Source organism: Staurois parvus, unplaced genomic scaffold (genome assembly GCF_062004578.1).
Source record: "Staurois parvus isolate SC_StPar_1 unplaced genomic scaffold, SC_StPar_1.0 ptg001288l, whole genome shotgun sequence".
Taxonomy (NCBI): Eukaryota; Metazoa; Chordata; class Amphibia; order Anura; family Ranidae; genus Staurois; species Staurois parvus.
In genome coordinates, this window is record NW_028319084.1 from 157,583 (window position 1) to 286,565 (window position 128,983).

The 128,983-nt window shown below is 46.4% G+C and overlaps 2 protein-coding genes and 1 pseudogene across 3 annotated transcripts; 2 read left to right on the forward strand and 1 right to left on the reverse strand.

Moving 5' to 3' along the window:
* Positions 1 to 16,414: 16,414 nt before the first annotated feature.
* On the forward strand, positions 16,415 to 43,117 carry DLK2 (delta like non-canonical Notch ligand 2). The gene is made up of 8 exons (XM_089660915.1): positions 16,415 to 17,142; positions 21,750 to 22,059; positions 28,475 to 28,588; positions 30,981 to 31,070; positions 31,226 to 31,289; positions 33,280 to 33,410; positions 35,871 to 36,015; positions 37,901 to 43,117. Exons 4-8 carry the CDS (start codon positions 30,998 to 31,000, stop codon positions 38,610 to 38,612), a joined length of 1,125 nt encoding a protein of 374 aa, XP_089517041.1. The 5' UTR covers positions 16,415 to 17,142; positions 21,750 to 22,059; positions 28,475 to 28,588; positions 30,981 to 30,997; the 3' UTR covers positions 38,613 to 43,117.
* Positions 43,118 to 46,039: 2,922 nt separating this feature from the next.
* On the reverse strand, positions 46,040 to 108,667 carry ABCC10 (ATP binding cassette subfamily C member 10). Of its 2 annotated transcripts, none has more exons than XM_089660917.1 (22): positions 108,574 to 108,667; positions 107,467 to 107,646; positions 100,673 to 101,930; positions 98,569 to 98,796; positions 98,260 to 98,419; positions 94,197 to 94,327; positions 88,958 to 89,037; positions 87,142 to 87,313; positions 83,246 to 83,344; positions 82,378 to 82,567; positions 82,224 to 82,301; positions 72,889 to 73,071; positions 68,627 to 68,765; positions 63,257 to 63,446; positions 60,983 to 61,326; positions 53,992 to 54,161; positions 52,419 to 52,579; positions 51,850 to 52,103; positions 51,630 to 51,775; positions 51,455 to 51,552; positions 48,105 to 48,217; positions 46,040 to 47,990 (listed from the first exon to the last, which is right to left on the reverse strand). In XM_089660917.1, the coding sequence occupies exons 2-22, from the start codon at positions 107,625 to 107,627 to the stop codon at positions 47,840 to 47,842; spliced, it is 4,506 nt and encodes a 1,501-aa protein (XP_089517043.1). In that variant the 5' UTR covers positions 107,628 to 107,646; positions 108,574 to 108,667; the 3' UTR covers positions 46,040 to 47,839. The 2 variants fall into 2 exon arrangements, with proteins under 2 accessions (XP_089517043.1, XP_089517042.1); XM_089660916.1 differs by having other exon boundaries at positions 108,588 to 108,657.
* Positions 49,735 to 49,900, forward strand: LOC149437428 (U2 spliceosomal RNA; annotated as a pseudogene).
* Positions 108,668 to 128,983: the final 20,316 nt, after the last annotated feature.

The following is a 128,983-nucleotide window of genomic DNA, read 5'->3' on the forward strand; positions in this document are numbered from 1 at the left end:
AGAATCCCATACACTGTGGGGTTTTATTTTGTTGCTGCTTTTTGTGAATGAGGCCGGGTTATATGTCAAGCCCTCTTTTCCTGCCAAGGGTGAAGGTCTGGTTTGGCGTGTGTCGGTATCTGTCTCAGAAGCCCCATTTGGCGATGTGTCTTACTTACACCTTTTCTATGTAAGTCTGCAACATAACTAGTTTCTGCATTTGGAACATACTTTTTGTCTGTTTTACACCGGCCTGGTCCATTGCAGTGCAATAAGCGAAGTCCTATTCACACCAGCCTAGTTCGTTGCAGTGCAATTAATGAGGTCCCATTCACAACAGCCTGGTCTGCTGAGGTGCAAGAAATGAGGGTCTATTCACACCAGCCTGGTCTGTTGCCTTACAATTAATGAGGTCCCATTCACAACAGCCTGGTCTGCTGAGGTGCAATAAATGAGGGTCTATCCACTCCAGCGTGGTCTGTTGCAGTACAATTAATGAGGTCCCATTCACAACAGCCTGGTCTGCTGAGGTGCAATAAATGAGGGTCTATCCACTCCAGCCTGTTCTGTTGCGGTACAATTAATGAGGTCCCATTCACAACAGCCTGGTCTGCTGAGGTGCAAGAAATGAGGGTCTATCCACTCCAGCCTGGTCTGTTGCGGTACAATTAATGAGGTCCCATTCACAACAGCCTGGTTTGCTGAGCTGCAAGAAATGAGGGTCTATCCACTCCAGCCTGGTCTATTGCGGTACAATTAATGAGGTCCCATTCACAACAGCCTGGTCTGCTGAGGTGCAATAAATGAGGTTCTATCCACTCCAGCGTGGTCTGTTGCAGTACAATTAATGAGGTCCCATTCACAACAGCCTGGTCTGCTGAGGTGCAATAAATGAGGGTCTATCCACTCCAGCCTGGTCTGTTACGGTACAATTAATGAGGTCCCATTCACAACAGCCTGGTCTGCTGAGGTGCAAGAAATGAGGTTCTATCCACTCCAGCCTGGTCTGTTGCGGTACAATTAATGAGGTACCATTCACAACAGCCTGGTCTGCTGAGGTGCAAGAAATGAGGGTCTATCCTATCCAGCCTGGTCTGTTGCGGTACAATTTATGAGGTCCCATTCACAACGGCCTGGTCTGCTGAGGTGCAATAAATGAGGGCCTATCCACTCCAGCCTGGCCTGTTGCGGTACAATTAATGAGCTCCCATTCACACCAGCCTGGTCCATTGCAGTGCAATAAGCAAGGACCTATTTACACCAGCCTAGTCCATTGCAGTGCAGTAATCGAGTGTCCATTCATACCAGTTTGGGTTGTTGTGGTGCAATTAATGAGGGCCCATTCACTAGGGTTGCTACCTCATCCCTTTAAACCCAAATACATATTAATTACACAGGTTCTGGGCTGATTAAGGTGGTAATTAAACTCACCTAGTGCCATATCTGCATTAACTTAGCCTCGGAGCCTGTGTAGTTAATATGTATTCGGTTTTAAATGGAGGAGGTGGCAACTGTAATGAGGTCCCATTCATACTAGTCTGGTCCACTGAAGTGCAATAAAGGAAGGTCTATTCACAGCAGCCTGGTCTGTCCCTGTACAATTAATGAGGTCCCATTCAGACCAGCCTGGTCTGCTGAGATACAATAAAGGAGGGTCTATTCACACCACCCTGGGTTGTTGTAGTGCAATTAATGAGGGCCCATTCACTAGGGTTGCCACCTCATCCCTTTAAAACTGAATTCATATTAATTACACAGGTTCTGGGGCTGATTAAGGTGGTAATTATCTCACTTAGTGCCTTACCTACAATAAATTAGCCTCAGAACCTGTGTAATTAATATGTGTTCAGTTTTAAAGGGATGAGGCGGCAGCCCTATCAGGGGCGGACTGACAACTCATGGGGACCCTGGGCAATAGGAAAAAATGGGGCCCCTGTGTCCTCTCCCACACTCAAACCACACCCAAAAAAGCCTATGAAAGGTACCAGGGGCATCTCATGGGGCCCCCTACTGACCCTGGGTCCTCGGACAGTGCCCGAGTGACTAAATGGTCAGTCTGCCCCTGAGCCCTACCATTCACACCAGCCAGGTCCATTGCAGTGCAACGTTTACAAGGACTTATTCACACCAGCCTAGTGTGCTGCAGTACAATAAATGAGGGCCTGTTCACACCAGCCTGGTCCATAATGGTGCTTAAAGTGATACTAAAGTAATACATATTTAAAGAAAAAAAGAAAAAAAAATGTCCATACTTACCTGCTGTGTGTAATGGTTTTGCACAGACCAGCCCCGATCCTCCTCTTCTCGGGTCCCCTACAGGCACTCCTGGCTCCTCCCTCCTCACGGGTGCCCCCACAGAAAGCAACTTGCTATGGAGGCACCCTCTGCTCCCTGTCTCCATTCACACACTGGCTGTGATTGACAGCAGTGGGAGCTAATGGCTCCCGCTGCTGTCTCAGCCAATGAGGAGAGGGAGTCCTGGGATAGCCAAGACACCAGTGCACATCGCTGGATCTAGAGGGAGCTTAGGTGAATATTTGGGGGGGGGGGCTGCTGTACACAGTAAGTTTTTGTACCTTCATGTATAGAATGGACACTGGAAAAGAAATGCCCGTAGCGAAATAAAGAAGAAATAGCGCAGGGCATACATGACTAGGCCCAGAGTGGGGGAAGGAAGAGCAGAAAGGGTTAAGGTAGCTCCAGGGGGATTTGTTATTGTTAGTGGGGGGTAGCTGATTGGTAGAGGTTGGTGTAGGTGGGGTTTTGCTGCACCTTAGGGTGGGAGGTTCTGTGAGGGGGCGTCAGTTAGCTGGACGGCAAGAGTGTGAGCTTCCCTCCCGCCCTCCCTGTTTGGGTGAGTTTTGGGTCCCTCCAGGTAGAGGGGGGGATTATGTTGGTTCATGGGCGGTTGTTGGTCTTTGGAGGCGGTTCTTCTTTGGAAGGTAAACAACAATGGTGTGGGACCCATCCGTGGTATGGGATACTCGGGGACATTCCCAGTTAACCAAGGTTTAACTGGAAGGTGGTGGTGCTGCACTGTGGACGGTATGGTTGTCTCCGAGCTGGTTGGTTGCGGCTGGAGGCCTAGTGTATATGGTTGTCCGCAGGTGCATTTCGGATCTTTTTGGGGTGCCTTCGAAGACCAACAACAATTCTGTGGGTTTCTGTTATAAGGAATGGTTGGTGTATTGTAACTTGAGTTGTTAATAAAAGGCCATGTTGGCCATTTACTCCAAAATTGGTGTTATGTCTTTTGTTAGTATAATTGGCTAAGGGGAAGGGGGTTGGTGCGGAACGGTAATGGTGGTAATGGGGAAGTGGACGAGCCTATCTCTGGTGCAATAGTCAAGTGTCTGTGAAGAACTGGGAAAGAGACTGGGTTCAATGAACTCTGCATTGGCAAGAAAGTTTAAGTAAACAGTCTCCAAGTTGTCAGACGCCTGGTCTGAAGGTTTTTTTTTTGCGTAATTCTCCTTTAAGGGGGCGTGGCAGGGGGCATGCCCTATGCCTACATACTTTTGCTAATAGGTGTCCCTTGTTCCCATCTCAGACAGTTGGGAGGTATGCATATACAATACAAGTGTTGCTATTACAATGTTGATGTTATAACATGAATGTGTATGCTGTGATCATGGAACTCCTTTCACTTGAAACAGGTTCTGTATTCCCGCACAAGTGAATAGGTATGCAAAACTTGCTTGAAGCAGGTCAAATGCAAGAAGGAGGTGAACTGCAAGTTGGAAGGAGGTCAACTACACCTGCTAAAGCCCAACTCCGGATAAAAAAAAGTCTTCCCTTGCAGTGCGGCTGTACCTGCACTGCAATGGTTAATTGCCCCTTTTTGTCTAGGGCAGTGGTGGGCAACCTTTTTTATCAACTGAGCCAAATCTCGCCAAAACCACGATTGAAATTTATTTTGAGAGCCACATTTTTAAGACTGAAAATACATCTCCCATATAGTAATTCATCCCCCATAGTAATTCATCCCCCATAGTAATTCACCCCCCATATAGTAATTCATCCCCCATAGTAATTCATCCCCCATAGTAATTCATCCCCCATATAGTAATTCATCCCCCATATAGTAATTCATCCCCCATAGTAATTCATCCCCCATAGTAATTAATCCCCCATATAGTAATTCATCCCCTATAGTAATTCATCCCCCATAGTAATTCATCCCCCCTATAGTAATTCATCCCCCCTATAGTAATTCATTCCCCATATTGTAATTCACCCCCCATATAGTAATTCATCCCCCCTATACTAATTCATCCCCCTATAGTAATTCATCCCCCCTATAGTAATTCATTCCCCATATTGTAATTCATCCCCCATATAGTAATTCATTCCCCATATAGTAATTCATCCCCCATATAGTAATTCATCCCCCATATAGTAATTCATCCCCCATAGTAATTCATCCCCCATAGTAATTCATCCCCCATATAGTAATTCATCCCCCATATAGTAATTCATCCCCCATATAGTAATTCACCCCCCCTATAGTAATTCATCCCCCCTATAGTAATTCATCCCCCATATAGTAATACATCCCCCATATAGTAATTCATCCCCCATATAGTAATTCATCCCCCATATAGTAATTCATCCCCCATATAGTAATTCATCCCCCATAGTAATTCATCCCCCCCATAGTAATTCATCCCCCATAGTAATTCATCCCCCCCATAGTAATTCATCCCCCATATAGTAAGTCCCCCCTGTGTCAATTCACTTACCTTTGCTCCGCGCGTTCCTCTCGCCGTGTTCCCGCGCCGTTCTGGTCTTCAGGGCGGACTGTGAGAGGAGAGGAGTTCGTCACGCTGCCCCGCCTACATCCTGGCTGCCCCGCCTACATCCTGACAGCTGCAGAGTCCTGACTTTTGGGGCGGCCGCCCGAGAGGAATGAGGGGAGGGGGCGGCCGCCCGAGAGGAGGGAGGGGAGGGGAGGGGAGCGGGCGGCCACCCGAGAGGAGGGAGGGGAGGGGAGCGGGCGGCCACCCGAGAGGAGGGAGGGGAGGGGAGCGGGCAGCCACCCGAGAGGAGGGAGGGGAGGGGAGCGGGCGGCCACCCGAGAGGAGGGAGGGGAGCGGGCGCCCGGCACACAGAAGAGCCGCATTTAAGTTTGTAAAGAGCCGCATGTGGCTCGCGAGCCGCGGCTTGCCGACCACTGGTCTAGGGGATTGGAGAACGGAGAAATGCCTAATCCTCCGATTCTCTCCGCACAAGACTGGTCCCTGCCAAACCCCCTCCCACCCCAGTCTAATGGTCTTGGGCGGTGTGGACTGTTCCTGACATCATCAAGCCCATAGACCTGCCCTGGACCAGATGATGTCAGGAACAGTCCACTGCTGGATCGTGGGGGAGCGCCCTTTGTTGCTGGATTGGAGGATTGGGTGAATACAAGCATTCTGGTCGCCGCTGGACAAAACGAGCAGCCCCCCTGCATGGGAAAACTTTTTTTTTTTTGCCCCGAGGCTTTTATGAAGTCTGAATGATTTCAGAAACTGATGCCATTGACAGAAGCTGAAGACTTGTCCACACAGGTCCTACAACATCCTGACCAGACCTGCACTGGAAAATGCAGCAAAACGCACAGCAGCTCCCCTGACTCCAGAAACTTTCCATCGGTCAAGTGACCAGGGAAAAGTGTAACACGGTAGCCGCTCGGTTCCTATAAATTATGTTGTAGATTAAGTACCAACACGTAGAGAACTCTCCTGGCATAAATTATCCAAAGCTTCCTGAGAAGGTGCTGGGTAAGGGATAGCGCAGATCCCGGCCTGCCAGCTGCCGGCGGTTCCTATTACAGCCCCTCTCCGCCGTCTCATCAACGTTTCATGACCTGCGTGGTATCCGTTTTCCTTTCTCCACTCCCCGGCACGAGCCGCATGTACTGCAGAGACGAGCGGGAATAGAAGTCGTTCACTGAGACCAGAGTGATTGGCTGATACTAAATGCGAGCAAAAAAAACCCAAGACATTACTATGAACTGCCCAGGAATTTCTGGAAAGATGGAAACCTTGCATCATATCCTCATTCTCCAAAAATAATTCATACACATCCAATAGTTAAAATGGAAGTAAACCCACTTTGGTAACTTTTACCTACAGGTAAGACTGTAGCCTCCCTAGCGGTCTGATTATGTCAGTATTTCTGTGCTCAAAGCGGTACATTTTTTTGCATGGAAATATGTCGTTTTTTTACTGTAGGCCTGTAATTTTTAGGAATAACTCACTGAAATCTGTCCAAACAAGAGTCTAGTAAACATCCCGGGTGTGTTAAAATTTGAAATAAAAAATCATAAATTATAATATAAAAAATAACAATATAATAATAATACAGTTAATTCAATAATATAATCAAACCAAAAACACTGAAAGTTGAAATATAGCGCCAAGTTCGCACATCGCTGAGCAAAGTCGCAGAATCGTTTTCAGTGTCTGATGAGGAATTTCCCCCACGAATCATTATCACTCAATTCTGCAAGTGGTTCTGATTTACGATCGCTGTTCTCTAGCAAGTCTAAAACCGCTTTTGACCTAAAGGGACGCTTTTTGGACGCCATGGACGTTTCTCAGTTTCCAGGCAGAAAGAACAGTAAAAATGCAGGCAGGGCGCCGGACAAAGCACTCGGGACAAAATGTATGTGAAATGGTTTGATACAGGAATGTTATACTATGTGATTTTACTGTATTTAGTGAATGTCACTTTTTGACATTTTTACATTTCCTGCCGTTCCGTCCCCCGTACGTCCCGACGTCGCAGGGAACGGAACCTGGAAGACAGATGCGGGCATTGGTCGGGGACACTACAGGGGGGACATCGCGGGAGCGCAGGACAAGGTAAGTGAAGAATAGATCGCGGAGCAACGCTGCAGTGTATTCCCGAGTGTAGTTCGGGGTCACCGCTTGTGGTGCTGAAACTTTACCCCGATCTACACTCGGGAATACCACCAGGGGGGTTAATAAGGCTTGATTGTTGTGATTCCTTCGAGTGGTAAGGCATAAACAGCAAGAATAACTTACCCCAATCCCATCCCCCCAACTATCATTTTATTGGCAATTTTACATCAGTCCCGTTGGCTATCCAACTATGAAGTGTGGGTGATGGTGACCATACGTGGAGGAACCTCTAGAGAATATCCTGGTTTATAAAACACAATGCGATATATATGACCACTGTAATGGGGGTCATATAGGTCTGGTGAGTGAGCCATTCATTTGCCTTGGACACATGGAATTTTATGTCACCATTATTGAGGTCTAAGAAGAACTGTCACGCTTTGAATTTACTCAGCACATGGTGGAATCACAAGGACGTTCTATGGAAATAGGATTACTTAACTATTGCTGTTATGGTTTTGTGCATTGTTTGGTTTGTGAATTGCTTGATATCCAATCATTGATATTCATTCACAAATAATCACTATTTGGTTATTCTATTGGGTTTATAGGGTGAATTCATATATAGTTCATTTTATTTTATCTTATTTAAGTATTATTATTATTATACAGGATTTATATAGCGCCAACAGATTGCTCAGCTCTTTACAAAATACAGCAACAATACAGTTCAATACAAGAGGGTTAGGAGGGCCTGATCCTGGGAGCTTACAATATAAGAGGAAGGGGCTGGTGGTACAAAAGGTAATAACTGTGGGGGATGGACTGGTAGAAGGAATAGAAGATTCCATTATTAGCTGAAGGCAGGATAGGCTTCCCTGAAGAGATAGGTCTTCATAGATCGCCTGAAAGTGGGCAGAGTAGCCAGTAGTCTGATAGATTGAGGTAGAGAGTTCGAAAGGATGGGGGAGGCTCTGGAGAAGTCCAGGAGACAAGCATGGGAGGAGGAGACAAGGGAGCTAGAGAGCAGGAGGTCGTGGGAGGAGCGGAGAGGACGGTCTGGGTGATATTTGGAGACAAGATTGGTGATTTAATTTGGGGCAGAGTTATAAATTGCTTTATATGTTATTGTTAATGTTTTGAAGTTTATTCGTTGGGCAATGGGAAGCCAGTGGAGGAATTGGCAGAGAGGGGTGGAGGACACTGAGTGGAGGTCAGTGGAGGGATTGGCAGAGAGGGGTGGAGGACACTGAGTGGAGGTCAGTGGAGGGATTGGCAGAGAGGGGTGGAGGACACTGAGTGGAGGTCAGTGGAGGGATTGGCAGAGAGGGGTGGAGGACACTGAGTGTTGGCCAGTGGAGGGATTGGCAGAGAGGGGTGGAGGACACTGAGTGGAGGTCAGTGGAGGGATTGGCAGAGAGGGGTGGAGGACACTGAGTGGAGGTCAGTGGAAGAATTGACAGAGAGAGGTGGAGGACACTGAGTGGAGGTCAGTGGAGGGATTGGCAGAGAGGGATGGAGGACACTGAGTGGAAGCCAGTGGAGGGATTGGCAGAGAGGGATGGAGGACACTGAGTGGAGGTCAGTGGAGGGATTGGCAGAGAGGGATGGAGGACACTGAGTGGAGGTCAGTGGAGGGATTGGCAGAGAGGGGTGGAGGACACTGAGTGGAGGACAGTAGAGGGATTGGCAGAGAGGGGTGGAGGACACTTGAGTGGAGGTCAGTGGAGGGATTGGCAGAGATAGATGGCAGATATGGAATGGTTGGTAAGGTGGATGAGTCTGGCAGCAGAATTCATGATAGACTGAAGAGGGGATAGCCTGCGATGAGGTAGGTAAATGAGGAGGGAGTTACAATAGTCAAGGTGAGATATAACAAAGGAGTGACTAAGTTGCTTAGTGGTTTCAGAGGTTAGGAACGGGCGTATCTTGGAGATGTTGCGGAGGTGAAGTCTACAAAATTTGGACAGTGATTGGATTTGGGGCTGAAAGGACAGATGGGAGTCCAGGATTAGAAGTACAGCGCCTATCTGTTCACTACTAGTCCAAGACTTTAATAAGGCTTACCTGTAGGTACTGTAAATAACGTGAACTGTTTAGCAGACATTTACTCTAGAAGCGCCGGCAGTGTCACTGGGGCATGCGCACTGCACTGTCAGTGGACGGTGTGCCATGCATTGAGAGGGCCATGCCATGGCTAATCAGATGGCCACAGCTCGTGATGAAGATGGAAGCCTCAGGGAGCTGTGACAGCACTCGGCTGGAGGGCTTTGTTTTCAGGTACGTCTTTCATAATCTGCTAGTATTCGATGTATACTAACACATTGTGCTCTTCAATTTTTTTTTTTCGGGGCAGTTTATTACCGCTTTAATGGCACTGTCATCTATTTTTCATGAAATTGCTTCTTACTGTGTTTCTCTGCTACCTAGTACCATCCTACTTTATATCCCAAACCTCTCCTTTGCCCCCTCACTTTTGTTTGGGAAGAACAGTGCACAGTGCGATGATGTGTACTGCTCCGTGCGCACTACAAATCCCATAGTCCCTAGTCCACCTTAGGGGAGAGCAAGAGAGGGTGGCTATGTTCTGCATTCCTACATGCACGGAGATTGAAAATAGCCACCTTCTAACATAAAGTCGAATAACAGCAGCCAACAAAAAGTGGAATTTGGAGATTTGGAGGAGGCTGAGAGCAATAGAACAGAATGTGTGGAAATCTTGCTCGTTTTGTTTGCTTTTGAGGAGCCTTAGCACACAAATGTTTGGAACAAATAGCTTGAGGCCCCTTTTGCATGGGTGGTCCGATCAGGTCCACCTGTCAGTTTTTGGGCAGACCTAATTAGAAGCTCCATGTAAATTTATGAGTAGGCTGATGTAAACGGACATGCATCCATTTTTACATTGAGTTACCTCCAAGTCCGTCGTTCTCCAAAAAAAAAAAAAATGTAGAACAGAGGTGTCAAACTCCATTTGTTCGCTGGTCGCATCAGCATTATGGTTGCCCTCAAAGGGCTGGTTGTATCTGTAAGACCAGAGGTCCAGAGCACCCCCTTCCCTATACATCAGATGTCAAGAGCCCCCCCCACAACATTAGAATTCAAGAGTCCCCCACCCTCCCTTGCATCACAGTGCTCCACCCTTACCCTTGTACTTTTGAGGAGCCTTAGCACACAAATGTTCGGTACAAATAGCTTGAGGCCCCTTTTGCATGGGTGGTCCGGTTAGGTCCACCTGTCAGTTTTCCGGCAGACCTAATTAGAAGCTCCATGTAAATCTATGAGTAGGTGGATGTAAACGGACATGCATCCATTTTTACATTGAGTTACCTCCAAGTCCGTCGTGGTCCAAAAAAAAAAATTGTACAACAGAGGTGTCAAACTCTATTTCATCACTGGGTGCATCAGCATTATGGTTGCCCTCAAAGGGCTGGTTGTATCTGTAAGACCAGAGGTCCAGAGCACCCCCTTCCCTATACATCAGATGTCAAGAGCCCCCCCCCCCCACATTAGAATTCAAGAGTCCCCCACCCTCCCTTGCATCACAGAGCTCCGCCCTTACCCTTGTGCTACTGCTGGGAAGAAGCTTGGGAAGGAGCTGGGAAGCAGAAAGTGCAGAGTCTGGAGGAGGACCAGAGGAGGGCTGGAGTCAGCTGCCAGAATCTGCTGAATGCTGAGACCAGGGGAGGAGGAGACGAGAGAGTGCTGTGGCTGCACAGAGAGGTGCAGGATCTGTAGGAGGAGTTTTGTCCTCTTCTCTTCTGACGACTGCTGAGACAGGTTGGGTGGAAAAGGACAGAGACAAGCCTCTCCATGGCTGCATAGAGAAGCGCAGGATCTAGTAGAGGAGATCTGTCTTCCCTTCGGCAGTCTACTGCTGAGACAAGGTGGGGCCAAAGACAACCCCCTTGTAGATGCAGTACCCCCCGTACTGCATCTGCAGGAGAGGTGCGAGGGCACACATGAAATGGCCTGGCAGGCCAGATTTGGTCCTTGTGTTTGACACATGTGATGTAGAAGGTGTTCGTCCTTTTCTTTTCGGAGCCAAATATGAAGGATCAGAGGTAGTTTGATATAAACAGACAAGTCCTTCTACATCTGGCCACCATTAGATCTAATATGGGTCTGGAAAGCTTCTGCAGCAAAAAAATGAATGGCCATGGAAGTGACAAAAGTCACATTCGTTCCTCTCTTCTCCAGTTTAGTAAGGGATTCTTTGATGGATCCCCTGATGATCAGACCAGACTCGGCCAGTGTGAAAGGGGCCACTACATACACATATGAAAACATATCTACACTAAAATATAGGTAATGGCGTGTCAGCCGACTCCTGAAGATTACCAAAAATTAAGAACCATAGACAAGAATTTACCAGTCCAACATATAACATGTTCTGATGTGTTTGGTTCATCTTGGAATTTTCTTGGGTTTATGGGCAACGTGGCAAACAAAGGGACAAGAGCAAAGAGGGAGAAGTGGGACAGAGGCAGAGAGATAGGAGGGGGGCAAGAGATACTATAATGGAACACAGCAGAGGGACAGGAGGGGGGTAGAGGAGGGATTGGGGGGGGCAGTAATGAACTGGAAGAGGCAGTTTAGGGATAGGAGGGGGGCAGCCCCCCCATTTTGTCACAGCTGAGGCCAGCTGCTCCTCAGCCTCTTCTGATCCTGACACCCAGGTAGACAAGGTCAAGTGCCAGCTGAATATCCAGCCTCAGGGTGACCTCCAGCACGTGCCAGACACAGGGGGTCACACCAGCTGATGGGCCTGGGGGCTGAACTGACACTAAAACCTTCCTAGCCGAGAATGTTCAGCAAAGGTTCCAGCAGGACACAGACAGGAGGAAGAGCAATGGTAGAATCGGATAACTAACAAATGTGTGCACATAATAAAAATAAAATGATATATGTACTATGGCTGTGCCAGTGCAGGGGTCCTAATAAATGGAATATTTGTCCAAAAGCTGTTCTCATGCTCTCCCCAGAAGAGGGACATATGGACAGTTCTCTGTCTTCACTGTGTCCACTCTGCTCCATTCTTGTTCTGTCTCTGTCCTCCCTACTCCTTCTCCCTCCATTTCTGCTCCCCTGCTCCTTCTCTGTCTTCCCTGCCCCTTCTCCCTACATCTCTGTCCTCCCTACTTCATCTCTGTCCTCCATGCTCCTTCTCACCCCATCTCTGTCCTCCCTACTTCATCTCTGTCCTCCATGCTCCTTCTCACCCCATCTCTGTCCTCCCTACTTCATCTCTGTCCTCCATGCTCCTTCTCACCCCATCTCTGTCCTCCCTGCTCCCTCTCACCCCATCTCTGTCCTCCCTGCTCCTTCTCCCTCCATTTCTGTCTTCCCTGCCCCTTCTCCCTACATCTCTGTCCTCCCTACTTCATCTCTGTCCTTCCTGCTCCTTCTCACCCCATCTGTGTCCTCCCTGCTTTTTCTTTCTCCGTCTCTATCCTCAGTGCTCAATCCCTGTCCTATCTGTTCATTCTTTTGTCCCTGTGCTCCTTCTCTGTCTATCTCTGTCCTCTCCGTTACCCAATTTGATCCATCTCTGACCTTACTGTTTCATCTTTCTAATCTCTGTTTCTTTTCTGTCCTCTCTGCTCCATCTTTGTCCTTCCTGCTCCATCCCTGTCCTCTCTGCTCTGTCCTCACTTCTCCTTTTCTGTCTTTCTCCATTCTGCCTCCTTCATCTCTTGTCATCTCTGTCCTCCTCCTCGCTTCATCTCTATCTTCTCTAGCTCTTCCTCTGTCTTCCCTACTCCCTCTCTGCCCTCTCTGCTCCCTCTCGGTCCTCTATGCTTCCTCTCTATCCTCTCTGTTTCTTCTCTGCCCCTTTGCTCCATCTCTGTCCTCTCTGCTGATTCTCATGCAATTTCTGCCCCCCCATGTAATCTCTGTCCTTACTGCTCCATCCCTACCCTATTTGTTCTTTCTCTGTCCTCCCTGATCCTTCTCTGTTTATCTATGTCTTCCCTGCTGTTTTTCTCTCCATCTCTGTCCTCTCTGGTCCATATCTGTCCTCTCTGCTTCATATCTCTTATCTCTGTTTCTTTTCTCTCCTCTCTGCTCCAACTCTGTCTTTCCTGCTCCATTTCTGTCCTCTCTACTCTGTCCTCACTGCTCCTTCTCTGTATTTCTCTGGTTTACCTACTCCTTCTCTCTCCATCTCTGTCCTCCTCCTTGCTTCATATCTGTCTTTTCTGCCCTTTCTGTGTGTTTTTCTGCTCCTTCTTCCTTCTCCCTACTCCTTTTGTGACCTTTCTGCTCTTAATTGGTCTTCTGTGCTTTCCCTCTATCATCTGTGCTTCTTCTCTGTCCCTGTGCTCCATCTCTGTCCCTACTCCTTCTCTGCTCTCTCTGTTCACGCTCTGTGCAACTTCCCTGCTCTCTCTCTTTCCTCTCTACTCCTGCTATGTACTCTTTGTGTCATCTCTCTCTGTCCTCTCTACTCCTTCTCTGTACTCTCTGTTCTCTCTGCTTTCCCTCTGTCCTCTCCTTCCTACTCTGTTCTCTCTCTCTCTCTGTCCTCTCTACTCCTTCTCCTCCCTCTCTGCTCTGTGTCTGCCCTCTCTACTCATGCTCTTTCTCTCTCTGTCCTCTCAGCTCCTTCTCTGCTCTTGCTCTCTCTCTATCTCTCTCTCTGTCCTCTCTGCTCCTTCTCTGCCCTCTCTGCTCTTGCTCTCTATCTCTCTGTCCTCTCAGCTCCTTCTCTGCTCTTGCCCTCTCTCTCTCTCTGTCCTCTCTGCTCCTTCTCTGCCCTCTCTGCTCTTGCTCTCTATCTCTCTGCCCTCTCTGCTCCTTCTTTGCCCTCCCTGCTCTTGCTCTCTCTCCCCTCTCTGCTCCCCATCTGCCCCCTCTGTTCTTTCTCTCTGTCCTCTGTGCTCCTTCTCTGCCCTCCCTGCTCTTGCTCTCTCTCTCCTCTCTGCTCCCTATCTGTCCTCTCTGTTCTCTCTCTGTCCTCTCTGCCCCTTCTCTGCCCTCTCTGCTCTTGCTCTCTCTCTCTCTGCCCTATCTGCTCCTTCTCTGCCCTTTCTGCTTTTGCTCTCTCTCTCTCTGTCCTCTCTGCTCTTGCTCTCTCTCTCTCTGCCCTCTCTGCTCTTGCTCTCTCTCTCTTTGTCCTCTCTGCTCCTTCTCTGCCCTCTCTGCTCTTGCTCTCTATCTCTCTGCTCCTTCTTTGCCCTCCCTGATCTTGCTCTCTCTCCTCTCTGCTCCCTATCTGCCCTCTCTGTTCTCTCTCTGTCCCCTGTGCTCCTTCTTTGCCCTCCCTGCTCTCGCTCTCTCTCTCTGTCCTCTCTGCTCCTTATCTGTCCTCTCTTTTCTCTTTCTCTGTCCCCTGTGCTCCTTCTCTGCCCTCTCTGTTCTCTCTATCCACTATACTCCTTTTCTGCCCTCTCTGTTCTCTCTATCCTCTGTGCTCCTTCTCTGCCCTCTCTGTTCTCTCTATCCTCTGTGCTCCTTCTCTGCCCTCTCTGTTCTCTCTATCCTCTGTGCTCCTTCTCTGCCCTCTCTGTTCTCTCTATCCTCTATACTCCTTCTCTGCCCTCTCTGCTCCTTCTCTGCCCTCCCTGTTCTCTCTGCTCCTTCTCTGCCCTCTCTGCTCCTTCTCTGCCCTCCCTGTTCTCTCTGCTCCTTCTCTGCCCTCCCTGTTCTCTCTGCTTCTTCTCTGCCCTCCCTGTTCTCTCTGCTCCTTCTCTGCCCTCTCTGTTCTCTCTATCCTCTATACTCCTTTTCTGCCCTCTCTGTTCTCTCTATCCTCTGTGCTCCTTCTCTGCCCTCTCTGTTCTCTCTATCCTCTGTGCTCCTTCTCTGCCCTCTCTGTTCTCTCTATCCTCTGTGCTCCTTCTCTGCCCTCTCTGTTCTCTCTATCCTCTATACTCCTTCTCTGCCCTCTCTGCTCCTTCTCTGCCCTCCCTGTTCTCTCTGCTCCTTCTCTGCCCTCTCTGCTCCTTCTCTGCCCTCCCTGTTCTCTCTGCTCCTTCTCTGCCCTCCCTGTTCTCTCTGCTCCTTCTCTGCCCTCCCTGTTCTCTCTGCTCCTTCTCTGCCCTCTCTGTTCTCTCTATCCTCTATACTCCTTTTCTGCCCTCTCTGTTCTCTCTATCCTCTGTGCTCCTTCTCTGCCCTCTCTGTTCTCTCTATCCTCTGTGCTCCTTCTCTGCCCTCTCTGTTCTCTCTATCCTCTGTGCTCCTTCTCTGCCCTCTCTGTTCTCTCTATCCTCTATACTCCTTCTCTGCCCTCTCTGTCCTCTCTGCTCCTTCTCTGCCCTCTCTGCTCCTTCTCTGCCCTCCCTGTTCTCTCTGCTCCTTCTCTGCCCTCTCTGCTCCTTCTCTGCCCTCCCTGTTCTCTCTGCTCCTTCTCTGCCCTCCCTGTTCTCTCTGCTCCTTCTCTGCCCTCCCTGTTCTCTCTGCTCCTTCTCTGCCCTCTCTGTTCTCTCTGCTCCTTCTCTGCCCTCTCTGTCCTCTCTGCTCCTTCTCTGCCCTCTCTGTTCTCTCTGCCCTCTCTGCCCCCCCTGTTCTCTCTGCTCCTTCTCTGCCCTCTCTATCCTCTCTGCTCCTTCTCTGCCCTCCCTGTTCTCTCTGCTCATTCTCTGCCCTCCCTGTTCTCTCTGCTCATTCTCTGCCCTCCCTGTTCTCTCTGCTCCTCCTCTGCCCTCCCTGTTCTCTCTGCTCATTCTCTGCCCTCCCTGTTCTCTCTGCTTCTTCTCTGCCCTCCCTGTTCTCTCTGCTCCTTCTCTGCCCTCCCTGTTCTCTCTGCTCCTTCTCTGCCCTCCCTGTTCTCTCTGCTCCTTCTCTGCCCTCTCTGTCCTCTCTGCTCCTTCTCTGCCCTCTCTGCCCTCCCTGTTCTCTCTGTTCTCTTTGCTCCTTCTCTGCCCTCTCTGTCCTCTATACTCCTTCTCTGCCATCTCTGTCCTCTGTGCTCCTTCTCTGCCCTCTCTATCCTCTATACTCCTACCCTGCCCTCTCTGCTCTCATTCTGTCCTCTCTGCCCCTTCTCAGTGTTTTCTGCTCCTTTTTCCTTCTCCCTGCTCCTTCTGTGTCTTCTCCGCTCTTCGTCGGTCTTCCCTGCATCCTCTCTGCTTCGTGCTCCATCTCTGTCCTCCCTTCCCATCTCTATCCTTCCTGCTCCATCTCTGTCCTCCCTTCCCATCTCTATCCTTCCTGCTCCATCTCTGTCCTCCCTTCCCATCTCTATCCTTCCTGCTCCTTCTCTGTCCTCCTCTGGTAGGCAGTTAACCGTCTGAACTACTCTAATGAGCCCCCGCGGCATTCGTTTGTCACCCTTTAGCCGTCTTGAACCACAGGAGAGCAGTTTCCATTCCCAGCATATTTAGAGACAAGTTAAAGGGAATTCTAGAGCGTGCCGCGGGTGACCCTATAACCTCCTTCTGGTAACACTTTTCCAAACAAGGTGACTCCGGTTGGCACAAAAAAAAAATATGTCCGCCGTGTGTCTATATTATAGAGTCGCAGTAGACTCGGTATTATGTGGCCGCTCATGTCACCCTTGACCTATCTATTTACTCTTCCCCTGGGGGATTCCAGAAATCACAAGGATTAGAGCAGCCGCAATGGTGGGGGAACGTTAATGCTGGGCCATGCGTCGCATCCCACCATTTTCCTGCAAGCTCTATGGCCAGTTATTCCTGAGAAATCCTGGGCATGTGGAGAATGAGGCACTAGCCAAACACAGGCGCACGCCACCCTCCTCCCCGCACACACGCACTCTCTGATCTCCTGTCAAATATAGGGAACAATAGATAGATCCTGTTACACTGAGCTGGGCTGGGGGGGGGCTCATGTACTTTGAGACGGATATTGTGGGATGAGCATGGAGAGAGCCCGCTGGGAGGGGGAGATGGCTTAAACATTTGTTTCCATATGTTAAGAAGACCACCCTTGGATGACAATGGCCTTCTAGCTGGAGGCTGGAGCGAATTTGGGGGTTCTGGCCCCGTGTGACACTGTTCCTGTGTAGCGGCCTCTCTTCGCCTTTTCGTTCTTTGCTTGGGGGATTAAAGGGAAGGTGTGTGTGTGTGTCAGTACAAGTGTGCGCCTGCACCGAGATTCCTCTTATCGGGACTGACTGCTCCCTGCTCACCTTTCCTCCAGGTACCTTCCCCACCGGGGGGACAAACCTGGCACAGGGACCCATTCCGTCCACCGGATCCCACCGACTACAGGATCACACTGGATTAAAATAGACCAAGTGGATTACAAGTTGTTCGGGAAGTCTGGATGGGCAAACGCGGGGATTTCTTTTCTGCCACGATTCGGGATAGAAAACACGATAATCTATTGGTGTACACCAACATCTAAGGTCAGTATTACCCCCCCCCCCCGTATTATAATACTCTGGGGTCACATCTCTCTGTATTATAATACTCTGGGGTCACATCTCTCTGTATTATAATACTCTGGGGTCACATCTCTCTGTATTATAATAGTCTGGGGGTCACATCTCTCTGTATTATAATACTCTGGGGTCACATCTCTCTGTATTATAATACTCTGGGGTCACATCTCTCTGTATTATAATAGTCTGGGGGTCACATCTCTCTGCATTATAATAGTCTGGGGTCACATCTCTCTGTATTATAATACTCTGGGGTCATATCTCTCTGTATTACAATAGTCTGGGGTCACATCTCTCTGTATTACAATAGTCTGGGGTCACATCTCTCTGTATTATAATAGTCTGGGGTCACATCTCTCTGTATTATAATACTCTGGGGTCACATCTCTCTGTATTATAATACTCTGGGGTCACATCTCTCTGTATTATAATACTCTGGGGTCACATCTCTCTGTATTATAATACTCTGGGGTCACATCTCTCTGTATTATAATACTCTGGGGTCACATCTCTCTGTATTTTAATAGTCTGGGGTCACATCTCTCTGTATTATAATAGTCTGGGGGTCACATCTCTCTGTATTATAATACTCTGGGGGTCACATCTCTCTCTATTATAATAGTATAGGGTCTAATCTCTGTGTATTATTATAGCCTGGGGTCCGTTCTCTCTGTGTATTATTATAGCCTGGGGTCCGTTCTCTCTGTGTATTATTATAGCCTGGGGTCCGTTCTCTGTCTATTATAACAGTATGAGATCAGATCTTTCTGTTTTTAATACTCTGGGGTCAGATCTCTCTTTATTATAATAATATGAGATCCGATCTCTCTGTATTGTTAAAGTCTGGGGACGGATCTCTCCGTGTTGCAATACCATGAGGTCTGAGCTATCTGCATTATTATAGTCTGGGATCACATCTCTGTATATTATAATAGCCAGGGGTTAAAAGCTCCCTGTATTATAATAGTCTAGAGTCAGATCCTTCTTTATTATAATAGTCTGGAGTCAGATCCCTCTGTATTATAATATTAAGGGGTCAGTTCCTTCTATATTATCATACACTGCATTAGGTATTTCTGTACTATAATATTTTGGGGTCAGATCTCTCAATATTATAAGAGTCTAGGGTCAGATCTCTCTGTATTATATTTGTCTAAGGTCACATCTCCCTGTATTATAATAAGTCTAGGGGTTGAATCCCTCTGTACTATAATAGTCTGAGAACAGAGATCCCTCTGTATTATAATAGTCTGGGGTTAGATTTGGCTTTATCATGATAGTATGAGGTCAGATCTCTTTGTGTTATAATAGTCTGCGGTCACATCTCTCTGTATTATAATAGTCTGGGGTCAGACCCCTCTGTATTATTATAGTCTGGGGTCAGACCCCTCTGTATTATAATAGTCTGGAGTCAGATCTCTCTGTATTATAATAGTCTGCGGTCAGACCCCTCTGTATTATTATAGTCTGGGGTCAGACCCCTCTGTATATAATAGTCTGGGGTCAGACCCCTCTGTATTATAATAGTCTGGAGTCAGATCTCTCTGTATTATTATAGTCTGGGGTCAGACCCCTCTGTATTATAATAGTCTGGAGTCAGATCTCTCTGTAATATAAATGTTTCGGATCAGATCTTTCTGTATTACAATAGTCTAGGGGCTGTTCCCTCCGTGTTATAATCATCTGCTGGTCGGATCTCTGTATTATGATAGTCTGTAGCCAGGTCCCTCTGTCTTATAATAGTCTGGTGTCGAATCTCTGTGTATTGTAATAGCCCAAGGTCAGATCCCTTTGTATAGATCGGACCCCTCTAGATTATAGTAGTCTGGGGGCAGATCTTTCTGTAATATAAATGTTTCGGATCAGATCTCTCTGTATTACAATAGTCTAGGGGCCGTTCCCTCTGTGTTATAATCATCTGGGGGTCGGATCTCTGTATTATAATAGTCTGGTGTCGGATCTCTGTGTATTGTAATAGCCCAAGGTCAGATCCCTTTGTATAGATCGGGGTCAGATCTCTTTGTATTACTATAGTCTGGAGTCACATCGCTCTCTGTTATAACAGTCTGTGGTCAGATCTCTCTGTATTATAACAGCATGGGGTCAGTTCCTTCTGTAATATATTAGTCTGGAGTCAGATCTCTCCCTATTATGATATTCTGGGTCAGATCTCTTTCTATTATAGTCTGGGGGTCATATTTATTTTTAATATAGTTGCCTCTGGTCAGATCCCTCTGTATTATAATAGGATGGACTCAGATCCCTCTGTATTATAATAGGATGGACTCAGATCCCTCTGTATTATAATAGGATGGACTCAGATCCCTCTGTATTATAATAGGATGGACTCAGATCCCTCTGTATTATAATAGGATGGACTCAGATCCCTCTGTATTATAATAGGATGGACTCAGATCCCTCTGTATTATAATAGGATGGACTCAGATCCCTCTGTATTATAATAGGATGGACTCAGATCCCTCTGTATTATAATAGCATGGACTCAGATCCCTCTGTAATATAATAGGATGGACTCAGATCCCTCTGTATTATAAAAGCATGGACTCAGATCCCTCTGTAATATAATAGTCTGGGATCAGATCCCTCTGTATTATAATAGCCTGGAATTAGATCTCTGTATTGTATTGTAATTGTCTGGGGTCAGGTCTCTACAATATAATGGTCTGAGCTCAGTTCCCAGTTGTATTATATTAGCCTGGGGTCAGATCTCTCTGTATTATAATAGTCTAGGTTCATGTCATTATTTAATAAAATAGTCTCGGGCATATCTCTCTGTATTGTAATAGTCCAGGGTCAAATCTCTTTGTTATATTATTGTCTGGAGTCACATCTCTCTTTATTATAGTAGTCTGCTTCCAGATCCCCCTGTATTATAATAGTTTGGGGGTCAGATACCTCTGTATTATATTAGTCTGGGGTCAGATCTCTCTATTTCTTAATAGTTTGTTTTCACATCTCTCCCTTTATTATAATTTTTTGGGGTCAAATCTCCCTGTATTGTGTTAGTATGTGGTCGGATTTCTCAGCTCTTTGTATTATAACAGTCTGGAGCCAGATCTCTCTCCCGTCTATTAGCCTGGGTCAGATCCCTATGTATTATAATTGTCTGGGGGTCTGATCCCTATGTATTATAATTGTCTGGGGTCAGATCCCTCTTTATTATAATTGTCTGGGGTCACATCTCTCTGTATTATAATACTCTCTTAATTATAATAGATTGGGGTCAGATCCCTCTGTATTATATTAGACTGTGGTCAGATATCTCTGTATTATTTTAGACTGGGGTCAGATCCCTCTGTATTATAATTGTCTGGGGTCAGAGATCTCTGTATTATATTAGACTGGGGTCAGATATCTCTGTAATATATTAGACTGTGGTCAGATATCTCTGTATTATTTTAGACTGGGGTCAGATCCCTCTGTATTATAATTGTCTGGGGTCAGATATCTCTGTAATATATTAGACTGGGGTCAGATATCTCTGTAATATATTAGACTGTGGTCAGATATCTCCGTATTATATTAGACTGGGGTCAGATCCCTCTGTATTATAATTGTATGGGGTCAGATATCTCTGTATTATAATTGTCTGGGGTCAGATCCCTCTGTATTATATTAGACTGCGGTCAGATATCTCTGTATTATATTAGACTGTGGTCAGATATCTCTGTATTATATTAGACTGTGGTCAGATATCTCTGTATTATATTAGACTGTGGTCAGATATCTCCGTATTATATTAGACTGGGGTCAGATATCTCCGTATTATATTAGACTGTGGTCAGATCCCTCTGTATTATAATAGATTGAGGTCAGATATCTCTGTATTATATTAGACTGTGGTCAGATATCTCTGTATTATATTAGACTGTGGTCAGATATCTCTGTATTATATTAGACTGTGGTCAGATATCTCCGTATTATATTAGACTGGGGTCAGATATCTCTGTATTATATTAGACTGTGGTCAGATATCTCTGTATTATATTAGACTGTGGTCAGATATCTCTGTATTATATTAGACTGGGGTCAGATCCCTCTGTATTATAATTGTCTGGGGTCAGATCCCTCTTAATTATAATAGATTGAGGTCAGATATCTCTGTATTATATTAGACTGGGGTCAGATATCTCTGTATTGCATTAGACTGTGGTCGTATATCTCTGTATTACATTAGACTGGGGTCAGATCCCTCTGTATTATAATAGATTGAGGTCAGATATCTCTGTATTATATTAGACTGGGGTCGTATATCTCCGTATTATATTAGACTGGGGTCAGATCCCTCTGTATTATAATAGATTGAGGTCAGACCCCTCTGTATTATAATTGTCTGGGGTCAGATCCCTCTGTATTATAATTGTCTGGGGTCAGATCCCTCTTAATTATAATAGATTGAGGTCAGATATCTCTGTATTATATTAGACTGGGGTCGTATATCTCTGTAATATATTATAGTGGGATCAGATACTTGTATTATAATGCCCTGTAGAGAACCCTGTATATTGCACGGTGGATAATCTCCTATGGTAAATTCTCTGCTCATGCAGGTTTGGGATCTTGTGGATCCCCTTACTGTGGCGAGTTCTCTGGATCTTGGGAATCGGCAATGATGGCAGACAGGAATTTCAGAGGTTTTGTTCCAGATTCAGAATTCTGGAGGTGAAGAATGATCCTTGTTCTATAAATCGGGATCCAGGAGATTTCTGGTTCCAGGCCCCTCCGCTCTGCTGGGGCCACATGTGACTGTCACTGGATTCCTAGCACAGAGGACACAGAGGAATTTGGCCGGCTGCCGGATAGAGAAGCCCCTGCTTGTCTGGATTAGAGTAAAGACGAAATCATAAAGAGGAAGTAAAGGTAATTTCCTGCCGAAATATTCAGTGAGCCCCCCACCTGCTTGTGTATATGCACCATCATCTAATATACAGGCAACTGTATGCCAAAAGAGCCCCCCACCCCACCTGTGTGTAGTACATACCATCTAATATACAGAGCATCCGACCGCCTTCTTCTAATATACAGGCACCTTCTCCATATCTCTCCCCTCTGTCTCTCTCCCTCTATTTCCCCTCTGTCCCTCCTTCTCCCTTTGTCACATCTCTGCCTCCCACTTTATTCTCCCTCTGTCTCCCTCTCCATCCCCCCCTCACCTCCCACTCTATTCTCCCTCTGTCTCCCTCTCCATCCCCCCCTCACCTCCCACTCTATTCTCCCTCTGTCTCCCTCTCCATCCCTCCATCCCCCCCACCTTTCACTCTATTCTCCCTCTGTCTCCCTCTCCATCCCTCCACCCCCACCGTCTCCCACTCTGTTCTTCCTTTCAACCCCTCCCCCCACCCCCCCTATTCTCCCTCTGTCTCCCTCTCCCCCCGCCTCCCACCCTATTTTCCCTCTCCAATCCCCCTCCTCCCACTCTATTCTCCCTCTGTCTCCCCTTCCATTCCGCTTCCTCCCACAATCCCTCTGTCTGTCTCCTTGTCCATCCTAAGCCCCCCCCCCCCCCACACACACACTCTATTCTCCCTCTGTCTCCCTCCTCCAACCCCCCCCCCCACTCTATTCTCCCTCTCCACCCCCCCCCCTTCCCGTCTCCCACTCTGTCTGTCGCTTCCTCTTTCCCTCTCTTCTCTGTCTCTCACTCTCTTTTTCTCAGTCTGTTTTCCTTCTTCTTTCATGTCCTATCTCCCATCTGTTCTCTCTCCTCTCTCCCCCCCCCATTCTCTCTTTCTCTGCTCTGTCTCCCCCCTTATGTTCCCTTATGTCTGTGTCTCTCTTCCTCTCAGCCTATCTCCCCTCTGTCTTTCCTCTCTCTGTCTCCCCTCTGCCTCCCTCTCTATGTACCCAGTCTCCCTCTTTCTCCCCTGGGTGTCTCTTTCTCTTTTTCTGTCTCTCCTTTTCTTATCTCACTCTCTGTCTCTTTCTATTTCCCCTATGTTTCTGTCTTTCTCTCTCTATATATCCCCTCTATCTCTTCTCTCTCTTCCCTCTAGCTCCATCTCTATTTCACTTCTACCTCCCTCTCTATCCCCCCTCTGCCTTCCTCTCTATCCCCCCTCTGCCTTCCTCTCTATCCCCCCTCTGCCTTCCTCTCTATCCCCCCTATACCTCCCTCTCTATCCCCCCTATACCTCCCTCTCTATCCCCCCTCTGCCTCCCTCTCTATCTCCCCTCTGCCTTCCTCTCTATCCCCCCTCTGCCTTCCTCTCTATCCCCCCTCTGCCTTCCTCTCTATCCCCCCTCTGCCTTCCACTCCATTCCCCCCCCTGCCTCCCTCCTTATCTCCCCTCTACCTCTAACTTTATCACCCCTCTGCCTCCCTCTCTATCTCCCCTCTGCCTCCCTCTCTATCTCCCCTCTGCCTCCCTCTCTATCTCCCCTCTGCCTCCCTCTCTATCTCCCCTCTGCCTCCCTCTCTATCTCCCCTCTGCCTACCTATCTATCTCCCCTCTGCCTCCCTCTCTATCTCCCCTCTGCCTCCCTCTTTATCCCCCCCTCTTCCTCCTGCTCCACCCCCCTCCTCTGTCTCCATCTTTACCTCCCTCTTTATCCCCCCTCTGCCTCCCTCCCTATCTCCACTCTGCCTCCCTCTTTATCCCCCCGATGCCTTACTCTTTATCCCCCCCTCTACCTCCCTCTCTACCCACCCCCCTTCCACCCTCTCTATCCCCCCTCCGTCCCTCTCTATCCTCTCTGACCTCCTCTCTATCCCCATTCTCTCTCCCTCTCTATCCCCCTCTGCCTCCCTGTACTTCCCCCTCTGCCTCCCTCTATCCCCCCCCTCTGCCTCCCTCTATCCCCCCCTCTGCCTCACTCTATCTCCCCCCTGCCTCCCTCTTACCCCCCCCCCGCCTCACTCTTTATGCCTCCCCTCTGCCTCCCTCTATCCCCCCCTCTGCCTCACTCTTTATCTCTCCCCTCTGCCTCCCTCTATCCCCCCCTCTGCCTCACTCTTTATCCCTCCCCTCTGCCTCCCTCTATCCCTCCCCTTTGTCTCCTACAGTATCTCCTTTCTGTGTTCCCCCCTCTCCTTCCCTATCTCCCCTTATCTCTCTTTTTTGTACCCCCTCTCTCTCTCCATCTACCCCCCTCCCCTCCTTAGGCAGGACCCATATTATTGTATATGATAAGTCAGAATATAGGAGGAGGTAGGTACAGGTACCCCAAATGAACACAACAGAAGATATTTATGAGCCTAGTGTGTATTGTAATGGGTGGTAATCCTCGTAGGGACTGCATTGTGTGTGACTGCACCTCCCATACACAGTGAGCCCCTCCATTCATGTGAGGTTGTCATTGAGTCTTCTTCCTCCCCACTTTGGCTTGGCGTCTGTGTGCTGTGTCCCGGGTAATAGGCCTCCTCTTCTGTCATCACATAATGGTCAGTTAGCATCTGCTGTCAGCAGTCACAGACAGACGTCAGCTTCTGTCCTCCCCGGGGAACTGACCTGAGCTCAGATAATGTGTCATTACAATGTCCAGGTATGTGTGTGAGGGAATCCCACCGCGAGCCGGATGGGAATCCCAAACAACGCGCTCACATTGGCTGCTGACAGACGAGATGAAGAGAACACATTCATATTTGTCCTCCCTCAATCTGCCAAACTACCAGCCAAAATCTGTTCTCCCACTGTGCTACAATGTCAGCTGAGGTTAGAGAAGACAATGATAACTGTCCTTTTCCTCCGACATCCTAAATATTCCACGTTTACCTGTATATACACCTGACCCCCCCCCCTTCATACTACACACCTGTATATTTATTATTATATACACTATAATGCCAAACGTATTGGCCCCGCCCTCCAAATCATGTGATTCAGGTGTTCCAATCCCCTCCATGGACACAGGTGTATACAATCAAGCCCCTAGGCATGCAGACGGCTTCTACAAACATTGGTGAAAGAATGGGTCGCTCTCAGGAGCTCAGTGACTCCAAGCGTGGTCCCGTGATAGGTGGCCACCTGGGCAATAAGTCCATCCGTGACATTTCCTGGCTACTAAATATTCCACGCTCAACTGTTAGTGGGATTATAACAAAGTGGAAGCAACTGGGAACAACAGCCACTCAGCCACCAAGTGGTAGGCCACGTCACATGACAGAGCGGGGTCAGCGCATGCTGAAGCGCACAGTGCGCAGAAGTCGCCAACTGTCTGCAGAGTCAATAGCTAAAAACCTCCAAACTTGGTGTGGCCTTCAGATGAGCCCAACAACAGTGCGTAGAGAGCTTCATGGAATGGGTTTCCATGGCCGAGCAGCTGCATCCAAGCCTTCCATCACCAAGTGCAATGCAAAGCATCGGATACCGTGGTGTAAAGCACGCCGCCACTGGACTCTAGAGCAGAGGAGACGTGTTCTCTGGAGTGACCAATCATGCTTCTCTGTCTGGCAATCTGATGGATGTGTCTGGGTTTGGCAGTTACCAGGAGAACGGTACTTGCCTGACTGTAGTGTGCCAAGTGTAAAGTTTGGTGGAGGGGGATTATGGTGTGGGGTTGTTTTTCAGGGGTTGGGCTTGGCCGCCTAGTTCCAGTGAAGGGAACTCTTAAGACATCAGCATACCAAGACATTTTGGACGATTTCATGCTCTGAACTTTGTGGGAAGAGTTTGGGGATGACCCCTTCCTGTTCCAACATGACTGCGCACCAGTGCACAAAGCAAGGTCCATAAAGACATGGAGGAGCCAGTTTGGGGTGGAGGAACTTGACTGGCCTGCACAGAGTCCTGACCTCAACCCCATAGAACACCTTTGGGATGAATTAGAGCGGAGACTGCGAGCCAGGCCTCCTCCCCCGACATCAGTGCCTGACCTGACAAATGTGCTTCTGGAAGAATGGTCCAACCTTCCCATAGACACCCTCCTAAACCTTGTGGATGGCCTTCCCAGAAGAGTTGAAGCTGTTATAGCTGCAAAGGGCGGGGCCAACTCAATATTGAACCCTATGGACTAAGACTGGGAGGCCATTAAAGTTCATGTGCGTGGAAAGACAGGTGTCCAAATACTTTTGGCAATATAGTGTATACACCTGACCTGCCCCTTTCATACTACACACCTATAGATTTAATATTATATATACACCTGACCTGCCCTCTCTGTACTACACACTTGTGTTCTATGTTTTAGAACATACCGTATACACCTGAGCTGTCCCCTCCAACTGTGGATGGGGTAGGAGGCTGGTCTGTGGATAGGGTAGGAAAGGTGGTTCTAGGAATAGAAAAGGAAAGCTAGGTCTGTGGATGGGAGAAAGGTCGAATCTGTGGATAGGAAAGGAAAGGAGATTCTGTGGATAGGAGAGGGAAGGTGGGTCTATGGATAGGAGTGGAAAGGTGGTCTGTGGGTGGAAGTGAAAAGGTGGGTCTGTGGATGGAGAGGAAAGGCAGGTTTATGGATAGAAGAGGAAAGGAGGGTCTGTGAATAGGAGAGGAAAGGTAGGTCTGTGGATAGGAGAGGAAAGGTGGGTCTGTGGATGGGCTGGAAAGGCGGGTCTGTGGGTAGGAAAGGAAAGGCTGGTCTGTGGATGGGGAGGAAAGGTTGGTCTGTGGATGGGGAGGAAAGGTTGGTCTGTGGATGGGGAGGAAAGGTTGGTCTGTGGATGGGGAGGAAAGGTTGGTCTGTGAATAGGAGAGGAAAGGCTGGTCTGTGGATGGGGAGGAAAGGTTGGTCTGTGGATGGGGAGGAAAGGTTGGTCTGTGGATGGGGAGGAAAGGTTGGTCTGTGAATAGGAGAGGAAAGGTTGGTCTGTGGATGGGGGGGAAAGGTTGGTCTGTGGATGGGGAGGAAATGTTGGTCTGTGGATGGGGAGGAAAGAATGGTCTGTGGATGGGGAGGAAAGGTTGGTCTGTGGATGGGGAGGAAAGGTTGGTCTGTGAATAGGAGAGGAAAGGTTGGTCTGTGGATGGGAAGGAAAGGAGGGTCTGTGAATAGGAGAGGAAAGGAGGGTCTGTGGATGGGGGGGAAAGGTTGGTCTGTGGATGGGAAGGAAAGGAGGGTCTGTGAATAGGAGAGGAAAGGAGTTTCTGTGGATGGGGGGGAAAGGTTGGTCTGTGGATGGGGTGGAAAGGTTGGTCTGTGGATGGGGGGGAAAGGTTGGTCTGTGGATGGGGAGGAAAGGTTGGTCTGTGGATAGGAGATGGAAGGTGGGTCTATGAATGAAGAGGGTGGGTCTTTGGAGAGGAGAGGAGAGGTAGGTGTATAGATAGGAGAAGAGAGGAGAGGAGAGGTAGGTGTATAGATAGGAGAGGAGAGGTAGGTCTTTGAATAGAAGAGCAAATGTAGGTCTGTGGATGGGGAGGAAATACAATTCTGTGGAAGAGGGAGAAGAGTGGTTCTGAAGGTGGGAAGGGGAAGGCGGGTTTGTGGATAGGACAAGTTGGTCTGTGAATGGGGGAGGTAATGTTGTCTTGGTAATCTTCTACTATTCACCTGCCACCTGCCCTGATCTATGCAGTGGCTCTGCCTGAGCACTTCCTGACCTGTCTATAGTTCCTTTCTCGACCACTCTTTTGCCAGTCAGTTCAGTACTTCAGTCATCTATCAGTATCTGTATATCAATAGTCCAAAATGGAGCAAACCTGAGGGAGATTCACACAGCAAAGCGCAATCCTCCTTGTGGGACCGCTGGGCACAGGACTGGGCACGGGGGGATCATGGTACTGGCTGGTAGGGCAGGGAGTGTACACGGAACACACTGTTATCAAGGCCAAGAACGGACTTGTGTCCAGGGGCGGACTGACCATTTGGAAACTTGGGCACTGCCCGAGGGCCCGAGGTCAGTAGGGGGCCCCATGAGATGCCCCTGGTACCTTTTTCATAGGCTTTTGAGTTAGGGCAAGGACACAGGGGCCCCATGATCCCCTATTGCCCGGGGGCCCCATGAGTTGTCAGTCCGCCCCTGCTTGTGTCCATCCAATTCCTCCTTACAGCTCCTGCAGTTTTTGGTCCAAAGGAGGCCGAATAAAACCCTCTTGAGGCAAAATGTGGCCAGTTTTGCCTCCCATAGCAAAAAAATATCCTTTCCCGATCCCCAAATTATATTTAGATTAATTTCCAGGATCTAACTATGAGGATGGTGATTAGTTGCTAGGACGATTAGTTGCTAGGACGATTAGTTGCTAGGACAATCATCCAGCTCTTCTCTGGCAATTTCTGTATTGAGTTTGCTATCACGCCTCATAAGGTAATCGTTCAGCTTGGCAGCCCCTCTCCTGGGATCTTTCCAGGATTGTCACATCCATAGTGTCACCTTCACCTACAACCGATGTCTCCACAGGTGAGGATTGCACTCTTCTGCTCTGATGGACTCTCCTTTCCTCAGGATGAAGCCAACTTTTCTCCTCTGCCCATAGACAGCTGGACAGCCGGCCGGCCCTTCCACTGTAGGCAGGTACGGGAACACGGATTGACATGTGTGTGGATGCAGTGACTGCCGTGTGTTCTGCAGTGTGGTATATTGCACTGTGTATTGCAGCATGGTACAGTATGTCATGTAGCGCTCATTTAATTATATAGATAGGTGTGTGTTGCAGTGTGGCTACCATGAAGAGTGAGGCGCAGTGTATATTTCATGGTAGCACAGTGTGTTAGGCAGTGTATGTTGCATTCGGGTGTAATGAGTAGTGTGTGTGGCAGTATATGTACAGTGTGGTACGGTCTGTTGTGCAGTTGGTGTTGCAGTGATGTGTACTGATAAGTGTGTATTACAGTGTGGTGCAGTGTACTGTGTGGTGTGTTTCATTGTACCATGCAGAGTATGTTGCAGTCTGGTGCAGTGTACCATGAGGTGTGTATTACAGTGTGGCACAGTGTACCATGCGGTTTGTTGCAGTGTGTCACAGTGCACCATGCGGTACGTATTACAGTGTGCCATGCGGTGTGTTGCAGTGTGTCACAGTGTACCATGCGGTGTGTTGCAGTGTGTCACAGTGTACCATGCAGTGTGTCACAGTGTACCATGTGGTATGTATTACAATGTACCATGCGGTGTGTTGCAGTGTGTCACAGTGTACCATGCAGTGTGTTACAGTGTACCATGCGGTATGTATTACAGTGTGGCCCAGTGTACCATGCGGTATATTGCAGTGTGTCACAGTGTACCATGCGGTATGTTGCAGTGTGTCACAGTGTACCATGCGGTATGTATTACAGTGTACCATGTGGTATGTATTACAGTGTACCATGTGGTATGTGTTACAGTGTACCATGTGGTATGTATTACAGTGTACCATGTGGTATGTGTCACAGTGTACCATGTGGTATGTATTACAGTGTGTCACAGTGTACCATGCGGTATGTATTACAGTGTACCATGTGGTATGAATTACAGTGTACCATGCCATGTGGTATGTGTTACAGTGTACCATGCGGTATGTATTACAGTGTGGCCCAGTGTACCATGCGGTATATTGCAGTGTGTCACAGTGTACCATGCGGTATGTTGCAGTGTGTCACAGTGTACCATGCGGTATGTATTACAGTGTACCATGTGGTATGTATTACAGTGTACCATGTGGTATGTGTTACAGTGTACCATGTGGTATGTATTACAGTGTACCATGTGGTATGTGTCACAGTGTACCATGTGGTATGTATTACAGTGTGTCACAGTGTACCATGCGGTATGTATTACAGTGTACCATGTGGTATGAATTACAGTGTACCATGCCATGTGGTATGTGTTACAGTGTACCATGCGGTATGTATTACAGTGTGGCCCAGTGTACCATGCGGTATATTGCAGTGTGTCACAGTGTACCATGCGGTATATTGCAGTGTGTCACAGTGTACCATGTGGTATGTGTTACAGTGTACCATGTGGTATGTATTACAGTGTGGCCCAGTGTACCATGCAAGGAGTGTGTCAGCGTGGCACAGTAAACTATGTGGTGCATGTTGCAGTGTATTATGCAGTGTGTGTTCCATTGTACCATGTAAGTGTACAATCTAAATGCACACGTTGCTGCGTTACAAAATGGCGGTGTGTATAAGTGGGTGCTGCAGCAACCTTCGGTTGGAACCAAACAGAATCAGCGAAGGAGAATGTCACCAGCACACCGAGGATCACCAATACAGGTCCAAGCGTTTTAATGAACGATCCCATAGTTACAGTAAGGCAAAGTTTCATAGTCTCACAGAACCCCTTCACCATCACATGCCTGATGAAGGGGTTCTGCAAGACTGTGAAACGTTGCCTTGCTGTAACTATGGGATCGTTCATTAAAACATTTGGACCCGTATTGGTGATCCTCGGTGTGCTGGTGACGTTCTCCATTGTACCATGTGGTGTGTGTGTTGCATAGGTGAACATGTGGTGCGTGTTGTAGTGTACTGTGCGTCGTGTGTTGCATTGCACCATGTAGTGTGTGTGTTGCATAGGTGAACATGTGGTGCGTGTTGTAGTGTACTGTGCGTCGTGTGTTGCATTGCACCATGTGGTATGTGTGTTGCATAGGTTAACATGTGGTGCGTGTTGTAGTGTACTGTGCGTCGTGTGTTGCATTGCACCATGTGGTATGTGTGTTGCATAGGTGAACATGTGGTGCGTGTTGTAGTGTACTGTGCGTCGTGTGTTGCATTGCACCATGTAGTGTGTGTGTTGCATAGGTTAACATGTGGTGCGTGTTGTAGTGTACTGTGCGTCGTGTGTTGCATTGCACCATGTAGTGTGTGTGTTGCATAGGTTAACATGTGGTGCGTGTTGTAGTGTACTGTGCGTCGTGTGTTGCATTGCACCATGTGGTATGTGTGGCAGTAACATCACACTGTTGCTCTTCCTGTAGCCCCTGCAGTGCTGACAATGCTCGGCTGCTCTCCAGTCCTGCTCTCCGCCTTGTGTTGGGTCTTATTCACGTACCGGACATCTGTGAAAGGTGAGACTTCTGTGCATTGTTGTCACACTTAGTGTGCCATCCTTATAATTAGCACTGGTCAACCACCCGTGATCAGGCAGTGCAGGATTCTAAATTCAGCACTGACCAATCACATGTGATAAGAGAACATAGACTAATCATTGTGTCCCCCACAGCTGACGAGTGCGCGGAACGTTGTGACCTGTACCACGGACACTGTGACGAGGAAGGAGTGTGCAGGTGAGGCCTCAGATTTTACTAATAGGAATTCAAATATGTCACCTTCCACCATTTTCATATTGTCTATTTATAAGGTGGCCCCATGGAATGGATATAGTACCCGCTCCCTTTGTAGGATCGGCAAAGGATTATAGGAAGCTTCCAGTGGGCATTGTATTGGCAAAGGATTATAGGAAGCTTCCAGTGGGCACTACATTGGCAAAGGATTATAGGAAGCTTCCAGTGGGTACTGTATTGGCAAAGGAATATAGGAAGCTTCCAGTGGGCACTAGATTGCAAAAGGATTATAGGAAGCTTCCAGTGGGCACTGTATTGGCAAAGGATTATAGGAAGCTTCCAGTGGGCACTGTATTGGCAAAGGATTATAGGAAGCTTCCAGTGGGCACTGTATTGGCAAAGGATTATAGGAAGCTTCCAGTGAGCACTAGATTGGCAAAGGATTATAGGAAGCTTCCAGTGGGCACTACATTGGCAAAGGATTATAGGAAGCTTCCAGTGGGCACTGTATTGGCAAAGGATTATAGGAAGCTTCCAGTGGGCACTGTATTGGCAAAGGATTATAGGAAGCTTCCAGTGGGCACTAGATTGGCAAAGGATTATAGGAAGCTTCCAGTGGGCACTGTATTGGCAAAGGATTATAGGAAGCTTCCAGTGGGCACTGTATTGGCAAAGGATTATAGGAAGCTTCCAGTGGGCACTGTATTGGCAAAGGATTATAGGAAGCTTCCAGTGGGCACTAGATTGGCAAAGGATTATAGGAAGCTTCCAGTGGGCACTACATTGGCAAAGGATTATAGGAAGCTTCCAGTGGGCACTACATTGGCAAAGGATTATAGGAAGCTTCCAGTGGGTACTGTATTGGCAAAGGAATATAGGAAGCTTCCAGTGGGCACTAGATTGGCAAAGGATTATAGGAAGCTTCCAGTGGGCACTAGATTGGCAAAGGATTATAGGAAGCTTCCAGTGGGCACTAGATTGGCAAAGGATTATAGGAAGCTTCCAGTGGGCACTACCTTGGCAAAGGATTATAGGAAGCTTCCAGTGGGCACTGTATTGGCAAAGGATTATAGGAAGCTTCCAGTGGGCACTGTATTGGCAAAGGATTATAGGAAGCTTCCAGTGGGCACTAGATTGGCAAAGGATTATAGGAAGCTTCCAGTGGGCACTACATTGGCAAAGGATTATAGGAAGCTTCCAGTGGGCACTACATTGGCAAAGGATTATAGGAAGCTTCCAGTGGGCACTACATTGGCAAAGGATTATATGAAGCTTCCAGTGGGTACTGTATTGGCAAAGGAATATAGGAAGCTTCCAGTGGGCACTACATTGGCAAAGGATTATAGGAAGCTTCCAGTGGGGACTACATTGACAAAGGATTATAGGAAGCTTCCAGTGGGCACTGTATTGACAAAGGATTATAGGAAGCTTCCAGTGGGCACTACATTGGCAAAGGATTATAGGAATCTTCCAGTGGGCACTGTATTGGCAAAGGATTATAGGAAGCTTCCAGTGGGCACTAGATTGGCAAAGGATTAGAGGTAGCTTCCAGTGGGCACTACCTTGGCAAAGGATTATAGGAAGCTTCCAGTGGGTACTACCTTGGCAAAGGATTATAGGAAGCTTCCAGTGGGCACTAGATTGGCAAAGGATTATAGGAAGCTTCCAGTGGGCACTACCTTGGCAAAGGATTATAGGAAGCTTCCAGTGGGTACTACCTTGGCAAAGGATTATAGGAAGCTTCCAGTGGGTACTACCTTGGCAAAGGATTATAGGAAGCTTCCAGTGGGCACTGTATTGGCAAAGGATTATAGGAAGCTTCCAGTGGGCACTGTATTGGCAAAGGATTATAGAAAGCTTCCTGTGGGCTCTGTATTGGCAAAAGATTATAGGAAGGTTCCAGACAGATTTTCCTGTGTATGATGGATTTTAGAGTCCGAGACTCCTCAGAATGTGATTTGACCCTGGAATGATCCTTTCTGACCTCTCTCAGGTGTGACCCTGGCTGGGACGGCACATACTGTGAAGACTGTGTGAGGATGCCGGGCTGCGTTCATGGGGTGTGCCACCAACCTTGGCAGTGCATGTGCCAGAGCGGCTGGGCAGGCAATTTCTGTGACAAAGGTGAGCAGAGTATCTATTTGGTCATTTTCTTAGACTGAAAGCTGGAATACTCAGCAATCTAAAGGGGTCACTTTCAGTCTCCAAACTCCCATCCTGCTGGTTGAGTGAAGGGTAATGTAATTGCTACAACATACAAAGACATTTTAGACAATTGTGCTCTTCTGACCTTGAGGTGACAGTTTGGGGAAGATCATTTTTTTGCTCCAGCATGACTGTTCCCCTGTGTACAAAGCCATCTCCATAAAGACATGGTTCAATGTGTTTGGTGTGGAGGAACTCAAATGGCCTTCATAGAGCCTCAACCCTACTGATCACCTTTGGGATGAATTGGAAACAAGTTTTCTTGTCCAGCATCACTTACTAACCTAACAAACGGGCACAAATTTCTCATAAATCTTGAGGAAAGTCTTCCTAGAAGAATTATTTCCAATAAAGGATTTCATCCACCACATTGCTGTTTGTGGGGCCAACCATTCTGTTTTTCCACTAGAAGAATGGGGGTCATTATAGGCACAAAGGTGGGCAACTCCATATTAATGATCATGGTTTTTGGAATGGGATGTCCAACAAGATTCACACTTTTGCCCACAAATTGTATCAGCATGAAACAAGGTGATTGCCCACAGTTTCCCTTGCAGACTTTTTGGACCATTCAGTAAGCCCGAGTGTCTTTATCTCCGTAAGATGGTTGATCTCATTACAGCTCCGAGTCCCGCCTCTCGAGTGTAGACATCGGCCCCCGCTTCCCCCAATGTCTACACCCGAGAGGTGGGTCAGAGGCGGGACTCGAAGCTGTAATGAGATCAACCATCTGATGAATGAGTATTATCGTTATGCTGCTGAATTTTCCACATCCATTGATATTTGAAAGATATGCTGGTTAATCACCAGTAACTGGTGAGTTAGCACTTTGATGGGGTGTTGAGCACGGATATATTCACGGTTCAGGGGGCGGACTGACCATTTGGAAACTCGGGCACTGCCCGAGGGCCCAGGGTCAGTAGGGGGCCCCATTAGATGCCCCTAGTACCTTTTTCATAGGCTTTTTTGAGTTTGGGCAAGGACACAGGGGCCCCATGATCCCCTATTGCCCGGGGGCCCCATGAGTTGTCAGTCTGCCCCTGTCACGGTTGTGGAGAAAATATCTTTATTGAAGAAAGATTACATATATATTTGGACTTCACTTAGTGGACTTTTCTGTCTGAATTAACCCCTTCACGCCGGCCGCACGCACGCACGCAAAAAACATATGTGCTGAGAGCGCTCGCCCTGCGCGCTCCCAGCACACATGTGCAGTACTCACGGAAAGGTCCCGGTCCGCTCTTTCGATCGGGACCTTTCCTGATCATGTGACCGGCCGTGATGTCACGGCAGCCACATGACACTAACCCCCGTCCACCTCCCGGCACAGGGACGATCCGGCGTGAAGGGGTTAATTATATAATTTTTTTTTGGCACATATTTGCACTTTATTTGGTGGCAGTTATGTTTTGATTTTTATTTTATTTTTTTTTATTCATTTTTTTAATATAATTTTTATATATGTTATTTATATTCATTTATACACTGGTTATATATAATTTGTGGTATATTAGAAAGTTGAGAGCGCTGTTTGTGGGATTTTCTATTTCACTTTATATATTGTTTAATTATTTTGAAAATAGCAGCTCTAATTGAAATATTAATTTGAAATATCACATTCATGAGGCGCGGTGTTGTAGGCTCTTGGAAGTATTGATAGTTATATCATTACCAGGGGCGGACTGACCATTTGGAAACTCGGGCACTGCCCGAGGGCCCGGGGTCAGTAGGGGGCCCCGTGAGATGCCCCTGGTACCTTTTTCATAGGCTTTTTTGAGTTTGGGCAAGGACACAGGGGCCCCATGATCCCCTATTGCCCGGGGGCCCCATGAGTTGTCAGTCCGCCCCTGATCATTACCATTCTTTTGCCTATATATTTAATATCTATAATAAATATATTGTTTTATTTAATTGTGTTGTGTTTTTAGGACGGTGCCTTTAAAGTCCCTTCTCTGATGAGGGTTTCTCCCTTTTTTTCTTTCTTGGTCAGATTATTATGGAAAAAAACAAAAGAATTTGAACACAGAATCTGGGTCAATGTTCTCACTATGCAGTCTGCATTGCAGACCAATGGATGTAACATTGTGTTCAGCTATAATGTTTTGATCATCGCTGTATATTGCAAATGTCTATTGTCATGTTCCCACTGCATAACCCTTTTTTCATAAAAAAGGAATATATTTATATATATATATATATAAAAAAAAAAAAAAAAAGGTACAACCTCAAATCTTCCAGTCTGCCATCACTACCCTATGTGGAGAGGATTCCCTGCTCTGCCTGTATAGAGGTGGTTTTAGGTTTTTATTATTGGTGAAAGATGCAGATTTCCTTCAGATCATGTAAGACTTTAATGATGAGCTCATTTTCTTTCCTCAGACCTCCACCTATGCGAAAACTCAGATCCCTGTCAGAATGGAGGCCAATGTGTCATCACTGCAGATGGAGAGTACACCTGTAACTGCCCAGAACCCTTCCATGGCAAAAACTGCGAGATGAAAAGAGGACCCTGCGAGGCGGAAGGGTACAAGATACCACAGGGGGGATGATGTGGGAATCAGCAGAATGCAGAGGCTCTAGAGAGCAAGTTAGATTTTGGTTGAAAGCACTGCCGGGCATGTGGTTGAGAGTCCAGCAGGGGCGGACTGACCATTTGGAAACTCGGCACTACTCGAGGGCCCAGGGTCAGTAGGGGGCCCCATGAGATGCCCCTGGTACCTTTTTCATAGGCTTTTTTGAGTTTGGCCAAGGACACAGGGGCCCCATGATCCCCTATTGCCCGGGGGCCCCATGAGTTGTCAGTCCGCCCCTGGAGTCCAGTATAAATTTTGTCATAAGGGTAAAAAAAAAAAAGAAAAAAGTGTTTCCGTGGGGAGTAACCAGGACTGCTAGGCCAGAGCGGGCCTTTAAATGAGAAGTAGGGCCAAAGCTTCTTTGGCCCTACATCTCCTATCCCACATGGAAGAGAAATATATTTAAAAAATATTCTCCCCAAATATATTGACATATATTTGAAATACTACAATTTTGGCCGTATTCAATATATTTCAATATATATTTCAATAAATATATATATTATGTATGTTGAAATGCGTTTTTATTACAAAATATATGAAAAATATTTAAAAAAATAAATTTTCAAATATACTGTATGTCTTTAAAAATACATTTAATCTAAATTTTTTTGGAATGCATTTACAAATATATGTAAAAAGAGATGTTAAAATTACTTTTTTTATATGTTAACAAAAATCTGAATAATAGATTTAAAACATTTTTTTTAAAAATATTTTGTAATATATAAAAAATGCATTTCAACATGCAGTATATATATATATATATATATATATATATATATACACACACACATATACATATATATACACACATATACATATATACACACACACACGTATTACGTATATATATATATATATATATATATATATATATATATATATATATATATATATGTGTGTGTATTGAAATATATTTTTCAATATATTGAATATGGCCAAAGTTGTAGTATTTCAAATATATTTTACTTCCAAATATTTTTTCAAATATACTGTATGTCTTTAAAAATACATTTAATCTAATTTTTTTGGAATGCATTTACAAATATATGTAAAAAGATATGTTAAAATTACTTTTTTTATATGTTAAAAAAAATCTGAATAATAGATTTAAAACATTTTTTTTTTTGTAATATTTTGTAATATATAAAAAATGCATTTCAACATGCAGTATATATATATATATATATACACTCACACACATATACATACACACATATACATATACACACACACACGTATATATATATATATATATATATATATATGTGTGTGTGTATTGAAATATATTTTTCAATATATTGAATATGGCCAAAGTTGTAGTATTTCAAATATATTTTTCTTCCATGTGGGATGGATCGCAGAATTACCTACCAAATGTGATCCAGTGCATGTAATAGCTGGAGGCACTTTAAGATAAATTGGAATTTTAACATAGAAAGACATCAGTAAGTTAAAAAAACAGATCTAAGGTTTGAGACTTTTCTCTCCCTATGGTCTGCGTTCAATTTAAAGGGTTCAGAGGGGTCATGTTCAACCACAATGGTTGGAAAGTGGCCACATTTGGCCACAAAGGGTGAATTGGGCCATCTTCAGTAGTGACGGGTTTCCCTATTCAGCCGTGAAGGATGAAATAGGACTGCATTCCACAATAAGGGATGGAGATGATCTGTAGTACTGAAAATAGCACTGTACAAATCTTTCTGGTTTGAGATCTCATTTGGCTGGTTCATACTTTATAGGAAAGTAATGGTATATGTTGGTGTTTGGAAGAGTTGGGTGTGGATGAACCCTCCAATATTCTCACTGGCGTACCATTTATTCCCCACACAGGTTTCCCTGTCTGAATGGCGGCACCTGCCAGGACAATAATGGATTTGCAGATGCATTCATTTGCCGCTGCTTGGCCGGATATGTCGGTCGACTGTGTGAGACAGATGTGGACGATTGCTTGATGAGGCCTTGTGCCAATGGAGCCACCTGCGTCGATGGGGTGAACCGCTTCTCATGCGAATGTCCTTATGGTTTCCAAGGTCGATTCTGCACAGTCAATATTAATGACTGCGTTGGGCAGCCATGCCAGAATGGAGGACGCTGCTTTGACCGTGTCGGGGACTACGAGTGTTACTGTGCTGAGGGATTTACCGGGAAATCCTGTGAGATCCCAATTCCCAGGTCTACATGGGACTACCAGGTTGTGACATCAGCAAAGGACCCCACTCCTCAGACGCTGCCAACAAGGACAGTTGGCACAAGCCGCTGGAGTCCCGTTTCCGTGGACAAAGCTGGACACTTCAAAATCTCAGTCAAGGAAGTGGTGACCCAACGGGAACATGGGCTGAGCGAACTGCAGATAATCATTGTCATCGTGTTTGGGGTCATCACTGGCCTTGTGGTTCTGCTCACTGTGGGTCTAGTCTTGTGGTACCGACTTCGGGCCACTGGTCAGCCAGGCTGGTGTAGTAACTCTTCAGCAGACACCAAAACCCACTATCAGCAGTGCCATGGGACTGCCCCAGAGAACCGGAAAACTACGGAGCTGTGACCTATCCATGTACAGAGATTTTTATTGTGACTATTCATTCAAAATGGACAGAAGGCCTGAGGTTGGCAATGGTGTCCTGATACCTTAGAAGTATGGCTCCAATGCCCACATCTCAGTTTGGATACACAGTGCATTTGGTGGATAAAGACTGCACAAGGCCTTTGTATAAAGGTGCCCATTGGGCCCAACTTCTGCCCTACATGTGCCTTGGCACTGGATTCATCTGTACTGGTATCATGTCACTATATAATGGCCGGGGCCATCAGCACTAAAACGGGGGAAAGACCTGGCTAGCCAGGACAGGCCCTCATTGCAACCCTTTATATGAGTGCAGTTGTACATCTGGGTATGGGAGCTGATCGATGTAGACGATGTACCTGCGCTCTGGATGTGACCTAGGAACTACCTGCTTCGAATGGGAAGAATAACAGGATGTGAAATGTCCATAATGTCATCTGCTTGCCACATTTCTTACAAACGCTGGAGATTTCTGCCCTGTGGAGCACTCACGCTGAAGAGTTAAGAGTCAAGGATTCTGTGTTCTGTGCAATGTGGAGATGACTGCCATCGTACAATAGGAGAGGAGCGCTCCCTGGTGACCAGTTTATATTATACACCCTTTAAACATACCTCTGTGTACTAAGGACTATACATAACCGAAGCCTGGTGTGGATGTAATATGGAAAGTGCGCCCCCTGCAGACCAATATATAGTAAATACCCTGTAGACAAAATGTCTGGGAATGTTGTGTATAAGTATTAGAAGGGAAAAGGATGGAGTTGTCCTAATGTGCGAGGACTGTCCCCTGTGGCCCTGTCATGTACACATTTCCTAGTGCTCTCCAAAAGTTGCACTCTTGCTAGAAATATGAACAGTCTCTCCACGGACAGACATAGAAGGGTAATCTCTGCGGGGAGTGAGTCCTCTCCTATAGAATGACATGGACTGGTGACCTCTTTGCTGGGGGGGGTCTCTTCCCAAAGACCAGGGGTCCCCAAACCTTATAAAAAAGGGCTAGTTTACTGTCCCTCAGACTTTAGAAGGGCAGGACTGTGAGCGGTGAGAGTAGAAAATGCCTCAGCGTCAGTGTGAGTAGACAATGTCTCAGGCTTGATGGTCAGTAGGAAGTCAGTGGGAGGAATATTGCACCATTGTTGGTGTCAGAAGGAGGAATAGTGCCCCATCGTTGGTATCAGAAGGAGGAATAAAGCTCCATAATGGTTGTTAGTGGAAGGAATGGTGCCCCATTGTTGGTTTCAGTGGGAGGAATAGTGCCCCATCATTGGTATCAGTGGGAGGAATAGTGCCCCATCATTGGTGTTAGTGGGAGGAATAGTGCCAATTTTTTGGTGTCAGTGGGAGGAATAGTGCCCATTGTTGGTGTCAGTTGGAGGAATAGTGCCCATCGTTGGTGTCAGTTGGAGGAATAGTGCCCATCGTTGGTGTCAGTTGGAGGAATAAAGCCCTGTAATGGTTTTCAGTCGAAGGAATGGTGCCCCATTGTTGATGTCAGTGGGAGGAATAGTGCCCCATCGTTGGTGTCATTGAGAGGAATAAAGCCCCATAATGGTTTTCAGTGGAAGGAATGGTGCCTTACTGTTGGTTTCAGTGGGAGGAATAGTGCCCCATTGTTGGTGTCAGTGGGGGGAACAGTGCCCCATAATGGTTTTCAGTGGAAGGAATAGTGCCCCATTGTTGGTTTCAGTGGAAGGAATGGTGCCCCATCGTTGGTATCAGTGGGAAGAATAGTGCCCCATCATTGGTGTCAGGGGGAGGAATAATGCCCCATCATTGGTGTCAGTGGGAGGAATTTTGCCCATTGCTGGAGTCAGAGGGAGGAATAGCTCCCTATTGTTGGCATCAGGGGAAAAAATGGTGCGTCATTGTTGTTGTCAGTGAAAGGAATAGTAGCTGGTAGCAGTGGTAGAACAGTGTCCCAAGGGCCGTACAAAGGCAGACAAAGGGCTGCAGCTGGCCCATGGGCCACATTTTGGAGACCAGATGAGGAAAGGTTATCTCTCTGCAGCAGGGGATTCTGTCTGTAACAGACACAGTACAGTGAGTTTCTCCCCATAGATGGACATAGAAAAGTGATCTCTCTAACAGGAGTGAGTCTCTCTCTGAACATGATGCCCTTGTTAGGATTGAGTCTCACCCCTTAGACATGCCATGGTGATATCTCTGCCACGGGTTAGTCTCTCCCCATAGATGGACACTGAATGGTAATCCCTCTGTTGAGGCTGAATCTCTGATTGTAGACAGACTTGGAACAGTAATCTGCCAGGGGTGAGTCTCTCTTCACAGACGGATACCAAACGGCAATATCTGCCAGGGGTGAGTCTCTCTTCACAGACGGATACCAAACGGCAATATCTGCCGGGGTTGAGTCTCTCGCCATGGAGTGGTAAGCTCTCTGCTGAGGTGAGTCTCTTCCTGCAGACCAATGGTGGTCAACTTTCTTCATATGGAGGACCTCAAATGTGCTCCACATCACCAAAGGACCGCACATAAAATTCAGTGAATATTCAGTGTCAGAGACCGCAAACATACAACAATGACTATGGGCTTGATGCAAGAAATGGTCAGAGACTGTGGATGATACAAAAAATGGTCAGAGGCTGCAAGCATGATACAGGAGATGGTCAGAGACTGCAGATATGATACAGGAGATGGTCAGAGACTGCAGACATGATACCAGAGATGGTCAAAGACTGCAGACATGATACAGGAGATGGTCAGAGACTGCAGACATGATACAGGAGATGGTCAAAGACTGCAGACATGATACAGGAGATGGTCAGAGACTACAAGCATGATACATGAGATGGTCAGAGGCTGCAGACATGATAAAAGAGATGGTCAGAGACTGAAGACATTATACAGGAGATGGTCAGAGGCTGCAAGCATGATACAGATGGTCAGAGACTGCAGACATGATACCAGAGATGGTCAGAGACTGCAGACATGATACAGGAGATGGTCAGAGACTGCAGACATGATACAGGAGATGGTCAGAGACTGCAGACATGATACAGGAGATGGTCGGAGACTGCAGACATGATACAGGAGATGGTCAGAGACTGCAGACATGATACAGGAGATGGTCGGAGACTGCAGACATGATACCGGAGATGGTCAGAGACTGCAGACATGATACAGGAGATGGTCAGAGACTGCAGACATGATACAGGAGATGGTCAGAGACTGCAGACATGATACAGGAGATGGTCAGAGACTGCAGACATGATACAGGAGATGGTCAGAGACTGCAGACATGATACAGGAGATGGTCGGAGACTGCAGACATGATACCGGAGATGGTCAGAGACTGCAGACATGATACAGGAGATGGTCAGAGACTGCAGACATGATACAGGAGATGGTCAGAGACTGCAGACATGATACAGGAGATGGTCAGAGACTGCAGACATGATACAGGAGATGGTCAGAGACTGCAGACATGATACAGGAGATGGTCAGAGACTGCAGACATGATACAGGAGATGGTCAGAGACTGCAGACATGATACAGGAGATGGTCGGAGACTGCAGACATGATACAGGAGATGGTCGGAGACTGCAGACATGATACAGGAGATGGTCGGAGACTGCAGACATGATACCGGAGATGGTCAGAGACTGCAGACATGATACAGGAGATGGTCAGAGACTGCAGACATGATACAGGAGATGGTCAGAGACTGCAGACATGATACAGGAGATGGTCAGAGACTGCAGACATGATACAGGAGATGGTCAGAGACTGCAGACATGATACAGGAGATGGTCAGAGACTGCAGACATGATACAGGAGATGGTCAGAGACTGCAGACATGATACAGGAGATGGTCAGAGACTGCAGACATGATACAGGAGATGGCCATAGACTGGAGACATATTACATGAAGCTGCTAGAAATCTAAGCTATAACAGAGCAATAGGGAAACACACATTAGAGTCTGCAGGGGCCCCACATAAAAGTGCCAAAGGGCCACATGCAGCCCTTGGGTGGCAGTTTGGGCACCAGGGCCGTAGACAGACACTGAATGGTGCCCATTGTGCCAGGGGTTATTTTCTCCCTGAAGATGGACCTGGAATGGTGATCTCTCTAGTAGGAGCGAGTCTCTTTGTAGACAGCCACAGAATGATGATCCCATTGCCAGGACTGAGTCTCTCCTTGTAGGTAGACATGTAATAGTGACGTCTCTGCCAGGGGTTAGGCTCTCCCCATAGACAGCTACTGAACGGTAATCTGTATGCCAATGGCCAATCTCTTGCTGTAGACAGGCATGGAACAGTAATCTATTTGCTGGGGGGGGGGTCCACATAGACGTACACTGAATGGAACAGAGATTACACAGCGAGGGTCCCCGCCACAGATCCCCGAAGGTCACACAGGGAACGCACCCACACAGGCTGTTATGGAGTGATGGAAATCTACAAAGTTGTATTTTTGGAAAACTCTAAAATCGGTCTGACAGTAATTATTAAAATATTTGTACTACAGCAGAGCCGTGTGCGTCAGTCTGTATGACTTCTCCTCAGGTCATGTATGTGTGATATGACAGCCTGGTATTATTACAAGACGGGGCAATGGGGACGGCCGTGTAATGTACTGCAACCAATCATAATATAGGTTACACAACGCATGCACACAGGAGACTGCTAATCACGCACATCTCCCAGAATTCCCTGCACACAGGAGACTGCTAATCACGCACATCTCCCAGCATCCCCTGCACACAGGAGACTGCTAATCACGCACATCTCCCAGCATTCCCTGCACACCGGAGACCCCCTAATAATACAGAACTCCCAGCATCCCCTGCACACAGGAGACTGCTAATCCCGCATATCTCCCAGAATTCCCTGCACACAGGAGACTGCTAATCACGCACATCTCCCAGCATTCCCTGCACACAGGAGACCCCCTAATAATACAAAACTCCCAGCATCCCCTGCACATGGGTGACCCTCCAATCATACAGAACTCCCAGCATCCCCTGCACACAGGAGACCCCTCAATCATACAGAACTCCCAGCATCCCCTGCACAAAGGAGACCCCCAATTATACAGAACTCCCAGCATCCCCTGCACACAGGAGAGACCCCCCCAATCATACAGAACTCCCAGCATCCCCTGCACAAAGGAGACCCCCAATTACACAGAACTCCCAGCAACCCCTGCACATAGGAGACCCCCCAATCATAGAGAACTCCCAGCAACCCCTACACATGGGAAACCACCAATCGCACAGAACTCCCAGCAACCCCTACACATGGGAGACCACCAATCGCACAGAACTCCCAGCAACCCCTGCACAGGGGAGACCACCAATCAGACAGAACTCCCCGCAACCCCTACACATGGGAGACCACCAATCACACAGAAATCCCAGCAAACCCTTGCAGAGGGGAGACCACCAATCGCACAGAACTCCCAGCACCCCTGCACAGGGGAGACTACCAATCAGACAGAACTCCCAGCAACCCCTACACACAGGAGACCACCAATCACACAGAAATCCCAGCAACCCCTACACATGGGAAACCACCAATCGCACAGAACTGTCAGCAACCCCTGCACAGGGGAGACCACCAATCAGACAGAACTCCCAGCAACCCCTACACACGGGAGACCACCAATCACACAGAAATCCCAGCAACCCCTGCACAGGGGAGACCCCCAATCACACAGAACTCCCAGCAACCCCTGCACACGGGAGACCACCAATCACACAGAACTCCCAGAAACCCCTGCACACGGGAGACCGCCAATCACACAGAACACCCAGCATCCCCTGCACACGGGAGACCACCAATCAGACAGAACTCCCAGCATCCTCTGCACACGGGAGACCACCAATCAGACAGAACTCCCAGCAACCCCTACACACGGGAGACCACCAATCACACAGAAATCCCAGCAACCCCTGCACAGGGGAGACCCCCAATCATACAGAACTCCTAGCATTCCCTGCACACGGGAGACCCCCAATTATACAGAACTCCCAGCAACCCCTGCACAGGGGAGACCCCCAATCATACAGAACTCCTAGCATTCCCTGCACACGGGAGACTACCAATCACACAGAACTCCCAGCAACCCCTGCACACGGGAGACCACCAATCACACAGAACTCCCAGCAACCCCTGCACACGGGAGACCGCCAATCACACAGAACACCCAGCATCCCCTGCACACGGGAGACCACCAATCAGACAGAACTCCAAGCATCCTCTGCACACGGGAGACCACCAATCAGACAGAACTCCCAGCAACCCCTACACACGGGAGACCCCCCAATCATACAGAATTCCCAGCAACCCCTACAAAAAGGAGACCGCCAATCACACAGAACTCCCAGCATCCCCGGCACATGCAAGGCTGACAATCACACAGAACTCCCAGCATTCCCTGCACACGGGAGACCACCAATCACACAGACCTCCCAGCATTCCTTGCACACGGGAGACCACCAATCACACAGACCTCCCAGCATTCCCTGCACACGGGAGACCACCAATCACACAGACCTCCCAGCATTCCCTGCACACGGGAGACCACCAATCACACAGAAATCCCAGCAACCCCTGCACAGGGGAGACCCCCCAATCACACAGAACTCCCAGCATCCTCTGCACACGGGAGACCACCAATCAGACAGAACTCCCAGCAACCCCTACACACGGGAGACCCCCCAATCATACAGAATTCCCAGCAACCCCTACAAAAAGGAGACCGCCAATCACACAGAACTCCCAGCATCCCCGGCACATGCAAGGCTGACAATCACACAGAACTCCCAGCATTCCCTGCACACGGGAGACCACCAATCACACAGACCTCCCAGCATTCCCTGCACACGGGAGACCACCAATCACACAGACCTCCCAGCATTCCCTGCACACGGGAGACCACCAATCACACAGACCTCCCAGCATTCCCTGCACACGGGAGACCACCAATCACACAGACCTCCCAGCATTCCCTGCACACGGGAGACCACCAATCAGACAGAACTCCCAGCAACCCCTACACACGGGAGACCCCCCAATCATACAGAATTCCCAGCAACCCCTACAAAAAGGAGACCGCCAATCACACAGAACTCCCAGCATCCCCGGCACATGCAAGGCTGACAATCACACAGAACTCCCAGCATTCCCTGCACACGGGAGACCACCAATCACACAGACCTCCCAGCATTCCCTGCACACGGGAGACCACCAATCACACAGACCTCCCAGCATTCCCTGCACACGGGAGACCACCAATCACACAGACCTCCCAGCATTCCCTGCACACGGGAGACCACCAATCACACAGACCTCCCAGCATTCCCTGCACACGGGAGACCACCAATCACACAGACCTCCCAGCATTCCCTGCACACAGGAATCTGAAAATACAAAATATCAAAATCATTTTCAGTAAAAAAAATGTTTACAAGAAGTAAAGGATGAGAAATATATACAAACCGTCTTACATTTCCGTCCCCATATAACAAACAATCTAAACCTGCAGCATTAAATGAAGGCACACTTTTTTTTTCTTTTTTCATTTTGAAAACAGTAAGGGAGGGTTATACCCCCTGTCAGTTTTATGTTTGTCATTAGTGTCCCATTGAGGAGATTTCCCTTCACTTCTTGTCCAATATTTAAAACTAAAAAAAGTTTATACTTTAAATATTCCCAAAGAAAGGCAGAGATCGGAACCCAGAGGACCGCTACAATAACTGAAAAGGGGGGCCGAGGAACCCAGAGCACCGATACCACACCAGGGAAAGGGGGGCCGAGGAACCCAGAGCACCGATACCACACCAGGGAAAGGGGGGCCGAGGAACCCAGCACACCGATACCATACCAGGGAAGGGGGGAACCCAGAGCACCGATACCATACCAGGGGAAAGGGGGGGGGGTGTGAGGAACCCAGAGTACCGATACCATACCGGGGGGGGGACCAGAGTACTAATACCATACCAGGGAAAGGGGGGGGAACCCAGAGTACCGATACCATACCAGGGAAAGGGGGGGGGGGTGTGAGGAACCAAGAGCAATGATACCCTACCAGGAAAAGGGGGGGGTGAGGAACCCAGAGTACCGATACCATACCAGGGAAAGGGGGGGGGACCCAGAGTACCGATACCCTACCAGGGAAAGGGGGGGGGGACCCAGAGTACCGATACCATACCAGGTAAAAGGGGGGGGGAAGGGACCCAGAGTACCAATACCATACCAGGGAAAGGGGGGGAACCCAGAGTACCGATACCATACCAGGGAAAGGGGGGGGGGGTGAGGAACCCAGAGTACCAATACCATACCAGGGAAAGGGGGGGGTGAGGAACCCAGAGCACTGATACCATACCAGGCAAAAGGGGGTATCTCCATAGAGAGACACCTAATGCCAGCTCCATAGAAAGAGAGGAAGGCCAGGATGGGGGTCATAGGGAAGGATAGACAAGGAGGAAGACGGAAAAGGGGGCAGAACAGAGGGGGAGGAAGGCAGAAATTGGGGATGGGGAAACAAAAACACAGATGAAGAGTGGTAGAGAAGGTGGTTGAGGGGAAGAATAAAGAAAGAGAAAGGTGGAAATGGGGGGCAGGGGAAGGACAGAGAAGGAGGAAAGATGGGGGGCAGGGGAAGGATAGAGATGGAGGGAGGTTGAAATGGGGGGCAGGGAAAGGACAGAGATGGAGATATAAGTCAGGGGGAATAATATAGAGAGAGGAAGGTGGAAATGGGGACATAAAAAGAACAAAGTGGGATAGTGGCAGAGATGGGGGAAGGATAGAGTGGGAGGAAGGTGGGAACAGAAGCAAGGGAAGGTTGGGGGGGATGCAAAGACAGGGGTGCGGGGGAAGGATAGAGTGGAAAGGATTCGGAACGGGGTGGTACAGAAAGGATAGAGAGGGAGGGAAGTGGAAATGGGGGCAAGGGAAGGATGGCGAGGGAGCAAGAGAGGCAGAGATGGGAGAGGATGATGGAACTCCTCACCTTTGCAGAGAGGCCATAAGAGGGGGGGAAGGGAGCTGAGGATGTGGAGGAACCCCAGGTGACATAGGGTAGGTACCTCTTCCCCGTCCCCCAGGTTTCCCCACACGTCAGGTTTCTCTTAGCAGTGTTCATTATTGCAGAGTCACATGTAACTGTTTGATACAAATGGCCGCATCCACATAAGAGAACCTGTCATTGCAGTACAGGAAGTGGAGACAGAAGACGTCATTCTAACTCTCAGGACGTCCGCTCTGCCCGTTGTTTATTAGTCGGTAAAAGTGAGAGTCTCTCTTGTTGCTGAGGACTACGGGAGAATCCATTTCAGCCACCCTCCCAGCATGCATCACCAGCACCCGGTCTGAGTCCATAATGGTGTTCAACCTGCGAGAGAAAAGTGAGATATTGTCAGGGTAGAATCTCCGTCTTGCAGGGTCAGTAATGACATCACTTGGTTCATTTCCAGTCATGGATGGAGCGGTCAGGGATTTGGGGTACCTGTGTGCGATAGTGAGGACTGTGCGCTCTCTGAATCTTTCACGGATGGTCTGCTGCAGCAGCTGGTCAGTCTGATGGTCAACACTGGCCGTAGCTTCATCGATGCATAGAACCTAACAGAGGAACAAATAGCAGACTTTCATGGATGGATTTCCTGAGTGTTGGGGAACAATTCCTCACTTTATTAACTGTGAATTGTACGTGGGGGGATGCAGGAGTGCAACCACAGACTGGAGGCACCTTAGATGGGTGGCTTTGTGGGACTGACTGCAATGCTGAAGGGATCCTGCTGGAGCGAAGAATAAGGTAGGCATTACACCTTACCCCTCTACCCCCAGGGCAAAAATGAGCATTTAACTCTTGTAGCATGGGGGTCCCACTGCTGGGGTAGTTTTGTTCTTGTGCCTGGAGTAGGATAAGAATGTAAGTGTACAATCCAAACGCACAATCCTGCGTTAAAAATGGCGGTGTGTATAAGTGGGTGCTGCAGCGACCGTCGGCTGGAACCAAACAGAATCAGCGAGGGAGAATGTCACCAGCACACCGAGGATCACCAATATGGGGCCAAAGGTTTTAATGAACGATCACATAGTTACAGCAAGGCAACGTTTCAGAGTCTCGCAGGACCCCTTCATCAGGCATGTGACAATGGTCACGCATGACCCCTTCATCAGGCATGTGACGATGGTCACGCAGGACCCCTTCATCAGGCATGTGACAATGGTCACGCATGACCCCTTCATCAGGCATGTGACGATGGTCACGCAGGACCCCTTCATCAGGCATGTGACAATGGTCAAGCAGGACCCCTTCATCAGGCATGTGACAATGGTCAAGCAGGACCCCTTCGTCAGGCATGTGACAATGGTCACGCAGGACCCCTTCATCAGGCATGTGACAATGGTCACGCAGGACCCCTTCATCAGGCATGAGACAATGGTCACGCAGGACCCCTTCATCAGGCATGAGACAATGGTCACGCAGGACCCCTTCATCAGGCATGTGACAATAGTCACGCAGGACCCCTTCATCAGGCATGTGAAAATGGTCACGCAGGACCCTTTCATCAAGCATTTGTCAATGGTCACGCAGGACCCCTTCATCAGGCCTGTGACGATGGTCACATGCCTGATGAAGGGGTACTGTGAGACTCCGAAACGTTGCCTTGCTGTAACTATGTGATCGTTCATTAAAACTTTTGGCCCCATATTGGTGATCCTCGGTGTGCTGGTGACATTCTCCATTGGAGTAGGATAAGTTCACCTTCCATAACATGTTACACCCATATTCAGGTTGCAACATGTTATGAAAGCACCTGCCCCCGTTCCTTGCTGATCTCCCACTTTGACAAGTGGGGAGGGGGGGGGGGGCGATCTTCTCCCCCTCCCCCCCCCCCCCCCGCTAGCTGTCAAATTTTAAAAAACCTGGCGACGCAGGGCTCCTCCCTTCCGGCCGTGTCAGCCCTCTGTGAATGAGAAACTGCAAGTCTTGACAGCCTTAGCGGCTGTCGGTGTGTAGTTCTCAATGAGCTACCAAGGCACTGTGGAGCGCCGTGGTAGTTCATTAAATCTTCTCGTCAGTATATCTGCTTGCTCATACATCCCATATGGGCAAGCAGTAATACTGACAGATCGCTTCTTGGCCTTTTGGCTAAGATCAAGTGTAGTATCTGTTCTTATCAGTGTCCAGCAGGGGGCTCCACCATCATTCTAGCTTTGCGGGGATGATTGGTTGTATAGTACCCCTGCTGCTATGATGGGGGTCCTGATGGTTAATACGGGGGGAACAGAAACCATGGTGCCCATAGAGAGTTGGGGCCCGGGAGTAATTCCCCTTTGGAACGCCAGAGGAGCCCAGTACCTCCTGATTTGAGCGGATCTACCTTGTCTGGCCAGGGGCCGGGAAGGCAGAAAGTCCGCAAACCAGTGCCCCCTGAGTGGTCGCCTCAGGGGTGCTCTTAGTAGCACTTGGGTGTGGGACCCCAAGGCATGAAAAGGCACATGGTCACTGAGTTTAAACACTTTTTCTGCACAGCACCCTCGGGACCAGGCCTTCTGGCTAAGTTCGGGGCAATTTTTGCTACAGGCCTCAGGGCCTGGTCTGTGCACATTTGGCAAGATCACTTTTTTATTTTTTATTTATTTATTTATCTCCCACGTTTTGTCACTTTCACTCTTATGTGTGTGTTTTATTTCCTCACAGGATGTAGGGTGTGGGTCCTCTGGCCTGCCCTGAAGTCTAGGGGGAGGATGTGTGGCCTTTTGGTTCCTTCCTCCCCTGTCCCTAGGGGGTTTTTCTCTTCGGGAGAGCCCCCTGACCAAGTACTGTGTGGCTGGCTTCGGCTGGCCACAAGGAACGGTGGTCCGCCAGGCCTTTTGGCCAGGTGGACCAAATGGGAACCTTGTCCCTGTCAGGAGCTTCGTGCCCCGGGGGATCAGGGTAGCGGTCCATCCCCTTCGGGGGAAGGACAAAGCACACCCCTAAGTGCACTTTTTCATGTGGTGTTTTGCACTTGCACTTTTTTTGTGATTCACTTACGGGTTTTTTCGTTATTCGCACGTTTGCGGACTTAAAAAAAAAAATACTGACAGATCTGCAGGAGACCTGCATGGCACCAGCGCTCTACTCATCACTGGTGCTCTGCTTTACAGGCTCATACAGCAAAAAATAATAAATGCACATTTTTTTATCTACAAAAAAAATGTGCATGTATAATTTTATTACCAAAAGGTGAACTTATCCTTTAAGTACACAAGCACCTAAGGCCAACTAATGCACCCAAGCACTGAACCTCCACCGTCATCTTGACTGACTCCGCACCCGTTGGAGCTTATGATTAAGCATGAGATCATGTGAAACGCGTTAACAAGTCCTGTATTCACGTCCTGGTGTTTTGTGTGTCCTATGGATCAATAAATACACACTATATTCATCTATCCTCCAGTGTTCGGCTGACCCTTCTTCCTATTGCATTGTGTTTGGTGGCGAGCCAGAGCCTGCACCTGTTGTGGATTGATCTGGATTGTTTTCCTGAGCGGTATACCTTTTGTTTTTTGGATTCAGCCCTTTGGAGCTGGCCAACATTCAGAGACATATAATTATGCAGAAAAAGCACTAGCAGATGAGTGGTGTAAGAACAGACCATTACCTGCTAAGACCTGTTAGATTCACCTTATGGGTATTGGAGTCTCTCACCACCACCACCATCTAGCCACACTACAGCAACACACTGTCTATCTCCTATACCTCGCCTTTAAAACGTTTAACCGATATTGCCATGGTGAGACCATTGACACTCATCTGTCTTCCCTTTGCTGTCTGGTCAACCTACAGCCTACCATTGGGCTCACCTTAGCATGAGTGAGCAGAGCTCTGGCCAGACACAAGAGCTGCCTCTGTCCAAGGGAGAAATTCTTCCCTTTGTCACCAACATCTGCATCCAGACCCCCTACAAGACGAGGACATGGGACAATAAGTGACAAAAAGTCTAAAACAGTCACAGCCCAATCTCTGTTAGATGCTCACCAATACGTTCCACCAAATCCTGCAGGTGACACTGGAAGAGAACATCCATCAGATCAGAATCCGTGTGGCGAGACAAAGGATCCAGGTTCTCCCTGACACTACCACTGAACAGAAAGGGATCCTGGGGGATGATGGCAAGTCGTGACCTGACAGAGAAACAGAGAATTCACGCAAAGAAGGTCTATAGGACGCCAACCCCAGTGTCTTCATTGTCACTCACCTCAGGTCTTCCAAATTCAGCTCTCGTGTGGAAGTGCCATCAATAAGAATATGTCCAGAATTCAGCTCCATCATGCGGAAGAGCACCAGGAACAAAGAGGACTTTCCAGAGCCTGTCCGACCCACAATTCCAATCTTTTCCCCAGGAGATATGGTGAAGTTCACACCATCCAGAGCATTGGGGAGGCCAGGGCGGTAACATAAAATGGCATCTCTAAACTCAATACACCCATGTTTGGGCCAGTCTGGTTCTACCTGGAAGAAACACACGAGTAAAGTGAGCAAAGTCTTAGGAATGCACCCTTTGAGAGTCTTGTGCTTTTATCATTGGCAGTCTGAGGGTGGCATGGACAATCTTAAGGTGGTTCCTCTGGTTAGAGGTGGGAGGGACCACAGGCTGGACCCCTCTCTCATTTCTCATTATCTTGAGAATTTCCAGTATATTCTACAGCAGAATCAAAGAAAACCTGTTAATAACACACCCGTGCTCTATACATTGTAGGACCAGACAATAAAAAGTTGAAATCCTGTGACAACTATTATGTTGGCGTCAGTTTGGAGGTCACTTACCGTCACTATCCCCTCTCTCGGTTCACATGGCAGCATGGTGGAGTACTCTTCAGCCCTCTCCACACTCACCATCATGGCTTCTGTCTGAGTGAAGCTGGAGATGAGACCGGACAACAATCCTGTGATAGAGAGCGCATAGGACAGGGACAGCCCAACTAGACCTGCAGAGAAGAGGAGATCAATGAGAACAAGAGATGGCCTGCAGGAGGAGAATAGAGGCAGTCTCCTAGAGAAGACAGACTGCAAGGGACAGAGAGACAGACTGCATGTGAAGACAGCATGCGAGAGAAGGGGGGGAGACAGCGGAGAGAAAAAGGGGGAGACAGCGGAGAGAAAAAGGGGGAGACAGCGGAGAGAAAAAGGGGGAGACAGCAGAGAGAAAAAGGGGGATACGGTGGAGAGAAAAGGGAGAAGACAGCGTAGAGAAAAGGGGGGAGACAGTGGAGAGAAAAGGGGGGAGACAGCGGAGAGAAAAGGGGGGAGACAGCGGAGAGAAAAGGGGGGAGACAGCAGAGAGAAAAGGGGGGAGACAGCAGAGAGAAAAGGGGGGAGACAGCAGAGAGAAAAGGGGGGAGACAGCATAGAGAAAAAAGGGGAGACAGCAGAAAGAAAAGGGGGGAGATAGAGAGAAAAGGGGGGAGACAGTGGAGCAAAAAAGGGGGAGGCAGCGTGCGAGAGAAAAGGGGGGAGGCAGCGTGCAAGAGAAAAGGGGGAGACAGCGTGTGAGAGAAAAGGGGAGGAAGTGGAGAGAAAAAGGGGGAGACTGGGAAGAGAAAAAGGGGGAGACAGAGGAGAGACAAGGGGGGAGACAGCAGAGAGAAATGGGGGGAGACAGCGGAGAGAAAAAGGGGGAGACAGCGGAGAGAAAAGGGGGGAGACAGCAGAGAGAAAATGGGGGAAATAGAGAGAAAAGGGGGGAGACAGTGGAGTAAAAAAGTGGGGAGGCAGTGTGCGAGAGAAAAGGGGGGAGGCAGCGTGCGAGAGACAAGGGGGGAGGTAGTGTGTGAGAGAAAAGGGGAGGAAGTGGAGAGAAAAAGGAGGAGACAGGGGAGAGACAAGAGGGGAGACAGCAGAGAGAAAAGGGGGGAGACAGCGGAGAGAAAAGGGGGAAGATAGAGAGAAAAGGGGGGAGACAGTAGAGCAAAAAAGGGGGGAGGCAGCGTGGGAGAGAAAAGGGGGCAGGCAGCTTGAGGCATCACGCGAGAGAAAAGGGGGGAGGCAGCGTGGGACAGAAAAGGGGGGAGGAAACGTGAGGCAGCATGCGAGAGAAAAGAGGGAGGAAGCAGAGAGAAAAAGGGGGAGACAGTGGAGAGAAAAAGGGGGAGACAGCGGAGAGAAAAGGGGGGAGACAGCGGAGAGAAAAAGGGGAGAGAATGGAGCAAAAATGGGGGGAGGCAGCGTGTGAGAGAAAAGGGGGGAGGCAGCGTGCAAGAGAAGAGGGGAGACAACCTGCAAGAGAAGAGGGGGGACAACCTGCAAGAGAAGAGGGGGGACAACCTGCAAGAGAAGAGGGGGGACAATCTATCGTCTCATTCCATTATTCTGCTCTAACTCCACCTCTGACAATACTCACCTGGATCGCCGGCTCTCCTCTGGTGCTGGATTATGGCGATAACAGCGATGGCCGTCACAACTACTACTCCAATCATCTGCAGGCGGATGTCCAGCCACTGGATGGCGGTATTACTGGCGAACACGCAGCGCTGGTTCACGTCTAGACGAGACTCACATTCAACTTTAAACCTACAAACAAAAGAAGCTCTGACCACTAACATAACACAAAAGAAACACAGGTAACAATAGAAAGCTTTCCATTCTAGATGGAGGGATTGGGATTGACAATCACCTGTGCATCCACCTATTTCTAGGCTTCTGCCCCAACCTGAAATTCCCATTCTCTCACTGCCTCCCCTTTCCCTCCATTGGCGTATCTCGTTCTCACAAACAACAGAGTGAGGTTAATCCAGAGGAACCCCGAATGTACTCAGAAACACAGACATGGCATCCACAGAGTACATGAAGTGAATAGCATTTTGCTTACCTTTTGCTGTCCTAGTGCTGATCTAGCAGGCAGCCCATAATAATGAATGGACAAGTATTATATTCATTATTACAGGTACTTATATAGTGCCGTGCATTTACACAGTCAGTCCTTAACCCTCAAGGGGTGTACAATCTAAGGTCCCTAACCCTCAAGGGGTGTACAATCTAAGGTCCCTAACCCTCAAGGGGCGTACAATCTAAGGTCCCTAACTCACATTCATACATACACATACTAGGGACAATTTAGACAGGAGCCAATTAACCTCCCAGCATGTCTTTGGAGTGTGGGAGGAAACCGGAGTACCTCGAGGAACCCAACACAGGCACAGGGAGAACATGCAAACTCCAGGCAGGAGGTGCCGTGGTTGGGATTCGAACCAACGACCCTAGTACTGCCAGGTGGAAGTGCTAACCATTTAGACGTATGGGGTCCCTGACGACGTCAACTGGATGACGAAACACGTCAGGTAGAGCTTCAACGTGTGACGTCATCACGTTTTTTGGAGGGACGGCGGCCATTTTCGTGGTTGGAAACTTGATTCAAATGCTGGTAACCGTCCAAAACAATGTACCAGTAACTTGAAATTAAACAGGTTAGTTTTATTACTTAAATACTACACTATAAGTGGCCTTTTTCATTTATTCTATAACTAAATATTGAATGAGAGTCTTCTTTTAGGACCGATTTCAGATCTTTAAAAGGGAAGATAGATATCCACCTGGATGAGGACTGCTGGTTCCATGATCTACATTTTCAGATCCCATTTGAGTTGCCTATATTGACCGGTATGTTTCGGTCAGAATTTCTGGTGAGAGGCTGAACCATTCGGGTGTCCTGGTGATGGTGGATCGTGGGAATAGTTTTGGGACTTTTATAACTGTAACTTTTTCTTTTTTATTGGACTTTATGTTTTATTTTGATCAGCGCTGCAATTTTATATTTTTCTAATTCACTAACACAGGCTGCCTGCACACAGCTCAGTGCTAGGAAAGAAAATTGTATTAAGGGTGGAACATGTAACATGTTCCTGCTCTCACAGCCTCTCCCCCCCCCCCCCAATGCCAATCACTTTGTGACAGCAGGCCAGGGGTCTTCTACCTGCACTGGCTGTCACAATTCAAAAACAGCACAACACATCATTTATTCACAGATTCCTGTACGGTTTGTAGTTCTGGACGGACTGCGAGGGTGCTGGAGAGCTCTCTCGTAGTTTTCACAAGAGCTGCAGCTTGTGAACATTCAGCCCATATGAAGGTACGGGCTAAAAGATGCAGGGCTTGCCTGCAGAAGCCTGAGATTGCACCCCTAGTCCAATTTTTTTCCTGGGCTCCTGCAGGAAAAAAATTATCAATAAATACATCTTTCTGCAAAAATATGGACATTTATTATTTGAGTTCCACTCAAGCTATCAAAAAATAAAAGTCAGCAGCTACAAAAACTGTAGCTGCTTACTTTTAAAAAACAGTCACTTACCTGTCCGTCGGTCCCGTGGTGTGTCCCCCGCAGCTTGTATCACCGGGCCGTCTTGTATTCCAGGAGGCCGGCATCTTCAGTGTGGGCACCCGGCTGTGACAGCTTGCAGCTTCACAGCCGGGAGCCCACTATGCATGCGCGAGTAGCGCTGCGCTTCATGAATGGTCCTGTAGTCTTCTGGGACCTGTCATGTGTCTCAAAAGACTTCAGGGAGGGAGGACAACTTCCACTTCCGATCGCCTAGGCGATCAGATCGGAAGTGAGAGCGGGTTCCTGTCAAATTCGGGTACCCGCCCCCCCCTCACCCCCCAAAGGTGCCAATCCCTAATGGGGAGCAGTCCTTAAAGCGGAACTTCCCCTTTTGGATGGAGCTCTGCTTTAAAAGACAAACTTATCCTTTAAGCTGGAAGCCCAGATGGATGAATCTCCCGTCGCGGCTATTGATTGGATGCAGTAGCTGTTCAGCCGATTTCCTGCCAGCCTCCCTCGAAATTTCCATTCAGATGGAGTGGTGCCAAAAGGGCTGTCCACTAAATCGAACTGCAGCTGATTCTTTAGGAACGGATCAAAATGCGCCCAGTGTATGCCTAGCTTTATTATTGTACTCCTGGGAGTGAATACAATTGTATATTGAACTGCACTTTGGAAGGATTGTGTGTGAGTTTATTCTTGTCACATTTATAGTCACTAGCTGTACAAAATAAGGACTTAAAGCGTCACTAAAAGGAAAACCTTTTTTTTTTCATTTTGGGTAGAGTAAGGGAGCGGTATAACCCCCATCAGTTTTTCTTTTTGCCATCTGTGCCCCATTGGAGATATTTTCTGTCACTTCCTGTTGCATAGCCAAAGCATGATGTGAGAGGAAATCCCTCCAAAGTAAGGAAATCCCAAGGTCGGCAGAACTAGTGTCCCCATTGGAAGATTTCCCCTCTATTAGTGTTCTCGTTTCAAACCAAAATTTGGAATTCACTTTTGATGACTGGCATTTTGTTGAGGTCATCACAGAGGACAAGGGGAGCGCTCTTTACGTCTGGAGGAAAAGAAATGTAATCTCCAAACACGGAAAGGTTTCTTCACAGTAAGGCTACATTCACACTAGCTTTGTCAGCGGGCGCCAGGGAAGCGTCAGCGTCACAGCAAAACTGACGCCTCATGTCAAGTCAGGAGGAGTTGAAGCCTCCCATTCAAGTCTGTGTCCTACGGACACAGCTGATCACGTGATGTGGTAAAAGGCCAATCATACCGGCCTTTTACCACGTGATCAGCGGTGTCCAATGACACGCTGATCAGAGGGAAATGCAAGTGCCGGTTCTCGGCTGCACTTTCCTCACGCTGTCAGATCGTGAGGAAAGTACTGCCGAGAACCGGCAGTTGTCAGAGCGGGGATCGGCACCGATCATCAGGGCACTGATGATCAGTGCCCTGATGATCGGTGCCCAGCAATGCCACCCACAAGTTCCGCCCACCTGTGCCCAGCAGTGCGCCCACTAGCTCCGCCCACCTGTACCCAGCAGATCACCCACCTGTGCCCAGCAGTGCACCCACCTGTGCCACTCTGCAGTGTCACACACCTGTGCCCAGCAGTGCCACCCACCTGTGCCCACCAACCTGTGCCCACCAGTGCCACCCACCTGTGCCCACCCACCAGTGCTGCCCACCAGTGCTGCCAGTCAGTGCCCAGGGGTTGTGCCAGTCAGTGCCGCCAGTCAGTGCCCAGCAGTGATGCCAGTCAGTGCCATCTATCAGTACCCATCATCAGTGTCACCTATCAGTGCCGCCTATCAGTGCTGCATATTAGTGCCGCCTATCCGTGACACCTCATTAGTGCTGTCTATCAGTGCCGCCTATCCGTGCCACCTCATTAGTACTGCCTATCAGTGCCCTTTAGTGCTGCCTTTCAGTGCCCATCAGTGCTGCCTCATCAATGCACATCAGTGAAGGAGAAAAAATACCTGTTTGAAAAATTTTATAATAGAAACAAAGAAACTTTTTTTTTTTTTTCAAATTTTTTGCAATTTTTTAATTTATAGCGCAAAAAGTAAAGCGCCCAGTGGCAATTAAATACCACCAAAAGAAAGCTCTATTTGTGAGAAAAAAATGATCAAAATTTCATATGGGTACAATGTTGCATGACCGCGCAATTGTCAATCAAAGTGCGGCAGCGCTGAAAGCTGAAAATTGGCCTGGTAAATAAGGGGGTATAAGTGCCTGGTAGGAAAGTGGTTAATAACACTCCTCAAACAATCTTTTTTTTTTGGGGGATAGAGTGGAAAGGCACTAGAACCCCTGTCAGTTTTTTTTGCTGGGATTTTTGCCTTCCTCTGGATCAACTGTGGGTGTAGGTGTAGGAGGTGTTGGTGCGGTTGTGGAGCGTTAATACCATTTAACTTCATTATAGGCGTTTGTGGTGTGGTTTTAATGCTTGGCAAATGCCTATCAACCGCCTCAAACCCGCATATGGGGCATTTGGGGAGCATTAAAAACACTTCCCAAACGCCTGTCTAACACCTGTCAAATGCTATAGGGGCGCTTGGCAAGAGTTAGAACTAAAGTCAAGTGTGAACGAGCCCTAATCTCCAAACACGGAAAGGTTTCTTCACAGTAAGAGCTGTGAGAATGTGGAATAGACTCCCTCAAGAGTTGGTTGTGGCCAGCTCAGTGGATTGCTGTAGGAAAGTCCTGGATTCTTTCTTGGATACGCAGAATATAACTGGATATAACATTTATAGGGAAAGTTGATCCCAGGAATATCCGATTTCCTCTCGGGGGATCAGGAAGGAATTTTTTCCCTGCAGGAGCAAATTGGATCGTGCTTTGCTGGGTTTTTTGCCTTCCTCTGGATCACCTGTGGGTGTAGGATTATAACTGGTTTTTTTTTAATGGTTGAACTGGATGGACTTTTGTCTTTTTTTTCAGCCAGACTAACTATGTAACTATGATGATAACGGTAAACAGAACAAATAGAGAGGGTGCATCTCCCTAATGAGGGGGCACAGACAGCAATAAAAACTGACAGGGGTTCTAGTGCCTTTCCAGTCTATCCCAAAAAAAAAAAAAGATTTGCCTTTAGTTACACTTTAATTTGTACATATTTTCACAGATGCTTTGCCCATGATATATGCACAATTGTTGTGGTTTTATTCATCCAATTATTTATTGCACTAACTGCTATTTATAATGCTTCATATTTTTGTATCCATGCGACTCCAGAAGGGGCATCAAGACTTAGTGATTGTTTGATTTCCTTTATCAGCAAGTGGATGGGAATATGGATCTCTCTGGTTGAACTGGATCAATTCTGAAGTTGAGAACATCAAGCTGTGTATACTTGTGTGCGTGTAATCTCCCCAGCTGCATAACTGCCACTGCAGACATGTCTGGAACATTGTTACACGTAATCTGAGCTATTCATGAGAATGGAAATCAGAATTAAACAAGGAAATATATTTCTGTTAAAGTGTTACTAAACCCTGGACCCCGCATTCACTAGATCCGCTCTCCCTGGACCCTGCATTCACTAGATCCGCTCTCCCTGGACCCTGCATTCACTAGATCCGCTCTCCCTGGACCCTGCATTCACTATATCCGCTCTCCCCGGACCCCGCATTCACTATATCCGCTCTCCCCGGACCCTGCATTCACTATAGCCGGTCTCCCCGGACCCTGCATTCGCTATATCTGGTCTCCCGGGACCCTGCATTCACTATATCCGCTCTCCCCAGACCCTGCATTCACTATATCCGGTCTCCCCGGACCCTGCATTCACTATATCCGCTCTCCCCAGACCCTGCATTCACTATATCCGCTCTCCCCGGACCCTGCATTCACTATATCCGGTCTCCCCGGACCCTGCATTCACTATAGCCGGTCTCCCCGGACCCTGCATTCACTATAGCCGGTCTCCCCGGACCCTGCATTCACTATAGCCGGTCTCCCCGGACCCTGCATTCACTATAGCCGGTCTCCCCGGACCCTGCATTCGCTATATCTGGTCTCCCCGGACCCTGCATTCACTATATCCGGTCTCCCCGGACCCTGCATTCACTATATCCGCTCTCCCCGGACCCTGCATTCACTATATCTGGTCTCCCCGGACCCCGCATTCACTATATCTGGTCTCCCCGGACCCTGCATTCACTATATCCGGTCTCCCCGGACCCTGCATTCACTATATCCGCTCTCCCCGGACCCTGCATTCACTATATCTGGTCTCCCCAGACCCTGCATTCACTATATCTGGTCTCGCTGGACCCTGCATTCACTATATCCGCTCTCCCCGGACCCTGCATTCACTATATCTGGTCTCCCCGGACCCCGCATTCACTATATCCGCTCTCCCAGGACCCTGCATTCACTATATCCGCTCTCCCCGGACCCTGCATTCACTATATCCGCTCTCCCCGGACCCTGCATTCACTATATCCGCTCTCCCCGGACCCTGCATTCACTATATCCGCTCTCCCCGGACCCTGCATTCACTATATCCGCTCTCCCCGGACACTGCACTCACTATATCTGGTATCTGGAAAAGCAATTCTTTTAGTAAATACAAACTGCTAAATACCTTTTCTCATTAGCAGTATATAGCAGTCTTGTGACTTCTATCAGTGTCCAGCCAAGAATTTTAAAACTTGTAGGAGGAGTTTTCATTCTGCTCTGGGAGGATGCAAGACCCCTGACCTCTGTCTGGACAGTGCTGATTGGCCCTGTGCTGATCACATGCACCCTCGCAAAAAACAAAAAAAAAAAAAATCTCTAGCAATACACACCAAACTGAGCATATGCAGAATGACTCCACATGATATGTCTTATCAGGAGATAAGAGGGGGGCACTGGAAGAAGGGGAGGATCAGAGAAGAAAGGAGCAAACAGCCTTTTTACACAATGTGGAGGATTAACCCCTTAGGCTCCACAGAGAGTATAACAAGCATGCTTTACTGCATCTACAGACTGATGGTACTGTTGTGGGTTTAGTAACACTTTAAGGTCTCTTATGAGAAGCTCCACAGGGTATATTGCAGTCTGATTCAGAGGCAGGTCAGCTCACCTGTCAGTATGGCGTGTGGCGCGGATGGTGCTCAGGCCGGACAATGTCTCAGAGAAGTGGCTGTAGATCGGAGAGAGGGTGATGCTTTGCAGCCGCTTGAGCTCGCGAGACGTGTGGCGGTAAAATCTCTGAATGGAATAGTACAAGAGACCCAGAGGAAGGAGGACAGGCAGGATCCATGGCAGACCGTAGCTGATCATCACCAGCATGCCCAGCAGACCAAAGATGTTGGCCAAGAATATATTGAGCATGAAGGGCAGAAAATCATCCACGCAGTACATATCGGAGGAGAATCGATTGATGATGCGTCCAACTGGCGTGCTGTCGAAGAACGTTACTGTGGCCTAATGAGGAGAGACAGGTAGGAAAATAGAGAGAGCATCAGGAGAATGAAGAGGGACAGATGAGAGTAACCTGAGGAGTAAGAGGATCAAGAGGAGATAGGGGACAATGACCTGAGGATAGAGTTAAAGAGATGGAGAGGGGATGAGAGACAGTGGCCTGGGGAGAGTTATGAAGATGGAGAACAGACTGAAGACACTGAGGTGAAGAGAGCTAGGAAGATGGAGAGGAGACTGAAGACATTGAGGTGAGGAGAGTTGGGAAGATGGAGAGGAGACTGAAGACATTGAGGTGAGGAGAGCTAGGAAGACAAGGAGGAGACTGAAGACACTGAGGTGAGGAGAGCTAGGAAGATGGAGGAGACTGAAGACATTGAGGTGAGGAGAGCTAGGAAGATGGAGGAGACTAAAGACATTGAGGTGAGGAGAGCTAGGAAGATAGAGGAGACTAAAGACATTGAGGTGAGGAGAGCTAGGAAGACAGAGAGGAAACTGAAGACACTGAGGTGAGGAGAGCTAGGAAGATGGAGAGGAGACTGAAGACATTGAGGTGAGGAGAGCTAGGAAGATGAAAAGGAGACTGAAGACATTGAGGTGAAGAGAGCTAGGAAGATGAAGAGGAGACTGAAGACAATGAGGTGAGGAGAGCTAGGAAGATGAAAAGGAGACTGAAGACATTGAGGTGAGGAGAGCTAGGAAGATGGAGGAGACTGAAGACACTGAGGTGAGGAGAGCTACGAAGATGGAGGAGACTGAAGACATTGAGGTGAGGAGAGCTAGGAAGATGAAAAGGAGACTGAAGACATTGAGGTGAGGAGAGCTAGGAAGATAGAGGAGACTGAAGACACTGAGGTGAGGAGAGCTACAAAGATGGAGGAGACTGAAGACATTGAGGTGAGGAGAGCTATGAAGATGGAGAGGAGACTGAAGACAATGAGTTGAGGAGAGCTAGGAAGATAGAGGAGACTAAAGACATTGAGGTGAGGAGAGCTAAGAAGACAAAGAGGAAACTGAAGACACTGAGGTGAGGAGAGCTAGGAAGATGGAGAGGAGACTGAAGACATTGAGGTGAAGAGAGCTAGGAAGATGAAGAGGAGACTGAAGACACTGAGGTGAGGAGAGCTAGGAAGATAAAAAGGAGACTGAAGACATTGAGGTGAGGAGAGCTAGGAAGATGGAGGAGACTGAAGACACTGAGGTGAGGAGAGCTACGAAGATGGAGGAGACTGAAGACATTGAGGTGAGGAGAGCTAGGAAGATGAAAAGGAGACTGAAGACATTGAGGTGAGGAGAGCTAGGAAGATGGAGAGGAGACTGAAGACATTGAGGTGAGGAGAGCTACGAAGATGGAGGAGACTGAAGACACTGAGGTGAGGAGAGCTAGGAAGACAGAGAAGAAACTGAAGACACTGAGGTGAGGAGAGCTAGGAAGATGGAGAGGAGACTGAAGAGATTGAGGTGAGGAGAGCTAGGAAGATGGAGAGGAGACTGAAGACATTGAGGTGAGGAGAGCTAGGAAGATGGAGGAGACTGAAGACATTGAGGTGATGAGAGCTAGGAAGATGGAGGAGACTGAAGACATTGAGGTGAGGAGAGCTAGGAAGATGGAGAGGAGACTGAAGACATTGAGGTGAGGAGAGCTAGGAAGATGGAGGAGACTGAAGACGATGAGGTGAGGAGAGCTAGGAAGATGGAGGAGACTGAAGTCACTGAGGTGAGGAGAGCTTTGAAGATGAATAGGAAATAACTGAAGAGAAAGAGAAGGTTAGAGAGTGGTTGGAGGTACTGACCTGAGGAGAGAGAGTTAGGAGGACGGAGGAAGGATTGAGATGGATAGAGGACACTGGCCTGATGATAGTGAGTTAGGAATATAGACAGGGGATGGAGGACATTGACTGATCACACAACACCACAAATCGGAAATTCTACACACCTGCAGCACTCTCTGCAATAAGCGCCTGTGGATTGCGGTGGCGGCGTGCACAGTTCCCAGGGCGAAGAGCAGCGCTCGCAAAGCGGTGAAGATGGAATTGGCCGCTGCAATCCCACCATATACTGACAGATAGAAGGTTATATTCCCAGAACTGTTCTGATCTGCAGACTCAGCCCATCTCACTGGAGACCTGGAAGAGGACAAACAATGTAACATGTTAAAAGACTGGGAGCAAGGCGGTGCACACATTATTATATACCAAGCTGGGGGAAAGGAGGAAGAGGGAAGCGGAGGTGTGCACCCAGCATTATACAGCAGGGTAGGGGAGGGGATAGAGGACTGGAGGGGTGCTTCCAGCATTATATACCAGGATGTAGAGGGGGAGGAAGCCGGGAGCAAAGGGGTGCAACAAGCATTATACACCAGGGTGGAGAAGGGGAGGGGATGGGGAGATGAGGAGTAAACACAGCATTATACCCTATGGTAGAGGAGGGGAACACCCCGCATTGTCCTTCAGGGTGGAGGAGAAGACAGAGAGCAGCAAAGAGGTGCACGCGACATTACACACCGGGGTAGAGAAGAGACGCACAGGAAAGGGTAGAGGACAGCAAACAATATTCCCAACGCACATGTTCCTGAAGTAGGCTAAGAGACAGATTGCTGCTGCTGCAACTGGCAGCTGGAAACTGATAACATCACAGATTTCAATACATATTGCCAGCACACCAACGATTTTCAAGTAACATCCACTTTTATTCAGAGTAGTCACATCACAGTGGAAAGGTGAGCGGCACCCTTCTGCTGTGTTGTGATCACTCTCACTACATAGATCCCTTTGAGAACGTGCGTGCGCACGAAACGCGTCAGAAGGGGGCCTACGTGCTGACGTCACGCCGCCGTGTCCACGTGATGGTCCGGCGGCCATCTTTGTAAGTGCTTTTTATCCATTCATGATTTTATGTTCCATGTGGTTGCTATCTTTTAAATAAAACATACTACACTATATGATACTGTCTCCGGGCTAGGTCTAAGAGCTTGCCCTCTAGTAGGAATAGCTTCCCTTGGTTCACCGTGGGCTGTAGATGGAGACTTGGCTACTCTACTTCTGATTTTCATTTGGTGTATCACTGGCGTCTGGAGAGATCCCACCTTTAACCTGGGTCACCAGCAGGAGGAACAAGCAGGAACACCCCTTAGTGTCATTCCGCTCTGGGCTTGCTTGCTACTTACTTCTGGTGAGTGCATTATGGTGGAGTTGCAGCGCAGAAGTTACTACATTTTGTTGATTTGATCACATCACTATTTTTGGGACTGTTATGATATTTAGAGGACTTGTTTATTTTCATTTGTTATTTGTTATACCGTCCATTTTGTTTCTTCATTGGAGTATTCACTATTCTCCATTTCTTTTTTATGATGATTCCTTTCTCTTTTACGATCACACTGGTCATCATTGATTAGAACGCACATTTTTATTAGAGCTGCACATTGATATTATAGTACTTTGAATATATACAGTCAGGTCCATAAATATTGGGACATCGACACAATTCTAAAATTTTTGGCTCTATACACCCCCACAATGGATTTGAAATGAAACAAACAAGATGTGCTTTAACTGCAGACTGTCAGCTTTAATTTGAGGGTATTTACATCCAAATCAGGTGAACGGTGTAGGAATTACAACAGTTTGCATATGTGCCTCCCACTTGTTAAGGGACCAAAAGTAATGGGACAATCGGCTTCTCAGCTGTTCCATGGCCAGGTGTGTGTTATTCCCTCATTATCCCAATTACAATGAGCAGATAAAAGGTCCAGAGTTCATTTCAAGTGTGCTATTTGCATTTGGAATCTGTTGCTGTCAGCTCTCAATATGAGATCCAAAGAGCTGTCACTATCAGTGAAGCAAGCCATCATTAGGCTGAAAAAACAAAACAAACCCATCAGAGAGATAGCAAAAACATTAGGCGTGGCTAAAACAACTGTTTGGAACATTCTTAAAAAGAAGGAACGCACCGGTGAGCTCAGCAACACCAAAAGACCCAGAAGACCACGGAAAATAACTGTGGTGGATGACCGAAGAATTCTTTCCCTGGTGAAGAAAACACCCTTCACAACAGTTGGCCAGATCAAGAACACTCTCCAGGAGGTAGGTGTATGTGTGTCAAAGTCACCAATCAAGAGAAGACTTCACCAGAGTGAATACAGAGGGTTCCACACAAGATGGAAACCATTGGTGAGCCTCAAAAACAGGAAGGCCAGATTAGAGTTTGCCAAACGACATGTAAAAAAGCCTTCACAGTTCTGGAACAACATCCTATGGACAGATGAGACCGACATCAACTTGTACCAGAGTGATGGGAAGAGAAGAGTATGGAGAAGGAAAGGAACTGCTCATGGTCCTCAGCATACCACCTCATCAGTAAAGCATGGTGGTGGTAGTGTCATGGCGTGGGCATGTATGGCTGCCAATGGGACTGGTTCTGGTATTTATTGATGATGTGACTGCTGACAAAAACAGCCGGATGAATTCTGAAGTGTTTCGGGAATATTATCTGCTCATATTCAGCCAAATGCTTCACAACTCATTGGACGCCTCTTCACAGTGCAGATGGACAATGACCCAAAGCAGACTGCAAAAGCAACCAAAGAGTTTTTTAAGGGAAAGAAGTGGAATGTTATGCAATGGCCAAGTCAATCACCTGACCTGAATCCGATTGAGCATTTCACTTGCTGAAGACAAAACTGAAGGGAAAATGCCCCAAGAACAAGCAGGAACTGAAGACAGTTGCAGTAGAGGCCTGGCAGAGCATCACCAGGGATGAAACCCAGCGTCTGGTGATGTCTATGCGTTCCAGACTTCAGGCTGTAATTGACTGCAAAGGATTTGCAACCAAGTATTAAAAAGTGAAAGTTTGATTTATGATTATTATTCTGTCCCATTACTTTTGGTCCCTTAACAAGTGGGAGGCACATATGCAAACTGTTGTAATTCCTACACCGTTCACCTGATTTGGATGTAAATACCCTCAAATTAAAGCTGACAGTCTGCAGTTAAAGTATATCTTTTTCCTTTCATTTCAAATCCATTGTGGTGGTGTATAGAGCCAAAAATGTTAGAATTGTGTCGATGTCCCAATATTTATGGACCTGACTGTATGTATTGCTTGACGATCTTTGGTGTGCTGGAAACATGTACTTTAGCAATGGTAGAGGGAAGCTTTGCACCCAACTTTATACGCTGGGCTGGGGAGGGGAGTGGTTCCCGCAGCCTTACGCACCAAGGAGAGTAATGTACAAAGCATTACAACCCAGGGTAAGTTGTAATGGTGCACACGGCATTCTACATTGGGGTCAGATATGGAAGAGGAGATAGAGGTAAGTACTACATGCAGCATTATACATCAGGGTAGGGAAGAAGAAGTAGCGAGAAGCGGAGTGTAAGCAGCATTCTATAGGAGTTAACCACCTCCCGTCCGGCCCATGTATATAAACAGCCAGACGGTGGCAGTGCAGGGTCGGGTGGCAGTTTATAAACGGCCTCCCCGCCCCCTACCGCTCCCTGGGAGCACGTAGCACCGCGATCCGGTGCCCGCTGTGTCCTCCGGACACAGTGGAACACCGATCGTCGTACTGGACCTCTGTGCGAGGTCCCGATCATGTGATCACTGATTGGCCAATCAGTGATCACATGAAGAGTAGTAAGCAAGATGTCACTTCTGACATCATTGCTTACTACGTGCGAAATCTGTGAATGATCACAGAGATCACATGGTACAAAGCTATTCACAACAGCCTTGTACCATGTGACAAGCTGTGACCAATCACAGCTCTCACAGTAGTTCTCAATGGCTGCAAGAATGCAGCCAGAGAGAAGGAGAAATGATTGCTTTTACAGCCTTTATGGTTATAAACTAATTTGGGTTATTTTTTTTTTTACTAAAAAGATAACTGAATAAATTTTGGCCAAGATTTAAGATGAAATATTATTTATTTGCAAAATTTTATAATGCTTGAGATGATTGTAGCCGTATTAGTGCATTGCGACAGAAACAATTGAGTACTGTCCTTGATACTTTTTTATTTGCAATAACATACAATTTTGAGGACAAGCTTTCGGGGTATGTCCCCTTCTTCAAAGTCCAAACAGTACTATTACAAATCACAAAGTTTAAGCAGAATGTTAGAAGGGATTGAAAAAAAAAAGAAAAAAAAAAAAAGGCTACAGATAAGATACATCAAAAGCGGGAGGGGGGGGGGGGATACTACACTCACACAGAGGGGGTCAAGCTTCAGCTGATAGTCATAAAACTGTCGGATAATGGTTGAGGATAATGGTTAAAATTTTATAAGAAACACTTTTTTTCAAATTTTTGGACTTTTTAATTTACATAGCAAAAAAATAAAAATGCCAGCGGTGAATAAATACCACCAAAATAAAGCTTTATCTGTCTCAAAAAAATGCAAAAAAATTCATATGGGTACAGTGTTGCATGACCGCGCAATTGTCATTCAAAGTGTGATAGCGCTGAAAGCTGAAAATTGGTCTGGGGGGCAGGAAGGGGGTGAAAGTGTCCGGACTTGACGTGGTTAAAGGAGAAGTACAGCCAAAGCTTTTTTGGCTGTACTTCTACTGTAGATCACAGGAGTGCAGTTTGTTGGGAAGCCTGCTGTCGGCTAGCGTCACTCAGCTGGTCCAGGCTGTGGAAGGATCCCGACTTCAAAGTTGGGATCCACCCCAAAGTCTGGAGCAACATCTAGCTCAGCCTCTCAGTGAAGCACTAAGAGCCTGAGCCAGCCGCTCCCTCTACAGTCCAGCGCTCCAGTGAGTGTTGGGGGGGGCTGAGCAGAGAGCGGTGACAGTCCCGTTCTCTGCTCAGAGCTAAGAGGAGAGCTCAGCGATCAGCGGAGTGGAGAACTCAGCGATCGGCAGGGGACAGATGCAGCATATACCTAGTATAAACAGAGGGGAAAACAAAAAAGCCCTACTTCTCTTTTAAGCGGGAATAAGGCGCTCAGCAATAAACACTCCATTACCTGTAAAAATATATTAATTACCAGAAGAAGATCTAATCTCTGTACTGTACAGGGGCGGACTGACAAACTCATGGGGCCCCCGGGCAATAGGGGATCATGGGGCCCCTGTGTCCTTGCCCAAACTCAAAAAAGCCTATGAAAAAGTTACCAGGGGCATCTCATGGGGCCCCCTACTGACCCCAGGCCCTCGGGCAGTGCCCAAGTTTGCAAATGGTCAGTTCGCCCCTGGTACTGTAGCATGTGTGCTGGCACTGTTATGCCACGTATGATACCACTACTTGTCTTGCTGTGACCGGAGACCCCAGCTGGGGAGCCCCTGATTGTTATACTCACACAAGAGTTCCGGAGGAGAAGAGAAGCAGTGCAGGTGACGGTACAGGAGGGATCAGCACTGACATTGACACATTTCTTGACATGTCTGAGAAGCTTGCAATCCAGTGTGACAGCCACCAGTCAGACACATTCCTGGAAGCTGAAATACAATGTTCAGACAATGTATCAGTGACAAGTAAGATACATGCCCCATCATGACCTCCCAACAGTCCCGGATTGGGCGGGAATTTCCCACATTTTCACCTTTGTCCCGCGGTCCCGGTGTATAGGAGCTTTGCCCGTGGTCGCGGTGTACAAGGGCTTTGTCCCGTGGTCCCGGTGTACAGGGGCTTTATCCTGCGGTCCTGGTGTATAGGGGCTTTGTCCCGCGGTCCCGGTGTACAGAGGCTTTGTCCCGCAGTCCCAGTGTACAGGGGCTTTATCCCGCGGTCCCGGTGTACAGGGGCTTTATCCTGCGGTCCTGGTGTATAGGGGCTTTGTCCCGCAGTCCCGGTGTACAGAGGCTTTGTCCCGCAGTCCCAGTGTACAGGGGCTTTGTCCCGCGGTCCCGGTGTACAGGGGCTTTGTCCCGCGGTCCCGGTGTACAGGGGCTTTGTCCCGCGGTCCCGGTGTACAGGGGCTTTGTCCCGCTGCACAGGGTTTTGTCCCGCGGTCCCGGTGTACAGGGGCTTTGTCCTGCATTACTATTCTTTCTATACTAACTTCCAGCCGAGCCGGGCCTGCAGCAGTGTGAACATCTAGTACAGCCAGGAATTTGGCAGGCAAGCCAGCGGGGTTTGCAGCCGCAATGAGAGAAAGCGTGCAGCTATCAACTCCAACCTGTGATGTTGGGGATGGGCGGGGCTGATACGCGTTTCAGGGGCTCCACCCCATTTGTCAAGCAAGCACTGCATAGACAAACAGCCGGCATTTATACTGCATGTGCACCCACAGTGGTGTATAATAAACCTGAATTATAAACCGCTGGGGGTGCACATGCAGTAGTTCCAATTGGTCCTGCCCCTTGCCACCTTTCCCAGTTGGCACTGTATAAATGCCAGCTGTTTCCTTATGAATGGGTTGTTTTTAAAAGGGGGTGGAGCCCCTGAAACGCATATCTGCCCCACCCATCCCTGACATCACAGGTTGGACTTGACTGCTGCAGTCTTTCTCATTGCAGCCGTACCCCTGCCGGATTGTTGGCCAATCACTGGCTGTGCTGGATGTTCACACTGCTGCAGGTCCTGCTCGGCTGCACTCATTTGTTATCCATCTGATGCCGGCATTCTTGTCTTGGCTCCTGTATGATGTTAATCAGGAGTGCAAGTTCTGCACCTTGCACTCTGTATGTAACCCATCTCTGAACCCTGCACTCTGTATGAAATGCACTCCTGAACCCTGCACTCTGTATTAAACACATCTCTGAATCCTGCAATCTGTATGAAACACTCCTGAACCCTGCACTCTGTATTAAACACATCTCTGAATCCTGCAATCTGTATGAAACACTCCTGAACCCTGCACTCTGTATTAAACACATCTCTGAATCCTGCACTCTGTATTAAACACATCTCTGAATCCTGCAATCTGTATGAAACACTCCTGAATCCTGCAATCTGTATGAAACGCACTCCTGAATCCTGCAATCTGTATGAAACACTCCTGAATCCTGCGCTTTGTACGAAACACTCCTGAATCCTGCACTCTGTATGAAACACTCCTGAATCCTGCACTCTGTATGAAACACTCCTGAATCCTGCACTCTGTATGAAACACTCCTGAATCCTGCACTCTATATGAAACACTCCTGAATCCTGCACTCTGTATGAAACACTCCTGAATCCTGCACTCTGTACGAAACACTCCTGAATCCTGCAATCTGTACGAAACACTCCTGAATCCTGCAATCTGTATGAAACACTCCTGAATCCTGCACTCTGTACGAAACACTCCTGAATCCTGCAATCTGTACGAAACACTCCTGAATCCTGCAATCTGTACGAAACACTCCTGAATCCTGCACTCTGTATGAAACACTCCTGAATCCTGCAATCTGTATGAAACACTCCTGAATCCTGCACTCTGTATGAAACGCTCCTGAATCCTGCAATCTGTATGAAACACTCCTGAATCCTGCACTCTGTAGGAAACACACTCCTGAATTCTACATTCTGTTTGAAACACACTCCTGAACCCTTCACGCTGTATGAAACACACTCCTGAATCCTGCACTCTGTAGGAAACACACTCGTGAATCCTACATTCTGTTTGAAACACACTCCTGAATCCTGCACTCTGTATGAAACACACTCCTGAATCCTGCACTCTGTATGAAACACACTCCTGAATCCTGCACTCTGTATGAAACACACTCCTGAATCCTGCACTCTGTATGAAACACACTCCTGAATCCTGCACTCTGTATGAAACACACTCCTGAATCCTGCACTCTATATGAAACACACTCCTGAACCCTGCACTCTGTATGAAACACACTCCTGAATCCTGCACTGTGTATGAAACACACTCCTGAACCCTGCACTCTGTATGAAACACACTCCTGAACCCTGCACTCTGTATGAAACACACTCCTGAATCCTGCACTCTGTATGAAACACACTCCTGAACCCTTCACTCTGTATGAAACACACTCCTGAATCCTGCACTCTGTATGAAACACACTCCTGAATCCTGCACTCTGTATGAAACACACTCCTGAATCCTGCACTCTGTATGAAACACACTCCTGAACCCTTCACTCTGTATGAAACACACTCCTGAACCCTGCACTCTGTATGAAACACACTCCTGAATCCTGCACTCTGTATGAAACACACTCCCGAATCCTGCACTCTGTATGAAACACACTCCCGAATCCTGCACTCTGTATGAAACACACTCCCGAATCCTGCACTCTATATGAAACACACTCCCGAATCCTGCACTCTATATGAAACACACTCCCGAATACTGCACTCTGTATGAAACGCATTCCTGAATCCTGCACTCTGTATGAAACGCATTCCTGAATCCTGCACTCTGTATGAAACACACTCCCGAATCCTGCACTCTATATGAAACACACTCCCGAATACTGCACTCTGTATGAAACACACTCCTGAATCCTGCACTCTGTATGAAACACACTCCTGAATCCTGCACTCTGTATGAAACACACTCCTGAACCCTTCACTCTGTATGAAACACACTCCTGAATCCTGCACTCTGTATGAAACACACTCCTGAATCCTGCACTCTGTATGAAACACACTCCTGAATCCTGCACTCTATATGAAACACACTCCTGAATCCTGCACTCTGTATGAAACGCATTCCTGAATCCTACATTCTGTTTGAAACACACTCCTGAATCCTGCACTCTGTATGAAACACACTCCTGAACCCTTCACTCTGTATGAAACACACTCCTGAATCCTGCACTCTGTATGAAACACACTCCTGAATCCTGCACTCTGTATGAAACACACTCCTGAATCCTGCACTCTATATGAAACACACTCCTGAATCCTGCACTCTGTATGAAACACACTCCTGAACCCTTCACTCTGTATGAAACACACTCCTGAATCCTGCACTCTGTATGAAACACACTCCTGAATCCTGCACTCTATATGAAACACACTCCTGAATCCTGCACTCTATATGAAACACACTCCTGAATCCTGCACTCTATATGAAACACACTCCTGAATCCTGCACTCTGTATGAAACACACTCCTGAATCCTGCACTCTGTATGAAACGCACTCTTGAACCCTGAACTCTGCATGAAATGCACTCCTGAATCCTGCACTCTGTATGAAACGCACTCTTGAACCCTGCACTCTGTGCATAATGCATTCCTTAATGCCTCCGCACTTTGTGTATCGCACTCTTCCACAGTTTGTGCAAAACCATTTGTAATGGAAGCGTTTCATACTTTTTTTTTTAAATGATTGTGCTGGGTTTGTGTCCGTGAGACTCTTGCTTGTGGCACAGCAATCAAAGCATATTTTATAGGTACAAGGAAGCCTGGGTGTTGTTTAACCACGCCCCATAGGCCTCTCCTACTGGTAAGCATTTGGCAACAGCCATTTTTTCCACAGTGCGCTACGCATGCAGCACATCACTTCCTCCCTCAAGTGTCCCTCACTCTGAAGTTCAAAAGTTGGGAGATATGCAATACAGTCTGCTGGTAGTTCAGTAACAGGTCTTGGGTTGGCTCAGCCTAGTTCATCTTTGAAGATATAAACACTATATAAGCCCTACCAGCAATACACTTACCCTGCATAAGGAATAAGGCCAGCAGCACCGATACGGCCAGGCAGCTCCCCACTGCCCTCCAATATGCCGCGTACACCTGTAGGGAGACTGCCCCCTCCTTCTTTTCCTCCTCCCCCATCGCAGAGACAGGGAGCAGGACCTCCTTCCCGTCATTCTCTTCATCAACACCACTGCCACCATTCTCTGCAATCAAAGGAGGGTATTGGGTCAGATGATCAGATATGGGACATATCTCCAGCTCCCACAGAACAGTACTAGGTCAGGTGAGCATATATGGGACATATCTCCAGCTTCCACAGAACAGTACCAGGTCAGGTGATCAGATATGGGACATGTCTCCAGCTCCCACAGAACAGTACCAGGTCAGGTGATCAGATATGGGACATGTCTCCAGCTTCCACAGAACAGTACCAGGTCAGGTGAGCAGATATGGGACATACAGTCAGGTCCATAAATATTGGGACATCGACACAATTCTAACATTTTTGGCTCTATACACCACCACAATGGATTTGAAATGAAACGAACAAGATGTGCTTTAACTGCAGACTGTCAGCTTTAATTTGAGGGTATTTACATCCAAATCAGGTGAACGGTGTAGGAATTACAACAGTTTGCATATGTGCCTCCAACTTGTTAAGGGACCAAAAGTAATGGGACAGAATAATAATCATAAATCAAACTTTCACTTTTTAATACTTGGTTGGAAATCCTTTGCAGTCAATTACAGCCTGAAGTCTGGAACGCATAGACATCCCCAGACGCTGGGTTTCATCCCTGGTGATGCTCTGCCAGGCCTCTACTGCAACTGTCTTCAGTTCCTGCTTGTTCTTGGGGCATTTTCCCTTCAGTTTTGTCTTCAGCAAGTGAAATGCATGCTCAATCGGATTCAGGTCAGGTGATGGACTTGGCCATTGCATAACATTCCACTTCTTTCCCTTAAAAAACTCTTTGGTTGCTTTTGCAGTCTGCTTTGGGTCATTGTCCATCTGCACTGTGAAGCGTCCAATGAGTTGTGAAGCATTTGGCTGAATATGAGCAGATAATATTCCCGAAACACTTCACAATTCATCCGGCTGCTTTTGTCAGCAGTCACATCATCAATAAATACAAGAAAACCAGTTCCACTGGCAGCCATACATGCCCACGCCATGACACTAGCACCACCATGCTTCACTGATGAGGTGGTATGCTTAGGATCATGAGCAGTTCCTTCTCCATACTCTTCTCTTCCCATCACTCTCGTACAAGTTGATGTCGGTCTCATCTGTCCATAGGATGTTGTTCCAGAACTGTGAAGGCTTTTTTACATGTCGTTTGGCAAATTCTAATCTGGCCTTCCTGTTTTTGAGGCTCACCAATGGTTTCCATCTTGTGGTGAACCCTCTGTATTCACTCTGGTGAAGTCTTCTCTTGATTGGTGACTTTGACACACATACACCTACCTCCTGGAGAGTGTTCTTGATCTGGCCAACTGTTGTGAAGGGTGTTTTCTTTACCAGGGAAAGAATTCTTCGCTCATCCACCACAGTTGTTTTCTGTGGTCTTCCGGGTCTTTTGGTGTTGCTGAGCTCACCGGTGCATTCCTTCTTTTTAAGAATGTTTCAAACAGTTGTTTTGGCCACGCCTAATGTTTTTGCTATCTCTCTGATGGATTTGTTTTTTCAGCCTAATGATGGCTTGCTTCACTGATAGTGACAGCTCTTTGGATCTCATCTTGAGAGTTGACAGCAACAGATTCCAAATGCAAATAGCACACCTGAAATGAACTCTGGACCTTTTATCTGCTCATTGTAATTGGGATAATGAGGGAATAACACACACCTGGCCATGGAACAGCTGAGAAGCCAATTGTCCCATTACGTTTGGTCCCTTAACAAGTGGGAGGCACATATGCAAACTGTTCTAATTCCTACACCGTTCACCTGATTTGGATGTAAATACCCTCAAATTAAAGCTGACAGTCTGCAGTTAAAGCACATCTTGTTCATTTCATATCCATTGTGGTGGTGTATAGAGCCAAAAATGTTAGAATTGTGTCGATGTCCCAATATTCATGGATCTGACTGTATCTCCAGCTCCCACAGAACAGTACCAGGTCAGGTGATCAGATATGGGACATGTCTCCAGCTCCCACAGAACAGTACCAGGTCAGGTGATCAGATATGGGCATGCCTCCAGCTGACACAGGAGAGTAGCAGGTCAGGTGATCAGCTATGGGACATGTCTCCAGCTCACATTGGAGTTTACCAGGTCAGGTGATCAGATATGGGACACACCTCCAGCTCAACTGATTAAATAATGTAAACCAAACGCAGAAACCGGTCAGTTGATGAGATACAGGAGGTAGTAGGGTAAGGTGACTGGATAGGAGAGGTGAAACCTGGTCATGTGATGGCACGTGGGAGGTGGAAACTGGTCAGGTGATTGGATAAGGGAGGTATCAGCGGCTCAGGTGATAAGACATGGTAAGTAGTGAATTCAAATGACCTGCTTACCTCTCATATGTATTCACCCTACCTGTCTACCTACCAGGGGAGGACTGACCATTTGGGCACTGCCCGAGGGCCCGGGGTCAGTAGGGGGCCCCATGAGATGCCCCTGGTACCTTTCATAGACTTTTGTGGGTGTGGTTTGAGTATGGGCAAGGACACAGGGGCCCCATGATCCCCTATTGCCCGGGGACCCCATCAGTTGTCAGTCCGCCCCCGGCTACCTACCATGTCTTATCATCTGACCAGCTGACACCTCCTATGTCCAATCCTCTGGCCAACTAGTACTGTCTCCCTGTTGGCGCTATATAAATCCCGTATAATAATAATAATAATAATCTGGAAAAGATTTCATATTAAAATTTACCCTGTGTATGGTGTTATTATTATTTGACAGGATAATTTTAAACAAAAATGTCAATTGTATTATTATTGTTGCATAAGGTGAATACTTGCCTAATTAAAGCAGAGCTCCACCCAAAAGGGGAAGTTCCACTTTAAGCCTTTGTCCCCCGCTCCCCATTAAGAATTGGCACCTTTTGGGAGCGGGTACCCGAATTTGACAGGTACCCGCTCCCACTTCTGCCTAGGCAATCGGAAGCGGAAGTTGTCCTCCCCCATAGTCTTCTGGGACACGTGAGAGGTCCCAGAAGACTACGGGGCCATTCACAAAGCTCAGTGCTTCTCACACATGCACAGTGGGCACCCGGCTGTGAAGCCCCAAGCTGTCACAGCCGGGTGCCCACACTGAAGATGCTGGCACCAGGGAGAGAAGACGACCGGTGAAACCAGCCATGGTGAGGACACCGCTGGACCGAGGGACAGGTAAGTGTCTGTATTTGAAAAATCAACAGCTACAGTTTTTGTAGCTGCTGACTTTTTTTTTTTTTCCAGGTGGAACTCCGCTTTAAGTAATTTGGTTGTTGTTCTCTCTCTCTTCAACATTATAAATAATTATTTTGAGTTTATTACATTACATTCTCTGTATGCAATGGAAGGATTTAGATACTTAAGAAATCTCAGTACAAATGACCTCAGCGAATGTCTCTAAGATGTATAGATAGAAATTTTGTCATAATCATTTAGGTAATATATTGTATTTTACAATTGCAAGAAAAAGTATGTGAACCCCTTGGGATTACGTGGAGTTTTGCATGAATTGGGCATAAAATGTGCTCTAAACGTCATCTAAGTCACAACAATAGAAGAACGCAGTCTGCTGAACATAATACTACACAAACATTAGATGTTGCCATGGTTTAATTGCACATAACATGTAAACATTCACAGTGCAGGGAGGAAAAAGTATGTGAGGCCCTAGCTTAATGACTTCTCCCAGAGCTAATTGGAGCCAGGAGTGAGCCAACCTTGACTCCAATCAGTGTGATGATATTGGATGTGTTGCTGACAACTGTCCTGCCCTTAAAAAACACACACCTGTTTTGGGTTTACTGGTTTCAAGAAGCACTGTCTGATGTGAACCATGCCTCGCAGAAAAGAGCTCTCAGAAGACCTACGATCAAGAATTGTTGACTTGCATGAAGCTGGAAAGGGTTACAAAAGTATCTCCAAAAGCCTTGATGTTCATGTGTCCACGGTAAGACAGACTGTCTACAAATGGAGAAAGTTTAGCACTGTTGCTACTCTCCCTAGGCGTTGTCATCCTGTAAAAATTACTGCAAGAGCACAGCGCAGAATGCTGCATGAGGTAAAGAAGAATCCCAGAGTGTCAGCTAAAGACCTACAGAAATCTCTGGCACATGCTAACATTTTTGTTGACACATCTACAATAAGGAAAACATTAAACAAGAATGGAGTACATGGGAGGACACCACGGAGGAAGCCATTGCTGTCCAAAAAGAAGATTGCAGCACGTTTGAAGTTTGCAAAAGAGCACCTGGATGTTCCACAGCACTACTGGCAAAATATACTGTGGACAGATGAAACCAAGATTGAGTTGTTTGGGAAGAACACACAACACTACGTGTGGAGAAAAAAAGGCACAGCACACCAACATCAAAACCTCATCCCCACTGTGAAACATGGCGGAGGGAGCATCATGGTTTGGGGCTGCTTTGCTGCCTCAGGGCCTGGACGGATTGTTGTCATTGATGGGAAAATGAATTCCAGAGTTTATCAAGACATTTTGCAGGAAAACGTACGACCATCTGTCCGCCAACTGAAGCTCTGCAGGGGATGGATGATGCAACAGGACAATGACCCAAAGCATACAAGTCATTCAACAAAACAATGGCTGCAACAGCACAGAATACGCCTTCTGGAGTGGCCCAGTCAGAGTCCTGACCTCAACCCCATTGAAATGCTGTGGCATGACCTTAAGAGAGCGATTCACACCAGACATCCCAAGAATATTGCTACACTGAAACAGTTTTGTGAAGAGGAGTGGTCCAAAATGACTCCAGATCGTTGTGCAGGTCTGATCTGCAACTACAGGAAATGTTTGGTTGAGGTAATTGCTGCCAAAGGAGGGTCAACCAGTTATTAACTCCAAAGGTTCACATACTTTATCCTCCCTGCACTGTGAATGTTTACATGTTATGTGCAATTAAACCATGGCAACATCTAATGTTTGTGTAGTATTATGTTCAGCAGACTGTGTTCTTCTATTGTTGTGACTTAGATGACGTTCAGAGCACATTTTATGCCCAATTCATGCAAAACTCCACGGAATCCCAAGGGGTTCACATACTTTTTCTTGCAACTGTAAGTGACACTAGTCCCAGTTTATCTAACCAGTTCTGTCAAAAGAGTGTCTATCTCTTAAGTTTATAGCCTTCTAACAAGCTGAATGTTCGAGGTCAACTCTTGACATGGCACAGAAGGTTTTAGGAAAAATCTAAAATTATTCCTAATCCTAAAATGCCCCTTTTAGGTAATTGGGATCGTTTAGTAAAGAAAATGGACATCTGGAATGACCTCATAATTAGGCGAGATAAGCTTTGCAAGTCTAGATTTTTTGGGGTGATAAAAGTAAGGAGTTGGAACAGGGGACAGATGAACAAAGGGGGACATAGATAGGGGACAGACGGACACAGACATAAACTGACATCACTGATACCATAGAATTTATATTGGTCACATATAACTTTCACTTTTCTGCAGGCAGTTTGTGCTCACCTTATATCTTCAGCTAAACCAGGGGTGGGCAAACTTTTTGACTTGAGGGCCGCAATGGGTTCATATATTGGACCCGGGGGCCGGACCAAGAGTAGATGAATGATGTGTATGTGTCATCCATAGTAAGTATAGTAATATTCCCCCATAGTAAGCATAGTAATTAATCCCTCATATAGTAATTCATCCCCCATAGTAATTCATCCCCCATAGTAATTCATCCTCCATATAGTAATTCATCCCCCATAGTAATTCATCCCCCATATAGTAATTCGTCCCCCATATAGTAATTCGTCCCCCATAGTAATTCATCCCCCATATAGTAATTCATCCCCCATAGTAATTCATCCCCCATAGTAATTCATCCCCCATATAGTAATTCATCCCCCATATAGTAATTCATCCCCCATAGTAATTCATCCCCCATATAGTAATTCATCCCCCCTATAGTAAATCATCCCCCATATAGTAATTCATCCCTCATATAGTAATTCATCCCCCATATAGTAATTCATCCCCCCTATAGTAATTCATCCCCCATAGTAATTCATCCCCCCTATAGTAATTCATCCCCCATAGTAATTCATCCCCCATATAGTAATTCATCCCCCATAGTAATTCATCCCCCATAGTAATTCATCCCCCATATAGTAATTCATCCCCCATATAGTAATTCATCCCCCATATAGTAATTCATCCCCCATAGTAATTCATCCCCCATATAGTAATTCATCCCCCCTATAGTAAATCATCCCCCATATAGTAATTCATCCCTCATATAGTAATTCATCCCCCATAGTAATTCACCCCCCTATAGTAATTCATCCCCCATAGTAATTCATCCCCCCTATAGTAATTCATCCCCCATAGTAATTCATCCCCCATAGTAATTCATCCCCCATAGTAATTCATCCCCCATATAGTAATTCATCCCCCATAGTAATTCATCCCCCATATAGTAATTCATCCCCCCTATAGTAATTCATTCCCCATATTAATTTATCCCCCATATTAAGTCCCCAAGTCCCCCGTGTCAATTCACTTACCTTTGCTCCGCGCGTTCCTCTCGCCGTGTTCCCGCGCCGTTCCGGTGTAGCATGAAAATCTGTCTCCTATGAGGATCTGTCCCCCTCGACGTATCTGCGCATGTGCCAGTTTCAGGCATTAGCAGCCGATCGGCGATCTCCGGCACATGCGCAGATACGTCGAGGGGGACAGATCCTCATAGGAGACAGATTTTCATGCTACACCGGTCTTCAGGGCGGACTGTGAGAGGAGCCTAGCGGGAGCCTAGCTCCGCGGGCCGGATTAAAAGGTCCGCCGGGCCGTAGTTTGCCCATTCCTGAGCTAAACCATTTAGTCTGATCACGGCTATGATTAACATCGGACTGGATTTGAAATAACTTTAACTGCAGTATAAATTGTTTTCATTTCAATTCTTAGGGGGAAGGATTCTCTTTGGAATATCCCTGAAGCTGATTTCAACTTCTAGTCAACAGTTTAGTTGGTGAGATATAACAAAATAGACAACTTAGTGGAAATTTGCTCTTGACCTCAAATAGATTCTCAGCTTATTGGATAGTCCTGTGTATGGTACTCTAAATTAGTTCACGTGCAGTGAAAACGTGGAGCTTTGAATACCTGGTTGCAGAGAGAGATCAGGTGGTCAATTTGCATATCTTTTGTCACATTCTGTTAAATTACTGAGCGTTAACTACACAAAAAATGGCAGCCGTCCCAACCTATAACCAGCCTCAGCAGTAATGTGCACATGGAAGGGCAATGCACATAGCAAACAAAAAAAAAAGGATTTCCCAGCAACACTTACCAGCCAGCCTGCGAAACAACCAATATGGCCCTGTCTACCAGGTTGCGTTAAAAACAGATGGTTTTGTTTGCACACATTTGCAAATACATGCGCAAACCACAGTCCCACGTCAAGGGTCCTCTACAGTTGCAAGAAAAAGTATGTGAACCCCTTGGGATTACGTGGAGTTTTGCATGAATTGGGCATAAAATGTGCTCTGAACGTCATCTAAGTCACAACAATAGAAGAACACAGTCTGCTGAACATAATACTACACAAACATTAGATGTTGCCATGGTTTAATTGCACATAACATGTAAACATTCACAGTGCAGGGAGGAAAAAGTATGTGAACTTTGGAATCAATAACTGGTTGACCCTCCTTTGGCAGCAATAACCTCAACCAAACGTTTCCTGTAGTTGCAGATTTTGGACCACTCCTCTTCACAAAACTGTTTCAGTGTAGCAATATTCTTGGGATGTCTGGTGTGAATCGCTCTCTTAAGGTCATGCCACAGCATTTCAATGGGGTTGAGGTCAGGACTCTGACTGGGCCACTCCAGAAGGCGTATTCTGTGCTGTTGCAGCCATTGTTTTGTTGAATTACTTGTATGCTTTGGGTCATTGTCCTGTTGCATCACCCATCCTCTGCGGAGCTTCAGTTGGCGGACAGATGGTCGTACGTTTTCCTGCAAAATGTCTTGATAAACTCTGGAATTCATTTTCCCATCAATGACAACAATCCGTCCAGGCCCTGAGGCAGCAAAGCAGCCCCAAACCATGATGCTCCCTCCGCCATGTTTCACAGTGGGGATGAGGTTTTGATGTTGGTGTGCTGTGCCTTTTTTTCTCCACACATAGTGTTGTGTGTTCTTCCCAAACAACTCAATCTTGGTTTCATCTGTCCACAGTATATTTTGCCAGTAGCACATTTTATGCCCAATTCATGCAAAACTCCACGTAATCCCAAGGGGTTCACATACTTTTTCTTGCAACTGTAAATACTATGGACCTAACTAACATTTCCAAAGCCTCCATAGTGGGAGCACATGTATCAAAGGATAGGTTAAGGGCACGTTTGCCTGGAGGAGCCCATCCCTCCTTAAAGGTACAGAGACACACGTGACGCCCCGCTATACCAAAATGACAGCAAAGGTATCCAGTGCGTCCCGGCGTCCAAATTAGCCAACTACACAAAAAAAGAGAGTTTCATACGCTGCATTTTTTTTAGACAGTTGGTCCTACTTCAATAATATTTGATAATATTTGCTGGTTTGAATTTGTAACCATTATTTTTGATTAGACAATTGAACTGCTATTTTGATTTTATTAATATTTATAATCACCAATTATATTTTAATTACCATTTTGCACTGATATTAATAATAAATATATATATATTTTTGCACATTATTGCTTTTCATTTTGTTTTCAAATTAGCGCAAATAAAGAACTTGATTTATAAAAATTAGTAGGGAATCTCCTTAATTCCAGATTCCTGCCAGTTTTCATAAATTATATACTGATCATTTTTTTTTCAGAGCTAAAGTTCTGACAGGGAGTGGGGGGCAGCTGGTCATGTGACCGGATAAGGGATATGTAAGCTGGTCAGGCGATGGGACGTTGAAGGTGTCAGTTGGTCAGTTGACTGACTGAGAGAGGTGTCAGATGGTCAGGTGACTGGATGTGGGAGGTGACAGCTAATCAGGTGATTGGATAAGGAGGGAGGTGGGGGGACAGCTGGTTAGGTGATCGGATGAGGGGGGGGATGCAGCTGGTCAAGTGATTGGATGTGGGAGGTGTCAGCTGGTCAGGTGATTGGATAAGGAGGGGGATGCAGCTGGTCAAGTGATTGGATGTGGGAGGTGTCAGCTGGTCAGATTGTTAGGCATGAAGTTTACCTTTTTCTTGTGTTTCACTTTTGGAGACTTTGAGTTTTGGGGAAGCTTCAAGCGAAGCCATGATCTCTTCAGGGGGTCCTGGAATATTACAAGTACAATATATTCAGTTCTGGAGAGAGGACAGATATAGAGGTTGCACGCATGTGTCTCTTACCAGTCTGGATTATTTTCCCATGATCCATCAAGATGAGAAGATCAGCTTTCTCCAGCAGCTCGGTCCGGTGAGTGCAGAGGATCCGGGTCTTGTGCCGCAAAATACCCAGGATGCATTTCTCCATGAGGTGAGAGGCCACGTCTGCATCTACTGCAGCCAGGGGGTCATCCAGCAGATAAATGTCCTTCTCCTGAGAGGGAAAAGATGGATCCACATTCATTTACTGACCCTCCACATCCCCTGGTGTACATTAAAAAGCGGAGCTGTGTATATGAGGAGGCGGGGCTGTGAAAAATCATAGAATAGCCCCTCCCACAACCACTAGACATTTTTTTTTACCTTCCAGTTCTGCTCAGCAGTTAGAGGGGTGGTGTCTAAAAAGGATTGGGAGGAGTCTGGTAGTTGGGGCTTATTCCCACCTCAGAAGATATATTACAGCGGAAATAAACTCTCTCAATCAACATTAACGATTTTTAATTCTCATGCTACCAGCATTAGTAAATAGATAAGTTCCTAAGTTACTTCCTGGTTTCTGGACTAGGCCAAAATGATGTCATACAGGCCAGGAGTCTTCATGGGAGGAGGCTTTCTCAACCAAGCATGCCCTTCTGCCTGCATATCTGACCTAAGGGTAGATGGCTTCCAGGAAGTAAACGCTACATGAATCATCTGCCCTCACTTAAGATGGCCATGGCTAGAAATGCTTGGGGGTGTTTTTCTAAGTGATTTCTCAATAAAATACAGATGGAGACGCAGATGGATGAGTTTTCTTTGAATATTAAAAAATAATTAGTGTATTCAGTTTGTGGAGCTCAGATACAGTTTGGTTCTGCTTTAACAATGTCTGTATAGTTCTCAGCTGCCTTACTTGATACACAGCTCGGGCCAGACTGACTCGAGCCTTCTGTCCTCCACTGAGAGTGACACCGTTCTCCCCGACTTCAGTCTGGTCTCCAGCAGGAAATATCTGTAACGACACAATACACTGTACTCACTATTACAGACAAGATGTGATCCTCACCTAATATCAGAAATCTACAACTATAACCAGGACTACTGAACTGGATGGACTTTTGTCTTTTTTCAGGCAGACTAACTATGTAACTATGAGCTCAACATCCCTTACTGTCCCCTACTGGCACACATGTAAAGCATATGCTGCATTATTTGGCAGCCATAACTGGTTTTACCGCCTCCCACCTGCCATATAGTACTATGACGGACGCAAGGCGGTTCTCTCGTTCTGGAAGGATGTCATATGACGTCCTCCCATTCTAACCACGCATGCGCGGCTCCCGGAGCGCGGCGATCGGCGGTACGCTGTGTCCCTCGGACACAGCGGATCACCGATCCACGGAAAGAGCTGAAGATGTCGGCTCCGTCATGTGATCAGCTGCGTCCAATCACAGCTGATGACATGTAAACAGGGAAATGCCGGTTATTGGCATTTCTCTCCCCACAAGCTGTCACGCTGACAGAGGAGAGGAGAGCCGGTAATTGGCATTCCGTGGAGGGGACATGTGCACTGATCATCAGAGCACTGATGATCAGTGTGCCCTGATGATCAGTTTAGCCTCAGCAGTGCCACCTGTCAGTGTCCATCAGTGCCAGCTGTCAGTGCTCATCAGTGCCACGTGCCAGTGCCCATCAGTGCCACATATCAGTGCCTACCAGTGAAACAAAATGTAGCGGTAATCGCTTGATGTACAAATAAATCAATGATTTGTCAGGGCAGCAGTTGGCTGTCAGGTCCATGATTAAGTGTCATCCTGGTTAAAAAAATGAGAATACTCAAACGTAGAAGGTGTCTCCACGTAGAAGCCCGACCCTCTGTTTCCTGTGGTGTTTGCTGCCGTTTGAGTATTCTCATTTTTTTAACCAGGATGACACTTAATCATGGCCCTGACAGCCAACTGCTGCCCTGACAAATCATCTATTAGCAACTGATGACCAGCAGACTGCAATTCCGGTGATAATCCATGACCTTTGGATTTGGAAATTAGCTGGAAGAGTGTATACTGTGGCAGTGCCGGGAGAGGAGCTGGAGGAAGACCACAGAGGGTGTACACACGTCTGTCCATATGAGCACATAATGAACTATTGATGGAGGTCATAAAGTGAGTGGTTAGCGCAATATGTGAACCTGCCTGGAGAAGGAACCAGTATTGGAGTTCTGATCCCCAGAGGGAGATCTGCATATAGTTGGAGCTGTCGTTTGGAGTGATAATAACCTGGAGGATCTGTGAGAGGGATCCTATTAAAACGCTGTGACTCGCAAGGGTCGAGTCTGGAAGGTGAGAGGCTAATCCAGCCGGTGATCGGATGTTTTTTTTTTGTATAGTCATCAAACCACGTTTGAACACGGATATCAGCACGAGTTGTTTTGTTCACTGGAGTGTGATTATTAAAAGATTGGAAAACGCATGAAAATAGATTATCGTGTGTATATTATGTCACTAATCAGAGTTCACTTTTGCACATGGGGTTGTTTTATCCACTTTATGGGATTTGTGTAGGTATATATATATATTAGTGCACATTGTGTGTTTATGTATATTTGTTCGAATATGCACTATTATGTCAGTCAATAAGACTGGTTTTTCACCATCACTATAGGAATTTTTTGTGTTTCTTTGTAAGCACGAAGTTATTTATAGTAGCAAGTTTATTCACTTTTAAGTAAGGGGATTTTTATTTGCACATTGATTTATTTGTACATCAAGCGATTAGCGCTACATTTTGTTTCACATTTTAATTTCTGAGGATCATTTGATATATGATGTTATGTTGGCAGCCTTTCGCTATTAATATTATTGTTTAAAATCAGTCTGAGCGCAGGAGGTTCACACCACTAGTGCCTACCAGTGCACATCAATGCCACATATCAGTGCACATCTGAGCTGCCTTTCAGTGTCACCCATCAGTGCCACCTATCAGTGCCAATCAGTGCCACCTATCAGTGCCAGTCAGTGCCACCTATCAGTGCCAGTCAGTGCCGCCTATCAGTGCCAGTCAGTGCCGCCTAACAGTGCCATATATCAGTGCTGCCTTTCAGTGCCCATCAGTGATGCCTGTCAATGCCCATCAGTGCCACCTACCAGTGCCTCCTCATCAGTGCAGCCTATCAGTGCCCATCACTGCAGCCTCATTAGCGCACATCAGTGAAGGAGAAAAATTACTTATTTACAAATATTTATAACAAAAATTAAGACATTTTTTATTTTTTTTTAAATTTTCTGTGGTTTTTGGTTTAAGAAAAAATAAAAAAACCAGAGGTGATTAAATACCACCAAAATAAAGCTCTGTCACAAAAAAAATGATAAAAATTTCATATGGGTACAGTGTTGCATGACCGCGCAATTGTCATTCAAAGTGCAACGGCACCGAAAGCTGGAAATTGGCCTGGGCAGGAAGGGGGTATAAGTGCCTGGTAGGCGAGGGGTTAAAGGTGCATACTCCAGGGCTGATATCCTTATCCAGCTTCTATCATATGACCTGGAACACACATGCAACCATGAAGCCTGAAAAAGTTTGACCTCCACCCTACATACATCTTCTAGGTTACTGGCTCCTTACAAGTGGATGGAGATGAAATCCCTGAAGCCAGAACATTTAAAAATGATGTCAGCAATGGCGTCTCCTGTATATCTACTCTGATAGCTCTCCTTAACCACTTGCCTACAGGGCACTTATACCCCCTTCTTTCCCTGGCCAATTTTCAGCTTTCAGCGCTGTCGCACTTTGATTGACAATTGCGCGGTCATGCAAGATTGTACCCATATGAAAGTTTTATCATTTTATTCTCACAAATAGAGCTTTCTTTTGGTGGTATTTAATCGCTGCTGGGCACTTTAGTTTTTGCGCTATAAACAAAAAAAGTGCAAAAAGTTTGAAAAAAAAAGGTTTCTTTGTTTCTATTATAAAAGTTTTCAAACAGGTAATTTTTCTCCTTCACTGATGTTCGTTGATGAGGCAGCACTGATGGGCACTAATAGGCAGCACTGATGGGCACTGATAGGCAGCACTAATGAGTTGTCACGGATAGGCGGCACTGAAAGGTGGCACTGACTGGTATCACTGCTGGGCACTGACTGGCGGCACTGCTAGGCATTGACTGGCGCAACTGCTGGGCACTGACTGGCACAAACGCTGGGCACTGACTGGTGGCACTGACTGGCAGCACTGCTGGGCTGCACTGATGGGCACTAGTGGGTGGCACTGGTGGGCACAGGTGGGTGGCACTGGTGGGCACAGGTGTATGGCACAGGTGGGTGCACTGCTGGGCACAGGTGGGAGGAGCTAGGGGGCACACTGCTGGGCACAGGTGGGCGGAACTGGTGGGTGGCACTGCTGGGCACGATCATCAGGGCACTGATCATCAGTGCCCTGATGATTGGTGCCGTTCCCTGCTCTGACAACTGCTGGTTCTTGGCAGTACTTTCCTCACGCTCTGACAGCGTAAGGAAAGTGCAGCCGAGAACTGGCAATTGAATTTCCCGATGATCAGCGTGTCATTGGACACGGCTGATCATGTGGTAAAAGGCCGCTGTGATTGGCCTTTTACCACATCACGTGATCAGCTGTGTCCGTAGGACACCGCGATCACGGAGATCGCCGGGGGCACGCAGAAGAGCACGTTCTGGGAGGACATCATATGACGCCCTCCCAGAACTGGCCGGCCGCGGTGTAGCCGTCATTCAGCTATCTGCGGTTGGCAAGTAGTTAAAGTAAACCCTGCCTGCCCTGATCCAGTCAACCACTCACACTCAGGTCCTCGGTCAGGGCGCAGGCCTCCACAACCTCCTTATATAGATGCTCATTATATTCCTTCCCAAACAGAATATTATCCCTGATGGTGGCAAACTGTATCCATGGTTCCTGCGCCACAAAACCAAAGCCAGCTTCCTGGTGCGACACGTACAGTGCTCCCCTGCACCTGCAACAACACAGAACTACATATTAGTTTTCCTAAAAGAAATATGCATAATGGCCAAATCTTAATTTCATTATGTGCAATAAAATGTTGGTTGATGTTCTATATTCTGCTTTCTAGGAATAAACGTCAATTGTTTAAAAAAAAAAATATTGGTTGATAACTGTGAAATCTTGTCAGAAGGAAATATCGATGCATTTCGAACAGTTGGAAGTAACAGTGTGTCCTCTGAAGCATTATAAAATACTCTCCAACCCTTTCAGCACACCCTTCAAACCCTTTGATTGGATGTGTTATTGCTGTACCACTTTCTCCAGGGAGCAGAAAAGATGGCCGCATTTGCAGCTTTGAGCTCTCATTCCTATGAAGGAATGCTAGGAGTCATTTATGAGAGCCCGTGACTCTGATACATCAGATAGGACTTTACACAGAACCAAACACCAGGTTAACCTTGCCCAAATATTATTTACTTTTAACCACTTTTACCCCTATCCATCCCAGGCCAATTTTCAGCTTTCAGCGCTATCACAATTGCGCGGTCATGCAACACTATACCCATATGAATTTTTTAGCATTTTTTTGAGACAGATAAAACTTTATTTTGGTGGTATTTATTCACCACTGGGATTTTTTATTTCTTGCGACATATATGTTTTTCTTATAAAATTTTGCAAATAAATAATCTTTCTTCATAAATCTTGGCCAAAATGTATTTAGCGATCATTTTAGTAAAAAACGAAAAAAATCCAAAATTAGTTTATAACCAAAAATTATAATTTAAAAAAAAAAAATTTTTTTACATTCTTATTTTTTTATATTATTATTTATGTTTTGTTTTTTTTTTACATACTGTCACCCTAGCAGTACAGTGTTACCATAGTGACACTGTACTACTTGTGGGGGGTGATGAAGATTTTTTTTTTCCTTTTTTTTACACCGATTGCTTTTACACCCATAAAGGCTGTAAAAGCAATAATTTCTCCTTCTCTGGCTGCATTCTTGCAGCCATTGAGAAATACTGTGTGAGCTGTGATTGATCACAGCTTGTCACATGGTACAAGGCTGTTGTGAATAGCACTGTACCATGTGACCTCTGTGATCATTCACAGATTTCACACGTAGTAAGCAATGATGTCACAAGTGATATCTTGCTTACTACTTGGCATTGGCCAATCAGTGATCACATGATTGAGGTCCCGTCCGACGATCAGTGTTCCTCTGTGTTCGGAGGACACAGAGGGCACTGGATCGCGGTCCCAGGGAGCGCGCACAAGCAGGTGAGCGGAGGCATTCACAGATTTCACTAGTAGTAAGCAATGATGTCAGGAAGTGACATATTACTTACTACTATTCATGAGGTCCCGTACAGCGATCAGTGTTCCGAAGGACACAGCAGGCACCAGATCGCGATGCCACGCGATCCCAGGGAGTGCGCACAGGCAGTGAATGTGGAGGCCGTTTATAAACAGCTACCTGCTCCTGAACTGCTCCTGTCCAGCCGTTTATGTACATGGGCCAGATGGGAAGTGGTTAAACCTATTCATTTTAGGGCTCTTTTACAAGATCACTGTTTGGTGCTAGCACATATTTGGTGTTATCTGATCAAACGATCAGGGATGTGACATTACTTGGTGAGTTTCTCATTACCTGGTCAGTTCTCCAGTCATTGCGGCCAATAGAGAGCTTTTTCCACACCCAACTTTTCCGACAATGGCAACCAGCGCTCCCTGCAAATGAAACCGTGACATAAATATCACACAATTATTCACACGCACCATCAGGGCTGCTGATAGAAACCACAGGGTCCCCATACAGCCAACCTGACAGCCCCCCCCCCCAAAAAAAAACAGTTCACTAGGCTTCACTTGTGAATGAACACAGTGAGTGATCAGTACCGATCACTCATTGTGTTCATTCAGGAAAGGAAGGGGCTGGTAAATGTAACATATTTACCGAACCCTTCCCGCAGTCTCCATCCTGAAGATCCTATTGTGTGCTTGCAGCTGCCTGTGAAAAAGAAGGGAGGGAAACCAGCAGCACTGTGGGGTGGGGGCACACAGGGGGTTTGGGCAGCAGGGGAAAATGTATGGTGCACAGGGAGGGTGACGGGTGTGGTGGGAGGGCAATTACTGGAATTGATCCCCTGTATGGCTCTTTGCAGCAGCTAAAAGCCAGCAGGAGGGAGAGGAGAAGAAGCCGGCTTTCAGCTGCATCAGAGAGAGCCATACAGGGGATCAATTCCAGTAACTGCCCCCCACCACACCCATCACCCTCCCTGCCCACATCCAAATCACCCAGCTGCCTGGGCCCCCCTGCTGGCCTGGGCCCCATACAGGAGGACTGGTGGTGCCCCCTTATCCATGGCCCTGCACACCATCTGCTGGCGACTGGCAGGTGTGCAGCCAGAGACTACCACTGCATGGGGTTGCCAGTGCATGTCGAAATACAGAGTGCTAAAGTGGAACTCAACTTTTGTCTTTTTTTTTCTGATTAGTTTATTAAACATGTTTATTTACCGATGATCCTGCTACCAAAATTATTGTGTATTTTCTGGCACACTCCTGTATATATACCACTTCGTATATTCCAATCAATGGAAACTATTCTCAATACTTTTATCTCGGGTAATAGGGGGGTCATTTACCTTTCCCAAATGTTTCCCAAATTACCAGCAGTGGTGTTAAGTCAATTGAATATGGACTACCCAACTCCATGTTCTTTCATTACCTCCAGCTCTGCCACGCATCGCACATGCAATTTGAAGACTCACTCCCAAACCTTGACTCTCTTTATTTACTAGATGTATTTTTGGTCACTGACCCTAAAAGGTGACGTCCACCTTCTATAATTGTCCAACAGTCAGCAGCCGACTTATCAGTTGAAAATTCGATGGGTGGCAAATGTGGGGGAGCTGGAGGACGATGAACGGGATAATGTCTTAGAATCTAGCAAATTGGTTTCCCCAAAACTAGGGATGCAGTTATTCTGTTTTTTTTTAATCAGCAAGTACTGATAATTTCAGTCAAATACTCGCTGATACTGAGTACCAATACTTTGCAATGCGATTTGCATTAATGGACGCAAATTGCACCGCAAAGAATAACATGCAATTTGAAGAGGAATGCAAGTCCTGTTCAAATTTCATGCGGTTTCCCCACTGCCCCTGTGTGAAGCCAGGCTTGTCATAGGCCTAGTTCACACAGGAGTGGTGCGGGAAACCTTCCTGCAGGCATCCCATGCTGAGTGTCAGTGGAAGGAGAAGAGAGAAAGCAGTGGGGATTTAAAATCCCCGCCGCTTTCTTTCCTCTCCTTGCAGAGATGACAGTTTGGGCCAGACAGCATCTCATTGGTCAGCACTGTCACATGGACAGAACGTATGTATTCACATTGGCTTTCATGGATTAAAACAATATGAAGAATTTAAGATGGAGTGCGACTCTGAACTATTTCTACACTTCTGTGGGAGTATGTACCAGTGTTATCACTAGGCAGGATACAAAAGGTATAAATGTAACAAGAAAAAAGAGAAGTTCAGCTTTTCAAAAAACAAGCATTCATACTCACCTAGATGGATACAGCCTCGATCTGATGCTGCATCTGTTCCCTGCCACCTCTAAGATTGAGAACTGAGCACTCGGTTAATGGTCCTCAGTGAGCAGAGAGCTCTGCATTACCCCTCTTGTGCCGGACTTTGGGGGGGTGGGAACGGCTGTTCAGGCTCTCAGAGGAGGCTGAGAGTCTGAGCCAGCGGACGGTCAGATATCTGGGCAGATCCTGACATTATTGTTGGGATCCCAGCAGGGCCTGGCCTGGCTCTGTGACATCAGCTGACAGCAGCTGTCAACTGAATCTGCATCACAGGAGTGCAGAACTAAGGGCATTACTGTGACCATTTAAAGGAGACTATACCTCTTTTCAACCTCAGAATGCATACTTATGCAAATAAATACATCAGTGGAAACATCTTGGTTTCAACACGGTAATTATACACTCCCATCACTTATCATATTGATGTTTTTTTCAATCGTTTGATTAACTAATTTTTGTTCATCCTAGAAGTCAAACCACTGTAATTTTTTGAATATCGGCCGACTGGCCATAGCCATACTTTGTGAATCCACAGCTATTCACCCATATGATGTTGAACATCTACTAAGTAGGTAATAAGATGCAATTTTGAAAGTTCATTGGTTGTTATTCGAGTATCTATTGAAGCAGAAGGTTCATGACACTGATATAGCCATTTCAGAGACTACAGGTATTCATTGTTCATTCATCTATTCACTTTCCAGGCGTTTTACTATACAGTGGGGATCGAAAGTTTGGGCACCCCAGCTAAAAATTTGTATTAATGTGCATAAAGAAGCCAAGGAAAGATTGAAAAATCTCCAAAAGGCATCAAATTACAGATTAGACATTCTTATAATATGTCAACAAAAGTTAGATTTTATTTCCATCATTTACACTTTCAAGATAACAGAAAACAAAAAAATGGCGTCTGCAAAAGTTTGGGCACCCTGCAGAGTTAATATCTTGTACTGCCCCCTTTGACAAGTATCACAGCTTGTAAACGCTTTTTGTAGCCAGCCAAGAGTCTTTCAGTTCTTGTTTGAGGTATCTTTGCCCATTCTTCCTTACAAAAGTCTTCCAGTTCTTTGAGATTTCTGGGCTCTCTGTCACGCACTGCTCTTTTAAGGTCTATCCATAGATTTTCAATTATGTTGAGGTCAGGAGATTGTGAAGGCCATGGCAAAACCTTCAGTTTACGCCTCTTGATGTAATCCCCCGTGGATTTCGAGGTGTGTTTAGGATCATTATCCATTTGTAGAAGCCATCCTCTCTTTAACTTCAGCTTTTTCACAGATGGCATCAAGTTACCATCCAAAATTTGCTGAAATTTTATTGAATCCATTTTTCCTTCTACTCGTGAGATGTTCCCTGTGCCACTGGCTGCAACACAACCCCAAAGCATGATTGATCCAACCCCATGCTTAACAGTTGGACAGAGGTTCTTTTCATTAAATTCTGTGCCCCTTCTTCCCCAAACGTACCTTTACTCATTCCGGCCAAAAAGTTCAATTTTAACCTCATCGGTCCACAGAACTTGTTTCCAAAATGCATCAGGCTTGTCTATATGTTCATTTGCAAAGTTCAAATGATGATTTTTGTGGTGAGGACGTAGAAGAGGTTTTCTTCTGATGACTCTTCCATGAAGACCATATTTGTACAAGTATCTCTTTATAGTGGAATAGTGTACCACAACTCCAGTGTCTGCCAGACCTTTCTGGAGGGATCGTGCAGTCAAACGTGGGTTTTGAATTGTTTTTCTCACAATCCTGTGAGCTGTCCTGTCTGATATTTTTCTTGGTCTTCCAGATCTTGCTTTAACTTCCACTGTTCCTGATGACTGCCATTTCTTAATTACATTCCGAACAGAGGATATTGACATCTGAAAACGCTTTGCTATCTTCTTATAGCCTTCTCCAGCTTTGTGAGCGTCAACTATTTTCAGTTTCAGTTTTCTAGACAACTGCTTAGAAGAACCCATGGTGCTGATTGTTCGGGCAAGGTCAGATGAGTCTGGGCATTTAAAACCTTTGAGATTGACATCACCTGGTCTTCCCAGACGATGATTGAGAACAATCCATGACACTGGCAGGTCTCAGCTTTGCAAAGGGGGCAGTGCATGCTATAAATTCTGCAGGGTGCCCAAACTTTTGCAGACGCCATTTTTTTGTTTTCTGTTATTTTGAAAGTGTAAATGATGGAAATAAAATCTAACTTTTGTTGACATATTATAAGAATGTCTAATCTGTAATTTGATGCCTTTTGGAGATTTTTCCATCTTTCCTTGGCTTCTTTATGCACATTAATACAAATTTTTAGCTGGGGTGCCCAAACTTTCGATCCCCACTGTACAAGCCTTGATTACCTTATCTGAGGAACTAAAAAGGATACAGATTCTTATACATAGAAGTTGTACTCACACCTGGATTCTCTATTTGGATTTTCCATTGATGAATACAGAAGTAGTCTTTGCTTTTCTTATCTGGCTCATTAAATACACACGCAGATAAGTGGAAAACGCAGAATGTTTTTTTGTTTTAATTTTATTTTTATGATTGTACACTGTTCACCATGATAGAATGTCAACCTTTCATGATCTATGTGATCTAATAAATACTATTTGCATTTACTAATTTAGTGACTATTACTCCGCATAGGATTTGTAATATACCACTTTTTGGCAGATCTGCTCGTCAGCTGCTAATTTCTTTCTTTCCATTACTGTGACCAACAGGAGAAGTATGGCCAAAAGATCTTTGGTCAAACTTCTCCTCCAACTTTGTGCGGCTGTATATTTACGCGTCTCTAAAGAGGATCAATAAAAGAGGTAATATGAGTTAAAACAAGAAATCCGCTCGCTACAAATTTGTCAGTCGAGCAGCTTCTGGCTTCATAGGTATACGCCTATAAAGAGGCAAGACTCTTTTTATCTTTTAGTTTTGTATGAATTAGGGAAGGATTGAATATTTTCAGGATTTACATCCCTGTCCTACTTACAAATGATACAGAAATCAAAAATATGACAACTATCAATACCAGCATAACAGACAGAACTATGAAAGCTTCTCCAGTCTAATCAGAAATAAACAAACGTTTTAGAAAGTCGGGCTTTAATGTCATTTTTGGTGTGATGTTCATGATTTTAGTCACTAATGGTAGAGTGAGCACACAAAGTACCAGACTGAAGTGGCCATCAATGATATCAGTAACGTGTATCTGAACCCAAGAGCAAACATGTAACAATGGTGGGATCAGTCAGCAGACTGCAGTATGAGATGTATCAAATCATACATAAAAACAGATCAGATCCGTGTCTTACCTTGGGAACAGACAGATGACCAATGGAGACTTGCAGTGAGGTGGATCTCTCCATATCGTCCTTAAATGCTGCCCCCCAGGAAAACAAAGCATCCTGCATCTCAACCACTGAGGCTCCTCCTGTAGGGGGCGCTAAGACACAGAGAGATATTTATCAGGCTGGAGTAATGTCAGACCTCTAGATTTTAGAGATCCACCTTCATCAGGAAGGAATTGTTTTCCCAGCAGGAACAAATTGGATCGTGCTTTGCTGGGTTTTTTTTTGCCTTCCTCTGGATCAACTGTGGGTGTAGGATTATAACTTTTTTTTTTTTCTATGGTTGAACTGGATGGACTTTTGTCTTTTTTCAGCCAGACTTACTATGTAACCTTTGGTGTACAACATGACTGATAATGCCAAACTGTAATCTCACATTGGCCTACACAGCCAGAGGTCACAGATCTCACAGCAGATGTCATTGGCTTTAGGGAAGCAAATCACTAAACTGCACAGAGCTGAATTCTAGGCAGAAAGGAATAACATGAATTAAAGCTGTCCACCCTGTAGAGAAGCTCTGAGACAAGGAAAGGGGAAGCAGAGGTAGGAGCCGATTGGCTCCCGCTGCATTGCACAGATGCTGACAGAAAGTCAGTGCAGTGTGAGCAGCAGGAAGACTTCATCTGTGTGCTGCTTCTCCTTCATTGTCCAATCACAATCTGAGGGTGTGTTTTTAAAGTTCTTAACCACTTCCAGTCCGGACACTTTCACCCCCTTCCAGTCCGGACACTTTCCCCCCCTTCCAGTCCGGACACTTTTACCCCCTTCCAGTCCGGACACTTTTACCCCCTTCCAGTCCGGACACTTTTACCCCCTTCCAGTCCGGACACTTTCACCCCCTTCCAGTCCGGACACTTTCACCCCCTTCCAGTCCGGACACTTTTACCCCCTTCCAGTCCGGACACTTTTACCCCCTTCCAGTCCGGACACTTTCCCCCCTTCCAGTCCGGACACTTTCACCCCCTTCCAGTCCGGACACTTTCACCCCCTTCCAGTCCGGACACTTTCACCCCCTGCCGGTCCGGACACGTTTACCCCCTTCCAGTCCGGACACTTTCCCCCCTCCCAGTCCGGACACTTTCACCCCCTGCCGGTCCGGACACTTTCCCCCCCTTCCTGTCCAGGCCAATTTTCAGCTTTCAGCGCTATCACACTTTGAATGATAATTGCGCGGTCATGCAACACTGTACCCATATGAATTTTTTAGAATTTTTTTGAGACAGATAAAGCTTTTTTTTGGTGGTATTTATTCACCACTGGGATTTTTATTTTTTTTGCTATGTAAATGAAAAAGTCCAAAAATTTTGAAAAAAAAGTGTTTTTCTTATAAAATTTTGCAAATAAATAATATTTCATCATAAATCTTGGCCAAAATTTATTCCATTATATTTTTAGTGAAAAAAAAATAACCCAAATTAGTTTATAACCAAAATTACAATTTTTAAACATTTTTTTTATATTATTATTTTTTTTTTTTACATACTGTCACCCTAGCAGTACAGTGTCACCATGGTGACACTGTACTACTTGTGGGGGGTGATGAAGATTTTTTTTTTTTTTTACACTGAATGCTTTTACACCCATAAAGGCTGTAAAAACAATCATTTCTCCTTCTCTCTAGCTGCATTCTTGCAGCCATTGAGAACTACTGAGTAAGCTGTGATTGGTCACAGCTTGTCACATGGTACAAGGTTATTGTGAATAGCCCTGTACCATGTGACCTCTGTGATCATTCACAGATTTCACACGTAGTAAGCAATGATGTCACAAGTGATATCTTGCTTACTACTTTGCATGTGATCATTGATTGGCCAATCAGTGATCACATGATCGAGGTCCCGTCCGACGATCGGTGTTCCACTGTGTTCGGAGGACACAGAGGGCACTGGATCGTGGTCCCAGGGAGCGCGCACAAGCAGGGGGAGGGGAGGCTGTTTATAAACGGTAACCCGGCCCTGCACTGCCACCATATGGCCGTTTATATACAACGGCTGGACGGGAGGTGGTTAAAGCTAAAATATACTCCTCCCCCATTCTAAGCCAATTCTAACTACCCTGTAAAATCAAAGATGTCTATACTTACCTATTCTGAAGCCGCTCTGGTCATATGCTCTCTCCAGTGACAGTGTCAGTCTAGAGCAGAGGCAGCAACAATGGATGCAGATTCTGGGGTGATGACGTCACTCATAGGCTTACAATGGGGCAGTCGTTGACTGCTGTCCCTCCTCTACGCTGAAGCTGGGAGCTACTCGTGTGACCAGACAGGAGCTCCTTAGGAATAGGTAAGTACAGACATCTTTCCGTTTACAAAATTAGAAAGAATAGACTTAGAATGGGGGTGGGAACAGATTTTAGCTTCGTTACGTTTTGAGAGGAATTACACATTAGCCAAGTTATACTGCTGCTGCAGTTAAGGTCAGAGCTCCGGCTATCATGTCTGGCCAAGGGCCTTGATCACAGGACTGGATGCACAGATTTACAAATCCTTCAGCAGGCAGAACACATCCCAGTTATGCATTTTAATTGTGTATTTTGCACCTGCCTGGAGCTTAGCTTTAAATTAGGGATGAACTGATACCGATACTGGTAATGGTTTCATAGTTACATAGTTAGTCTGGCTGAAAAAAGACAAAAGTCCATCCAGTTCAACCATTAAAAAAAAAAAAGTTATAATCCTACACCCACAGTTGATCCAGAGGAAGGCAAAAAACCCAGCAAAGCACGATCCAATTTGCTGCTGCAGAAAAAAATTCCTTCCTGATCCCCCGAGAGGCAATCGGATATTCCCTGGATCAACTTTACCTATAAATAAATATCAGTGACGATACCGAGTATTTTCATGAGTACTCGTGACAATGCTCCAGATACCGGAAACTGATACTTTGTGGTGCGATTTGCATCAATACATACTGCACTGTCCAAATCGCATGCAGGTTTCCCCACTGCTCCTGTGTGAACCTAGGCTTGACATAGCCCGAGTTCACCCAGAAGAGGTGCAGGAAACCTTCCTACAGGCATCCCATGCTGAGCAGAGAGCGGGCGTGTGGGGATGTATACTATGGAAGCAGATGGTCCATATTCTCAGTGGTAGGAGAGAAAGCGGCAGGGATTTGAAATCCCCACCGCTCTCTCTCCTCTCTTTGCAGGGATGACAGGGCTTTTGAATGATTAGCACTGTCACATGGACGGTGCTGATCAATCAGATGCCGTCTAGCCCCTAATATCATCGCTGCAAGGAGAGGAGAGAAAGTCGCGGGGATTTCAAATCCACAGACCTGTGAAGCGGCTTTCTCTCCTCTCCTACCACTGAGAATATGGAGCATCTGCCACAAGGTATACATCCCCACACGCTGACTCTCCCCTACGAGAAACCTCCCTGCACCGCTCCTGTGTGAAGTCGGGCTATGGCAAGCCTGGGCTCACACAGGAGCAGTGGCGAAACTGCATGATATTTGGACAGGAATCGCATTCCTGTTCAAATCGCATGCTATTCTTTTGCAGTGCAATCTGCATCCATACATTCGGTATTGACGAAAATCGCACCTCAAAATATTGGTAATTGGTATCGGCAAGTACTTGACTGAAAGTATTGGTACTCGTACTTACTCGCCAATAAAAAAAAGGGTATCGGTGCATCCCTACTTTAAATAACATCAACACTACAGACACAAAGACCTGTTTCTCTGTTATAGACAGTTTGTTGGGTTCCAGGCCTCCTCTGTTTTGAGGCCTTGGGGCTGGGGAGGGGGATGGGTGTGTGGGTTAAGTGATAACTCTGCTGCTTTTATGCAGTGTATTGGGGGTTGTTGTTTTTTTTTTATACATTTTTTTTTTAAAAAGTGCTGTAAACTTCAAAATTTCAAATAAAATAGATTTGGTTAAAAAAAAATATACACAAAGACATCTAATATAACAAGTCATACTAACAGGCACTAAACACCCACAGCAGTGGACACTGTCCTTCATCCAGATGTGGTGGGACTACAACTCTCATCATGCTGGAGATAAATGCTCCCCCCATTCTCACCCTCCTTGTTGTAATATGCCAGCAGATTTTGGTCTGGCAGCTCCAGGAAGCTCTGGATCCGATCCAAGGACACCTTGGCCTCTAAGACTCCGTTCAGCACCCATGGGAAATTGTTCAGCGGCAGAATTAACATCCCCACGAGAGCCAGAGCTGTGAACACCTACAGAGAAGAACACATAGTTCTGTTGGGGCTGCAGGAGAATTCTTTACACAGAACAAAGACAAACGGGAAATCGCCAGAAAATGACAGAGGAGTCAACTTTGCAAGAGATGGCCACGTCTACTGGGACCGCCGACCTCTCTACTGACCTTGGCTGCAGTAAGCTGGTTCCCAAGTAGTACATAGGTGACAAAAGTAATGATGGAAATGAGGACAGGTAAAGCTGCCCACAGATACACACAAACGGCGTCCAGAAGTTTAATGGCCCGAAGGCTTCGCAATTCCTCCTTCCGCAGGATGGTCAACTGATGTGCAAAATGTTCTTCCCATGTGTAAAACTTCACTACTCGCATCCCAGACAACAACTCCGTCACCAGCTGGGGAAAAAGACAGAGCAACATCTCGGAAACTGGGGATGGGACAATATAGAATCAATGGAGGAGAGGAAGGACAGAAAAAGAAAAGGGAAAGAGAACAAGAGAAAGAAAAGGGAAGAGTGGAAAGGGAAAGGAAAGGAAATGGAAATGATGACATAGGAAAGAAAAGAAAAGAAAAGAAAGAAGGAAAAGGAAAAGAGAAAAGAAAAAAAAAGAAAAAAAGAAGGAAAAGGAAAAGAGAAAAGAAAAAGGAAAAGAAAAGAAAGAACCAAAAGCAAAAGAGAAAAGAAAAGAAAAAAGAAAGAAGGAAAAGGAAAAGAGAAAAGAAAGGAAAAGTAAAAAAAAGAGAAAAAAAGGGAAAAGAGAAAAAAAAAGAAAGAAGGAAAATAGAAAAGAAAAGAAAAGGAAAGGGTAAGAAAATTAAGAATGGTAATGGGGAGGGGAGGGGAGGGTTGCGGATGGAGGATCAAATAAGTGGTTGAATGACACAAGAAAACAAAAAAGGAAATCCAGCTCTAGATGAGAAAGTTGCAAAGAAAGCACATTTAAAGGATATGAAGCAAGAGAGAAGGGAGAGTAGGAAGGAATGGAACGAGAAGTAGGGGAGGAAGGAATGAAAAGAGAAGTAGGGGAGGAAGGAATGAAAACAGGGAGGAAAGGAGAGAGGTGTGGAGGGATAAATGAAGAGAGAAGGGAGGGGAGAAAGGAATGAAGAGAGAAGGGGAGAAGGAATGAAAAGAGAAGTAACAAAGACAGAAGGGAGAGAAGGAAGGAATTAAGATGGAAGGGGGGGGAGGAAGAAATTAATGAATGAAGACAGAAGGGAGGGGTGGAAGGATTGAGGAGAAAAAAGGAGGAAGAAACAAAGAGAAGGTTGGGGAGAAGAGAATGAAGAGAGAAGGGCAAGTGAAGGAAATAGAAGAAAAGAAGAAAAACGGGAGGGGACAAAGTAATAAAGACAGAAGTGAGAGAAGGAAGGAATTAAGATGGAAGGGAGGGGAGGAAGGTATGAAGAGACAAGGGAGGGGAGAAAGTAATGAAGAGAGAAAGGTGAGGAAGAAAGGAAGGAAAGAAGGGAAGGGGAGAAAGAAATGAAGAGAATGGAGGGGAAAAAAATGAAGAGGGCCAGAAAGGGAGAAAGGAATAAACAGAGCAGGGAGGGAAGAAAGGAATGAACACAGAAGGAAGAGGAAGGAAAGAAGAGAAAAGGGAAGAGAGGAAAGAAAAAAGAAAGGTGGATGAGGAAGGAAAAAAGAGAGAAGGGAGAGAAGGAAGGAATGAAGACAGAGGAAGGAAGGGGTGGAAGGAATTAAGAGACAAGGGAGGGGAAAAAGTAATGAAGAGAGAAAGATGAGGAAGGAAGGAGAGAAGGGAAGGGGAGAAAGGAATGAAGAGAAGGGGGGAGGGGGATGCAGAGAACCAGGAGGGGAGAAAGGAATGAACAGAGCAGGGAGGGGAAGAGGTGGAAAGAAAGAAGAGAACAGGGAGGGGAGGAAGGAATGAAGAGACAAAGGGGGAGGAAGAAAACAACAGAAAAGGGAAGAGAGGAAAGAAAGCAGAAAGAAGGTCGAGGAGGAAGGAAAAAAGAGAGAAGGTTTGAGGAGGAAGGAAAGAAGAGAGAAGGGAGAAGGGAGGGAAGGACGGAATAAAGACAGAGGGAAGGGGATGAGAGAATGAGGACAGAAGGGTGGTGAAGAACAAAAAATGAAAGGGAGGTTCTATAGAAAGAGGAAAGAAGGGAAAGCAAGAAAAGAATAAAGGAGGTAGGTAAGGTGCAAAGGAAGTAAGAAAGGAGGGAAGAAAGAGTAAGTGACAGAGAACATACACTTGAATGAAGACAGATGGGAAATGTCTAGACACACAATGATGGTGGTACCTTAACTCGGGAGTCCTTATGTTGCAGCAGTTCTTTATTGTTGTTCATGATACGAGTGGCAATCACTTTATTCAAGGGCAGCAAGAGCAGTGCCAGTCCAAGACCGCCAAGGACAGCAATGCCCACCTGTTGGTAGAAGAGGTAAAGCGTGATGGAGAACTGCAGGGGAAGGCTCCACAACTCATGAAAGCTCCGGCAAAAATTGGTTATTCGATCTGCATCTGTACTCATCAGGTTCATCACTTCCCCTGGGGAGAACCCAGCCAGACCTGTCCCTTCACCATGAATAGCCTTACAATACACAGTAGTCAGCACAGATGTTCTCACAGTCAGCATAACCTTATTGATCTGATGTGTGTACTGATTCTGCAGAAGAGCCCCCAGAAAGCCACTGCAGAAGAGCCCAGCAGTATAGATCACCCCCCAGCTGAGAGGTTCCTCTCTGGTCTCCATGAAATTGACCAGAAGATTTAGCAGCACCGGGCCCATGAACCCAAGGATGGTGGAGCAAAGTTTTATCAACCCTAAAGAGTAATAACGGCATCCAAAGCTTGCATGCAACGCTGATAAGAGGCGTAATGTTCCAGGTGGACTCTTGGACAGGAATTTTTGGCAGACTCTTGCAGTACGGAGACCATATGGCAGGATGGGTACATCCTGGGGCTGCTTCAATCCTCCTTGTGCTCCCCTCTGCATAAGTGGCTTCATCCAAAAGTAGAACAACTGCGAAAGAAGACTTTCATAGTCCTCCGATGTCTCTTCACTGATGCTGTGGGCAGAGGAGAACAGCAGAGAGACATCTTCATCGTCTTCATTAATGGAAACATTGATGGGAAATCTTTGGGGCCGAGCAGGAACAAGAAAAGCCACAAAATACAAAGCTACAAAGCAAAGCCTCAGGCATGAGAAAGAAAAACGATAAATAAGAACTGAGTTCAGGGGTGATGCCACAGCCCCTTCCTGGAATAACCAAACTATCCTGATCACTGAAGAGGGAATCAGGAGGAGAACTGGCAACACCAAACTCAGAGGTCCCCTGGAAAAGGTGTACAATGTCTTCCGAAGGTTGAGTAGCACCAGGAAATGTGTAAACCATGATAGGCAGCACACTCCTCCTGAGAGAACTTCTAATGAGGAGGGGACTTCGCGAGGAAATACAGCCCCCAAGGCCAATTCAGCAGCACAGAACAACGTGAGGAGGAAGGAGAATAAAATCCGACATCGCCAGGCGGGTGACAGGGAGGAAAATCTCGAGTTCCTGGAAGAAAAGCCTTATATTATTACTAGGAACAAAGACACAACATAGACATTCCAATCAACATCTCATGATCACCTTTCCCCTCACCCCTATCTCACAAAGGCCATCTACCTTCACCTTTCCAGCAATGACCATGTTCATTCATCTCCAACCTCCTCCATATAGACCATGTCCCTTTAACTTCACCTTACCTCATATGAACTATCTCCCTGTATATTGACCTTTATTGATAAGGACTATGGTCTTGTACCTCCACCCTCCCTTATAAGGACTGTTTTCCTGTATCTCCATCCTTTCTCATAAGGACTGTGTTCCTGTACTTCCACCCTCCCTCATAAGAACTGTGTTCCTGTACTCCAAGTTACTTCATAAGAACTGTGTTCCTGTACCTCAACTCTCCCTCATAAGGATTATGGTCTTGTACCCCCACCCTCCCTCATAAGGACTGTGTTCCTGTATTCCAACTTACTTCATAAGGACTGTGTTCCTGTACCTCTACCATACCTCATAAAAGGACTATGGTCCTGTACCTCAACTCTCCCTCATAAGGATTATGGTCTTGTACCCCCACCCTCCCTCATAAGGATTGTTTTCCTGTACCTCCACCCTCCGTCATAAGGACTGTGTTCCTATACCTCCACCCTCCCTCATATAGACTGTGTTCCTGTACCTCCACCCTCCGTCATAAGGACTGTGTTCCTGTACCTCCACCCTCCCTCATAAGGACTATGTTCCTGTACCTCCACCCCACCTCTTAAGGACTATGGTCCTGTACCCCCACGCTGCCTCATAAGGACTATGGTCCTGTACCCCCACACTGCCTCATAAGGACTATGGTCCTGCACCTCCACCCCACCTCTTAAAGACTATGGTCCTGTACCTCAACACTCCCTCATAAGGACTATGGTCCTTTACCCCCACCCTGCCTCATAGGTTCTTGCATTGTGTTTTTTTTTCATTATACAGGTTTGTATTTTTTGGGTTTCTTTTGTTTTCCTTTTGTTTTGTTGTTTTATGTTAGTGATGACCATGTTTGTTTTGTTCGTTCATTCACCTCCACCCTCCGTTATATGGATCATATCTTCTTACCTTCACCTTCCCTCATATGAACAATCTTCCTCTATCTTGACCTTTCTTCATAAGGACTATATTCCTGTACCTCCACCTTCCCTTACAAGGACTATATTCCTGTACCTCCACCATCCCTCATAAAAACTATGCTCCTTTACCTCCACCCTGCCTCATAGGGACTATGTTCCTGTACCCCCACCCTGTTTCATAATTACCAAGTGGTCCACTGAGTCTGCCCTTTTTCTTTTGTTTTTATGTTAAAAAAACAATGAAATAAAAATCATATTAAAAAATGTGCCATCACTCTTCTATGTTTCTATGACCATGCCCTTGTACCTCCACCTTGCCTCATACAGACTATGTTCTTGTGCCTCCACCTTTCCTCGAAGGGACTACCTTCCTGTACCACCACCCTTCCTTATAAGGACCATCTCTATTCACCTCTACCCTCCCCCCAAGGATTATGGTCCGGTACCACCACCCTGCCTCATAAGGACTATGTTCTTGTAGTTTCATCCTGCCAAGGTGCTACTGACATGAAATTTTCAACACATGTCGGTAACAACACATGCAATCCATACATACAAAGAAACCAAAACAAATAAGTTCAGAAATTAAGTTATGTGTAATAAAATGTAATGACACAGCGAAAAAGTATTGAACACGCTAACTGAAATGTATTTAATACTTTGTACAAAATCCTTTGCTGGTAATGACAGCTTCAAGACACCTCCTGTATGGAGAAACTAGTTGCATGTATTGCTCAGGTGTGATTTTGACCGATTCATCCACACAGTCTTCAAATATTGAAGGTTCCGGGGGCCTCTTCTATGAACTCTGATCTTTAGTTCTTGCCATAGATTTTCTATTGGATTCAAGTCAGGTGATTGGCTGGGCCATTCTAACAGCTTTATTTTCTTTCTTTGAAACCAATTGAGTTTCCTTGGCTTTGTGTTTGGGATCATTGTCTTTGCTGAAATGTCCGTCTTCGTTTCATCTTCATCATCCTGGTAGATGACAGCAGATTTTTATCAAGAATGTCTTGGTACATTTTTCCATTCATCCTTCCTTTAATGACATGAAGTTTGCCAGAACCGTATGCTGATAAGCAGCCCCAAACCATGATGTTCCCACCTCCAAACCTCACTGTTGGTTTTTGGGGTGATGTGCAGTGCCATTTGACCTCCAACCATGGTGTGTATTATGGCATCCAAAGAGTTCAATTTTGGTCTCATCTGACCAGACTATATCCTCCCAGTATTTCACAGGCTTGTCTGAATGTTGTGCAGCAAACTTTAAACAAGCTTCAACATGCTTTTTTTTCAGCAATGGAGTCTTGCGTGGTGACGTGCATACAGGCCAGGGCGGCTGAGCGCATTACTTATTGTTTTCTTTGAAACAATTGTACCTGCTAATTCCAGGTCATTCTGAAGCTCTCCACAAGTGTTCCTTGGCTCTTGGACAACTCTTCTGATAATTCTTTCCACTCCTCTGTCAGAAATCTTGCAAGAAGCACCTGGTTGTGGCCGGTTTATGGTGAAATGATGTTCTTTCCACATCCAGATATCCAGATTATGGCCCCAACAGTGCTCACTGGAACATTAAGAAGTTTAGAAATCCTTCTGTAACAAATGCCATCAGTATGTTTTGCAACAATAAGGTTGAAAAGGGTTTGAGAGAGCTCGTTCCTTTTACCCATCATGAGATGTTTCTTGTGTGACACCTTGGTAATGAAACACCTTTTTATAGGCCATCAGTTGAGAATGAACCAGCTGATAATAATTTGCACTGGCAAGTGGTAGGATTGCTTTCTAATTACTGATAGATTTCAGCTGGTGTCTTGGCTTTCCATGCATTTCTGCACCTCCCTTTCTTCATGTGTTTAATACTTTTTCCCTGTGTCAATTCATTTTTTTTACACATAACTTAATTTCTGAACTTATTTCTTTTGGTTTATTTGTATATATGGATTGCATGGGTTGTTACCCACATGTGGGGAAAATTTCATGTCAATAGCACCTTTAGAAATATATTTACTGAGAAAAATAGTGACGTGTTCAGTACTTATTTTACCCGCTGTATATATTTTTTATACATGCTTTGCTTTTTGAGTTCTTTTTGTTGTTTCTTGTTAGGTTAAAAAAAAAAAAAAATAATAATTTAAAAAAATGTATAAATATATATATAAAAAAATGGTGGACCACTTGGTCTTTTTCTGCCGCCACTCTTCTATGTTTCTATGACTATGCCCTTGTACCTCCACCCTGGCTCATATGGACTGTCTTCCTGTACCACCACTCTTCCTTATAAGGACCATCTCCATTCACCTCCACCACTCCTTTGAAAGAATCATCTACCTTCATCTCCACCCTCCCTGATGAGTACCTTTACTTGAACCCTCAAACAGATCACCTCTCTTTACCTCCACCCTTTCATAATATTTCATAATAACTACTCTGGTAAATTCAGTCCCAGGAGAGAAAGAGGATCAGCCTGTAGACGGATTACCGGGAGCCCCTTAGTTGCCTGTGATCCTGCTGCCCGAATCCCCCCTCTATGCGGACTTAAACCTTTGCTGCCTGTGAGCCTGTTGCCCAGATTCCCCCTATGTGTGGGCTTAATCCTTTGCTGCCCAGATCCCCCCTCTGTGCGGACTTAATCCTTTGCTGCCCGGATCACCCCTCTGCGCGGACTTAACCCTTTGCTGCCTGGAGCTGTCTGTGTGGATTAACCCCGTGCTGCCCAAAAGACTTAGCCCAATTCTGTCCCATGGACTCCAACTCCCACGGTACCTCCGCCACTCTGCCCTGTTGAACCCAGTGGACTATCGGTCCCCTGTTGCCCCATATTGCCATCCTGAAAACTTTACTGTGTCACTGTGTCTTGTGTTGTTCCGTGGACTAGCTGTTCTATTGCATAAGGATCATCTCCCTTCACCTCCAACCTTCCTTACAAGAATCATCTCCCTTCACCACCACCCTCCTCCCTTATACAGATCATCTCCCTTCACCACCACCACCCTCCCTTGTACAGATCATCTCTCTTTACCTCCACCCTCTCATAATATTCCAGAACTATTCTGGTAAATCCAATCCCTGGACAGGAAGAGGATCAGTCTGTAGCCACATTACCTGGAGGCCCCGGCATGGCAGGCACTGGTCACAGAGAATAAATAGCAAGGAATGGTGCTAAAGATCAGCTGGTTAAAGCAGAAATCAACAGGGCCATTTCCCTTCACGTCCACCCTCACTCATAAGGACCATCTCCCTTCAGCTCATCAAAGGCCCCATCTCTCTTTATTTCTACCCTCATTTATGAGGATCATCTACCTTCAAGTCCACTCTCACTCATAAGGATCATTTACCTTCACTACCCTCCATTGTACAGATCATCTCTCTTTACCTTCACCCTCTCATAATATTCCATAACTATTGTGGTAAATCCAATTCCAGGACAGGAAGAGGATCAGCCTGTAGGTGAATTACTCGGAGGCCCCGGCATGGCAGGCACTGGTCACAGCAAATAAATAGCAAGGAAGGTTGCTAAAGATCAGCTGGTTAAAGTAGACATCAACAGGGTCATTTCCCTTCACTTCTACTCTTCCTTATAAGGACCGTCTCCCTTTACCCCCACTCTTCCTTATAAGTATCATCTACCTTCATGTCCACCCTCACTCATAAGGAGCATCTCCCTTCAGCTCATCAAAAGTACAATCTCTCTTCATTTCTACCCTCATTTATAAGGATCATCTACCTTCAAGTCCACTCTCACTCATAAGGACCATCTCCCTTCAGCTCATCAAAAGGCACCATCTCTCTTCATTTCTACCTTCCCTTATGAGGACCATCTCCCTTCACCTCATCAAAAGGACCATATCTCTTCATTTCTACCCTCCTATATAAGGATAATTTCCCTTCACCTCCACCCTTCCTTTCAAGGATCATCTCCCTTCACAAACCACCCTCCATTGTACAGATCATCTCTCTTTACCTCCACCCTCTCATAATATTCCATAACTATTCTGGTAAATCCAATCCCAGGACAGGAAGAGGATCAGCCTGTAGGTGAATTACTTGGAGGCCCCGACATGGCAGGCACTGGTCACAGCAAATAAATAGCAAGGAAGGTTGCTAAAGATCAGCTGGTTAAAGTAGACATCAACAGGGCCATTTCCCTTCACTTCTGCTCTTCCTTATAAGGACCGTCTCCCTTTACCTCCACTCTTCCTTATAAGTATCATCTACCTTCATGTCCACTCTCATTCATAAGGACCATCTCCCTTCAGCTCATCAAAGGCACCATCTCTCTTCATTTCTACCCTCCTTTATAAGGATCATCTCCCTTCACCACCCTCCTCCCTTATACGGATCATTTCTCTTTACCTCCACCCTCTCATAGTATTCCATAACTATTCTGGTAAATCCAATCCCAGGACAGGAAGAGGATCAGCCTGCAGCCGAATTACCTGGAGGCCCCGGCATGGCAGGCACTGGTCACAGCAAATAATACGTGAGGAACGGTGCTAAGGATCAGTTGGTTAAAGCAGACGCCAACATGACCATTGACCCAGACAGGTAAGGGGTCTGATGGAAGAGATCCGCACAGCCGGGAGACAACATCTTCCATCCCATCCAAGAAGCAGATCCTGCAGGAAACAAGCAGAGGAGACATGATTGTGGTGGGGTTCCCTGTCCTACTGTGATTGACCATCCATCTTCTGTTGCCGGTGCCATTGACCTTCTCTGGATTGGCCAATGGATGAACGCCACGTTCAGAAACAGATACAAATCTGATTTGTTGAAAAGTTTTCTGCCCACTGAGCTTCTGTGTGTGTGGTCAGATTAAAATTGGCAACGAAGATCTGTCGAACCTGCAGAGAATCATACAATCCTGGAATGGTGCAACCCTCTGCAGGTCTGACACACCAACGTAGAAGGATTCCGCCCAATGGAGACGCGGGGAAACTTTGGCTCTCCAGGCGCAAACATAATGCATGACAGCCACCAATTCCGACCAATCACAGATTCAATATTTTGTTTGTGAAGTCAGGTACGAAAAATGGTGCCCACCAATGACGACGAACCAACCTCCTCATTGGCAGCCATGACACTACAAGGCGTTATTTTATTATCATACAGCCTGGACTATGACATCCAGTACATCACATCCTATATCGGAGCCCAACTCCAGCCACATCTTCCAGTCAGTTTAGGATGGAGCAAGGAAGGTTGGATCTGCTGTCTGTGGGAAGAAATTCCTCTCCTCTTCCTGTTCTGGCAGCTAATAAACAGGAAGTGAGGGGAAACCTCTCCAATGGAGACACCAACAAAAACCTGACTCTCCCCCTTCTCCTCTCCATCTCAAACTGAAATTAAGGCTGTAGTTGGGCTTTCAGATGTATTAGAAATGATCAGAATGGATTTGTATGCAAACCAAAACTGAAAGTGCAGCTGTCAATAGGAATCAACCTCTCATCAGAGTCAAAGTTAGGCATGAGTTGTGATTGGCTGAAAAGTGACAGATAAAACTGTTTGTGTGGTTAAAGCCCCACCCCCCACCTGTGTACCCTCACCTGTGTACCCTCACCTCACTCCCCTCCCTGCCAAAAGGACCGAAAGAGCAACACCGGGAACCGGAACCAATCACACGGGAAATGTTTCTCGGGGACAGGAAAACGATCGGACATGTGCCTAACCATAGAGAGGATCCAAGTACAGAGCGGCCGCTAGAGGCAGCGAAGAAGCTGGGATGTGATAGGCGGCCACTATAGGGCGGAGGTCAGTGTGTGCAATGATTGGGAACTTCCATACAGCTATAAAACCCTCAACTGGCTGACATTTAGTTTGCTTTTTGTATCACAAAGAACTGTCATTTTTATAAATATCAATAAATAATAGTATAAATAATAAAAAAAAGTTTTAAATGTTTTTTTGCCCTTCTCTGTGATGACGATCTCCCGAAGCCTTTTTACGGCCACTCCATATCTCCATACACTTCAGCAATTGGCTGCACTCAGTTTCTACCTGATGGTGACAACAGTGAACCATACCTGTGTATTGAAATGGCCATTCGAAGTCTGTGTGACAACGCAGCAGCACAATTGGGAGACAGGGACAGAGTGTTGTCACCCAATAACAGGAAGTTCCCTGAACAGGGACCGTCATGGCGGAATCACTGGGGATTTTTTTAACAAAAGCTGAAGATTTTAAAATACTTGTATGTTGGCACGGTACGTGTACCAGTTTTAATTCTAACCCGTACTGTGTGGAGGGAGGCCAACACAATAGACGAGTCCAGAAAGATTGCCTTGGAACTCCCACTGTGGCAAAACCCAATGTTTTTACATTTGCAACATCTTACTGGCAGTTTCTTTTGGGTTTGCATGTGTATTACTGTATTAGAAGATATACACTCGCCGGCCACTTTATTGGGTACATCTGTTCAATTGCTTAGTAACACAAATGGCTAATCAGCCAATCACATGTCAGAAACTCAATGCATTTAGGCATCTAGACGTGGTAAAGGCGACTTGCTGAAGTTCAAACCGAGCATCAGAATGGGGAAGAAAGGGGATTTAAGTGACTTTGATTGTGGCATGGTTGTTGGTGGCAGATGAGCTGGCCTGAGCATTTCAAAAACTGCTGATGTACTGGGATTTTCACACACAACCATCTCCAGGGTTTACAGAGAGTTGTCCGAAAAAGATAAAATATCCAGTGAGCGGCATTTGTGTGGATGAAAATGCCTTGTTGATGTCAGGGGTCAGAGGAGAATAGGCAGACTGGTTGGAGATGATGGAAAGGCAACAGGAACTCAAATAAATAAACAATACTGTGCAGTATAACCCCTCATTACAACCAAGGTATGCAGAATACTATCTCTGAACACACAACATGTCGAACCTTGAAGCAGATGGGCTACAGCAGCAGAAGACCACCACACCGGGGCCACTCCTGTCAGCTAAGAACAGGAAACTGAGGCTACAATTTGCACAGGCTCACCAACATTGGGCAATAGAAGATCATAAAAACATTGCCTGGTCTGATGAGTCTCAATTTCAGCCATGACATTCAGATGGTAGGGTTAGAATTGTGTGTGTAAACAACATGAAAGCATGGATCCATCCTGCCTTGTATCACTGGTTCAGGCTGGTGGTGGTGTCATGGTGTGGTGGATCCATCCTGCCTTGTATCAATGGTTCAGGCTGGTGGTGGTGGTGTCATGGTGTGGTGGATTCATCCTGCCTTGTATCAACGGTTCAGGCTGGTGGTGGTGGTGTCATGGTGTGGTGGATCCATCCTGCCTTGTATCAATGGTTCAAGCTGGTGGTGTCATGGTGTGGTGGATCCATCCTGGCTTGTATCAACGGTTCAGACTGGTGGTGGTGGTTTCATGGTCTGGGGGAGATTTTATTGGCACACTTTGGGCCCCTTAGTACCAATTGAGCATTGTTTAAATGCCACGGCCTACCTGAGTATTGTTGCTGACCATGTCCATCCATTAATGACTCCAGTGTCCCCATCTTCTGATGGCTCCTTCCAGCAGGATAATGCTCCGTGTTACAAAGCTCAGATCATCTCCAACTGGTTTCTTGAACATGACAATGAGGTCACTGGACTCCAATGGCCTCCACAGTCACCAGATCTCCAACCAGTAGAGCACCTTTGGGATGTGGTGGAACGGAAGATTTGCATCATGGATGTGCAGCCGACAACTCTGCAGCAACTGTGTGAAGCTATCATGTCAATACCACGTTTCCCCGAAATTATTTTCGGGGGTTCTACTCCGAAAATAAGTCCTAGCATGATTTTTAGGATGCTCTATAATATAAGTCCTACCCCAAAAACAAGCCCTAGTCAAGATCAGCTTAAAAGTACTATACTTGTATCCATTTGAGTGCAGAAATAATGTTTCCTACAGCATGATTGGCATATATCTTGGCCATTGTTCCTTGTCTAATATACCCGATAGGAACACTCTTGGAGTACAAGGTACAGGCAGAGATAGTATAGTAGAGGGTGTATGGGTTACTGGTTGCCAATATCTAGCTATCAACAGTACAATAAAATGGCAACTGCCCCAATCTATAAATTGGTCCATATTGATATGAGTTACTGTTGCCTTTCTATCATTTGGAACCAGTCTGCTAATTCCTCTATTGACATCAACAAAGCATTTTCCTCCACAGAACTGCCACTCACTGGATATTTTCTCTTTCTCTGACCATTCTCTGTAAACCCTAGAGATGGTTGTGCGTAAAAATCCCAGTAGATCAGCAGTTTTTGAAATACTCAGACCAGCCCGTCTGGCACCAACCACCATGCCACAATCAAAGTCACTTAAATCCCCTTTCTTCCCCATTCTGATGTTCGGCGTGAACTTCGGCAAGTCGTCTTCACCACGTCTAGATTATTATTATTATTATTATACAGTATTTATAAAGCGCCAATAGTTCGCTCAGCGCTGTACATTACAAAGGGGGACAGAACATGTGACAGAACAATACCAATACAATGCAAAACATGAGGGGATTGAGGGCCCTGCTCTTTCGAGCTTACAATCTAGGAGGGAGGGGATGGTGGTACAGGAGGAGATAGCTGTGGGGGATGGAGTGGTAGGAAGAGTGGAGGAGGTCGGCAAGTTAGCAGGGGGTGGGGTAGGCTTCCCTGAAGAGATGGGTTTTCAGGGTGCGCCTAAAGGAGAGGAGAGTAGGTGATAATCTGATGGGTTGGGGCAGGGAGTTCCAGAGGATGGGTGACACCCTGGAGAAGTCCTGGAGGCGGGCATGGGAGGAGGAGACCAGGGAACTAGAGAGAAGGAGGTCTTGTTAGATGCCTAAATGCAATGAGTAAGTGCCATGTGATTGGCTGATTAGCAATTTGTGTTACCAAGCAATTGAACAGGTGGATCTAATAAAGTGGCCGGCAAGTGTATATCTTCTAATACCAATGCAACGTTCAAAGTCACTTAAATCCCCTTTCTTCCCCATTCTGATGCTCAGTTTAAAAAGTCGTCTTCATCATGTCTAGATGCCTAAATACATTGACTTACTGCCATGTGATTGGCTGATTAGTAATTTGTGTTACCGAGCAATTGAACAGGTGGACCCAATAAAGTGTCCGCTGAGTGGATCTAGATGAATAACGTTTGGTTTTGATCAGGGACGGACTGACAACTCATGGGGCCCCTGGGCAATAGGGGATCATGGGGCCCCTGTGTCCTTGCCCAAACTTAAAAAAGCCTATGAAAAAAGTACCAGGGGCATCTCATGGGGCCCCCTGCTGACCCCGGGCCCTCGGGCAGTGCCCAAGTTTCCAAACGGTCAGTCCGCCCCTGGTCTTGATTGTGAATGTCATATTATATTATGCCTATAGGATTTTGTACCTGCTTTCATGTCTGTGAACTAAAATGTTTGTTCAGCTCGCTTATGTCGATTGTTGAGTTTACTGTATTAATATCTGACATCTCCATCAATGAAAAAAAAGTTAAAAAAAAAAAATGTGTATGCTGGTAAGTACTGGTGTATACTGGTATGAAATGACATATCAAAAAAACAAAAGAAAAAAGGAGAAAAAAGGCTGCACACCTAATTGGCTAACCTCATATGAATTTTATTATGCAACATAAAAATAATTAACAATCGGAGCTACGACAAAGAATCCTACATACCAGAGGACACCCCCCCCCCCCCCCCCCAGGGAAGTCAGGAGGGAGGAGCCTTCAAAAACGGATCCAGGATAGAAAGATGTCTACTGGGACTAACCTTTCTATCCTTGTTTTTTTTTATGTTCAATTAAAGGAATTTCTAAAAATTCTGGCATCTTTATTTTTTTTTTAAATGTAACACTTTAGTGAATGGGTAGGAGTACAAGGGGGGGGGGGGGCAGCATCAGACCTAAAGGATCTAGGGGGAGGCCCCATGTTGATTTTTTTTAACCCCTTGATGCCGACATCACACAAATATGCGGCCTCACGGAACTGGGCTTTTTTTCCATGGGGACCCATATTTGCGTACTTGTCTTTGTGCTGGGAGAGCGCCGCTCGACGAGCTCCCAGCACAGAGACTGCAGTGCCACTGAAAGCCCCGGGTCCAGTTCTAACGATCGGGACCCAGGACTCCCGATTCTGGGTCACATGATCACTGTGATAGCCTTTGATTGGCTATCACAGTGATCAGTCACTGTACAGCCTGGCCCCCTTGCTTTTTTCTCTCTATGAATGGAGAAGAGAGATACATTGTATCATTATATACATTCTTTTATACATTCTATCATTATATACATCCTATTATACATTGTATCGTTATATACATTCTATTATACATTGTATCGTTATATACAATCCATTATACATTGTATCATTATATACATCCTATTATACATTGTATCGTTATATACATCCTATTATACATTGTATCGTTATATACATCCTATTATACATTGTATCGTTATATACAATCCATTATACATTGTATCATTATATACATTCTATTATACATTGTATCATTATATACATCCTATTATACATTGTATCGTTATATACATCCTATTATACATTGTATCGTTATATACATCCTATTATACATTGTATCGTTATATACAATCCATTATACATTGTATCGTTATATACATCCTATTATACATTGTATCATTATATACATTTTATTATTATATACATCCTATTATACATTGTATCATTATATACATCCTATTATACATTGTATCATTATATACATTCTATTATACATTATATCGACAAGCATACACAGGCTGCTTGAAGACTTTACTCCCACTCTGCTGATAACCGGGAAGGACACTGGTCCCATGAGGGTGCTATAAGGACACTGGTCCCATGAGGGTGCTATAAGGACACTGGTCCCATGAGGGTGCTATAAGGACACTGGTCCCATGAGGGTGCTATAAGGACACTGGTCCCATGAGGGTGCTATAAGGACACTGGTCCCATGAGGGTGCTATAAGGACACTGGTCCCATGAGGGTGCTATTATTATTATTATTATACAGGATTTATATAGCGCCAACAGTTTGCGCAGCGCTTTACAAAATGAAGGCAGACATTACAGTTACAATACAATTTGGTACAAGAGGACACAGAGGGCCTGGTTCGTCAGAGCTTACAATCTAGGAGGAAGGGTTGAATGATACAAAAGGTAATAGCTGTGGGGGGATGAGCTGATGGAAGAAATAAATGGCAGTTTACTAGGTAGAAGCAGGATAGGCTTTTTTAAAGAGAAAGGTTTACAGGGATCGTCTAAAGGTGGATAGATTAGGAGACAGCCGGACAGATTGGGGTAGAGAGTTCCATAGGATATGAGAAGCTCGGGAGAAGTCCTGGAGGCGAGCATGGGAAGAGGTGACATGGAAACTAGAGAGCAGAAGGTCTTGGGAGGATCGAAGAGAGCGGTTTGGTTGATATTTTGAGACCAGGTTGGTGATGTAGCTGGGGGCAGAGTCGTGGATAGCTTTGTAAGTTGTTGTTAGTATTTTGAATTTTATTTGTTGAGCAAGTGGAAGCCAGTGGAGAGATTGGCAGAGAGGGGTGGAGGACACTGAGTGGAGGCCAGTGGAGGGATTGGCAGAGAGGGGTAGCAGACACTGAACACGGTAAGGTGGATGGGCCTGGCAGCAGTATTCATGATGGACTGAAGGGGGGGTAGCCTATGTAAAGGTAAGCCAATGAGGAGGGAGTTGCAGTAATCAAGTCGAGAAATTACCAGGGAGTAAATTAGGAGCTTTGTGGTATCATTGGTTAAAAAGGGGCGTATTCTGGAGATGTTGCGGAGGTTGAGGTGGCAGGATTTGGACAGGGATTGGATAGTTCAGAATCCGGGGTTACCCCTAGCACCTTGGCATGCAGGGATGGGTTGATAGTGGTGCTATTGATCCTGACCGAGAAATCGTGGGAAGAGGCACGTGGGGGGAGGAAATATTAAGAACTCAGTTTTGGATAGATGGAGTTTTAGGAAGTGGAGTGACATCCATTCTGATATGTCTGTTAGTAAATCTGTGATATGGGAGGAAACTGATGGGGTGAGCTAAGGAGTAGAGAGATAGATTTGTGTGTCATCAGCATAGAAATGGTATTGGAAACCATGGGAGGCTATCAGCTGACCCAAGGAAGAAGTGTAGATCGAGAATAGGAGAGGTCCAAGGACAGAACCTTGGGGGACCCCGATGGTAAGAGGCGTAGGAGAGAAGGAAGTAGAGTTGTAAGTGACACTGACGGTGCGGTGAGATCGGTAAGATTCAAACCAACGGAGAGTACAGTCACGGAGACCAAGTAAATAGAATTTTTTGAGGAGGAGGGGATGGTTAGCTGTGCCAAAGGCAGCGGAGAGGTCCAGGAGCAAGAGTACGGAATAGTGACCATTGGTTTTAGCAGTTAGTAAGTCGTTTGTGAGTTTTATGAGACCGGTTTCTGTGGGGTGTTGTGGGCGAAATCCAGACTGAAGGGGATCGAGAAGTCTATTTTCAATAAGGTGGCAGATCAGCCAGTTGTAGACTAGACGTTCAAGGAGTTTGGAGGCAAAAGGGAGTAAGGAGATGGGTCTTAAGCTTCTAAAATTGGTGGGGTCCAGTGAGGCTTTTTTAAGTATGGGGGTGACTAGCACGTTTTAGAGAGGTGGGGAAGATGCCAGTAGAAAGGGAGAGATTGAAGATATGAGTTAAAGAATGAAGGATAGAGCCAGTGGGTGACCGTAGTATTTGCGAGGGAACAAGGTCCAGGGGGCAGGTGGTTAGGTGGGCTTTAGAAAACAGTTTACCAACCTCCTCTATAGTAGCTGGATTAAACAAGGAAAGTATAGATTGTGCAGGTGGACAAGGAGTGTAGAGTGAGGGAGATATCTGTACAGTGGAGATCTCGTCACGAATTGTATCAATCTTATTTTTGAAGTGATTAGCGATCTCCTGAGCAGTGAGTGAGTAAAGAAGGACGAAGTTGAGAGTTAAATGTAGAAAAGAGTTGATGGGGATTGCAGGAGAGGGTGTTAATTCGAGTGATAAAATAGGTCTGTTGGGCAGTGTGGAGACAAGAATTGTATTTTTGAAGGGCAGATTTATATTGGTCGAAGTCTTGCTTGGTTTTAGTCTTACGCCATAAACGCTCATGAGCACGGCTACGGTTTTTGAGGCATCTGGTATTGTCTGTTTTCCAGGGCTGGAGCAGTTGGGGCCTAATTCTGTGTGTAGTGAGGGGGGCCAATGTGTCCAGGGTTGATGACAGTAAACCATTGTAGACAGAAGTGGCCAGGTTGGGGCAGGACAGGGCTGAGATTTTGTCATAGAGACAAGCTGTTGCCAAAAAAAGAAGAGAAGGGTTAAGATACCAAAGGTTTCTACGGGTAACTGTATGGTAGTTGGAAGACAAGGAGAAAGTGAAGCTAATAAGTGAGTGATGAGAGAGAGGAAGAGGAAAGTTGGTGAGGTTGCAAGGAGTGCATAGGTAGGAGAATACAAGGTCCAGGCAGTTACCATTCCAGTGAGTAGAAGCATGTGTCCATTGTTTTAGGTCAAAAGAAGTGGTTAGGCTCAGAAGTTTAGAAGTAGCAGGAGTGTTAAGATAATAGGGACATTGAAGTCACCAAGAATGATAGTGGGAATTTCAGAAGAGAGAAAGTAAGGCAGCCAGGCAGAGAAGTCATCAAGGAAGCTTGATACCGGTCCAGGAGGACGATATAAGGACACTGGTCTCATGAGGGTGCTATAAGGACACTGGTCCCATGAGGGTGCTATAAGGACACTGGTCCCATGAGGGTGCTATAAGGACACTGATCCCATGAGGGTGCTATAAGGACACCTGTAAGGGATTACCGGCAAGACGAATTGCGTTCGGAAATGCACTTACGCATAGGAATTCCCGGAGAAGAATTACCGGTTGTGAGCATGCGCGCAGAAATGCGCGATCTCACACACGCACGTGCACACGCAAGGCGAAGATTGGCGCCAGACGGCCTATTTAAAGAGTGTCTCTGCCCATGTTGAGTGCTGACTGGTCTTCAGCTCCCCCGTGTCCTGCTTGTTCCCATGTTATTCCTTTGTTGCTAACCCGGCTTGTTCCTGACCCGACTCTGATTGCTCTCCTGATACTAGTTCCTGACTTCGGCTCTGCTCCTGACCTTGGCTTTCCTTCTGATTCTGTACCGTGCTGCCCGACTGTTGATGACCCTGGCTATTCCCATGACATTGCTCCTGTCTCTTGTCCTCACTACCTACCTTGCTCTGGTGCACGCCTGGCAATCTACAAGACCTGCTCTGCTTACTTCTACTGTGCCTGAATCAGAGGATCATCAGCTTTCCAAGGTCATCATCTGCAAGAGCTGCAAACAACAACCACTGGCGCTCTTGTCCCCCTGGTCCCTAGACTCCCTCTATTCCAACTCCAGCGGGGTCAGAGCTAGTGACACAAGTGAGGCCGACCTTGTCATTTCAGTCTCCCATCAGGTACGTGACAACACCGGTCCCATGAGGGTGCTATAAGGACACTGGTCCCATGAGGGTGCTATAAGGACACTGGTCCCATGAAGGTCCTATAAGGACACTGGTCCCATGAGGGTGCTATCTTTGCATGCCTTCATTGCAATAGCATATCCTGACACACATTGTACGGCCAGCAGGAAGGACTGACGATACTTGGCATGACCTTAGTCTTTTGCTCCAGCACTCTTCTGGGACATATGGTGCAGCCTTACACTAGAGGAGGAGATATACTCTGTCTTAAGGTTTTATTCTCACTTCACTGATAACCAGCAAAGACATTGGCACGGTGAGTTTGCTATTATCATATTCCTGTATTGGCACAGCATGTCCTGGCAATTTAGCACAGTGGTGCTAGCAAGCAAGAGTGGGAATCCATTGAAGTTGGTTGGCTTTTCTTCTCTTCTGTTGGTTTGTAACCCATGATGACTAGCCTGCCTGTGTGTGCTCACCACCATCACCAGGGGAGTATGTTTACACCCCTGGTGCCCAACTTGTGGCCCTTTGGCAGGTTTTTTGCAGTGATCTCTAGCAGTCTCACATAATGTGTGGCATGTCTATGTCCTTGAAGCATGTTCCCAGTCTCCAACAACTATGGGTATCATGTTCAAAGTCTCTGACAGTCTCCTACAGCATGTTTGCAGTCTCTGACCATCTTTTGTATCATGCTTGTGCTCTGTCTCTGACCATCTCTTGCATCATGCTTGTAGTTTCTCACCATCCTTGTTTCATGTCCATAGTCTCTAACCATCTCTCGTATCATGCTTGTAGTCTCTGACCATCTCTTGTATCATACTTGTAGTCTCTGACCATCTCTTGTATCATGCTTGTAGTTTCTGACCATCTCTTGTATTATGCGTTTAGTCTCTGACCATCTCTCATATCATGCTTGTAGTCTCTGACCATCTCTTGTATCATGATTGTAGTCTCTGACCATCTCTTGTATCATGCTTGTAGTCTCTGACCATCTCTCGTATCATGCTTGTAGTTTCTGACCATCTTTCGTGTCATGCTTATAGTCTCTGACCATCTCTTGTATCATGCTTGTAGTCTCTGACCATCTCTTGTATCATGCTTGTAGTCTCTAACCATCTCTCGTATCATGCTTATAGTTTCTGACCATCTCTTGTATTATGCTTGTAGTCTCTCACCATCTCTCGTATCATGCTTGTAGTCTCTGACCATCTCTTGTATTATGCTTGTAGTCTCTCACCATCTCTCGTATCATGCTTGTAGTCTCTGACCATCTCTTGTATTATGCTTGTAGTCTCTAACCATCTCTCGTATCATACTTGTAGTCTCTGACCATCTCTCGTCTCATGCTTGTAGTTTCTGACCATCTCTCTTATCATGCTTGTAGTCTCTGACCATCTCTCATATCATACTTGTAGTCTCTGACCATCTCTCGTCTCATGCTTGTAGTTTCTGACCATCTCTCGTATCATGCTTATAGTCTCTGACCATCTCTTGTATCATGCTTGTAGTCTCCGGCCATCTTTCGTATCATGCATGTGGTCTCTGACCATCTCTCATATCATGCCTGTAGTTTCTGACCATCTCTCGTATCATGCTTGTAGTCTCTGACCATATCTTCTCCTAGACTCCTCAACTCTCTCAACTACTAGAGTGTAAGTTTGAAAGAGCAGGGCCCTCGAACCCCTCGTGTATTTTATTGTACTGTATTGTCTCATGTTTTGTCCCCCTCGCTAATGTACAGCGCTGAGCAAACCCTTTGGCGCTATATAAATACTGTATAATAATATAATAATAATAATATCTCGTATCATGCTTGTAGTCTCTGACCATCTCTCATATCATGCTTGTAGTCTCTGACCATATCTTGCATCATGCTCGTAGTCTCTGACCATCTCTTGCATCATGCTTGTAGTCTCTGACCATATCTTGCATCATGCTCGAAGTCTCTGACCATATCTTGTATCATGCTTGTAGTCTCTGACCATATCTTGCATCATGCTCGTAGTCTCTGACCATATCTTGCATCATGCTTGTAGTCTCTGGCCATCTCTTGCATCATGCTTGTAGTCTCTGGCCATCTCTTGCATCATGCTTGTAGTCTCTGGCCATCTCTTGCATCATGCTCGTAGTCTCTGACCATATCTTGCATCATGCTTGTAGTCTCTGACCATATCTTGCATCATGCTTGTAGTCTCTGACCATATCTTGCATCATGCTCGTAGTCTCTGACCATATCTTGCATCATGCTTGTAGTCTCTGGCCATCTCTTGCATCATGCTTGTAGTCTCTGACCATCTCTTGCATCATGCTTGTAGTCTCTGACCATCTCTTGTATCATGCTTGTAGTCTCTGACCATCTCTTGTATCATGCTTGTAGTCTCTGACCATCTCTTGTATCATGCTTGTAGTTTCTCACCATCTCTTGTTTCATGTCCATATTTTCTAACCATCTCTAATATGATGCTCGCAGTCTCTGACTATCTCTTGTGTAGCACCCTTATAGAGTAGTGTAGGATGTTAGGTAAATTTAGTTGGCTCCTCTGCAGTCAGTGAAGCAGGGATTGATTGTATAGGGCTGCTCAGTGTCTCACAGGCTGCAACTCTAATTACTTCCTCCTGTACTCTAGAGGATTCTAGAATTATAGTGGGAGGAGTAAGCAGCCTGAATATTTATGGAACAGCCAATCCCTGGAGAGGTGTATCCAGTAGTTGGACAGAGGTGAACCCTCTGTATTCACTCTGGTGAAGTCTTCTCTTGATTGGTGACTTTGACACACATACACCTACCTCCTGGAGAGTGTTCTTGATCTGGCCAACTGTTGTGAAGGGTGTTTTCTTCACCAGGGAAAGAATTCTTCGGTCATCCACCACAGTTGTTTTCCGTGGTCTTCCGGGTCTTTTGGTGTTGCTGAGCTAACCGGTGCGTTCCTTCTTTTTAAGAATGTTCCAAACAGTTGTTTTGGCCACGCCTAATGTTTTTGCTATCTCTCTGATGGGTTTGTTTTGTTTTTTCAGCCTAATGATGGCTTCACTGATAGTGACAGCTCTTTGGATCTCATCTTGAGAGTTGACAGCAACAGATTCCAAATGCAAATAGCACACTTGAAATGAACTCTGGACCTTTTATCTGCTCATTGTAATTGGGATAATGAGGGAATAACACACACCTGGCCATGGAACAGCTGAGAAGCCAATTGTCCCATTACTTTTGGTCCCTTAACAAGTGGGAGGCACATATGCAAACTGTTGTAATTCCTATACTGTTCACCTGATTTGGATGTAAATACCCTCAAATTAAAGCTGACAGTCTGCAGTTAAAGCACATCTTGTTCGTTTCATTTCAAATCCATTGTGGCGGTGTATAGAGCCAAAAATGTTAGAATTGTGTCCATGTCCCAATATTTATGGACCTGACTGTATATATATTACATTACATGTTGAAATATGTTTTATTACAAAATATATGAAAATATTTTTAGACATACATTTCAAAAATACCGTATGCCTTTAAAAATACAAATCATCTACATTTTTGGAATGCATTTACAAATATATGTAAAAATATATATTACAATGACTTTTTTATATGTAAAAAAAATCTGAAGAATATATTTTAACATTTTTAAAAAATATATATATTTTTAAAAATATTTTCTTTAGATTTTTTTAAAAAAGTAATTTTAACATATATTTTTACATATATTTGTAATTGCATTCCAAAAATGTAGATTTGTATTTTTCAGACATACAGTATATTTGAAATGTATTTTTAAAAATAGTTTTCATATATTTTGTAATAAAAACACATTTCAACATGGAGTAGGTGTATATATATATATATATATATATATATATATTGAATAAGGCAAAAATTGTAGCATTTCAAATATATGGCAATATATTTGGGAAGAATATTTTAAAATTATATTTGAAATATATTTTTCTTCCATGTGGGATATCACTTCATTGCACAGGAAGGACACTGGAATTCTGTAAAGATGAACAGTTATTTTTCAGTACTTGCCTACATAAAGGAAATGAATGTAGCCACCACATCAAAGTACTGGTGAGCTGCAATATATTATAATTTTGTTCTTAGGTTTAGATATTTTGAAACCAAAACTCATATGACATGTCATCTACTGCTTGCCACATAGGACTTTGGAGACTCTGAAGGTCTGTGGCCTGAGGAGACCAACACTGAGCTTTTCACCATTAGACTTAAGATTACATATCATCAAAAACACACCATCCTCACTGTGAAGCATGGTGGTGGCAGCATCATCCTGTGAGAATGTTTCTCTGCAAAGGGCCCTGGAAGGTTTGCAAGGGTAGAGGGGAGAATGAATGCAGCAAACTACAAGAAAATCCTGGAGAAAAACCTCATTCAGTCAATAAATAAATATGAGCCAGGAAAGAAGATTTGTCTTCAAGCAAGACAAGAGTGAGCATAAAGCAAAAACTGCACAAGAATAGCTTAAATATAATGATAAAGTCCGGGATATCTGAGTCAGAGTCCAGATCTCCATACAATTTACCCCAGTACTGGCTGAATATCTAGAAAACTGACAGTTGGGGCTCCAGTATATAGTGGTGGGGGGTCTCGATATTTGGCAATTAGGGCTCTGGTCCCTGTATATGGTAGTGGAGTGTCTTTATAACTGGTAGTTGGGGCCCCAGAACCTGTATATGTTGATAGAATGTCTCAATATCTAGTAGTTGGAGCCCCAGTACCTGTATATGGTGATGGAGTTTCTTGATATCAGGCAGTTGAGGCTCCAATACCTACTGTATATATGGTGGTGAAGCGTTTCAATATTTGGCAATTGGGGCCCCAGTACTTGTATACGCTGGTGGAGCATCTTGATATTGGGCAGTTGGGGCCCCAATACCTCTATATGGTGGCAGAGTGTTAAGATATTTGGCAGTTGGGACCCTGAAAACTGTATATAGTGGTGGAGTGGCATGATATTTGGCAACTGGGGGCCTGGTACCTGTATATGTTGGCAGAGTGTCTCGATATCTGGTAGTTGGGGTCCCAATACTTGTATATGGTTGTAGAAGATCTTGATATCTGCCAGATGGGGCCCAAGTAACTATATATAGTGGTGGAGTGTCTCGATATCTAGCAGATGGGACCCTAATACATGTTTATGGTGGTGGAATGTCTTGATATCTGGCATTCGAGGCCCTGGTACCTGTATTTGGTGGTGCAGTGTTTTCATATGTGGCAGTTCGAGCTCCAGTACCTGTATATAGTGGTGGAGTGTCTTGATATCTGGCAGTTGGGACCACGGTACCTGTATATTGCGGTGGAGTGTCTTGATATCTGGCACTTGGGGCCACAATACTTGTATATAGTATGGTGGTGGAGTGTCTCGATATTTATATATTTGACAGTTAAGGCCTTGTTACCTATAGTATATATGGTGACAGAGTGTCTTGATGTCTGACAGTTGAAGTCCTGGTACCTGTATGTTGACAAGTTGTGGCTTGGTTGTTGTTCTATAGATGTCTCAGATCTTTGCACTGATTATTATAGTTGGGGCCCCAGTACCTGCATATGGTCATGGAAGGTCTTAATATCTGGCTGCTTGGACCCCAGTACTTGTATGTACAGTATATGGTGGGAGAGTGTCTCGAAATCTGGTAGCTGGGGCCCTGGTAACTGCATATAGTGGTGGACTGTCTTGATATTTGGCAATTTGGGCCCCAGCACTCCAGTACCTGTATATAGTAGTAGCGTGTCTCAATATCTGGCAGCTGGGGCCCTGGTAACTGCATATAGTGGTGGACTGTCTTTGATATTTAGCAATTTTGGTCCCAGTACCTGTATATAGTAGTAGCGTGTCTCAATATCTGATAAATGGGTTCCCAGTACCTGTATATGGTGGTAGAAGGTCTTGATATCTGGCAGTTGGGGCCCCAGTATGTGCAAATAGTGATGGAGTGTCTCAATATCTGGTAGTTGGGACCCCGTGGTTTGTATATGGTGGTGGGATGTATAGACAGCTGGGCCCTGATACCTGTGTATGCTAGTGAAGTGTCTTGATATCTGCCAGTTGGGGCCCCAGTACCCGTAAATGGTGGGGGCAAGGCTAGATTTCTGGCAGTAAAGGTTCTGTTACCTGTATATGGTGACACAGTGTCTTGATGTCTTGCAATTGAAGCCCCCGTACCTGTATGTTGACTCTCTGTGGCTCGGTTGTTGTCTTGTAGGTGTCTCGAAGCTTTGATCTTTGTACTGAATATTATATCTGCTCCTGGAAAGATTCAGATGCCAACTGGTGACTCACCCACCTCTCTGGCCTGGACGGGGCTGACTCAGTGAGCAGTGTCAATACCAGCCGTAAGTGTCATTTTATTTCTGGGTGGAATTGTAAAAAGTCTTTTTTTCTGATATTTTTGGCTGTGTCCCCATCAGAAGGATCCTCCCTCACTTTCTGGTGACACTGTCCTAGAGGAAAGTCTCACACTGGAACTGGAAATGAAGGGAAGGTATAAGAGAATCCTTTTTCTTCCCTTCAGGGCTGTGGATAAGGGGGTACCATCAGTCCTGTACGGAGCCCAGCCCAGCAGGGGCCCAATCAGCTGGGTGAACCAGGTGAGTGCAGGGAGGTTGCTCGGCACGGAGGGGCGGAGCAACTAATGGAATCGATCCCCTGTATGGCTCTTTCTGCAGCAGCTGCAAGCTGGATCCTTCTCCTCTTCCTCCTGCTGGCTTTCAGCTGCCGCAGAGAGACCCATACAAGTGATTGGTTTTAGTAATTGCCCCTCTGCCACACCCATCACCTTCACTGTGCAACATACATTTCCCCCTGCTGCCCAGGTCCCCCTGAGCACCCCTACTTCCACAGTGCTGCTGGCTTCCCACCGGCAGCTGCTAGCACACAATGGGAGCCTTTTAGGATGGAGAAGGGGGAAAATTTGTCGCATTAACTAGCCCCTTCCTTTCCTGAACAAAAACAATGAGTGATTGGTACTGATCACTCGCTGTGTTCATTCATAACTGAAGCATAGTAAACTGTTTTTTGGGGGGGAGGGGGGGGGGCTCTGTCAGGTTGGCTGTATGGGGGCCCAGTGGTTTCTAACAGCAGCCTTGCTTCCCTTATCTGTCCGAAACTGTGCAGAGTCACAGATTTAGAGACTTGTGGGGGGTAAGGGGCCACTTTCTAGTTCTGCTAATAAACCACAAATGAACATTTTCATGCATCACCTAGCTGTCGCTTGTAGCAAAAATCTGTATTGTTGCCATTATCCTCTAGGACAGGCTTGTCAAACCTGCAACCCACGGGCTACATGTGGCCCAAGACAGCTATGAATGCGGCCCGACACAAAATCATAAACTTACTAAAAATTTTAATTTTAAAAACTTATTAAAAATGTTAATTTTGGGGGAATTTTTTTGTAAAAATGTGTTTACACTTACGGTAGGCTCAGTTCACACTAGCTTTGTCAGCGGGCGTCAGACAGGCGTTTGGGAAGCGTTTTTAAGGTTTCTCAAACGCCTATGAAAATCCTGCACATGGCAGCACACAGTGCTGTTCAGACTGAAGAGTTAGCGTCGCGGCAAAACTGACGCCTTGTATGGAGTCAGGAGGAGTTGAAGCCTCCCATTCAAGTCTATGGTGCCACTCAAAAAACGCCTGGCAGGCATTTGCCGGGCGGTTGCAGAGCGTTAATACCATTTAACTTCATTATAGGCATTTATGGTACCATTTTAACGCCTATGAACCGCCTCAAAACCACGCATAGGACATTTTGGGAACGTTTGGGGAGCGTTAAAAACGTGTCCCAAACGCCTGTCAAATGCTATAGGGGCGTTTGGCAAGAGTTAGAAATAAAGTCAAGTGTGAACGAGCCCTTGTGCAGGCCATAGACGGGTTAAAAACCAGCCGCGTTTAAAAAAAAAAAAAAAACGGTCGTTCAATAGGCCAACGTTACCACCAACGGTAAAAAAATTTAATTACCGTATTTTTCGCTCCAAAAGACGCACCTGACCATAAGACGCACCTAGGTTTTAGAGGAGAAAAACAAGAAAAAAAATATTCTGAACCAATGGACTGCAGACACAGTACAGGGGATGACCAGAGACTGCGGACGCAGTACAGGAGATGACCAGAGACTGCGGACACAGTACAGGAGATGACCAGAGACTGCGGACACAGTACAGGAGATGAAAAGAGACTGCGGACGCAGTACAGGAGATGACCAGAGACTGCGGACGCAGTACAGGAGATGACCAGAGACTGCGGACGCAGTACAGGGGATGACCAGAGACTGCGGACGCAGTACAGGAGATGACCAGAGACTGCGGACACAGCACAGGGGATGACCAGAGACTGCGGACACAGCACAGGGGATGACCAGAGACTGCGGACACAGTACAGGAGATGACCAGAGACTGCGGACACAGTACAGGAGATGACCAGAGACTGCGGACACAGTACAGGAGATGACCAGAGACTGCGGACACAGTACAGGAGATGACCAGAGACTGCGGACACAGTACAGGAGATGACCAGAGACTGCGGACACAGTACAGGAGATGACCAGAGACTGCGGACACAGTACAGGAGATAACCAGAGACTGCAGACACAGTACAGGAGATGACCAGAGACTGCAGACACAGTACAGGAGATGACCAGAGACTGCGGACACAGTACAGGGAATGACCAGAGACTGCGGACACAGTACAGGAGATGACCAGGGACTGCAGACACAGTACAGGAGATGACCAGAGACTGCGGACACAGTACAGGGGTTGACCAGAGACTGCGGACACAGTACAGGAGATGACCAGAGACTGCGGACACAGTACAGGAGATGACCAGAGACTGCGGACACAGTACAGGAGATGACCAGAGACTGCGGACATAGTACAGGAGATGACCAGAGACTGCGGACACAGGACAGGGGATGACCAGAGACTTCGGACATAGTACAGGGAATGACCAGAGACTGCGGACACAGTACAGGGGATGACCAGAGACTGCGGACACAGTACAGGAGATGACCAGAGACTGCGGACACAGGACAGGGGATGACCAGAGACTGCGGACACAGTACAGGAGATGACCAGAGACTGCGGACACAGTACAGGAGATGACCAGAGACTGCGGACACAGTACAGGGGATGACCAGAGACTGCGGACAGTAAAGGAGATTACCAGAGACTGCAGACATAGTACAGGAGATGACCAGAGACTGCGGACAGTACAGGAGATGACCAGAGACTGCAGACAGTAAAGGAGATTACCAGAGACTGCGGACCTTTGGGGAGGGAGGGGGAGCGGGTACCTGAATTTGACAGGTACCCGCTCCCACTTCCGCGAAGTTGTCCTTCCTTCTTCCCGCGGTGGCTTCTGTGACAGCCGGGTGCCCACTGCGCATGCTCGAGAAGCGCTGCGCTTTGTGAATGGCCCGGAGCCTTCTGGGACCTGTCATGTGTCCCAGAAGACACCGGACCATTCATAAAGCACAGCGCTTCTCACGCATGCGCAGTGGGCACCCGGCTGTCACAGAAGCCACCGCGGGAAGACTGCAGCGCTGGAGTGAAGAACAGGTAAGGTCCTGCAGGAAAGAAGAGCTGAGCGGCTGGCCTGATATTCTGACATGGTGGCGGCAGAAATACCGGACCGGCCGCTTTACATTCGCTCCATAAGACGCACTGAAATTTTCCCCCCCTTTTTTGGGGAAAAAAAAGTGCATCTTATGGAGCGGAAAATACGGTACTTCTGTCCCTGCAGAGAGCTCCGCTATTATATTTGGCATGAAAAAGTATTGCGTTGTAACAATGTATCCGTTTCGGATACAGATGTTTTTATTCGGATACAAATTATTATTTATTATTATTATACAGTATTTATAAAGCGCCAATAGTTCGCTCAGCGCTGTACATTACAAAGGGAGACAGAACATGTGACAGAACAATACCAATACAATGCAAAACATGAGGGGATCGAGGGCCCTGCTCTTTCGAGCTTACAATCTAGGAGGGAGGGGGTGGTGGCACAGGAGGAGATAGCTGTGGGGGATGGAGTGGTTGGAAGAGTGGAGGAGGTCGGCAAGTTAGCAGGGGGTGGGGTAGGCTTCCCTGAAGAGATGGGTTTTCAGGGTGCGCCTAAAGGAGAGGAGAGTAGGTGATAATCTGATGGGTTGGGCAGGGAGTTCCAGAGGATGGGTGACACCCTGGAGAAGTCCTGGAGGCGGGCATGGGAGGAGGAGACCAGGGAACTAGAGAGAAGGAGGTCTTGTGAGGAGCGGAGTGTGCGTGTTGGGCGGTACTTGGATATTAGGTCAGAGATGTAGTACGGGGCAGTATGGTGGACAGCTTTGTACGTCAGCGTTAGGATTTTGAATTTGATCCGTTGCGCAATCGGAAGCCAGTGGAGGGATTGGCAGAGGGGGGTGGCGGAGATGGAGCGGTTGGAAAGGTGAATGAGTCTGGCAGCCGTGTTCAGGATGGACTGAAGAGGGGATAGCCAGCGGCGAGGCAGGCCAGTGAGGAGGGAGTTGCAGTAGTCGAGTCGTGATATGATGAGGGAGTGGATGAGCTGTTTAGTGGTTTCTGGGGTTAGGAACGTGCGGATTTTGGCGATGTTGCGGAGGCGGAGTCTGCACGAGTTTGTTAAAGATTGGACTTGGGGCTGGAAGGATAGGTTGGAGTCCAGAATGACACCCAGTACTCTGGCCTGCGGGGCGGGTTTGATGGTAGCGTTGTTGGATGTGATGGAGAAATCAATGGGGGGTGGTGTCCGGGCTGGGGGGAAGACAAGAAACTCGGTTTTGGAGAGGTTCAATTTAAGGAAGTGGAGCGACATCCAGTCTGATATGTCGCTCAGTAGGTGTGTGATTCGGGCTGAGACCAAGGGGGTGAGGTGGGGGGTTGAGAGATAGATTTGTGTGTCGTCGGCATAGAGGTGGTAGTTGAAGCCGTGAGAGTGTATGAGTTGGCCAAGGGAGGAGGTATAGATGGAGAAGAGAAGGGGCCCGAGGACAGAGCCTTGAGGGACCCCAACAGAGAGGGGGAGTGAGGGGGAGGTGGTAGCATTATAGGTAACGCTGAAGGAGCGTTGTGACAGGTAGGATGAGAGCCAGGAGATACAAATAGATACATTGTTGCACCGCAAGACTTTTTCATGTCAAATATAATAGCGGACTGGAATTCTTTTTCTGCTTCTTGCAGGTCACGGCTCATGCGCAGATTTTTTATTTGTAAAACGATCAGCCGATTTGTCCATCATTGCCAGGAAAATAGGCCAATCAGCGAAAAGATTTTTCCCCAACTTTACCTATAAAAAAAATGTGCCAAAAGCCTGAAAAACGGCCAACCAATTAAACCACTAACGGTGTGAAAATCGGACGATTTTTTTTTTCCGGTCGAATATTCGGTCGCTTTTCGACCCGTCTATGGCCTGCATTGGAGAACCCATGCAGACAAAAGAAAGATTAACAAAAGCCCAGTAAAGAGACTATTGTTACGTTTTTTCTTCCCAAAAAAAAAAATCT

Excerpts from the sequence above, each read along its gene's own strand:
- DLK2 (XM_089660915.1), top strand. The coding sequence starts at position 30,998 with ATGCTCGGCTGCTCTCCAGTCCTGCTCTCCGCCTTGTGTTGGGTCTTA. Across the intron at positions 31,071-31,225 it reads GTACCGGACATCTGTGAAAG|CTGACGAGTGCGCGGAACGT; the intron begins GTGAGACTTCTG and ends TGTCCCCCACAG. Across the intron at positions 33,411-35,870 it reads AGGCAATTTCTGTGACAAAG|ACCTCCACCTATGCGAAAAC; the intron begins GTGAGCAGAGTA and ends TTCTTTCCTCAG.
- ABCC10 (XM_089660917.1), bottom strand. The coding sequence starts at position 107,627 with ATGGAAGATGTTGTCTCCCGGCTGTGCGGATCTCTTCCATCAGACCCC. Across the intron at positions 82,302-82,377 it reads TGGGAAAATAATCCAGACTG|GACCCCCTGAAGAGATCATG; the intron begins GTAAGAGACACA and ends GTAATATTCCAG. Across the intron at positions 48,218-51,454 it reads CTCTGCTCACTCATGCTAAG|GTTCTATGCATCGATGAAGC; the intron begins GTGAGCCCAATG and ends TTCCTCTGTTAG.